Below are 144,179 nucleotides of genomic sequence, written 5' to 3'. Positions count from 1 at the left end.
AACCTGAAATATATCATATACTATATCTATATATTATATTATAAAACTAACACATGGCCATAAGGGTAATAGAGAATATTGTCAACCCAAGAGCTGGTGTATTACCTCAAGACGCAGTCGCGTAATTTTTTTTATTAAACCGAAAGCCCTACAAGCATTCAAGGAAATAAATAGAATACATATCAACATTTTTACAATTTAATTTTCCTCAAAACAATAAACTGAACAAAAACAGTTTGAGAATGATTTTATACATTTCTACATTGAGAAACAACATACATGTACATTTCTTTAAATATGCGACTAAAAATTGAAAAATTAGTCAAAGGGAATTAACTAGTATAATATTAAATACGGATATATGTAGGTGTTATCTCCCTTACACCCAAATGTTATGCAAGAGTTATGTGCCCAAGGATGATATAAGAAATACTCCCTGGGTGAATATTTCCTTGGAGGGTGATATTCAATCAGAACACATAATAGACCTATGGGAGTTTTACATTGAAGGACTGAGGTTTAATAAATTTAAATACTACCGGTACATTTAAATATCATATATTATATGCTATATTCAACAAATTTCTACCCCAAACTGCTTTGGAAACATTACAAACAAACATACAAGAAGTTTTAAATCTAAATCCCTATTCCAGCAACTGCTGATTATTAATCAAAACAAATCCAAAAATTATCAATTTATATTCTAAATTCAAATTATTAGATAAACTAATCTTGTCAGAGAAGAATTGGCATACCTGTTTCAGGATACATCCATGTCTGTAGAATTTCTGAGCTGTGGCAGATACATGTTGTATCTTAGCAGGAACAGCAAATCCAAGAGCAGACAACTGCCTTACTTCCCTCATCAGTGTCACCAATCTATCACCATAGTTCACTCGTAACTCTCCACTCTTAGTGTCCAACTCCATCAATCTACCATTAGTCTCTAAACTGTAGATAAAAAACAAAACAATCCATTTATATATATTTCTCCCCAACAGTTTGTATCACATAACACTATACAGTACATGTACATCAACCACTTGGTAATTTATGAGTATTTCATGCTTTAATTTGAAAAATACAATTTTTTTAAGGTCTAGTGTGAAGAAATAATATATCTTAGTTTCTACTCCATAAAATTAACATGATAAAAGCTAAACCATGTTTGTCTTAACTGTTTTTTTAACAATTATGTATATCCTATAATTCCTATCATATAGTTGATAGTTGTTATTGTTTATTTTAACTTTAGATTTATCTAACAAGTTCCTGAATGTCATGACAGTTTTATATACATTATACAATCTTATGTATGCTAGAAACAAATTTTGAATTTTGGCAGAAACTGCATTACTACTACAATATTGGAAGATTTCAGCATACCTTAGAGGTTTTTTGGTATCATCAATGAGAGCCTGAATGTCACGTGACCATTCATCAAATGCCTCCTGTCTCCAGTTGACCATCTCATCGAGGAACTCTGTTGCATCCTTCCTGAATCTCTGAAACCCACTCAGATCACTGAGTAAACTTTCCGCAGTCTTTATGTTCTCCTCAAGCTGAAAAGTAATGACAATAAAATTAAATTAACCGTCACACATTGCAATATAAATTTAGGGAGAAAATGCAGTAGCCCCCAAGTAAATTGTGTCTTGTTTAGTGATGAAATATCCATTAACAATGGGGCAATGTTTTCCTATTCTGTATTATAAATCTATATTATTTTTTTTTAGGTAGGGGGTATTGGATATTTTTTCACACTATGTCATTAATCATTACTGAATACTTACATTATATAGACAGGAATATAAGCCAATTGTCATACCCACTTTTTAAGCTTACTGTGGCTACAAAAACAGACTTATTTTGTAGTTAAAGAGAAAAAAGTACAATCCAAATTAAATGTAAAACATTTTACTATTCCAACACATAAAATACACAATCTGTTAACTTGTCTCTTAATTTTATCATTTTTACAGCACAAACAGCTTACCTTGGCTTCTATCTGTCTAACATAGACTATGGTGTTAACAAACTCTGGTAAGTTCTTTCCTTTGGGAGCCTTACCACCACTTGCATCAGTAAAGTTCTGTTGTAAAGACTTCTGATGAACAATTAACTGACCAAGCAATGACTCCCTGTATAAAAACACAACAGAACTATGTATATTACTTGAACAAATAATTCATTTTAAATGAAATTCAACCATATTTCAATACTTAGAGAAAAAGAACTAAGAATTTCCTGTTTATTGTTATTTATTTATGTACCCCAAAGAAGGCGGTATAACAAGGGGAATTATAGAATTTTCGGTTGACTACTTATTTTTTACTATTTATGTAAAAGAACTTCAAATTCATAACACCCTGGATAAATTCTTTCTGTCCAAGTGACAAGTTCTAATTTTTAATCTTTATTAAAATAATCCATCCTGTATACTTGTATTTCTAGATAATATATTTCTTACTTTTCAAATACAATAAAATGTTACACAGATGTTGAAAGTTCTTCAGATAGATGTTACAATGGACCTTTCTGGTTTTTCATAGCAGAACATTTAGTCACACCTTTTCCATTCATTGCTAGGTCAACTGCTCACAAACAGTATCACAAACAAAACCATGTGTTCTTTTGTGCAAACCAGGTCAACTAGTGACTATGTATTATCTCAGTGTAGCAATTGGATAACAAGTTAGCCAATTTACATAAATCGGTAAACACTGGAAAGGTCCATAAAGGTAGGGACAATCAAGCAAGATTGATACACATGTCTTCATAAAAGATTTGTTTCTCTCCAATTTTCTTTATACTATAATGCAACATGATGAAAACATTTACTATCATACATGTACCGTATATTGAAAAAACCTAGCCAAGATATGTCACAGTATAGATTTGCTTGTACAAATATATTCAAATGAAACTGTAAACAATAAATAACCTTTCAGCGACCATTTCTTTACTTATACCAGGCCTCTTGATGAGTGACTTGTATCTCTGAAATTCTCTCAACAACTGAAAGGGAGAAAATATTTTATATCCAATAACACTGAAATAATGTTATTAGCAACACTGACATTAAAATCTTATGCTTTATATAAGTCAGAAAAATGGCTAATAATTAAAGTTTCCAAATCTTCAAATATTCATAAATTAATTTGTACCTTAAAACCGGTTAACAATACAGTAAATATAACACCAAACATACTTGTTGGGAATTCCCCTCCATCTGCCTGAACTGACTCCTTAGTTTAGCAACAGTTTTCTGTTCAGCTGGAGCCATACTTCTCTCATACTGGCTCACAGCTGCGGCCCACAGCGGGGCAGTGTATGGGTTATACTGGAGTGGATTGAGGCCCATAAAGGGGGTAAATGCATCATCTACTCTTAGTTCTTTCTGCTCCTGAGACGTCATTAACCTTAATTGTTGGTCATGAACTGTACGTAGCTCAAGTATCTGTAAAAATTAATTAAATTCTGGCAATCTCACCTCCCAGTATCTATTTTCATAATTCTTAGTAATTAAAAGCTTTTATTTTCATTATTTGTAATTTTTTATAAATAAAGTAATATGAAAAGATTCCTTTATGACTTTTTTGGTCTTTGTCTAAATATCTATTTAAAAGAAACCTACATGTATCAATATGTCTTATAAAACAACATAAAAAAAGCAAATTTGTTAAAAATTTAGAATTTTTTAAGTAACAAATGGCCATAAATCAACTGATTATAGCACTTTGACTTTTGCCCTTACAATGCTAAATATCTTAAATGAACTTGTAAAGATTCCTGGACAAACCATTTATCATTTTCAGGGACATTTTTAATATAAGTTAAATAGTTGACAGATTATGATCTGACAGCATAGATGTGATCTTGGTCAGTACTGGTCACATAGGTACAATCTATTGCTACAAGCATAACATAACATGACTTGACTTGGCAAATTTTTAACCAGATGATTATATCTCTACCTCTTCTATTCTTGCACCAAGTTTTTTCAGTCCCTCTGGTGAACATTTCTCACCCTTCCATGGGTGTAAGTTATAACGTTTCCAGAACTGAGTAGTCAATGTCTCACAAGAAGCTATCCATCTCTCACAGATCAGTTGTCCTGAACGCAGGGCTTCCTTAATAGTGCCAAACTGTCCCGACCAGAGATTCTCCTCAGATAACTTTCTCTGTACATAACGACCAAGAGAACCACCTGTTCATGTAACACATATAACAGATGATTTATTTTACAAGCAGTGTCTAAAGAAATGTTGACACACACAACAATAACTAAATATAAACAAAAGGTGACATTGACACTTGTTGAAGATTATTCATGTGAAATATTCATGAGAATTATGAAATAAAATTTTTTAGCTGGTTAGTGACGTATATTTTCTTCTTGTTGACCTTTTATTGTTTGTTACGCCGGAGAATGCATAGCGTCACGGATTTACAGTAGTCGAGGATATATTATGTAAATCACCTTTATTGTTATATTAAGTCATTTGTAATGCAATATACTATATATGTAACTATCATTGTAAAATATCTACAAGTAACAGAAATCACTGACCAATACACTCCATTAAATGTCTCATTCTATTCTCTGGATAGGGATCAAACTCGGATTGTCTCCACACATCATCTAGTGTGTCCTGTGTAATGTCCACAATCTCCATGGCATCTTGTAAAGACATGGCATCCAGTCCTCCATAATCCTTCGATATAGGCTTGAACAATTCCACAAAATGTTCTGCCCTCTCTCTAGCGTCACCCTTGCCAACTCGTGCATTGTCAGCCCAGTATTCAAACTCATCAACAGGGGTTAATATACCTGCATGAATGGGATATAAATAAGATTAACTCCCAAAGTTTATGTATACATATTGTAATAATGTTACATTTAAAAACATGTATTGATCAATATACAAGAGCGATCAGTAATCACATGTGTCGCCTCATGATGGCCAATTTTCTGTTGGGACAAATTTTGTGACAGACGGACAGACAGACAGACAGTGCACAACTAGACTTGGTACTGATCATTCCTGTAAAGTTTGGATAAAATTGCACCAGTAGTTTATGAGGAGTAGTCTGGACAAGCTTTTGCGTATCTGGCAACACACAGAAAAAAAACACCTTTTTATCAAAGGGCCATAACTCGGCCAAAAATCATTCAACCAGAAAACCTGGCAATATGCGCAAGGACTTGAGCTACAGATCAATCCTGTAAAGTTTCATTGAAATTGCATAGGTGGTATAAGAGAAGTAGTTCCGACAAACTTTAAAAATAAAAATTATTAAAGGGCCATAACTCTTGACAAAAATCATTGAACCGGAAATGCTGACAATATGCACAACAAGACTTGGTACTGATCATTCCTGTAAAGTTTGGATGAAATTGCACCAGTAGTTTATGAGTATCTGGCAACACACAGAAAAAAAACACCTTTTTATCAAAGGGCCATAACTCGGCCAAATATCATTCAACCGTAAAACCCGCGCAATATGCGCAGGGACTTGAGCTACAGATCAATCCTGTAAAGTTTCATTGAAATTGCATTAGTGGTATAAGAGAAGTAGTCCGGACAAACTTTAAAATTAACAAGAGGGCCATGATGGCCCTGAGGTCGCTCACCTGTATATAGGCCCCCCCCAACCCCCCCCCCCCAACGTTGCAGAGCCAATTTAACGTAAGGGCTTTTATTTGCACAAACTTGGTAGACACCCATAAGAAGATGTTTCATGCTAAACATTTAAGCTCTAGTTCATTGGGCTTTTTAAAAGATTTTTTTTTAAGTTTTTACTATACACATATAGTTAAAAACAATGACACCCCTGGGGCCGGGCCAGTTTTGACGCCAGGGCTTTTATTTGAATAACCTTTGTAGACACTTACTAGAAGATGTTTCATGCTTAATATCTAAACTCTAGCTATTTGGGTTTTTTCAAAGAAGATTTAAAGCTTTAATGCTAAACACATATAAAGAAAATCAATGACCCCCGGGGCGGGGCCAATTTTGACCCCAGGGCTTGTATCTGAACAAACTTGGTAGACACCTATTAGAACATGTTTAATGCTCAATATCTTAGCCATAGCTCTTTGAGTTCTTTAAAAGAAGATTTTTTAAGTTTTTACTATATGCATATAGGGAAAATCAATGACCCCCCAGGGCGGGGCCAATTTTCACACCACGGCTTTTATTTGAACAAACTTGGTAGACACCCATTAGAACATGTTTCATGCTAAATATCTTAGCTCTAGCTCTTTGGGTTCTTTAAAAGAAGATTTTTTAAGTTTTTACTATATGCATATAGGAAAAATCAATGACCCCCCGGGGCGGGGCCAATTTTGACCCCAGGGCTTTTATTTGAACAAACTTGGTAGACACACACTAGAAGATGTTTCATGCCAAATATCTAAGCTCTAGCTCTATGAGTTCTTTAAAAGAAGATTTTTAAGTTTTTACTATATGCATATAGGGAAAATCAATGACCCCCGGGGCGGGGCCAATTTTCACCCCAGGGCTTTTATTTGAACAAACTTGGTAGACACCCATTAGAACATGTTTCATGCTAAATATCTTAGCTCTAGCTCTTTGTGTTCTTTAAAAGAAGATTTTTTAAGTTTTTACTATATGCATATAAGGAAAATCAATGACCCCCCGGGGCCGGGCCAATTTTGACCCCAGGGCTTTTATTTGAACAAACTTGGTAGACACTCATTAGAAGATGTTTCATGCCAAATATCTAAGCTCTAGCTCTTTGAGTTCTTTAAAAGAAGATTTTTTAAGTTTTTACTATATGCATAAAGGGAAAATCAATGACCCCCAGGGCGGGGCCAATTTTCACCCCAAGGCTTTTATTTGAACAAACTTGGTAGACACCCATTAGAACATGTTTCATGCTAAATATCTTAGCTCTAGCTCTTTGGGTTCTTTAAAAGAAGATTTTTTAAGTTTTTACTATATGCATATAGGGAAAATCAATGACCCCCCGGGGCGGGGCCAATTTTGACCCCACGGCTTTTATTTGAACAAACTTGGTAGACACCCATTAGAACATGTTTCATGCTAAATATCTTAGCTCTAGCTCTTATGGTTTTTTAAAAGAAGATATTTAAAGTTTTTTCTTTCGGTTGCCATGGCAACCAGAGTTTTGCATGGAATTAAATTCTTTGAACAATTTTTAAAGGTGACCACCAAAGGAACATTCCTGTGAAGTTTGGATGAAATTGGCTTAGTGGTTTATGAGGAGATGTCATTTAAAGTAAAAGTTTACGGACGGACGGACGGACGGACGACTTTGTGACAGGTGAGCTAAAAATTATTAAAGGGCCATAACTCTGACAAAAATCATTGAACCGGAAAATGCTGACAATATGCACAACTAGACTTGGTACTGATCATTCCTGTAAAGTTTGGATGAAATTGCACCAGTAGTTTATGAGGAGTAGTCTGGACAAGTTTTGTGACGGACGGACGGACAGACAGACGACGGAGAAGTGATCCCTATATGTCGCCACTACTCCGTAGAGGCGACACAATAATTGAAGCTAATACATGTATAATAGTTTATCAAATTACACATAATGGTTGTTTACAATATTATTTTAATAATATCCAAATTATTTATTAAAATTTAACTAAAGAACAGTGAAAAAAGAATCAATTAATATATAATGATGGTTAGCATTACAAACTGTGCTTGTACTTGTATTGTTCTATTAACATTAAATCAAAACTATCTGACAAGTTAAGAATACAAACACATAATCTTGTTGAAAATGAAACCAAGAAACATCAGCAACTTTACACCTGCAGTACCTAGCTTGACAGTTTACTTAACAACCCGAGCAGAACTAAAACCTGCAGCAATGAGGGGCAAATGGTATCAGCACATGAATGAGCAAAAGTCAGAACTGTGTACCATCTGACTAAGAAATTGACCATATTAAAGCTAAAGATAAATTGCAGAGATACTTTCTAACTGCAATTAAAAGATTTGATAAAATTTAAAATATTGCTCATACTTCCTAGGTTTTCCTCTCCTCCATCTTTTCCCCTGAATGTTGGATCCTGTTTCCTTAAAGCACTGCCAAGTCCAGCCTCAAGTTCTCCTAGAAGACTCTGTAACTTTGGATCTATATTCTTGCTCCATTTTCCATCCTCACACAGCAGTGGGGCATAAACCTGTATTGCATGTTGAAAAACATTTTTTAAAACACTTCTTTTTGAATTTTAAATGTGTAATTCCAAAGACATACATATAGTTTTTGCAATACATGTAAATTGTGTGTGAAATTAGATTGATATACATGTATGAACAACATTTTCAGTCTTATTTTATAATAAAATCCTGTATATTGTAATTCACGTTGTTACTAGTGTGTGTGTTTGGGTTTGTTTACCCTCACCACCGGAAAGAGACCATATGGGCGTGCAAGGTTGTTACCACACTTAAGTGAAATTTTATATATGTATATAATTAAATTTCTAAAACAATTTTCAAACATCGAAGAATATGTAAGATATGTACTGAAAATATTTGTTCACAGTATATGTAAATCATAACAAGAGCTGTCGGTAGGACTATTCTTAGTGCTTGACAGTAAAAAAGCCTTGATAATGTAAAAAATTTTAAGTTAACAAAAGGGCAATTTTTTTTTTAAAACCATGTTACAGTTATAGGCCTTGAAGAGAGTCCTATTATGCTCTCAAAGAAGAGTATAAAATTTCAACTTGTTTCAAAGCCATATGTCAATAGAATATGAAAATATCTGAGGTGGTATGCAAACTTAAATGTAAATTCTAAGTCATAAAAGGGGCATAATTCTATCAAAATGCTTGATACAGTTACCTCCTCCTGTCTACAGGTTGGGGTCATGATGGTGAACAAGTGTGCAAAGTTTCAAAGCCATATGTCAATGGACTTTGAAAATATTTGAGGTATTACAAAAACTTTAACGAAAATTCTAAGTCGAAAAAGGGGCATAATTCTGTCAAAATGCTTGATACAGTTACCTCCTCCTGTCTACAGGTTGGGGTCATGATGGTTAACAAGTGTGCAAAGTTTCAAAGCCATATGTCAATGGACTTTGAAAATATTTGAGGTATTACAAAAACTTTAACATAAGTGGTTACGCCGACGACGCTCGGGTGACTACAATAGCTCTACTTATTCTTATCGAATAGTCAAGCTAAAAATATATGCATTCATCATTTCTTACTGAAAAATTTGACTTAGACTTTACAGAAAATAAATTTCTAATTACCTCCCTATATAAAATGAAATGTCAATTCAGTAAAATCTTTACAAATAATGCATTTTGGAACTTACAATATTGATAAATCTTCATTTGACCATAAAATTTATGATATTAAACCATAAAAAAAATTATGTTACAGGATCTTTAAGACATTTAGAACTCCTTGTGATCAAGCTAACAAGACATTCCCATTTCATCAAGTTAACCTTAATTTCAATTATTTTGAAAAGTTCTATAAAACTTGTCTATAGAAATAAAGGTCAATGGACCACCATGTTTTAAGATATTTGGAGTCTACTGTAGGTCTTAGGTGCTCTCTATATTAAAATCTAATTGTTCAAACTTTTCAATACTTGGATTCTTTTTAAAGGACAGCCATCTTCAAGATAGAGCTTAACATCTGGTATTTTGAATAGAAACAGTGCTTAAATAACACAGAAAATCATATTTTAATTGATACAAATGTTACCAAATTACTGTAAAGGAATGGAAAATCTTAACTTGTTTGCGAGTTTTGTGGGAGTCCTTGGGTTGAAATCGTGATAAAAAATGGCCATCCAGGGAATAAAATTTGAATCAGGTATGCAGAAAACCTGCATCAGGGTATACAGTCAATACTAAGATGTTGATCTACCTATTTACTAGTGTGCTTTCTAAATGATAAATGACAAACCATTTTTATATCATTACTGAAATTATCAAAGGCCAAGCTACTGTTTGTCTTAACAATACATTTTCTTAAAAACTAAATAAGTGTAAGCAATAACCTTTTGCATAACATGATACAGGGTATTAAGTGGGGAATCCACCATAGTTGATACAACAATATTAGAAAGAACATTGTCTGGTGTGATCACATCTGGCCGTATTTTGAAAAACACAATCACTCTATCCTTACTGTCTCCTGGTTCAATCTTCAAAAGAAAAACATTGTGAAAAATTGGCTAAATCTATATAACGTTTATTAGTAAGATCTAATATATATATACCTGAATTACAAATGAAAATTGTAACTAAATCAACCATAACATAACATTAAAGGCAGGTTGGTTTGACAAGTATTTTGATTTATCAAAAACTGTAAAAAAAAAATTGATATATCAATGTATTAAACTTAGCATAATATTTCATGTATTAAGTAATAAAAAAAGGCTAGCAAGTGAAGGATATTGTAAAAAAAATAAAAAATAATATTCTGCCATTATTACATCTAACAAAAAAAAAACCAAAGCTCCAAAGTTCTGCCTAAAATGATCAAAAGACAAAATTATAATTATGCATCAGTGCATTTGATTATAATTATTCTGAAATCCTTCAGAGATCTGCCAAGAATTTGAAAGTACTGGGCCCTGGGCCCACTTGGTCTTAAAATGATGGGCCATTTTTACCAAAGTATGGGCCTTGGGAAAATAAGTAAACATTGACCAAAATAACTGTTAAAAAGTTTGTAGATAATTGAATTTCCCTGGTAATAAAACTTAAATCATATTTTATGACAAGTGGTTCACTTATAATTCAGTACTTAACCAATAATTAAAAATTATGCCTACATGGCAACTTTCTAACTAATATTAATTGCAGGCAAAATATTTTTTAAATGGCTGCTCAAAAATTTGATATGCAAATTTATTCACATAATTGCTGGTTCTTACTTGTAATGTCTTATATTGTGCATTATCCATTTAATTGTTCCTACTTTGCACCAAATGTCCCTTACCACTGTATATTGACGAATTTTATTGCCCCTTGTATGCCTCTGTGTAGACAGCATACATCAAAGACATTTGCCGACAGACCTTTTGATCATGAAAAAAATCATGCACAATGTTTCTCAATCTCTGATTGGTTAATCAACCTGTCAAATATTCTGATGACGAAATATACATCTTTTTTTACACTTCATCAGCCAAAACTTGCGTGAACTTGAGTGACCTTAGGGTTGATCAAGTTGAACACCTGTCAGATTATACTGTAACTTACAGCATTTCTTAAAATAGCAACACTTTTTTTTCAGTTACCGATAATCATTTTAAATATTAAGTAGTTGTATAATTTGTTTGTTTGTTTTATTGGATTAAATTTATGGTAGTAGAAATGAGTATCTGTGTGGGAAAGGGATTATGAGAAGAAATGCGGTAAGTAGATAACATGGACAAAAGCTATAGGGGAATGGATAAACTCAAGAATATGCGTAATTACAGGAGCATGGGTAACATGTTGCTGTTGGTACCAGTTTTGACTGGATGACTAAATAACCCAGCAGACAGTTTTGTTTTCTTATAAGTCTGGCACAGATTTTAGATGCGCCCATGGCCCTTTGCTGCCAATTTTCCTGCGCCATTCTCATTTTTTTAGCGCCAAGGCCCCAAAAAATAGTCCTCGGCAGATCTCTGAATCCTTATAGTGATAACACAGGGAGAATACTGTGTATACCCAACTACCTGGTCATTAAAATTCATCAATATAATATGGATAAAAATCTAGTGAAATACCTTATTAGAGAACATCAAGAGTTTAATTCTACTTTTTGGATCAAGTCTCCCAGAAAGAACACTAGCATTTCCATCATCAAGGAAGCTGTTGAGAGCTGGGGAGTCAGGTAGGTTCTTTAATGAGGCATCATTAACCTGCACACCAAAATGATTGGCTGTTGTTGCCAATACAAAATCTTTCCTTGAATCTCCTGACATCTTACAATTAGATTTTCATCTGAAATAAACAAAAACAAATTGTACATTATGACAAGAACAAAAGCTGTCAGTGGGACAGCACGCTTGACTATTCTTAGTGCTGGATAATGAGCCTTGATAATGTAAAAAATTTTAAGTTCACAAAAGGACCAAAATTTGTTTTCAAATCCATCTTACAGTTATATGCCTTGAATAGAGTCCGATTATGCTCTCAAGGAAGTGTATAAAATTTCCAATTGTTTCAAAGCCAGATGTCAATTATTCCGCCCGAATATGAAAATATTTGTGGTGGTACGCAAACTTTAACATAAATTCTAAGTAAAAAAGGGGCATAATTCTGTCAAGATACTTAACTGAGTAACCTCCTCCTGTCTATAGGTTGGGGGCATGATGGTGAACAAATGTGCAAAGTTTCAAAAACATATGTCAATGGACTTTGAAAATATTTGAATTGGTTTGCAAACTTTAACGTAAATTCTAAGTAAAACAAGAGGGCCATGATGGCCCTTGATCGCTCACCTGACGCATCGAACTCATTCGAAATATTACCTAGACAAGCATTTTGACCAAGTTTTATGACAGGTGAGTCAAAAATGTGACCACTAGAGTGTTAACAAATATTATCCATATTTGAACAGTGTGACCTCATTATTGACCACAAGTGGCACATATTCGAACTTGACCTTAAAATCATCAAAACAAACTTTCAGACCAATTTTCAGGATATTTGAAACAAAACAGTAGCCACTTAAGTGTTAACAATATTTTTCTATTTTTAGTTCTCGTGACCTAGTTTTCATCCAAGATTACCCATGTTCGAACTCATCTAAGCAATTACCTAGCCAAGCATCCTGGTCAAGTTTGATGATAATTGAGTCAAAAATGTGACGAATACAGTGTTAACAAGGTTTTTCCATATTTGGACAGTGAAACCTAGTTTTTCAATTGAGTCAAAAATTTGACCACTAGAGTGTTAACAAGATTTTTCTATTTTTAGCTCCTGTGACCAAGTTTTACATCCGAGATGACCCATGTTCAAACTCATCAGAGCTATCAAGCAGATAAGCATCCTGACCAAGTTTGATGACACTTGCGTCAATAATGTGACCGCTAGAGTGTTAACAAGATTTTTCTATTTTTAGCTCCTGTGAGCTAGTTTTTCATCCGAGATGACCCATGTTCAAACTCATTAGATCTATCACCTAGACAAGCATCCTGACCAATTTTGATGATGATTGAGGCAAAAATGTGACCGCTAAAGTGTTAACAAGGTTTTTCTATTTTTAGCTCTGGTGACCTAGTGTTACATCCGAGATGACCCATGTTCAAACTCATCCGAGCTTATGATCAAGCAGATAAGCATCCTGACTAAGTTTGATTATGATTGAGGCAAAAATGTGACCACTAGAGTGTTCACAAGGTTTTTCTATTTTAAGCTCCTGTGACCTAGTTTTACATCCAAGATGACCCATGTTCGAAACTTATCGAAGCTATCACCTAGACAAGCATCCTGACCAAGTTTGATGATGATTGAGGCAAAAATGTGACTGCTAGAGTGGTAACAAGGTTTTTCTATTTTTAGCTCCTGTGACCTAGTTTTTCATCCAAGATGACTTATGTTTGAACTCATCCGAGCTATCAACTAGATAAGCATCCTGACCAAGTTTGATGATGATTGAGGCAAAAATGTGACCGCTACAGTGTTAACAATCAAATGTGGATGGACGACAGATGACGGACATTCAACGATCCTAAAAGCTCACCCTGAGCTAAAAAGGGGCATTATGTAAAAATGCTTGATAGAGGTACCTCCTCCTGTCTACAAGGTGATTCGGTTAACAAGGTTACAAAGTTTCAAAGCCATATGTCAATGGACTTTGAAAATATTTGAGGTGGTAAACAAACTTCAACATAAGTGGTTATGCTGACACTCAGGTGACTTGGATAGCTCTACTTATTCTTATTGAATAGTTGAGCTAAAAAAAGTTTCATACATATGGGGATAGAAAGATGAAAAATCATAACTAACTATATAACAGTCATTTTAGAAAAACAGTAAAGCCGTCATTTTCTTGACAATATAACCTAGATGAATGACAAATATTGAGGATACATTGATATACCAGGCCAAAAATGAAGTTCTGTATGCCCATTTTTACAGGATTTCAGTATAATAAATTAAGTTGTTAGTGTGCATAAAATTATGATGTTTTTCAATAACATCAGTCTGCATATTTTGACTAACCAGCATTTGTCATTACTTCATGAAACAAGCACATTTTCAAGATATATTGTGTAATAATCAATGATTTTCTGAGGCCTCAAACAGTGAAAAATGCCCTATTTAGGCCCCAAACACTGTTTTTCCTTTGAGAAGTGTTGTTAAAAAAAGTGACCACTTTTTGGGCGAGTCCCCCCATCAAAATGATACATCAGGGGGTTGCCAGAAGGAGGATGTGTCCCCTTCTGTTTGGGGGGGTTGAAGGGGGGCAGTAAGTCCCCTCATTGCCAAGAAAATTTTGGACATGTGACAGGCTAAAAATGGCCTCAGGTCCATCTTAAGGTGAGGTGTTGCCAACGCTGAAAAGCCTTTTACTCTATCTCATTGCATTGAGAAGTTGCAGTAGGGGTGTCATCGATTCAATCGATATCGGTGTATCAACGATCTTTGTTATCCGATTCAATATCGATTCCATTTTTTAAATATCGGATATCAAATGCACATATATTTCTAGCTAAAGAGACTTCAGCGAACAGTTTTTATAGAACTGATAGACATGTTTACTGTTGCAAAACGTCAAAATAAAAGCGACATATAAAGTTATGGAAGCCAGAAACAATTTTTTTTTTAAATGAAAACGGAAATCAATGCCAAAGTTACCTCCCAGTGTCTCTAACAAATGCTGCCTAATTTCGTTGTAATCTCACACACTTGCTAAGTGAATGTGAAGACCCCTCAATTCAAATTTCAAAAGGGAAAATGCCAAGAAAAATTTGTCAGTGTTTCTTGGTAAAAATTATGACTACAAAATGTTCAACTTTAATAATTAATCAGGTTCTAAACACTATAATTTGCCAATTAAACCTGGCTTAATTGGAACGGCAAGGACGGGATTTAGCATTATCAGTAACTACGTAATAGCAACAACAACAACTAAAGTAAAATGGAAAAGGCTTTAAACTTTCTAGTTACTAATCATTAGTTTTTATTTATAGCTACAGTCGACATTGTATTAAGAGGCCACTCAAGGGACTGCCAAAAAGTGGTCTCTTAATAAAGTGGTCTCTCAATAGAATTCTGGAACATTCGAGACATTTTATTACAAGTCATAGATATAATAACATCTTTTTTAATAAAAACAAAAAATATACAATATTATGTATGTATTACAGTTTTATAAATTACATTTAATATGCCTTTTTTTAAAAAATAGTCATCAATATTGTTTGTTTTTGTTTTTTAGTAGAAATTTGTGTACAAATGTGATCTACGCTCATAATACTGTCAACAGGTCATTTTGACCATGAAACAAAGCATGTTGTCTTATATTTTTAATATGTTCATACACATCTCCTGCTGAACATACTTTACAATCATCAGCAAGAGCTCCAGATAATTTTTTTATGCAATGAGTTTTAAACTTCTTAATTTTTAATAAACTTCTTAATTTTTAATAATTAGTTTTCACACTACCCCGATTTCAAATTCAATAAGATTTTTAGAGATCTAGGATTTTTTGTCTTTTTTTGTCGAAGGGTCATATTTATTGGGATACTACATGTATTTTATAAGGCATCAGATGAGCACCTACACCATCAGCAATGAAAGGCTCGGTTCTGTAATGTTTAGTCCACTACGTTTCACGATTTTATTTCGACTACAATCGATGACATTTGCTATTTACTCAGACTCAATTTCATGCACGATTTCCTCATAAAATTTATCCGGTCTTATTAGTTGTCTGTCTTTTTTTCGCTCGATCCGACGTCATTTTCGATAAGGGAGGTCACTCTGAGCACATGACAAAACTATGCAAATGCGGTGTTGTGATACGTTATTGCTCTGACAAAATATGTCACAATAAATATTACGATCGGAAAATCGATTTTGAAACGATTGCAATTGTTATTCATTTCGTTTTTAAACGACAATTATTTGTGACCATTGACCATGAAAAATATTTGTTTGTTTGCTTGTACACATCTAACCTACTCGCTAATTACACAGGTGAGAATGCCCGCAGGGACGATTGTTTGTCACGGCCGTTTAATAGATACTTTAACACTTAATTTTGTACATTTGGGCCGACATTCAGTGGCCGCTGGCCGCGATATGAAATAGTCGTTTAATGGAATTAAATTAAATAGTAAAAATCATCGGGAGGGATTTTATGCGGCCGCTTAATAAAAAAGTCGCTTAATAAAGGTGGACGCAAGTACGATGCCGACTGTATATGATAAAAAAAAAACAAATTGTTCAGTTTTCATAGTTAATCATTTTTGCATTTGTCTAAATATAACTGCTTTGTCAGAGTCCTTAGGAAACATTTAAAAACACTTGAAAGCTAAAATTTAGCCTGGCAATCGATATATCGCTGTATCGCCGATAATTCATTACCGATTTATCGATACAAAAGTATTGAAGCATTTTTCATAGTTTCATAGCAGTTTGAACTTGTAACAGGAGGCTTTTCAATGAAAACAGCCATTTTTCACAATATGCTCATGGGGTAAAAGGTTAATACTGGTAGGTACTTTGCATTGTTTTTTTCAATCAAAACTGATTTCAAAGTGCTGCAACTTCTCAATGAATAGAGATAAGAGTAAAAGGCTTTTCAGTGTCAGTTCCTAGTTACCCTAAGGTTGACCTGAGGCTTTTTTAGCTTGTCTCATGACCAAACTTTTCTTGCCGATGAGGGGGACTACCGCCCGCTTCAAACCCCCCAAACAGAAGGGGGCACATCCCCCTTCTGGCATCCCCCCATGTACAATTTTGTTGGGGGGAGGTGCAAAAAAAGTGGTCACTTTCTTACATTTCTCAAACGAAAAACAGTGTTTCTAAATAGGACTTTTTTCACTTTTCGTGGACTCAAAAGCGGGGGGGGGGGGGGGGGGGGGGGGGGGGGGGGGGGGGCAAAAGCCGTCAAACACGTCTATATGAGGGAAAAGGTTAAGTAGCCCGGGGTTCTATGATATCACCATACTTAAAATAAATATCATACATGAATGAGATTTTTCTTCTGTCTAATAAGTGAACCATTTCCAGAACTATTTCCAATGTTGGCCATTTTGAGTAATTTCTGAGGAGGTTATTATGGTATCACGGCAGTCCCCAAAAATACAAGTATGGAAGGATAAATGGGTCAAAATCTTCAAGTTATGTTATGAAAAACTTCCGACAGTTAACTTGCTATAAAATTCAAACTATATGAGCAGATGATATGTCAGTATATGTGATTATAACATATTTTTATTGACTGTGTAAAAACATTTAAGGAAAAAAGTAGTAAAATATGAAGATTTTATCAAATATTTTTCTTGTCACAAATACATTCATTACTTACAAAATTGAATTTATTGGCAGATGAAAATGAATTGAGTGTGCCAGTTTTAAAAATATTAGCATCATTGTGTGTTGCTTTTACTAGCAGTCACAGAAAAAATAAATTTGTTTGTTTGTTTTGGGTTTTACGTCACATCGACACAATAAAGGTCATATCGCGACGTTCCAGCTTTGCTGGTGGAGGAAGGCCTCAGGTGCCCTTCCGTGCATTATTTCAGGCACGAACGGGCACCCGAGTAGAACCACCGACGTTCCGTAAGCTAGCTGGATAGCTTCCTCAAATGAAAGAATCCAAGACGATATAAGAACAAATGTCAATGGCATTTTCAATTAACTACTGTAAGTAATCTATAATTATACTTGATATAATTTTACTGCAACTATTTTAAAGTTACTTAAAGTTGATTTCTAACATTGTAATCGTTCAGCGGTTGCCAAATATAAACAAATATGGCTGATGTAAAATCTTACTACGATCTGAAAACGTCACCTAAATTTGGCGTTTCTGATTGTTTGCAGTAAATTTTTAATTTTGGCGGGATTATGACGTAGTATGTTGACCTAGATCGGCAGTAAAAATAGTAAGATAACAGACAGCGACTGTCAAATTACTTTAAGCAACAATATCAATCAAATAGAGTAAAGTATAAATAAACTTGAAATTGCATCAGGTAAAACACACAATTTTCTCCATGTCATATACAATTTTTCATGTTTACCAGCCGTATCTCAATCTTTAGCGCATAAAATCACTCGAGTAGTATAATTAGACCGTGGGACATAAACATGATTGACCTTCACCTCTGAAATCTCGCTTAAATGACGAAAAACAAAACATCACCGAATTTAGGAGAACGCCGAATTTGGGTCACGGTAGGATATACCTTGAGGATATTTAGTCAACTGCTTCATGAGGGTCCATCCCCTAGTTATGTTGAGCTGAAAGAAGGTTTCTGTACAGTGGGTCAATGAGCACTTAAACATACAGTAATCAGTGACAATAATGGAGGTTAACCCTGAAAAGTGCTGTTTGTCACAAATTGTGTCAGCAAAGGGCCACACTGTTCAAGCTGTCTCTATGTAAATGGGGATCACGCACACGAGTAACCTACCTACACAGAGAATAAGTCCTACCTGCAAGTTAATAAATACTGGAAAGAGGGCAATGGGTTTAACAATAAATCATTTATCAGTACCCCACCCACTTAGTATATATGATTTCAATATCTAACAAAAAAATCAAATTTGTTGGCGCAACAAACGATTGTCCCTGCAAAGTAAAAGGCTTATGAAAATATTGAACATTGAATTCATTCTAAAAGTATTTTAATTGTTTTCACACGTCTTACTACCTTGAAATAAAATAAAATGAAAACAATTTCTGTCTGCTTCTCCTGAAAGTTCAGGAATTCAACAAATCGTTTGTAAAATTGAATTTGATTGGTTGTTGCAGACGCTCTACGTATCATCCAACCAAAAATGGGCTATTAAAATTTACTCTTTGTATACTTAGCGACACAGCTGTCTGGGTACAGGCACAGGCACGATCGAGTATCGGACCTGGGACACATTGATAAAAAAACCCTCTGTGTTCATCTCAAATGTGTCAAAAAACAAAAAAGAAAGTGAAATATGAGCCCCCGCCTTAAAAATATACTATAAGTTAATATACTCTTAACTCAAAGTTGAACAGCCAATTTCAACCGAATGAATGAAAGTTATAGCTGGCTAAGTCATATTATTTGGTAAATATTAATTCATTTTCTCATTATAATCTATATTGTATACAAACCAAAATGAATATTGTTATATTTGAATATTTGGGTATTTTTGGGTATTTCGTGCATTTTTTCTTTGTGTCGCCCTTCTGTATTTTTTATAGATAAATTGTGTTAAGAACCTTGGATACTTACCAATTTTTATCCAAAACGTTATGCATATAACATTGACGCAATACATGTTAAGTTTATTTCAATGTCGACCGATCGGTATAATTGATTTTATTAAATATGACTCTTTATCACATACACGCGGTATTGCATGGACGTGCATATATTTTGATTTGACGTCATTTGCGTTATACAAACATAGTGTAAAGACCGCTTAATAATGCTAACGGTATAATATAGGTGCGTCAATAATTTCAATACTAAATTTATAAAATAATATAACGCCCGCCAGAGGCTCCACAATATAACTTTATTCAACTTACTCAATAAATTCAGTATTGAACTTACACTCATTCAATATGCTCTAGAACGTGTATCTCTTGAAGGAGGGGGAATGAAAGTGAATTCTGTCCGATTGAAATAAGTGCAAGAAATTTCGTGCGAATACAATTTGCCCACACCTTGCACTACCAACAGCTTATAGGGCATGTAAATATTTTCTTTATTTTTATATTTTCAACAAGATCTATACTGAGTATATTATTAAATGCGTCTATTATTTTACTGTTCTTTACGCTTAATCATCGTTTAAGTACTCGTATTTTCTTCAAAAGTGCCTTCTTACAGACGTGAAGAAGAAAGTTCGTTAGGACAAACAACAATTTATACTAAACATTTGTAAACGTGCGGTTTTTACTCTACTGATTTTAATACTGCATGGATTTCTTTTAAAAATGTTTTTACTAGTGTTTTAGACTCTGTGGTCCCAGTAAAGGAAGTAAGACTACGTAACCAGTCAGAGCCTTGGATTAACTCCGAAATACTAGATAGTATCAAACAAAGAGACTCGTATTTATATAGATACAAAAAGTATGGTGAAAGAGGGGATTATAAGATTTTTTGTAAGTTAAGGAATCAAATTCAAGAGATATAAAGACCGCTAAGTCAAATATTTTACTAACAAAATAGAGGAAAACAAATTAAATCCTAGCAAATTCTGGCAAAACTTAAAGACTTTGGATATAAAAATGACAAGAAGAAATCTTCAAATATTGTATTATCAATTAATGGGGAAAACTGCCATGACGCTGATACTGTTTCAAATTATTTTAACGATTTTTTTACAAGTGTTGCTTCTAAACTTGTTGAGAAAATTACCTTCAAGTAAAAAATTGTATGATTTAGGGTCTGAAAAGCTTTTTCAATTTTTATAGTAAACAGAAATCCTGATAGTAAATATTTTAAATCTACAACATGTAATCTGAAAATTTTGTTTTTAAGGAACTATGCAACTTAAATGTTAGTACAAGCACAGGATTAGATGGTATTCCTGCCCGATTTTTGAAGGATGGTTCTAGTGTTTTGAAAATACCAAATACTTACATTGTTAATCTATCTTTTTTCTGAAGGTAAAGTACCAGATGAAATGAAGTTGGCTAGAGTAAAACCACTTTACAAGAAGAAAGTGTTCTAGAAGTTGGTAATTATAGGCCTGTCAGTATTTTAAGTGTAGTTTCAAAAATTTTGGAGAAAGCTGCTTATGTTCAACTTGAAACATTTTTGGTTTCCAATAATTTACTGTATGAACACCAGTCTGGTTTTAGAAGGTGTTAATTCTACAGATAGCTGTCTTATTCACTTACATGATGTTATATAGAATTAATACTAGTAAAGGGCTATACACAGGGTATGGTGATGCTTGACTTCAAAAGGCGTTTGACACCGTAGACCATGATATTCTTAGTGGAAAGTTAGAATTAATGGGTGTTCAGTCTATTTCCTGGTTCAGATCATATCTTTCAGAACGTTCACAAATTGTTAATATAGGAAATACTTACTCTAAATCAAACAGTGTGACCTGTGGCGTCCCCCAAGGTAGTATTCTAGGGCCGTTGCTTTTTCTGTGCTACGTAAATGATATGATTTTAAGTATCGATAATGATTGCAAGTTTAATACTGTATGCAGATGACAGCACTATTTATTCTCACATAAAGACCCGAATTTCATCTCAGAAAAACTTGGGACACTCCTAGAAATCTGTTCAGAATGGCTCGGTAGACAATAAGCTGTCACTCCACCTTGGTAAGACAGAATGTATGCTGTTTGGCCCCAAAAGAAAATTACAAAAGCAAGAACAATTTACTGTTACATGTAATGGTCATAGCATAAAGGGTACTAATTTAGTCAAGTATCTTGGTCTATATATCAATAGTGATTTATCTGGGGAAACTATTGTTAATAACATTATTTCTAAAGTGAATGCCAAGCTCAAATTTTTATAAAGGCAGAGCAGACTTTTAGATACTAAAACAAAACAGCTTTTATGTTCAGCCCTGATTCAGTGTCATTTTGACTACTCTTGTTCTCTTGTATGAAGGTTTATCAAAACATTTGAAAAGAAAGTTACAAATTACTCAGAATAAGGTATTAAGATTTGTCCAAAAACTTAACGCCCAGAACTTCTGTAACAGTGTATGAGTTTGAAAAATTAAATTGGTTAAATGTAGAAAACAGAGTCAAACAGTTAAGACTCAATCATATGTATAATATTTTTTACAAAAAGAGTCCATCATACCTAGAGCCGACTTTAGATGTTGTGCTGATTCAAGATTTTACAATACTAGATCAAGCAATTTTTAATTTTATTGTCCCCAGTGAAATTCCTGTGATGAATCAGACCTTTTATTATAATGGAATGAAAGACTGCGAATGATCTGCCAGAATATATAAAATCCATTAATAATTTGTGCAATACAAAAAATCTGTTAAAAAGTACCCTACTAGAAAGTTATAAAAGTCTTTCAGAAGATATATATGTGTAAAACTAATGTGTTAGGCACTGTGATCAAATATTTCTGTGATAGTAATACTAGGCTTATTTTAAAAAGGGCATACTTTTATAAATATATTTCCTTTTTCAACCAAAATTTTGACCAAAGTTAGTTAGTTTAGTTTTTTATCTTGTTGTTGTTTTTTTTTTTTAGGGGGGAAAAGGGTTAAAATTATGTTGTATTTTTTTTATTTCCATGGACCCCATTGGAAATAATCATTTAGCTTAATGGGCTATCCATAGGTGCATATAGTATCTCTTAATTTTATTTTTTTGTGACAAAAGTGTGCTCTTTTATGCTGTTTTATGATCTCATTATATATATATGATTTATATATGTTATCTCTTAACTGTATGATTTTATATTTTGTATCAATGTGCTATGTTCCTAAAATGTATAAATAAAAATAAAATAAAATATTTATTGTAATATTCGCGGGTCTCTGCCGGTCAAAAGAGACCGGAAGAGGCCGGGAAAAACTGCTGAGAAGAGATCCCCAAGAACGCATGCGTAGTTACCGTTTCCGGGGAAAAGTTACTTACTGCGGAAAATTCAGCGCAGTAGGTATTTGTAACGGTTTTTGCAGATATATGGAGGGTAATCGGATGTTTTGTTATTAAAAAAATGACTTCTAACAGAATATCGCCTCTTTATGTTTCAGCTTTACATAATCCTGCAAGTTAAATCGACATCAGAACAAAGTTCGTACTCAAGAATTTACGACCACAGTCACAGAAAGACAAATAACAGACGCTTGCATTATTCGGATTATCCTTGTACACCTGAAAATTATAATTTAACAAGGTGGGGTCAAAAGAACAATTCATATATAATCGTTTGAAATAATCGTTCAATTTTCATTTTACATTTTCTGTTTTAAAACTGTCATTCGATTAAGCCTTATACACAGCTTCCGTTATTCTGGTTCCCTGTCCAATTATGGTTCCCATAGAAGTGCGCTGGTTACCACATCCGTTTTCAGTCAGAATTACTCAGTTTTTATCGTTATCTTTAAATTCGAAATGTTGCGATGTGTCATATCAGTACTTCGGACGAAAGTTTTCAAAACCATCACTTAGCAGGTACTCGCGTTACCGTAAAGCTCGCTTTAACATGTTAACAAATTTGTTAACAACTCTCCAGTCAGTGTTCTCGTTGACGCATCATCCAGAGTTCTGGTATGCATTAGTGCTATAAATATGACGTTGCTTTGAGATATGTTTGCTTCTGCCCCAGGGCAAAGCAACGTCATATCGAAATTGCTCAAAAACACATAGCGCATTCAACACAAAAATATCTGGCAAAACGAAAAAAAAATAGATACCTTTCAACATAATTAAACTGTCACATCCGAAAAATCTTGATTAAAGCATGTACGATATATATTTTTCCGTTCAAAGATTTGGAAACCATCTGTAAAGCGCTTTAGTTAACCAGTATGGCAAATTAACAAAAATAGATGCAGGCCTTGATGAATTTTTTAAGAACCACTCGTCCTAGTGACCCTCCAAATTTACTCGCCCTTCATAAAATGCAATAGCCGTGCATTTTGACAGACAAAATTTGTAAATTCAAACACAAAACTCAAATTTACTAATGACAGGTCTATATCGGTAGAATTGGCTTTGTTCAATTACATATTGTTCAATAATGTTAATAATACTTTTATTCTTTTATTATATAATCTTCAACATAGCTTGAATAAGTATTCCATTCAAATTTTAACACACTCAGCTAAAATATTGACCTCATGGCTAAGTATAAAACATTAACAAATGCGTTTCTATAAAACATTAATAATCCATTGCTGCTGTCGTTATGGAATCGTTTCCTCATACACATTCGGTAAAGTTTTATACTTAGTCATAAGGTCACTTTCCGGTTTTTGGTCGACAGTATTACAGTCTCACTCTGCTGTTTGACTTTTTGACAGAATAACTTCATTTATATTAAATATTTAGAAAAACATCATTTGGATCTGGAGAATCTTACTCTAACTAGAAGGTCAGTTATAGTCTGATTCAGAAAAAAAACTTCACAAAGCTGTCAACGGAGTATATTACGTAAATTCCATTTATAACATGTTCACAGACATCAATTTTAATGTGTAGCAATTAACTGTTTTTTAGTTATTACGCAAGAAGCTAAATCTTTTTGCAGATTGATGCACATACTTATTAAGTAGCGCATGTAGTATAACTTATTGTACTATGAGTCAAGTTATTGTGATATCTTTCTCATGGGCAATACTGAGTTTCTCCTACATTCTGACCCAGCAGAATCTTACTGAGTGCGTCAAAATATTTTGACAAGAAAGGAATGGTAGAGTTAATCAAGTATTTTTGTTGGCTTTATGTGTTGACCACATACAAAAAAGTTTGGGGGAAAGAAAGGAAATTTTTCTATTTTCAGGGCTAAACCCGGCAATTCCAACCTTTTTTGGAAAAAGCAAAAACCTTGTTTTGGAAAAAATTTTTAACTTTTTTATATAATTATAATAAAATTTAAAATTAAATTTTAATTTTTTCCAAAAATTAAATTTATAGAAAAGTATGGGGGGGGCAAAAAGTTTTCCCTTTTTTAAAAAAATTTTGCGAATTAAGGGCCCGTAAAAATACAATTTTTTTTTTTTCTTTTTTCAGTAAAAGGGTTGGGGAAGAATCTTTTAAACATCCGGGAGGAGAAAAAACCGGGCAACTGGCTACCTTTTTTAAAAATTTAAAATTCTTTAGTAAGTTTTTTATTAACTAAGTTTAAAAAAAATTTGTTTACTTTGCATTTTTTTTAATTTCTCCCTTTCAAGTCCCGGAAAAATTGTATCGAAGAAAAGCAGGACTATTCAGTATTCTAAATTATCAAGGTTTTTGGTTTAACAATTTGGTTTTAGTATTTACAAACTTGACAATAACCATCAATATCTCAATCAACAATCAATAATTTTGCTGACTTTCCACACTTGGTTTGAGAACACTTAGAAAGAAGGTACGTAAATCTAGCATGGATTTTGACAAGTAAAATGGCCCCTTTAAAGTGAACGAGAAAAGTGCTGCTTAAAATTTTTTACTTGACCCCATCAATCAAGTACTAAAGTACCAAAAACACTACAATGATTCAATTACTAAAGCAATGTCGAACAATGAACGACTGAAACTGACTGAAATTTTGTCCTTGTTTATCGTTGGGAAAAATTTCTAGAAAAAGTTTTTTGCAGTATGCAGTGCTTATAAAGGGCCCAAATTTGGGGCTTGATATTTTGGTCCCCTATCATCCCCTTTTCAAAAAGAATATTTCCCTATTTCTGAAAACCATGGCCATGATATTTCAACATAAGGCCAGCCTTAAAATTATCTTTGTTGCCCTCCAGCGACCCATGCCAGTTTGTGTATAGTAGGTAGGTCAATAAAATACTTTTTTATGCCCGTGAAGGGCGGCATATTAAAATCGTATTGTCCCTCTGTCTGTGTGTCCCCACTTCATGTGTGTCCAGACTGTAACTTTGTCATATATTGAGGGATTTTGAAATAGCACAAATGTCAACTTCATCAAGACGATGTGTAGTGTCCAAGAACCATTTCCCTGCCTCAAAGGTCAAGGTCACACTAACATTTTGAAGTTTCACATTATCACAATTACAGTTAATAGGTACACACAATCATGTCCAGGCTGTAACTTTGTCATGCATCGGAGGATTTTAGAATAACTTGGCATAAATGTCTACCACATCAAGATGGTGTGTTGTGTGTAAGACCCATGTTCCTACCTCCAACGTCAAGGTCACTCTAATAGTTTGAAGGTACTTATGCTCATGTTCCTACCTCCAAGGTCAAGGTCACTCTAAAAGTTTGAAGGTACTTATGCTCATAAGAAGTGTTTGAAGGTACACATTAGTTTCCAAACTGTAACATTGTTGTGCATTGAAGCCAAGGATTTTAAAATAACTTGGCCTAAATGTCTACCACATGAAGATGATGTGTCGCATTCAAGACCCTTGTCCCAAGGTGTTGAGTTTGCTATTTATAAATAGCATTTCATTTCACAAGAACAATATTAAGCAATTAGTTACTTTCATTCTCTTTTCTTTTCATAATACCTGCATGATTAAAAAAACGGGGGTATTCGTCACTTGTGTGATAGCTCTTGTTTGTTATCCAAAATGTACATCATATTTTTCTATCAAGATTTTATGGAGTTGTGAATGTTAAGGATCTGTTTAAAGATTAAAACTATATTTTCAGTTTAATTCAACTTGTATCCCAATTTGTATATTTACAATTAAAAAAACATGAGACAGATATGAAGATGTGACACTCTCAGCTTCTATGTTTAGTAAGAGTTTAAGAAAAATAAAAATTTTCTTTCTTTGGCAATAAAACTTTTTGGGTAGCTGTGATTTTTTGGGGTAGGTTTGGGAGGGGAAATAAACAATATTATATTTTAGGCCTAACAGTCGTGTTTCATTGCATAATAAACAGAAATAAGAACTTTGACTACACAAAATTTTAATTTATATTTTTTCTTCTCTTAATAAATTGAATTCCCCACTTGAAACCTCAGTTACTTTTTATGGTACATGTTGATGGCCAAATTTTTCTCATTGTAAACCCAACCAGAAATATGATGGTTTTTCCTAATTGGTTGGATGACCTCAAACACATAAAAACATTGCTGTAAATAATTACGATAAAAAATTGAATCAAAATTATTTTTTTTTTGACTAAACAATATTTTTCTTTTTAGACTCTACAAGACCATTCTGGTTTCCAGTGTAGTAGTAGCAGTGGTTCCCAGGAAGACAAAATGCCCATAAGACGGAAAAGATCCTCACCTACTATGGAGGAATCCAAGTCAAAGAGAGCAAAATATTCACAGTAAGATTTGATTTATTCTTATCATTACACTTGTGTGAATATGGTTACATGTAGATACAAATTGGATCTTTAAGTTTAATGTAAAATGATGAATAATCAAAATTTCAATTGGATCATGTTAGAGATAATTGAAATTCTATCAGTAATTTGAGTCATTGATGTCTGATACTATTGAAAATTACTCATTAGCATAATGTTTTATTGCTATTCAAAAAGAAATTTCACTTCCATAACTGAAACAAGAATATCCAGTAGTTGTTCTCACTTTATTTAGGAAATAGATATCAATTCTGAGTGCATTGTTGTAGAATAATGCACGGTTTGAGTTCAAATGTGTAGTAATATAATCACGAAGGCCGATAGGCCTGAGTGATTAATTACAAAGCATTTGAACGAAAAACGTGCATTATTATACAATAATGCACGAAGAATTAATATCTGTTTCCATTCTAACACGTCAAGAAAAAATATAATTATTATTTTAAAGTTGGACTTTATGTTTGGCGGTTAAATTTGTTTTCGCCTCAGAGTTGCCAATAGAAACGTTCTTTAAAGGCCGTTCCAGTGGGTTGAAAAAACTGTCGTTAAATCTACCGTGTGTAGAAACATTTTGAGAATAACGAATTTTGAAAACGTTGATAAAACTTTGTTTGGTTATTTTATTTCAGTCTATAATTTTCCAAGCGAAATACAAATTATCAAAAGTGAAATAAATGTAAAACTTAACTCGTCTGTGACGTTAAAATAGCGTACTTGATTTTGATTGTTTTGCACGTGCTGTTTGGCGCTACATTGTGACGTCACGTAAACAACACTTTAAACGTCTGTACAGCGTTAACGACTGAATTAAAGATATTGGTGTTCGGATTTATTTTCTTAGTTAGACCATTTTCTTTCATTCTAGATAGTTTTCACAACAAAATTCGACAAAAAATTGTTTTAATTTACCAGATTTTTCAAACAAAATGGCGCCCTTAATGTGAAAATACACAGGGAGATAATAAGAACGGCGAGTGCATTGTTGCAGAATAATGCGCACTTCGGGCCTTCTTTGTTTATATAGAAAAATTTCAGATAGTGTTAGAATGTGCACTTCCTCTACAGCAGTGTGAAGTTTCATTGAGATATCATTGATAGTTTAGAAGTTATACTCTGTACAATCTAATGACATTTTGATGACAATCATTTCGAATAAACAAACCTTGCATCAACAAATTGTTTAAACTTGACAGCATTCATAATGTAATGAATTGGTTAGGTTAACTATAAAGTTACGGTGAATTTTAGACAATGTCAATGATCTATCATGCACTTTGGTATATTATAAAAGTTGAAGTGTCAGTTTGTCTGTGCTGATGATGGTACTAGGCAACATTAAATATATCATATTTTATGCTTTATTAGATGAAACATTGACTTTTACACAGGTATAAATTAGTAAGGACAACATATAAATTGTCAGATTTATGAACAAATTGTGGGTAATTCACTTGTACAGCTGTTTTTCTTTCATATCAGATCAAGACGTGGACAGACAAGTTCTGCAGATACATTTAGTCACAAACAGTGTATATCATGGTTTCATGAATACACAGGTACAGTGTACATTTATTAACTCGTAAAAATAGCATTTAGATATAACTATCCGGGCATCCATGGCTTAGTGGTTAAGGTTGTGAGTGTTTATGGTCATTGACTTCTAACCACTTGCCCCTCACTGCTGTGGGTTTGAATCCCACAAGGGACTTGCGTTATGTGAGGAGGCTATCCAGCTTTTTACAGAGCATCTATTGTTCTACTCAGGTGCCCACTTAAGCCTGAAATAAAACATGAAGTGGCACCAGGGGTCTTCCTCCACCAGTAAAGCAGGAAAGTCTCCATATAGTCATTAAAGTGTTGGTGTGATTTAAAGTCCAATAAAAAAATCCTTATGTAATCATTCATTTGTGTATAATTTTAATGTTTGAATATAGAATCAAATGAAAATAGTTCATTTATGTTACAGAAAGTTCATGGTTATATAATATTTACAACTGCCTTGGCCAAGATTTTGATGTCACTATTAGGAACACTTCTGTTCCTCACTGTTGTAGGTTTGTGACTTGACATAGATTTTTAAATGAGAGGAATCTGTCAAGTTAGCTTACAGTGGATGATTAGTTCTACATACTCATGAAGTAATAGAATAGGTTTTATATCCTCCACCAGTAAGTAAAGTCAACAAATGACCCAGATAAATGTAAACTTAAATGATTTAAAGCTTTAGTAAAACAGAAAGTGATATATCAGATGTTTGTACAATACAGGTCCTGATGAAGATGTTTTGGGGCCAGAAGGTATGGAGAAGTTTTGTGAAGATATAGGAGTAGAACCAGAAAATGTAAGTTTTACAAATTTGTAGATTTGTTTGTTTTTTTCAGGTTTAAATACTGATTATAAGACATTTTTGGTCAAATTTGGCAGTCAGTTCATCTAACCAGCATTCAGTAAAATCTTCACAAGTGACCAACTACTAATCCCAGATAATTTCTGAATCATATGTGAAAGACAAATGACCATTAGTCTAATTGTCTAATTACTAATTGCATATTTGAGCTAAATGTTGTTACAGTGTAACTTCCGAATTCCGGAACTTCTGAAATCCGGAAACTTCTAAAAACCGAACAATTTTTTCGGTCCCGATTTTTCCCTTCTATTTTCTATTAATATAATACTTCTGAATTCCGGAACTTCTAAATTCTGAATTCCGGACGATATTTTCGAAAAATTAGAGTCAAATCAATGCAATTTTACCTCCAAAAACCGGAAATATCCAAAGGTGTGAAATACATTGTAAACCCTGCAGGAAGATATAATCTCCCTATCGATTGTTTACTAATTAGCGGTGATCGTGTAATTTGACACGCGTTAAAATCACAAACTGAAATGGTATGTTTGAAGTGATGCGGTTAGTCAAAGTAATTTACGGCGGTCAGTTAATTTGAAGTGTTTATTAGCGGATTAAATGACAATTAATGGAACAATGTATGCATCAAACGTCTTTAGGGATTTTATTGCATTTGATGTAATAATTAATTAACTAGCATCGGACGATATGTAAGTTTATGCAATTAACAACATTTTTACAAACTGATATGATATTACAGTAATGGCCACATCGTCCTTGACATTTAGTGATATTAAGTGGCTTAGTCTTGTCCACATTATCATAAACCTCTGAATTCCGGAAACCTCTGAAATCCGAACTTTTTGACAAGTCCCATGGGTGTTCGGTTTTCGGAAGTTACACTGTATTATTAAGCTAAGCATAGATCTGGGGTCTATGAGTATTAATTATGAACTTGTTTGTGGAGACTTACTTTGCCAAAAGTTTAAGATTTTCATATACATTATTGTCCATAGACATGTACTTCGTTCTTTAAAAAGCAAAAAGGAATGTCATATCTTCACCTCCAGATTTTGCTTTGTCTGACAATTTCAATTTTTTCCTGAAACACATTGCTCTCAAGTGTTAAGTAGCCTATCTATCTAGGGATTGTAAGAGAAAGACTTCAATTTATGAACTTATTTCTTGATATGAAACTGTTTCTATATACAGTAAAGGAAGTAGCTTAGAAAGATTTTTAAATGGTATCACAACTTATTTCACAATTTAGTTCAGAGGAATATTTTAATCTAAACTGGAATATTGTTTTTTCAGATTGTTATGTTGTCATTAGCCTACAAATTAGATGCTAAATCCATGGGCTTTTTTACATTAGCAGAATGGCTTAAAGGAATGTCAGAATTACAGTAAGTCATTTTATCACTGAATGCTTTTACAAATATTTGGTTTGTGTTTTCATTACACAAGGGTTTTTGGGTTGTTTGACTGTTCTTTATTTGTCACTAGTATGTCTGAAAGGATATATCAATTCTTTACCATTATTAACTTTAAGTAAGGTGTTCATCTTTCAGATTCCTTGAACAAATTTTAGTACCCTATGTTTACCATGTTATTAAAGGTAAGAATAGAATGAACTTTCTCTGTACTTGAAACAACAAATTCACTCAACCTCTCGCAATTTGATCAGATTGATCAAACTCGCCAAACAGGGCGAGCAAGATTCTCTCAATCCAAATGATATTTCTCTAAACATTTATAAATAAAGTTATTCGATAAAACAAACTGCAGAAGCCTTTTCATTTGTAATGTCTATCAAATAAAGTATGGAAATCGACCTCATGGCTAAGTATAAAACTTCACCGAATGGGTATGGTAAATAAAAAACACCTCTCCCTTAGGTAATGACAGCAGCATTCAACATACATAAGCATTCGGTAAAGTTTTATACTTACCAATAAAGTCGATTAGCAGAGTGTGTTAGAATTTGAATGAACTAAAGTATAGAGGCTTGTCAAAGATTATATATAAAAAGTATGAAAAGAAGAATTTATTATAACTGGTACCATTGGCCGAGTGGTTAAGGGGATCTCCTTCGCATCAGGAGGTCAAAGGTTCTAGCCCCACGGGGAGCATTAATTTAAGGATGAATGTTTCTCATGGGACTCCTTCCGAAATGGCCGCTTTGTGAGCTGCAAGGTAGTTAAAATGAATGGTTTCTAACCGCCTTTCACCTTGCATAGTGGTAGGAGTTGGGAGGTACATAGTATGCAAGCAAAAGGTGTCTCATAAGTCAGAAATGGCTGGCCCTTTCAGTAGGGGTGACACTGTAATAAACAAGATTTTTACCTTTTATAAACAATATGTAATTGAATTATACTGACATAAACCGGCAAATAGTAAATTTGGGTCATGTGTTAACTAATAAACGGGACAAATCCATTTCCCTTAATAAAACACATAATCGGTTTTTCAAAAATCTATTTACAGGGCAGATTGTACAAACAAAGTTCAACAGAAATTAGAATATTTAAGAAATTTGTTAGAAGATCCTGTACAGTTTAAAAATATCTACAGATATGCATTTGATTTTGCAAGGGTAAGTGCTGGTAGTTAGTCTCTTTGAAAAATAAGTACATTGCTAATATATATTGGCATTGGTTTTATATTAAATGTTTTATGTGCATGTAGAATGAAAGCTATTTATTACATGCTTTTCGGTGGTTTAAAGAAATATATCAGTGATATAAAACTGGTAATTTCACTGTTTGAAACAGTGAAATTACCACTTTGATAATTTCACTGTTTTGAATTTAAGCCCCTTACGTTGTTTCAGTGAAATACCAGCGTGCACAGAACTGGGTACCAACTTAATGACGTGACGTCGTAAATGACCTCACGTTGTATTATAATTTGGCGCGCTTTTCATTCAGTATTAGGTTAAATGTCTTTTTAAAACGCTTCTTTGCATATAATAAAAAGAAAATTTGTTTAGTTTAGTGTAAGATCGAAATATATTTCACCTTGTGAACACCAAAAGTTCATATTTTACTCGTGGCTGTGTCACTCGTGAAATATACCTTCTGGTGCTCACTCGGTGAAATATATTCCGATCTTACACTGAACTAAACAAATATCCTTGATGTCTTAATAATTAAGACGAGCATCTCGTAACTATTTACAATAATCAAACTTAGACAGACAGAATTAAATCTAATTAAATAATTCTGGTTGGTTGCATAAGTAGGTTACAGGGCCAAAGATGGGTTTTTAAAATGCAAATTTAAAAAATCTTTTTGCCTGGAAGTACAAGCCCAAAACTTTAAGATTAAGCATGCTGTTACAGAGGCTATGGTCCAGTCAACATTTGTGCCAAGTTTCATAAGTATTGAAGCATTTTTCATAGCAGTTTGGACTTGTAACAGGAGGCTTTTCTATGCAAAAACTGCCATATTCACAAAATGCTCATGAAGTAAAGGGTTAAAGATCATCTAATGGATCTCTACCAAGATTGTTTATATTATGGCTGGTGTGGTGGTCATTGTTTCTGCTTGTATGTGTAATTATAGATAAAACTGCTAAAGCTAGAAAAATCAAAATGTTAAAATTGGCCCATTGCAGGAGGTCATGGCTTTTTTCCCGTAATGGACATAGTAAACCTTCTCTTAAACATGATGAGTCCTAAGATTTGGTGTAAAGGTTAGTCATGACTAGCAGATTACCCCTATTGATTTTGAGGTCAGAGGTCAAGATCACTGTGGTCATTACTGTTAGAACCTTCTCCAACTTATGTTGTACTATTCTGTCCTCTGGTGGGTGCCTGGGGGATTTTCCGGATTATTGCACCCTTATTAGACATTGATGTCATATTATACATTGATGTCATATAACCATGATCCATATCTGTAGACAGTGTTACATGTAGTAAAAATTGATTTCTATTGAAAATGGACAATCAGAATGAGTGCATAAGAAAATCTACTTAATTAAGGATGTGAATATATGCATGTACTTGATGGTATCTTAACCCTTTAACTCGTATATACGCGAAACAACGCACTTTCGACCCCATCCCCAACCACCACCACCCCCCCCCCCCTCTTTTGGGCTTCAAATAGTGAAAAAATGTCCTATTTGGGCCCCAAACACATGTTTTCGTTTGAGAAATGTTGCTAAAAGAGTAAGCACTTTTTTGGGGTGGGGTTTGAAGGGGGGCAGTAGCCCCCCTCATCGCCAAGAAAATTTTGGACTTGTGAGAGGCTAAAAATAACCCCAGGTCGATCATAAGGTAACGTGTAACCAACGCTGAAAAGTCTTTGACTCTATCTCAATCCCTGAAGAAGTTGCAGCACTTTGAAATAAATTTTGATGGAAAAAATCAAGGCAAAATAGTGATTTTTGGAAATTTTGAGATGTCCCCTTGTTGCTATGGTAACAGGAAATTTAAGACTGAGCATGTCGTTACAAAGGCAGATTACAAATCGTTACAAATGGTCCAGTCAACATTTGTGCAAAGTTTGATTAGTATTGAAGCATTTTTCATAGTTTCATAGCAGTTTGAACTTGTAACAGGAGGCTTTTCAGTGAAAACGGCCAGTTTTCAAAATATGCTCATGAGGTGTTAACATGCTGTAAGATTTATTTAAGTTTTGTGTTATTTAAGACTCTTTTTGATAAACAAAGTTATTGGAGAGATTGGTATAAATTATTATTACATGCTTTTTAGACAGTTAAATAATTTCTGAATGAAGTTATAAAATATATAATTTTCACAGTAGCCTGACTATTTGAATGTGCATGTTAAGCAATTATCATTGTAAAAAATGGAAATATCATAGGGATACACTTATTTGTAAGTAAAATGTAATTGATAAGGAGAAGCACATAATTCTTTATAATTTTAAAAATTAAACAATTTTATTTCATGCTGTTCGGTGGTTTATAGAAATGTATCAGTGAAATAAAAATCTGATAATTAACAGTGAAATTATCAATTTGATAATTTCACTGTTTTGAATTTAAGCCTGTTACATTGAAATACCAGCGTGCACAGTATTGGAAACCAACTTAATGATGATTTACGACGTCACATTGTATTATAATTTGGCGCGCTTTTCGTTTAGTATTAAGACATTAAACGCTTTTTTGCATATAATAAAAAGAACATTTGTTTAGTTCAGCTTAAGATCGAAATATAATTCACCTTGTGAACACCATTTCCAAAAGTTCATATTTCACTCTTGGCTGCGCCACTTGTGAAATATACCTTTTGGTACTCACTCAGTGAAATATATTCCGATCTTACACTGAACTAAACAAATATCCCCTACTTTTTTAAAGTATGAGCATTGTATAGTCATGATTTGATGATGTCATGAAGGAGGGCACATGACGTTTACACAGAAAAAATTAGTCAAAATTTCTTAAAACCACTAAAACGCATGATATAAATAGAAGATTTGTTTCTTTTACATGTAAGATCAAATTATATTTCACTCGTGCACACCAGCTGTTATATTTTCACTTGTGGCTATGCCACTCATGAAAATATTGCATCCTGTGTTCTTTCTGGGAAATAAATTTTAATCTTACATGTGAAACAAACAGATATCCACTACCTCATAAAGTCAGTAGTTAAACAGATAGTATAAGATACATGTAAACACTGTATTTATGAAATAATATATCCCAAACAGTGATTTTATGGCTCAAAAACATCACTGTTTTGAGTTTGGGTGCGACAAATTATATCGCGTAGCGTAGTTAAACAGTTAGTATAAGATATATGTATACATTGTATTATAGGATAAAGACCAAAGAAGTATGGATATGGATACAGCAAAGGCCATGTTAACATTATTATTGGGTAAAAAATGGCCTCTCTTTCCAAACTTTCATCAATATTTAGACGTAAGTATGACACTAGTTTTGGAACAATGTTATATGAATGTACAGAACTTTGGGGCATTGCATCCAGCTGATTTTTAGGCAGTATAGAAATAGGTTTAGAGAAAGCTCAATATAAGATTGAAAATAAATAAACATTGAAACTTTTTGTTATGAAAGAAATGTAAACCTAACCTAAGAAGGAAAAATTAAGTACTGAAAGTAGGAATATATTTAATTGTACCTGATATTATTTTCAGCAATCAAAGTATAAAGTGATCAACAAAGACCAATGGTGTAATATACTGGAGTTTAGTAGAAGTATATTTCCTGATCTAACTAATTATGATGAAGATGGTGCTTGTAAGTAAATACAATAATAAAACTTTGTTCCTTGTACATGTATTTGTTAAAACATAATTTATTTTAGTTTGATTGTACTGGAAGCTATAAGTTTAAAAACACACTCTAGAATCCTTTCCATCAACAAAGCAGTACTAAAACAAGGACACTTTACTGACTTTTCAATCTATGTGGCTAGCATTCCTTACATTACAAGTCTGACATGTTTAACACTCGGCCGTACCACTACAAACTTTTCTAATGCTTTTGGAATTTGGATATAGGAGTTAAATAATTAATGCAACAAGATTACTAAAGGGTGATTATTACACTCGGGTGATGTTATAAAGTAATAATCATATACCATAGATATTATATAAGTACAGCAATAAAAAAAACATAATTGTTTCTAAAGAAAGAAATTAATGCAATCTAAACATACTATGATTTAACAAAGGTATTTTAAAAGTTATGATTAGGGCTAATGCCCATAATACTTTTATAATTTGTTACAAGATACTTGAAATATTTTAACGATCTAAAATGTTAAAAACCTGTGATAGATATTTTGATTTGGTTGTTTAGGGCCAGTGTTGCTAGATGAGTTTGTTGATTGGTTCAAAGATCAGAGACAGATGAATAGCTGATGGTTTAATATGGACCAAGAAATGAATGATTGAAACAACACACACATTTAACCACATATTGTGAACCTGAAAACTTGTCACACAGATGGAGACAGAAAAACAACAACAGCTATGAGATATAAAGCAAACACTTACATAGTGATATTACGTAGGCAATCTGCAACAAGAAATCCTCTGTAGATCAAAATATGTAGATAGATCTGGTTCTGTATTTATCAACCTTTGAGGTCATATTTGTATATATATATATATATGATAAAATTTGCTACATACATTGATTTCTTTCTCTCTAAATTAAATATGCTTATATTGTTATAAAACATTATTGAAATTTAAATGTAACTGCAGAACTTTAGAAAAATTGTCAAAATTGGCTTTCATTGAAACTAATAATGGTCAAATATGAATAATCTGGGATATGAATTCCTGCCTAACAGACTGGAGTCTCTATTATATTCACCCATGCTGGAAATTTAGTCTGGCATGGGGGTGTCACATTGTTCACTTCCTTTAAAATGACATCATTTTAGCACATTTTATGGGAGAGCTGCCTTTAAATCATGTAATTTCGGGACACTTTAGAATGAAACTGTGTGCCTGAGTTGATGTCATTTCCCAATTATGAATGAAGTTGTAAAATCATTTGCCAAGGAAAAGGACATTATTTTCCATGGAAAATTATTGTATTGATGTAAACTATTTAAAATATCATAGAATTATCACAATGGCAATGGATATTCCGATCCAAATTGCAACATAAGACAGATGTTATTGGTTTCATTTCCAAACATCAAATGTTGATAAATACAGAGGCAAATTTAATAGGTATCAAAGTAAATGTTTAGGTACATGTGATAAGTTGTCTTTCCATTTCTTTTATTCATGCCAGTAAAAAAGATTGTGTATTTTTTGACCACGGGTTTTATATGACATATGTCTTTCATAGATATATAGTTAAGATGTGCTTATTACTTACAGGTTCATGTGTTCATCTTTACTTCTGATCCTTGTGAAATATTCTGTGAAATATCATGTATTTGACTGAAAATCTATATATACATGTATGTATTACTAAACTTATTTTGACATGTTTCTTAATGGCAGATAGAGGGAATTACAAGCAGGTGTGAAAAAATTATCACATTTTTTACTGATCAATAGTTGTTAAAGTATTCAAATATTAATTACCTACTAGTAAAGCCATTCTTGTTGAAATAAATACAGACACCATATACAATGGCTTGGTAAATTTCCATGAATCTTATGTCTACTGATGTACTACACAGTGCTGTTTGAGGCACCCAATGGTTTGTCTAAATGATTATCATATATACATGGTTTATTTCTTCAATTTTACATCAAAAAGAGTCAGTGAAAAAAAATCAGTGTTATAAATTCATTGTGCAAGTTGGATAATAATGGAGAATATAATGCTCTTGAGATTTATGTAACAGTTTACTAGAGCTTTATTTCAAATAGTACCCATACAAAATTAAACGATAGTATAAGATCCATTAATGACCAACAGCAATGTGTATATTTAACATAAATATATGTAGAACAGTGATCATTTGGGTTCGAATATTTGTTGAGAATAGTACATAAGCTAGTGTGAGGGATGTAGAGAGATGTTACACGTTTAGAGACTTGTGAACAGATCCAGTAAAACCTATTAAGTCTGTGATTTTCAAAAAGATTTGCTTTTGTTTTCATCACTCTTGAGGGACCTCCTCTGTTAAGAAATTTTATTTGACAAAGCTTTTCATTATTTGTATACCTGTCTCAAGAATGCTGGCTTTTGATTGGTATATTTAATAAATGTGCTAGAAATCAACCAATCCAGAGCAATGTCAACTTGATTTGAGATAAGTCTCATATTGATGGGTTTCAAAAGAAGTTGACTTATGGCTAATGGACACACTGATTTTCAATGTAAATTTATCCTAGATAAATGTGCCATTTTACCTTGTGATAAAAGCATGTCTTGGTCAATATATTTAGTTTTATGTCGAGTTTTTATCATGTACAATATATCAAGCATTTTTTTGAAACAAAGATTAGGTTTTCAGGCATTTTCTTCTGATAGCATGAAAAAATATGACATACTTTTTTTTAGTCTGACTGAGCGCAAAATGCTCAAGGTGAACTATTGTAATCTGTTGTTCATGTTTTAAACCCATTTGCCTGTAGTGATGAAGTTATGCAGGAATGGTCCTCTAAAAATTGCGCAGATGGTTCTTGTCCTTCAACAAGATGGTCAATATCAGAGATAAATATAGCAAATCTTGCATCTATAGAATTGTTGGAGGTAAATTCTGATTTAATTCAATACAAATTATTTCTTAATTAATTCAATCATTGTAGTCCGCATAATAAGATGGCTGACTATATTCTAAATATAGAAATGACAACTTCTTAACCACTTGGCTGATTTTGATGAAACTTGATAAAAATGATGAATATGTTAAAAATTTGTCCATGTGAACCATATTTACAGGTGAACAATTAAGGCCCATCACGGTCCTCTTGTTTCAGTGTAAGGTTGATTTTTTGCTTATCATTAATTAATATTCATGTTAATTTTGAATTCTGATATTTCGTGCAAAGGAGATGAAACTCCAGGTTAGGGTTGGAAAGACTAACTTCACATTTTCGTCTGATATTTGAAGTTAATGTCTGAAAATTTGTTCTTTGTGTTGGACTTTGTTTATAGAATGTTACCTAATGTATTGATTTTTCTGAAGTGCTATTTTTAATTATTAAATTAAATTGTTCTATTATTAATACACTGTGGGTTTTACGTGATGTATATGCTGATTTTATTTGTTTGTTTGTGAAACTTGTATTGTGTTTGTCCAGTCCTAATTGACAAATTTGTTCAGTGTATTTCAGTGTATGTACATTAATATTAGATTTAAGTGTATTTTGAAATAAACCTGTTATAGGGGAAATATTTTGGATGTTTTGTAAGATTTGATGTTTTGGAAATATTATAGTGACCTTTATATTGCAATAGCTGAAATTTTTCTGCTAGTCATTTAGGTCACTTTGAATGCATTTAGTTTAGTATTTACATGTCGGCATTTATTGATACTCAAAACAAAAGTAAAATGCACTGGTCAAGAATATTAACATAATATGTTTTTATTAAGATTAAGATTTTGTGAAAACGAAACAACACTGTACAGAAACTTGTACTTGGCCATAATAGATTTGTCGGTGATTTTTTCACCTTATATAACAGAAGCCTATAAAAGGCCTCTTCCTAAGAGAAATTTTCTTTTAATTCAAGTTTTTTTCATCTTCCAAAATCTGAGCTTACACCAGCTTTTTTACTTTTTAGCCATATTTTTCCAGAATTAATTAACCTAGGAGAACCACTGTAAAGTCTGTTCTACTGGGATCTTGAAAAACATTGATGGAAGTTACACATGTTCAAAAGTCACTTGAATTAGGCTATGTTTTTTATGACTGAGTAAATGATATGTACGTTATTATTTAATAGAATTATATGTTAGAATATATTAAATTCTTTACTATTACACATATAAACATATATGAAAGAAATCTTCCATAATTATGATATAAATCTTGTAGTTATGCTGTTTTTAAGATACATTCAGTCACATCTGTATATAGATACATCATTAGTCATCTGTAACCATCTTGTTAATAATGGATAAAACACCAACAATATGTAATAAATGATATTACAAGAACTTCAAGCCTAGTTATGTATTTAAATCTCCCCTCAACACTGACAAATTGACTTGTGTTGTTTAGTTTCTTTAAGCAACAATTAAATGTATATGGGCCATGATTTATAATTTGGTCCATCAGCATAGCTATACCATAGAAAACATGTTAAGCTTTAGAAGGGTAAGTAGAAACATGTATAACTTGTTCCATCTTACTATACACCAAAACGCCTTCGGGATGTGTTGTTCTCTTCCCCCATGACATTTATTTCAGTACTATTTTGTCTGGATTTCAATGAAACTTGACCGGAACAAGTCAATAGCCGCAGGATATTTGCATCCATGTATCCTCGACGTGTTTCAACACAGTTATGACCCCTGAATACATTTAAAGTATACAACTCAAAATTTGCTGAGGATCACCTTTTTGACATATTTCAGTCCTATTATCATACTAAAATCATTTCCCTTTTTACAATGTGTCGGTAATCATCAGCACATTACAATGGGGTTTCCTATTGGTGAATAAATGTTTTACAACAAATAATTTTAAATGCGCCTGCTTGCAACCAAATAAATCGGAACAAAATATTTATTCTGTTATATAATTTATAATTATTTCCAATCCTGATTTTTATATCAATATTTGAAATGTTGATTTTGTTATTGTTTAGTTGGTTTAATATTGGCTAATCTTTCGCTATTGCTTCGGCCTCGGCTGCTGCAGCCTCAGCAGCACATTTCTCCCAGTTCTCCTTACATGTAACACATCCATCTAGAAGAGGCTTGGCGGCCGGGATTAGGGCAGTCAGGGTTGTGTACATAGGCTTGCAAATGAAGCCAATAAATCCAACCTGTATAATTCAATAAAACAAATCATAGATGATTAGTGTACTGATTTATAAGGTAAGAACATATAGATCTAGAAATTGAAGACACTCTTGCTTGGAAATTTAACAGGTGCACGAAATGAAAACTTATCAATCAATTAATGGCAGATATATTCAGCTTACAAAATGTTGGTAACAGTTTAATTGAAGTAATTGTTTGTGTATAGTTATGTGACAATGTATTATTCACGAGACATGCAAACTACCTGCATTTGTTATCATTTGTATCAACAGTTACATATCAAACATAATACAAGGTATTGCTGACCAAATAAAGTATGAATTGAAGGTCAACATAAAAAAGTTCCTCTCATTTTTATGATTGGAATTCTGTTAAAGCATAAGTATTACCTGCATTTTGGGAATATCTTTTTCATTTATTCTGTCCATCATTGGAATAGGTTGTATTCCTCGCTTTTTCTCCTCATCTCCCTGGGTAAACAAACAAAAACTCATGAAGCAGAATTTCATATACATGTAGAATTAACTTATAACAGGTGACTTCAAGTTGACTTAGTTTTAATGTGTACGATTTTGGTGGATCCGTCAAAAGCACTTATTTATACGTTAGATATTCATAAATAGTATTATTATATAATGAAATCTTGATGAAATGAAATGGGTATTTTAATTTCCCGATTTTTACCGTAAAATTAATTTTTCACTGCAGTGAAACATATTTTTCGTATTTTCACTGATATCTTGGCGGACTACTAAATTCAGCCATTACACATAATTAAAGTCTTTCGAATCGTAAGGTCAAAAGATAGAAAAAGAAAATAATAAACAGAAAATTCAAGTTTTTCCTATAGATACAGGCTTATTTTATCTTATGGTATCCAGTCTAGTTTGGGGGTACGTTATATTGAAACAAGAGCCGGTTTTGGACACAGAAAAGTATATCTTTTGTAGTTTCAGAGTTATGTCCCAGACAAAGTTCAAAGTGTGATAATTTCAAACTTAGGCAAGGCAGAGTCACTGTTATTTGCACTGCACCTCTACTCAATGAGATTTAACTACCGACTTGCGCGCGACACGTCGTCTCAATATGGTGATCATTTCTGTGAAATAGTTGTAAAATCCGACTTCAAATGAAGTTAGGGGCCGGATACGATTTTGCTACAAAGTCATGCTGAGACATTGACCTTCAAGGTAGCGACCCAAATGTTTTGCGCGACACGTCGTCTCAATATGGTGATCATTTCTATGAAATAGTTGTAAAATCCGACCTCAAATAATGAAGTTAATGGGCCGGACACGCTTTTACTGCAAGGTCATGCTGTGACATTGACCTTTAAGGTAGCGACCCAAATTTTGTGCGCGACACGTCGTCTCAATATGGTGATCATTTCTGTGAAAAAGTTGTAAAATTCGACTTCAAATTACGAAGTTCTGGACCGGACACGAATTCGTGACGGACGGACTGACGGACGGACAACCCGGCGACTATATCCTCCCCCAAATTTTTTCGGGGATCATAAAAGAACTTATTATAAACCTGCACGTAAAACTCCTCGTATATCAGCTTTGCAGTTTTCTTTTGAGTTTCCCACGGTTTGCAAATGGCACATAAATCACTACTGGTCATCATGAGAGAAAGAAGTCCATCACGGTGACTCATAACCTCGAAGTCAAATTCGTTCTTTTCTATCAAACCGGTCAAGAACTTCTGGTTTGGAAAATACAACGCCAAATCTGTTGCTATAATGAACTTCCTGTTAAAAATGATTTATTTAATATAGGAATACATATATTTAGTATTTCTTATCATCGGCCAAAGTAGATCTAGAAGCATTCGATGTCACACAATGTTTCTGAGATTTCATGCCTTCAAAGCAAATAGCCGGGTGTATTTGTGTCATTGAAATAACGGACAATAAATGTTATCACATCTTTTCGGTCTTTTCCAGCATAGTTCCCTAATTATCATGCTCGGAAAAATCCTAAATCTAAAACAACAACAACAACAACAACACAGCTACAACAATTTCTCTAAGAAGTCTATATCAAAAGAAAATAATGGATATACTCCTTGTTCGCCAGACCTTGCCCCTTATGACTTTTGCTCAAAAACACCTTGCTGAACGCGAAAAAATGTCGGTTCGGCTATTTTCCAGTGTCTTAACAGTATACCTTGAAAAGATTATGAAAAACGCATTAAGAAATTGGATTAAAAGTCTAAATTTGTATATCAGATGGTTAAGAGTATTATGAAGGATTGAGTACTGGTTACTAAGACTGGTTACTAAGCACTTTTGAAAATTGACCCAGTTGCATTCATATTTGAATAGTCATAGTCATATTTCATAGTCTTACCTTATCAAATCGAGAACATCTTTATGTTCACTTGATGATAGGTGCGCGAAGATATCCTGTCCCTCCGAATGTAGAATGGTAATAGTCTGTTTATAATGATGTTGTTCCATCACTGACGTCGTGTATAAATTGGCTAGAGGTAAATTCAACTTCTTAAAGAAATCATTGTTATATCCCCGGTGATCTACGTCATGACAAATACCGCCAACAATCAACGCCATTTTTTCCAGTCTCGTTAAATTCAAACCAGACGACTCTATGATTCTCCAAATACAATGTGCAACGTGGAAGCCATGCTGCCAGTTGTGATACAACACTGGCCTATAGTTTTTTCTTATCGTCAACACAAACCGGCATAGTTTTTGAACATCAAACGAATGTTCACCTGTACGCGAAAAAACAACATGAAAATATTAACGAGAATACGGAAATTTCAAGCACATTAATCGTACACATGCCTGATTTATCAATGCAAACATACTCCTGTCACGGGATGAAAACTTGTTGTTGTTTCTGGTAAAGCGTTTGTTTCCCTGTATATTGGCATATTCTTTTAATGTAATGTAAATATGAATAGACAAGCTTATTCTGGAGGAATTATTCATAATGTTTCTCTTTATCAACTGTCCATAACAGATAATGATATATAATTTATAAAGAAAACAAGTTTAGATAAACTGTTTGTATGGACTAATACGATGAACACCTGCACATATTACATACAAGTTTGATCTGGTATGACGTTGCTGACATTATGACCACGTTTCTAACGAACGAACATAAAAACTTAAAAAAAATATACATGTACATGTATAACATTGTGTCATTTCAAGAGAAGCTTTATCTAGACTTGCATTTAGGTCTCATGGATTACACTTGATCAGATCACACTCCGCTTTGCCCATGAACTAGCAAACTCCTCTATAATATAGTACTGGACCCTTGATGTAAAGATTCTCATAAAGTAGCCTATAGTAAATAAATTTCATAAGGGTTATAAGATAAGGGTTACCAAATGTAGTCTCCATCATTCTGATAAAAAGTTTGGGAAGAACTTCCTCATGTCCAAAGCAGGAGAATTTATATTTGTCGAAATTTGGGGGCACTTCATCCGGTTTGAGATATGGATTTACAATAAGTGAATGCGCTTCTTCTTCGCTGCACGAAAGGTGGAAATGTAGCACTTCCATTGCTACCTGTTTGGGGGAAAAGTCTTGTTTTTATTTTTTTTATTTTTTGGAATAGAGATAAATTTTGTCGTACATTCAAATTTAAACGTCCCAAGTGATGTAGTGCTGTGTTTGGCTATGGTGAGTTTGGTAGTAGTGAACGCCATTGTACAACAAAAATACTCGTATACAATCAATGTTTCTAAATGACGTCTCAAATTTAGACTTCTAAATAAATCATTAAATTCTAAACTAGATCAATACAACCAATGCTTCTTATTTTAAATAATGTATTAAATTCTAAACTAGATCTATACAATCAATGGTTCTAAATGACGCATTAAAGTCAGGACTAGACCTATTTTATTATACTTTGACCAATAATAATACAAATTAAAGTAAGATAACACACCTTGTATTTCATTTGTTGATGGGCAAGCATGTTATATAACCTAGAATAGTGTAATGCAAGGGCACAGTAGACAGCAAATAGTTTGAAAGCACTGACATCTTCGTTTGTGAAGTAATCGCCATTTTTCCTAAAAGTAAATAACTCATTCATTTAGAATCAAATCAAAATCCCTCGACTTGTTTATTGCATAATTAGTTAAAGTAGCGACTATAATTTAGTATTTAGTTATTTGACAGATTTCTAGAATTGTTTTGGCTATCAATAATAATGAAATCCCAAGACTTTTTGTCTGGAAAACAAAACATATGGCTACTATTTCTAAGAGGTATTATATAAATGATGATTTACCTATTTATCATCTGAACCACGCCGATCACTCCATTTTTGGCGTTGATTGGCATACAAAGTATGTTTCTTGTACGGTATCCGGTCTTTTTGTCTATCTCAGTATTAAATCTTTCATCTTGGTACGCGTCTTTTATATTTACTACCTACAAAACAATTTATGACAGCCTTAAACATAATTTAATAAATTATTTCAAACTGGCTACTTTACAAAAGTCATAGACATAAAAGCAATCATACAGTTACTTATACTTTTTCAGTAAACACTCGATCAGCGGTCAATAAAGTTAAAGACGTTTCCGAGATTAGTTCAGTTTTTTTTGTTTCAAATTTTTTATGGTTTTAAATCATAAATATGATGCTCAAATTAAGATTTATCAATATGTTAGGTTCCAAAAAGCATTTTTTATAAAGATATTACCGAATTTAACATTTCATGTAAATAAAGGGAAGTAATAACAAAATTATTTTCTATAGAGTTTAAGTCAAATTTTACACTAAGAAATGAATGCATATACTTAAATGATTACATACAAAAATATGCACAAATATTTGCAGTACATATTTTACATATTCTACGATGTTTGAAAATTGTTTTATTTGCATAATTATGTACACATATATATTTTCACTTAGTGTAGTTTACCACTTTGATCACAACTTACAGGATCTTTAAGAATAAAAAAATAAAAAGCTCTGAGAATTTTCTTAAACTTTACATAATTTTAACAAAGTGAAGAAAAAGAACTATTTTACTGATATTTTCACAAGATCATAAATACACCCGTTCCGCATACCCTTTACACCTATTATACATGTAAAATATTCCTGTTTTATATTAGTTTATGAACATTTTTGACAGGCTATATATGGCCCTATTTAACGTTTGTTTATATGACGGCGAGGGTTATATTGCATATAACCGTTTACATACGGACATATAACATGTCAAAAATCTTTATAGCGGATTTATAACACTATTAGAGAGAGAAAAATGAAATTAGCTCATAAATCAACTGCAGCGGTATAGATAGATAACATTAGCCAATGAAAAACGACGTTATACAGTATTATAAAATACACTTACCTCGCCTGTCTGAGCGACATACCCGGCTATTCCACGATTCTTTGGGAACCGGATTTGTGATTTTTTAGTAAACACGGAAAGTCCAGTCTCGCTCTTTTTGCCCTCGTCAAAGTAATCTGCAAACAGTTCCTGTCTTAACAAATAAAATTCATAACATAATGAGCCATGTGCATGTAGCTAATATAATTTGTATAGAAAGTTTGTTTTTATGGGGTGGTTGCCTTTAATCTTCTATTTTACACATGCTGAAAAATAAACGGCTACCAGTTTGTGTATTTAAACTTAAACTATGCTATCTTGTGCGAACCTAATCGTCTTGAAGCAATACTCTAAGAAAGGCAACAGGAGACGGGTTATCATAATTTATAGTTTTATGTCTGTATGTAAGTACAAATCAACTTAATACTAATTCAGATATAATATTACCTTTCTTCATCAACCAGGAACAAAGCACATCTGTCGGCAGTTACAAGGTCTTTGGTGAAGGTCATTATGTTAGTGACGAGTGTGTCTATATTTTCCATATCATCAAACATAACACGTGTCGTCTCTAACAGAAAGTTGTTTAATGCATCTTGTAGCTTGAGTAACTAAAATAATAAATAAATAAATTGTTGATGAAAAAATAACAAGATATTAGTAATGCATCTTCATATCGTCAACATGAAAGTGAGCAAAAACTGAATGATCACACATGGAAAGTAATGAAGAAGAACGGAATTACCCGAGTATGTTTCAGTTTTGACATGTTATACATGATTCAGAAGATTTGCAAAAGATTTGCACTTTTATAAATAGATGAGAAAAATCCACAGACTCTACAATACTGTTAAATATATAATATTTGGAGATAAATAAATAAATAAACAAACATATAAATTGATTAATTATTAATAAAACACTTTGACATTGAAAAATTTCTTTACAGATGCTTTATTCTTTTAGTGTGTTTTTTCTTTCTTATCTTTCATTGAGATTATTGAATGAATACCTTGTTTAATTTCATCTTTTGTAAGCAAGCCATCACCCATGTCATAATTGCATTGACGAGTTCAAAATGAAAAGTGCTGAACGGTGACGACCCTTGACTTCTGATGAATTCTACGACCACATAGGGAGTTCCACATTCAAGAAATAGCGGAATACTCATTATATGACATCTCTTGAAAATATCAACGCCAACACCATCTGGAAATCTGGGGTCATTACAAAGATCTTCTAAATTCAGCGGAACTTTTTCTGTGGCAACATACGATGCTACAATACGATTTTCGCCGATTTTTCCAAAACGTACACACCCCTTTTCCGGCTCAAACTTTGCTAGATTATTCTCAATATTTTCAACTGCAAGTAGATGAAAGTATTCCGCATCTATAGAAGTTTTAATCAGCATACACATTTCGTATATTCTTTCATATATCTCGTCATCTTTAATAGAACCAATTATTTTTCTGCTCATCGCCGTAATTCCGGTGTCTGTATAAACTGTTGTCTTCCGACGTTTGCTTTTACTCTCAAATTTTGCAGATGCTATGTAATTATCCCCTGCCTCCGCAAGCAATTTTTTCCGTAGGACATTTTCTATTAATGATTCTGAAGCGGAAGTCAAGAGATATTCCTCAACTACTCTTGGATGATTCTCAAGATATTCTTTGACTTCATTTTCTGTAATCTTCGCGCATATTTTACTCGAGCCAGGGCATGCCATTTTTTACCACAAAATCAATTCACAATTTTCTCCTTTTTTTTCGGTTACGTCTTTCCATTTTCAAAATAACGATGTTGACAGTCAGTTAATGACGTCACTTGCGGTCGGCGTTATCATTTCATTTGACGCCGTTTCTGAAACGTCAAATCCTGTTAGTCTATTATAATAATGATAAAAATGATAACATAACATAATATTTATTTAGCATTAAATGTTACAACATTCATAGCCATTTCAATCTATAATACAAAATAAGGGTATACATGGTTAACAGAGAATTCTACAAATGATTTATACAAATTAATCTTATTTCATTTAACAGAGTGAACAAAATTGATTTTTAAAGTCATTCCTTAACAATGTTTCTCATCATTATTATCATTTTTCTGTTGTGTTACTTCTAAAGTAAAACATATTACAAAGAATATTTTTCCTTTGTTACATATATGCAAGCAATTTTTGTGTTCATTGAATATATTTATGCAAAATAATTCAAATATGAGATCCACTTCATTGTGTTTACATTAACTTAAAATACTTACAAAAGATAAAAAAAGAAAACAAAACAGTGAAAACTTTATTTTGAGAAGGTGACATATTAAGAGTACATAATAAACATACAACTTATTTCCAATATGGCCTTTTATACATATATATATAAACAGAAAACAGAAACAACAATAAATAACAATATAATTACGACAAACACTGTTACAAAATATCAAGCATTTTCATGGAAATGAAATAATTTATAATAAAAATAAGTACGCAAATAAAATCATCCATCAATGTTAACAAACAAACAAACAAACAATAGATATATAAAACATCAGTTTAAAGTTTTAAGTGTTTCAGTTTATTCTGTAACATAATCCTTTAGTTTACGTTTAAATGTTGACAATTTATTCTGCAGTTTTATGTCAGCTGGAAATGTATTCCATAAATGTGTCACCTTGTATGTTTGTTTCATATAATTTGTCCGTGGCCTGAAGTAAGAAAGTATCATCTGTCAAAAAATATGAAATTCTTTTTAAAAGTGCAATTTTTGAATTGAGTTAGCTTTTAACATTATGAACTTGAGTATGCCCTGTTAAATTATTATCAACACATATCCTGAGATTTTTTTGACTTGATACGTTTTCTGTTATGGTGTCATTTATAGCCCGTTTAGTTTTGAATTTGGAACCTAATAGCATACACAGTTTTCCTTGGTGCTATTTATACACCATTTGTTGACCAAGTAAAGAGTTTTTTGGAGTTCTTTCTCAATGCCGAGAATATCTGTGTCGGATTTGTATAATGTGGAGTCATCGGCGTACATGTCGATGTTAATAAAATCTGAAATTAATGTCATATCATTTATAATATATATAAAAAAATAGCAAGGGCCCTAGTAGTGACCTTTGTGGAATTCCGGTTTTTTATAATCATTTTCTTTGAAAGCAAATTACTAGTTTTTACCAGTTGTGTTCTATTCGATAAATATAAAATATTTTGTGTTTGTTTAGTACTATTGTTGTTACTTCATATAAATAGATATCAATTGCTCGTATTTCTTAAAAATGCGATTTTTCTGTTATTTATTATGACCAAAATGGTTATTCATAGGAAATTTTATAGGCCTACAAATCATAAATTGTAGCAATTATTTCAATGAATTCATTGAGTAAGAATTTTAGACACATTGATCAGACGAACTATATATAGGGCTTTGCAGCACATTTAAAGACTAATGACGAAATTAATTAATGAAAAATCAACAATACACCACATATCCTGCTCACCAGTATTCTAGTTATTTTTACACTGAATTACAATATCTGCAAACATTGCGTTAACATGGAAGTGAACATAGCAGGATCATATTATAAGTAAACTGATGATACCTTACAATCACCAATTTTATAGTACCCAATGACAGGGCTGGTCAAAGAATTTGTCGCAAGTTTGGAGATATTCTGATATATTTGTTTCGAATATTATCCCTTCTCGCATCAAAATATAAACAGTGGAGATGTGTTAACATTGCCCACCACCTCCAATGACATATTGAAAATGAGAACTGTGATATGAGCGTGAAATCTGTTTGTGCGAACGTGTTGATGTTGTCACATAGTTTACGCATAGCGTCCCTAAATATTTAGGTTTTCCTGAGGCCATATTAATATCAAGAATTTTAATCATCTTTAAAAGAAATGTTGTTAATAGAAATATTCTTTGTTAATGAAAGTTTAGAGTAATAAAACGGACTGAATTCAGGTTCTAATATGCTTAAATATGTGATATATACCTTCACCTTTCTTCATCTCTCAAATATCTCTTGTTTCCATGTTCTATGCACGAAATATAACACCATCATGGTCGTGCATTTACATGTATATACCTCCTTTTTTGTTGTTGCTGGTGTTGTCTTTTAAAATCAGAATTTCAGGCATATCAGATTTACACATTTTCTTATCAACTTGATGTTCATGTTTGAACTTGTTTCTATCTGAGCAACTTATATCAGAAAATTAAGACAGTAAATGATTTATTTCATTACCTATTATTAAAAACTCCGAGAATAAAAAGTCAAACAATACCGGTACGGCATAAATTACTCAACAAAATTTATTATGATACATCCATTTCTTCCTAAAAAACATTCATTTTCATAACTTTAGTTTCTTTCCGAGCTTTCTTGTCTTTTTCTTGTCTCTCTTTAATAACTCTTTTCCAATTGTCCTCTGTTCGGTTGCAGCCCTTCAGTAATGGCTTGACCATAGGTAACAATTCGGACAATGTTGTATAACAAGGTTTACAAACGAAGTTGATAAAACCGATCTAAAATAACCAAAAAAAACAACATGAATATAGATAAAACTGAATTTAAAACACTTGTATAGACCATACTAAATGAGTGTATAAAGACATGCAACTTATCTAATTAAAAAGTGAAACGGTTGTCTATAAAGAAGTTAATTACTTGTTGATTTGGAATTTCAGATTTGTGTTGCCTGTCCATCATTGCAATTGGTTTCAACCCAAGCTTCTTCTCCTCGTCTCCCTAAAAGTCAGTAAATATTGTTTGTTATAGAGACAATAAATTAACAAAACTGAACTCTTGGAAATTATATGTAACAACAGTAAGAAGTGGCATGTAATTTTAGTTATTAATATTTGTTATTATATATTAGTTACATATTGCGATGAAATACATCAAATTATGTATAATCAGTTAAATTCTAAGGTATCTTCAATATGGATTGTAAGTTGTATAATTTGAGATAACTTTAGTATGGATTGTAAGTTGTATAATTTGAGATAACTTCAGTATGGATTGTAAATTGTATAAGTTTGAGATAAATTCAGTAGGATTGTAAGTTGTTATAATTTGAGATAACTTCAGTATGGGATTGTAAGATGTATAATTTGAGATAACTTCAGTATGGATTGTAAGTTGTACAGTTTGAGATAACTTTATTATGGATTTGTAAATTGTATAATTTGAGATAACTTCATTATGGATTGTAAGTTGTATAATTTGAGATAACTTTAGTATGGATTGTAAGATGTATAATTTGAGATAACTTCATTATGGATTGTAAGTTGTATAGTTTGAGATAACTTCAGTATGGATTGTAAGTTGTATAATTTGAGATAACTTCAGTATGGATTGTAAGTTGTATAGTTTGAGATAACTTCAGTATAGATTGTAAGTTGTATAATTTGAGATAACTTCAGTATGGATTGTAAGTTGTATAATTTGAGATAACTTCAGTATGGATTGTAAGTTGTATAGTTTGAGATAACTTCAGTATGGATTGTAAGTTGTATAGTTTGAGATAACCTCATTACTGGATTGTAAGTTGTATAATTTGAGATAAACTTCAGTATGGATTGTAAGTTGTATAGTTTGAGATAACTTCAGTATAGATTGTAAGTTGTATAATTTGAGATAACTTCAGTATGGATTGTAAGTTGTATAATTTGAGAGAACTTCAGTATGGATTGTAAGTTGTATAGTTTGAGATAACTTCAGTATGGATTTTAAGTTGTATAATTTGAGATAACTTTATTATGGATTGTAAGTTGTATAGTTTGAGATAACTTCAGTATGGATTTTAAGTTGTATAATTTGAGATAACCTCATTATGGATTGTAAGTTGTATAGTTTGAGATAACTTCAGTATGGATTTTAAGTTATATAATTTGAATAACCTCATTATGGATTGTAAGTTGCATAATTTGAGATAACTTCAGTATGGATTGTAAGTTGTATAATTTGAGATAACTTTATTATGGATTGTAAGTTGTATAATTTGAGATAACTTTATTATGGATTGTAAGTTGTATAGTTTGAGATAACTTCAGTATGGATTTTAAGTTGTATAATTTGAGATAACTTTATTATGGATTGTAAGTTGTATAGTTTGAGATAACTTCAGTATGGATTGTAAGTTGTATAGTTTGAGATAACCTCATTATGGATTGTAAGTTGCATAATTTGAGATAACTATAGTATGGATTGTAAGTTGTATAATTTGAGATAACTTTATTATGGATTGTAAATTGTATAGTTTGAGATAACTTCAGTATGGATTGTAAGTTGTATAATTTGAGATAACTTTATTATGGATTGTAAATTGTGTAGTTTGAGATAACTTCAGTATGGATTGTAAGTTGTGTAGTTTGAGATAACTTCAGTATGGATTGTAAGTTGTGTAATTTCAGATAGGTTCAGTATGAATTGTAAGTTGTATAAATCAGTTGATCCTGGTCTCAATTAATACCTTTGTGAGCTACAGATGAAAATTAATAGTTGTAATAATTTCTCTACATTTACAGATTTATATGACAGATAGTTTACCTGCATCCAGAATTCATCGTACAGGTAATCAATAGTTTTGTCCATTGTTCTCCACGGTTTTGGTACGGCACATAAATCAGCCCCTGTCATCATCATGGCGAAAAGCGCATCTCGATGCTCAGGATTGTCTATATTGAACTGATCTTTCTCGAGGAGACCGGAGACGAATTTCTGATTACCAAAATATAGCGCCAGGTCTGTAGCTAGGATGTTCTTCCTAAAAATAAAAGTTGCATTGTCGAGATCTACAGTATGTTTAACATAATATTATATGTTATTTTGGTTTTGGAGTGATATATGTGGATAAATTACCTGTTAAGATTTTATATCACCCGAGCCGTTAGGCGAGGGTGATATTTTATCTTGGTAGGTAATATATTCACTAGCTTAAGGTCTTCAGCGTACCCGTTTATATATATGACATGACATGCCGCATCTGATGAAAAACAAAAATGTTAAAAAGCGGCTTATAAAGTTTTGGAAGCCAGAACTATATATTCACATATATCACTCCAAAACCAAAATAATAATTTTATTACCCTTCCCCTGCCGAGTTTAGACGATTTTTCAAAAAATCATTGCTGTTTTAAATGAAACGTCGAAATAAGATTCCCTTTAGGGTACCTCTTCGTCACAACATGACGTCACATTAATACATGACATATTTTTCCCCAATCGCAACTACTCGGCCCTTTCCGTCAGTCTTCGGATAAGTCAATATTGTAGATAATGGCCGAGGCAGCTCCGAATGATTTTTCCCCAATGATTTTTCCCGTACCTAACGAATGTAAACAAGAGAAAAGGAGTAGTCTATTGAACGCACTTTTTTTGTAATTAATATCAAGCTTTCACAAGGTCATATTTGTTTTCAATACTGATGGTAATATGTATGATTCCTCTACTTTGGTAAATATTTATCATTTGACAGTTAAAATTTGCTTTATAATCGGAATTTACACCGCGTAAAATCGAACCGTACGCGCATGACCTTAGCGCATGTTGTTTACAACGTTGGGTACCCAACGGGGAAATTTAGTGTGTATATTACCCGTCTGGCTCGGTTATATCAATTTCTTTCAGATGATCAATATCCAATCAAAAAGGCGGAAAAAATCTGGAAGGGTAATAAAGCGTCATGTCTCTAGCCAGAATGTTCTTTCTTAAAATAAAATATTGAATAGTTTGTGTTTACTATCTATTGGTTACTTGTGTAGAAATTGATAATACAATGCTTTTTGCAATAACCATGGTAACCTGTATTTAGGCAACAAATAATCATTTACCAAACACACGGTGATGTCTCAACAAATTAATTGAAATTTTTCTATTGTGACGGCACTCTTTTTTAAATTCTCAGTACTTTTTACAAGAGATGCTAATATTAAATTAATTATCAATAAGTTCTTATTTAACTTCAGAAACAAGAACAAACATAACCTTTACTATCTGGTTTCTCATTAACATGGGAACATTTATGTTCTGGCATGTACTCACTTAATCTTATCAAACATGGCTTCTTGTTCCTCTTTTGTCAGGAAAGAAAATATTTCGTGTCCCTCCAAGGTAAGAATTTGTAACGTCTGGTGGTAATGGTGATATTCCATGCACGAGGACGAATATAAAGCAGCGATGGGGTGATCTTTTTTCTTGTAGAAGTCATTGTTAAAGCCGCGATGATCTAAATCATGACAAATCGCGCCAAAAATGAGCGCCATTTTCTCATGAAGTGTGAAGTTTATGTGATCACAAGTTTTTATCATCCGCCAGATGGCATGTGCAACATGGAAGCCATGTTCCCAATTATGATAGGTTACTGGACGATAGTTTTTACGAACTGCCAATGTAAATCTACACAGAGCTTCTAAATCAAACTGCCTGTCTCCAAACGTATCATGAACTATCCGGATGAACAACTTATGAAGAATTCGGACATGGTCGTAAGCACAGAAGTCGAACTTGTAGAAATCAACGGGGAGGGCAGTCTCTTCTATGTAATATTTTCCTGACAACGTTATAGCTTCGACTTCTTTTTCAGGTAAATGGAATTCCAAAACCTCTTGTGCAACCTATATAAATAATAAAAAGAGAAATATCGCTATAATAAGTAAAATCTATCTATTATTTCTATATACGTATTTGAATTGCAATTAAAATTTTAATAAATTTGTGAGAACAACTTTTTCTGCTACAACTGGCTTTATATACATGTATATGATAATTCCTCTATTATCACAGTTTACTTCGAAAGTGGAAAATGGGAAAAAGTTGTATTGATTTATTAAAAAGGATAAAAGACGGAGTATGCTTTTCGTATGTGATATAGGTGTTTTGCCTAATTATTATTTCACCTGTTAGCTCGGTAACCGAAAAAAAAAAAGATTCTAATAAATAGAATTGAGAACAGAAAAAGGTGTTTCATCAAAAGGGTAACGAACGCCTTAATTTATCAATGTCATAAAAGCTTATACAACCGTGTGCATGAGTTCCTCTTTAGTGAGGATATTGTACAGTTTGGAATAGTGTAAAGCAAGAGCACAGTAGACAGCAAACATTCCAAATGCCTCCTCGTCATCTCTCGTGAAACACTCGTCTCCTAACCTGGAATTCATAAATGTTAAACCTTTCATTCTCATGTGTGTCTGTCACTCGATCTACCTTAGCCATACGATTGTGCATGTTTTCAACGCTGTGTTGTGACATTGTGGAAATATGTGTAAGCTACTTATACCAAAACTAAAACATTTGATGGTTTTGTGTCATGTCCGTATAATAGTAATCAATTTGTTCTTTTAATAGTCTACTCAGTCCAGCCTGACTTGTTTCTCCAAAACCATAAAACAAAGACAATACTTTTAATCAATCATCCACCGGGATGTATAAGATAAAAAATAAATTCATGTATACTAGTATACACGGAATAATACTGAAAATCGTATTTTTGGCACGTCTTGTTTTTAAGTAATTTACAAAATAACTATTCAGAAAAAACAGAGAGAGCGAATTATATGAAATTTGCAACACAAGTTTTTGGTATGGACCAACACCAAACAAATAAAAACTCGAAAAGAAAATCCAGTCCCGTCATACTTAAAAATCAAATTGCAGTCCCTTTAAGCTTGCATCTTGTTATAATTTACATAAAGGTAATGTTTTTAATCAGCAGATTTTAGTAAATTACCGGTTTATCATTTGTACAACTCCGATTATTCCGTTCTTCCCAGAAATTGGCATACACAGAATATTTTTTGTATGATATCCGGTTTTCTTGTCTATCTCAGGATTGAAACGCTCGTCTTTGTAAGCGTCCTTGATATTCACGATCTGCAAATAATTAAAAATATATTTATTTCATCAGACATACATTACGAGTACTAGTTCTGCAGTTCATACTGCACGATTTATGATGAAAATATTAGCCCTGATTAAATCACTCTTAGTCCGTTTTCTGGACCAACATGGCTCCGTTTGTGTCGTGACCTTAGCTTTACTCGAACACATATGGTAGTAGGATTAACACTATATACTCCTTAACCGTCACGCCGTCATTTCCCTTACTTTGATAATATTTTTTATTGTCTAATTGTACATAAAAATGAAATGAGCATCATTATCATAAACCCATTATCGACTTTTCGCAACGAACTATTTGCCATTTACATTTTCCCAAAAAAGGGAGATAATACTAATTTTGACAAGCTACCAACCTTTCCTGTAAGAGCCACATGGCCAGCTATACCACGACCTTTTGGGAATCTGATCTCAGGTTTCTTGGTGAACACGGGAGTCCCGTCCTTTGATACTTCACCTTCATCAAATAGGTTTGCATACAGGTCTCCGCTAAAAATGTATTTAATATAATAGCCATAACATAAATTGTCCTTTTTTGGTACAAAAATATATATGATTCCATGACATAATGAGAAAATATTTTATATTTATCCTGTCACTTGTATCAATTTCGGCCCGATAACAAGGTGCCGTATATTTTTAGTGATCTACGGCACTTGATCACGTGGTATGCATGTTTGCCGGACTACTTTTCATGAAAAAATATAAAAACTGTCGTTAAATCTTCTGTGTGTAGAATAACGAATTTTGAAAACGTTGATAAAACTTTGTTTGTTTATTTTAATTCACTCTATAATTTTTTCTAGCGAAATAAAGAATATTAAAAGTGAAATAAATGTAAAACTTAACTCGTTCGCGACATTAAAATAGCGTACTTGATTTGATTGTTTTGCACGTGCTGTTTGGCGCTACATTGTGACGTCACGTAAACAATACTTTAAACGTCTGTACGGCGTTAACGACTGAATAAAAGATATTGGTGCTCGGATTCATTTTCTTAGTTAGACCATTTTCTTTCATTCTAGATAGTTTTGACAACAAAATTCGACAAAAAATTGTTTTTATTTATCAGATTTTTCAAACAAAATGGCGCCCTCAATGTGAAAATACACAGGGAGATAATCAAACTCCTCACAGTGATTACCTCCCTTGGCCGAAGAATTAAGGGGAGATCACTGTGTGGAGATTGGGAGATAATAAGAACGGCGAGTGCATTGTTGTAGAAAAATTAGGGCCTTCTTTGTTTATATAGAAACATTTCCGATAGTGTGATTACAGGTAGTTTGCCTAATAAAATTCTTTAAAAAAAACGGTGACAGGATAAATAGAATAACAGATTGGTGCCGTGGATGGAGAAAGTTTATCTGGCTCTGCTCTGGAATTTATTGGGTTCGCCTTCGGCTCACCCAATAAATTCCTCCGCCTCGCCAGATAAACTTTCTCCATCCACGGCACCAACCTATTATTCTCTATATTATCGTAACATTTGCATCTTTTACAATATACATTTACAAAAAGAAATAACACACAATATAAGTCACCTATAATGAGTAACATGTAGAAGGGAAAACAATAATAGAGAACACGAGATAATAGAAAACGTATTTTCATCGTGTGTTTACCATTATAAACTTTTTAAAGCATAACTTCATAACAAAAGTTAAATCATTTTAAGGTCCTAAAACACAATTCTAAATACTCAACGTGTATACTATCACATACAGAGGTAGGGTATAAAGTTAAATAACGTCAGAGTCAGCGATAAGATCAAATACATGGCAATTCGACAGCTTGGGGATTATAAAAACAGACTTTTCATGTCGGAAATAAAATGACAGATGATGTTAATAATATAATTTTTTACAAAATAAGCAAATAAATAAATTTATACTCCTGATTATCAACCAAAAAGACGGCACATCTATCGGCAGAGACCAGCTCCTTGGTAAAGATCATAATGTGGTCGACGAGGTGGTCAATATTATACACCTCATCAAATAATACCTTAGTCGCCCCCAATAAAAACTTGTTCAAAGATTTCTGTACACGTAATATCTGTAAATATTGTCAAAATGAGTGGATATAATTATGCTGCTAAAGATAAATAAACAAATAATTGGTCGTTAAATTCATATTATTATATGATCCCAGTTCGTTTAAGAATATTGAGTTGTGTATAAAATTGCCAACAGATTTGTTTAGAACTGGATAGATATTAACCTGGTGAATTTGCGAAGCTTGAAAATTTGGACATTCCATTCAAAGCCAAAGGGATTTCAATATAAAAGTAAAGAACATGTAGTTAAGTATACAGTCTGACAGACTACACGGACACGCCGGCTGGCCTGACTCTATTCATTGTGATATATGCTTATCACTTCCGGCGGGGTAATGGCGCTTTGAGCACCGGTGTTGCTTTGAAGTTTGTAACAACAGAGGCTAGCGAAAAATCATATTTCCTGCTCTGGCGCCATATGACCTATTTTGTGACGATGCGCCTTAATACCAAACAAACATCAATTGAAAATTAATCACGTCCGAAACGTGGACTTTTTGGACATGCAAAGCGTTCGATTTTTACATCTTAGCAAATAAAAAAATGTTACAGTTATATAATTATAATGTTTGCTTTAAAGTAGCACATATGAAAGATATAAAATATGCATTTTTCTATAACGACTTGATCTTACCCTGCTAATTTTCATCTTCTGAACACAAGCATTGACCCAACTAAACACCGCTACCGTAAATTCGAACTCCTCACTTGAGAATGGGTTACCACACCAACCACGAGTAAACTCCGACACCGCATAGCACCGCCCATCTTCATACAAAATTGGGATACTAATCACTTGATGGGTAGTGTCGTCTCCTAAACAGATTCCTGTGATATGACAAAATAAGCCTCGGTATATTATGTTCTTGTAACTATTTTTTCTCTTCTAATTAATTTAATTATCTCTATCACCTTCTTCAACTTATTTAGATCTTGCAACACTACATGTACTTGTATGTATTTCATTATCCTAATAACTTTTAACTTCTCATACGCTCATAATTATAAGCAGTTAAGCATTAAGATTGCGTTTATATAATTCCGTTTACCAGATCTTAAAATCAATTGCCTGAATGAGTTGAGGGCAATTGGTGTACATGTACTTACTTTTAAAGAATCGGACTCGAAATCATCGGAGATAGGTTCAAATCTCAACAACAAAATACACACCGGTTCGATTGTATAGCTTACGACAACCATGAATCATTCATAAGGCGTATTTTAAATTCTTAAAGGAGGCTGACATTAATGGAAAACTAAATAATAAACAAATGATTTATGCACATTAAACATTTGTCACTCATTTATATATTAGTGCTTAACTGTTTATAATTATGAGAGTATGGGAAGTTGAAAGTTATTAAACTAAACTCATTCAGGCAATTGATTTTAAGATCTTATAAACCAATCTTAATGTGTGTAGATACATCAAATAAAGTAATTACCTTTAGGAAATCTCGAATCCTGTTGCAGATCTGTAATATTTATCGCTTTCTTTTCGTAAGCAACATGTGCCGAGACTGTCATATTTTTGCCGACTGGACCTATGTTTCTAAATTCCTCTCCTGGCTTGTAAATCGATACTTTTATTCCGTCTCTTATAAAATACAAACTAAAACTGTCTGCTTTAATGTGGTACCCTATTATTTGACATATCTCATTGATAACCTCACATAGTTCATGATCCTTCGCGCTAGTCAGAATCTTTTCACAGAGGTTTCGAAAGTTCTTGTCAGATGAAGTGCTAGTTGCCTGAACGACCTCCTGTTGTGGATTTAATACCGGCTTCCTTAATTTCGGTTTATTCTTCACCTTCTCAAGAATGTCATTCAAAAACTCCATGCTGACATTTTCTAAAAGAAAGTATTCTAAGAGGTTAGGATACCTCGCCAAATATTCTTTGACCATATATTCTTGCATCTCTGTGTTTCCAACATTCTCTAGCCATCTATCCGATGCTCTAAATCGAGACACCGGTGTCTTTCGTTCCGAGGTCAGATTCCTCAATGGTGAACTCATTAAGTGGGTACTTTACTGACCCACATGTTTCATAAATTCATAAATTAATTTTCTTTTCTTGGAAAATGTAAACAAATTACGTTGTTAACGTCAAAGCGTTGCTATATAGTACGTCACTAACGTCAATGACGTCAACGACGTCATACATAAGAATAACAATGAGTGTCGCTCTTGGAAATTTGAAAATCTATTTCATATTTATAGAAGTCAAGTATCAGGTGAGTAATAATGGTTAATATACGTTGTGATCTTAACATTCCACCTGAATAGTAAATACGTATATATAGTTTTATCTTAACAAACCATTTCCTATGTGTTTAAATAAATAATACATTGTTCTGTAGTAAGCAAATAAAAAAGAAGACAAATGGAACGTTTACAGTTTTATAATGGATATATGATGTATAATTTTTTTATTATTTGTGTACTATTTGGAGCAAAATGACGATTATTTTTTTTATCATAACGCATATAAGACGCATTCGAAACTTTTCTTAGAATTCGAAGATTTATTATAATACAGTGTAGTTTTAGTGATTCGAAAGACTATCTTTAACACAGCAATGAAAGCACTGTAGGATTTGAGGTATCATTGGTCTCATGTGGGACAAATGCGACCGCATCGGTCTTAGTTAAGACAAGTGCTCCGAGACAATTGTGCTCTTCTACAAAGCACTAGATACGACAGGCGGAACTTATTCCTTAGGATAGCACATTATAACACCAATTTTACAGGTATGTTGATGTGGTTCACATCTTTTTAGTGTATTGTACATTTCTGTTTGTTTGTTGCTTTTTTTTCTTTTTTCTTTTTTTTTCTTTAAATTCCGGAAGAAAATGTCGATATTAATTTTAATGTTATAATGTTAGAACATACATCTGCTTTTTCAACCATAATTTTTGTTTTATGTGTATATGTAACACAAGTGTTCGACCTGCAAGTTTAGGAGAAAAAATCGGTAACGACAATTTGTCTATACTATATAAGAGATTCATAACTTTAGGTCATTTATACTTGCCATGTGAAAAAAAAACGTTATACCCATTATCAAGTGGTTTGACGGGAGATATAGCCGATACTAAATTTTGATCAGCTCATTCCATCATTAAACCAAGTTTGAGTTCCATCATCATACTATGTGTAACATGTGGGACTTACGATAACTTATTTTAAGTCCCATGGAATCATAAAGGTGTTTGGACTTACAGTAGGCCCATAGAGGCATATCGTGTAATTGTCGATATAAATAAGGTAATAAGTATAAAGATAAAAGTAACAAAGTTCATAATTTATTCACTGATTATTATGTTTTGGCGAACCAAAAGTACAAAATGTATAACTATCCGATATTTCGGATTTGGATAACAATTGTATGTCAGTCGATATTCTTTTTTAATTGACTATGATTATAATACATTTTTTTTATTAAAGTATTACCAAAATACACTCAATTTATATATCAATGTTAGATAGTCACTTTCGTTACTCATTTTAAAAGATAACAACAACCGTTATGCGTCGAAAGTCACTTGGCAGAACTACTTCCAATCCATAATACCTTTGATATGATTATCAACAATAGGTGAGGTGTTCCGGTTGTTAAAGCGTAGGTTACACGGAATTTAGCGTCTTTTCGGATGGTGTTATCATATTGTACAGTATCCCTGAAAACCCATTAGAAACTTACTTGTCTTTTAAGTTGATGCTTTCATGCAAAAAATACTCTAGTTGCGTAAAACAGATATAATATTAGCCCTAGGCTGTTTACAATATTACATAAAAGGAATAAAAAAGTCATTTTCCGGTTCGCAAATCTTTTTCTACTTTACATGAACATCGGGTTTAAACAACTAGACTGATTGCTGTTGCTACTTTTAGAGCTATCTGCAGCTGTCCCTAAGTGTAAGTATTTTCTAGAGGATATAATCGAAAAAGTAAGCAACAGATATCTTATAACATTTCGAATTATTATAAATTATCCCACTTTCATGCCTTATGCGAAGTTGTTTAAAATAAATCTTTCTGACATACGAGTACAGTTTGCTACGCCTTATTTAGTAAACAGTCTGTAGTTTTCTTCAATAAATGGACATAACTGGAAGAAAGCAACTATAGAACAAAATCTGTCATATAAAATTTAACAACTGATGTAAATCATTTCCTCTAAATTTTCAGGTCAAAAACGTATGCCTGTGCCTTGTGTTACATATGAACGCTATAGCATCTTCGTTGTGACATTTTATATATCATGATATTACTTTAGCGATGTTTAATACACCGACTATAAATGAAGGTTACAGGTTAAGCTGATCATGCCAGCCCGCATAGCTCAATCGGTTGGAGCGCGAGACATATAATATCGACATTGTGGGCTCAATTCCCGGGCTGGCCAACTAAAATTACTTATCAGTCTTTCGGATGAGACTTTAAATCTAGGTCCCGTGTATGAGTGCTTAAACATTTGGCACGTTAAAGTACCAGGGAAAGCTTCTGGAATTGGGGCATCTTTCTGTATCTGTATCTTGCACTATCCTCCAAAATATGAATTCTGGAGGACTCGTCCATATGGGAAATCGGTGGCGGGTATAAATAAACTCAAACACACACAAAAGCTGATAATTCCTGTGCGTGCTTTCAGCGCGTATAATGCTTCAAGTTAGATTACATACACACTGGCCTAAAATACTTGTTAATATGCTCTAGCTGTCTGATAATGAGATTTTTTGGTACATGTGTTGCGAGTCTTAAATCAAATTTCCGAAGCTAAAACTCGTTCTCAGGAAATATGTACAACAACATTTAAAAAGAGGATAACACCATCGGATATAGCTTAGAACTCCGCGTTACCCTGCGTTATACAGATAAGTTACCAGGCGATTCAATAAGCATATAAAATTCATACTTGGGAATCTTATTTATTAAGCTTGTAACAACCTAGCGCCTTCTTATGTATCTGAATTTTTGACTTATTCCAGCAATGAAATTAAAACTTTAATATCTGCTTCACATGATGGCTTATTTATACAAATTATGACATTAAGATTTTTACTACACTTCTACAAAGGTTCGGAATTCAATACCATATAATATCCGATCCATTAATTCACTGGCATCTTTAAAATATAAATACAGAAAGCATATATTGCAAATCAAATGATACTGTCTTTTGCATAAAACTCATCTTAATAAACTTTGTATTTATGATGATATAACATTTATATTCGTAATATATTCAGTTTTCAGTTATTGAAAATTATACAAATGATATATTTTTAAAAGAGTGTAAAATCAATCAAATCATGTTTGTTGTAATTCAAATTGACTCTATATATTAGTAGTTTTTTGTTTGTTTGTTTGTGTGTGTTTTGTTTTTCTTTTTTGAATAATAATGAATATTAAGATATGTTGTTTGTTGTGTTCATGTGACTTGACTTTTGACTTCTTGAAATAAAAATATTATTATAACATTTTCTATTTAAATCAAAATGGAAGCTATGCAACAAACAGACTTTTGAATTTTAAACATCTTATTTAAGCTAATTATCTCCTAAAATGCATTGTATTTCTGAAAGAACATTTTATCGGATGATCCTTATACAACATATACCACATTACAATTACATAGTTAGAACAAATAATTTGTAAAACAATAAAATAAGAAGGGGTTGAAAATTAACTTGCTTTTTCACACGTTTCTTTATATTTGCAATTAGAAACCAACCCATAAAACATTCTTTCAAGACTAGAAGATTGTTTTCGATAATAAAAATGAAAGTATTTATCTTCTTCTCGTATCATTCATTTCTATTTTTCTGCCATGAAAAAAAAAACGCATCTACACATTTCATTTGTTAATGTGGCATTGTTATAACTTGATAACGTGGTGACAAATTTTCTTCACTTTCTGTTTATTAACTGAATTGTAATGTAAAACATCTGATTCAACATGACATTTATTATAAACTTCATAGATAATATCACTTGGTCGTCAATATCTGTTGATACTGGTTACTATTTGTAATACAGCTAGAGGCCACACACCATATTGTCTGTGGTTCTGTGTCGGGATTAGACTGTTCTAGTGCTGAAATTACAAAAGTCATTGTGCTGATTATACTGATATACGTTATATGTCCTATAAAGCAAAAAAGTTAAGAACAAGTCAGTTGTTTGTCAAAAAGAAGTTTATACCAACAAAATGCTATCAATTATACAAGAAGTACCAATGCACCATAATCTCTGCTCTTTGGCGTCGTGATATGACGGTCTAAGTGCTGAAAATACATTGATCGATATAAAACGAGCGAGCAAGAATTTTCTTGTACGCTCTGATATAAAGAAAAGTCATCTCTTTCAAAGTAAAAGTTTATTGAAGATTTTGAAAACAAATCAATTATTCCTCAAAAGTTGTTGATACTGTTCCCTATCTGATGGACAATTAGATAACACACACCAAAAACTCAGTTCAGTACCAGTATTGGAAGAGTCGATGGCTGAAATTACAAAGACACTGTGCTGATGAGATATTATCCCAGCATTCGGGTTTATATTTACTTGGAAAAAACGTTGTCTTCCTTTTTTATTCCTCAAACATCTAGCTGGTTCTAATATTTAACCGCATTACATTTAATTTGAAAAATCATTATACCATGAGCATTGTTATTGCAAACAGAAATTCTTCGTCTGCAAAAACTTGTGAAAATTTTCCAATTCATATAAACGTACATGGTCCTTTTTTAACGCCAATATATATGAGAGCCGTAAAAGCGTATGCTAGTGTATCATATAGCGATATAGCAGTTGAAAGCTTCTTAACAGAATTTATTGAAAATTTCAATGATCTTAGAATATGATAACATAAGATCATGCACAATTTACATGAATACTATCATGCAGTTTTCATTCAGCTACATTACTTCATGGATCTCTTTAAAGAGATGTATACGTCTTTAAAGAATTTTCTTTCACTTTCACCAAAAATCTGTGAAATATATGATGTACATTGTTAAGAGCTGAATTTGATGTATAGTATCAGTCTGTTGTAATTATCAACTTTGACCATAGTCAATTTGTACGATAGTCATTGACTCGCTGCCATTCTCATTATGTCTGTATTGCCATTGCGCGTAAAAAATGTTCTTCAAAGAAGCAAAACAAACAAAATAATATTAAACTTAAATTTTACTGTTCAAATCACAATAATGATCCATCGTTGTCAATTATGGCATATATGTTATAAACTTCGCATAATTCGATAGACTACCTTATATAACTCTACAATTTCAATTTTTAGACCGGTTATGTTTTCTTTAAAAAAATGGAGTTTATAAACGTTTACTATAATCAGGGTCTTTCAAATAGATTTTCTATTTGAAAGACCCTGTTATAATACTGCACGTTTAAATTGTAACGTCGCTATTCATTGGATAACCGTGACGTTTATATCTAGAGGTTAATACTGTCTTGGTTGCTGCTCGCCATTATGCGATAATGGCCCGAAGATGTGAATAATGGTCTGAGGGCCGCAGGCCCGAAGGACATTATGAACTGGAGGGTCATTATCGCATAATGGCGAGCAGCAACCAAGTATTAACATCTAAATAATACCTATGTCCGAAATACGGCGTTTAGACATATCCGCTAATCTTGGTTGTCGCCCTTTCTAAGAAACGGACAGTTGTCAATGTAAACAAATATCTGTCATACCACAGGAGATTGACATGAAAGATATAAGCAAATAATTTTCGGCTCGACGTCGGCAAAATACCAGAGTATTCCCGACGGACACACCTTTACCCGCGGACACCTGGTCAGACCCCCTAACCATCCCACCATGTGCGGTTCTGCGTAATTGAGTCTGGTCCCCACAGGGGCCAGCCGATTTCGGACCCACAATGCACGACACATATATATTCTTCAATCTGCTGTCGGATTTTTTTTTCATCTTATGTAGCCTTGATTTCTGTTTTTCTTGCTAGCCGTAATAGCCGGAGATCGTTGTGATAAATAATTTGACAATTACATTATGGTATTAGCCAATGGAATTTTCACAGGTTTTACCCTATCATCTCTGGCCAGCCTGTATAGCCGGAAACGGATTCCGGACGAAAATGAGTTCTGGCTGTTCCGGCTGTCTGGCTAACTTCACGAACATGCAAATGTACCCCTCTGTGTTTATTTATAGTATAGAGGGGTACATTTGCCGTTATTTTTTTAATTATTTGCGTATATCTTTCAATTATTGATATCTAGCTAAGAATGTCAATCTCCTGTGGTCATACTCATGATACTGTACAATTTAACTCTCCAATTAACTTAGAAAACAAGACAACACAAAATAAATATAAGAAAATGTTGTTTTATTGTTGCTTTAATCGATTAATAGAGAATCCTACTCTACATTTTTGTGAGAATTACATTAAGTAACAAAATATAGGGTTCATAAAAAAGTAATATAGATATTGGCCCTGTTTTAAGGCAGGCCATCGTGTTATTGAACGTGGCAGGTACATTTTTTTACAGGACTGAATAACGTATAGTTATTTAATAAAGGGCCATATAACCTGTCAGCGATCTTTATTACTAATAATATATTCACCTCTTGCATTCCTGTGTAAAGGTGTCGCTGTCACGTAGTAAGTTGAATATGTCTTGCAGAAGGTGGCAATATTTGGTCCAGCAACAGTATTAATCTCGTCAAGTGTTAGTCGGGTAGAATTGATGTCCAGCAAATGGTCATAAACTTCGTGAGTTAATCCCTAAATAATGTAAATGTATGTCATAACTCATTACAGTAGCGCACGCATCATACCGACTGTATCATCGTCAGTCTAGTTATGTATATCGTTTGTGTTAAACATTTATATATATATAAAAAAGTGAATTTTAAAGCTGAAGAAAATTAAATTAATTTGACTTATTTCTTGACATTAAACAATGCAAGTGAAACTTAAGTTCCTACTGTACGTAGTATTAACACTCGTGCACAAATACAAAATTTTAATTGATTTCAAAGAAATTTTACTCTAACAGACAGAAAGTTGCTACAAAACGTGTTCCTTTTTGGAAATCTAATGTGGGTACTTTTTCAACAACTTACGACTCTGTATTTTTCAGGTGTTGCCTTTGGGAATGGTGCACGTCCTAGAAGACATATTCTGTCATTAATGTTCTTTAAAACTCCGTAACCCTGTAGATAAGTAAACAGTTAGTAATTGTAATATTTAGTAAACAAGCACATGAATTAAAGTGGTTGCACGTAATAGGTAGTAGTTTTATTCTTTGTTTAAAAATAACCTGACAAAGCTTTACATTATGTGAGCATAAAATATATGTAGTCATTTAGATAATTATTGTTCTTTATAATGCAAAAATGTAAGGTTCTATAGTAGTTCAATTTTTTTTTGAGATGGGTAAAGCTTTTGCGCATCTTCCTTACAGTATTATAATCGTGAAGATTCACAGTCTGGACACCCTGTTTGTACATGGACACATCCCCGATTACAACATGGACGGTGTTTTTGTCCGAGTCATATGTGACATCCATAGACACTTTACGGCCATCATTGTCAATTTGAATAAGGTGGTTAGTCTGAAATTATAAATTATCATAAATGTCCTGATCAAATTCAGGAACGTGATGATTTGATGGTATTCTTTTATTGTTTAAAGCTTATATATTTATATCTTCTTTTGGCATCGCGAAAAAGCAAATAGCAGAAAACACAAAAGCACAACAAAAGTTCTATGGGGATTGTATGACATATTTACGTGTCTTGTATTCGCTTTGTATGAAGCCCCATTCCATTACGACAAAACTTAATCATTCCAAAACTAAAGTTGTAATTTTTTCAAAAGGGAAATGTACAAATACACCTTTTTACTTTAACAATGCCATACTTGATATTGTGGAGGATTTTAGCTACTTAGGTGTTAGTTTAATTTTAATGGTAAGTTCAATAAAACTACTAAATACCTTTGTGACCAAGCTAGAAAAGCTGCGTTTGCTGTACTTAAAAATCAGTCTTGATACAGATAAACAATTACAACTTTTTGACTCTATGGTCACTCCTATTTTGTTACATAGTGTAGTAATGTGGGGTGTAGGTAACATTGATATTGTAAAACAGTTTCAGTTGATATATCTTAAACTCATAATGAAAGGGAAAAAGTCCACTCCTAGTGTTTGGGGAGCTTGGTACTTCTTCCAATTGATTGTGTCATGAAATGGAGAGTCCTAAATTTTGGTGCAAAACCATTAATTCAAAACCTGATAAAGTATATAATATTATGTACAAACTGTTGTTTGAATTGGACCGTCAAAAATGTACATCAATCCCCATGGATAGCTTATATTAAAAATCATTGCAAGAGCTTGGTTTTGCTGAATACTGGATAAACCAATCTGTGTTTTTTTAAAATATTGTCAAATGTAGCTTCAAATATGTTCAAATGGCATGAACAGGTGCTTAACTTTAGCAAATGTATCACTTACAGAATTTTTAAATCCTCATTTGAGTTAAAACCCTATTTCAAACTTTTACCAAGAAATCTAGCCTGTCGCTGTGTATGTTTAGATGTAGTATTGTCTGATTTTATTGGCCTGCCAATTATGAATACATTAGTACTCATTTAAATCTTCGACCCCACTTCGGTTTAGTCCGTGTAGTTTACGAGAATTAATATGGAGTATATTAGTCATATTTTGAAAGTCAGGCCAGCTTAATGTGAAGGTTTTCGTTAATTCACAATAGCGAATGCATGATAATTGAGAGGTTTGTGGTTCGATCCTTACTGATGACATTCTTTTAGGCTTTACTCTCTCTTTATTTTTGCAGTATATTTTAATGGAACCGATTTGTAGTATTGATTTTAATCCGTTTTAATTTTAAACATGAATTCTTAAAACATGTTATTTGAAAAGAGTATAGACTTTACAAAATTATGTAAAACATAATAAAACAAAACGAACAATAATCATATGTAGCTTTAATAATGAAAGTATTAATAAGGAAAAAACATGGACCAACGCGGTCTCGAACTTATAACATGTATGGCCCTTACATTATAAATTCGTGCGCTATAACGCTCAGTACACTTAGTTCATAGATACAAATTAAGTACAGCGAGCATTTTACGGAACTTTCCGAAAATCAACCGAAGTGTAATCAGTATGAATAAAACCAACTCCCTATTGAAAAGTTTGGATCAAAATCATCTCTGTCCAAATAATTCTTTTTTAGGTGATTAGTTCCATTATATTTTTCAGTGTCCTTATTATAAATTTAATGCCACATAGTTTTGATCTGTATCATATTGTTTCTAATATTTTAAAATCAACCTTCAAAACAGACGTATTAAATGAAATATTGTAAAATATAATCCTTTACCTCCAACACTGCGCTCGCCACCGGAACTAAAAGAAGTAAAACTGCTATATAAATCATCAACATGACTGGCACTTTACTGAAAAAATAGGTTTTTAGTTTTAGCGCAAATAAGTCTCAAAAATAATAAATATTTTTTCTGTTGATAGATAGATAATATATTTAATAACATATTTGTAAATAGAATAACAAATAAGTAAATTGTCAATTTGTATTTAATAGTAGGGACACGACAATTGATATTAAAATACAAATGTGAACCAAAATTGAAACCTTAAAGGTCGCCCAACACGACAAAAAAGGAAAATGTTGCAGCGTCGAATAAACTTGAAAGTGGCGATTAAACATCAAACTAAGGTCCTTATGTATAAAAAGCTAAATGGAACGATGAATATCTGATTTTGTTTTATGTTTGTTATTTGGTGTGGATGCAGAGTTACGAGATGTTGATACTATGAGTTTATTTCTAAGACTGTCTAACAATATGAAGTCAATTAGTCAGAACACTAAGTAGGCGGAGCCTAACAATCAAGTTTAAAGGTACTGCATGCAATATATATTTAATGTAGAATTAAATATGAAACAATATATTTAATGTAGAATTAAATATGAAACAGATTTAAAACCGAACATTAACACGTTTGTAGTAAAGAATATTTAAGATTTCAAAACAAGTAGTGGTAACTTACCTTGTTGATTCAATTTACGTTGGTGTTGTTTTAATCAATACAGGATGCCTTATATACTAGTAGTATCTGTTTTCATAATACTTTATGACAGATATCAGTCCTCCTGGGATCTTAACAAATGTTGTTTTTGTCATGATGTCAGGCTAAAAAGGTCTGCAAACCATTTACTGTTTTTGGACAAGGCCCAATGTTACATGATTTCGAAGATAAGCCACTTTGTTTTGAGTTTTAAGTCGTTATAATGGTCACGTAAGATTTTTTGATAATCATCTTTTAATGCCAGCAAAGGGCACATATAGTGTTATCACTGTCCGTCCGTTCCTGTGTGCGCTAGTGCGTCCGTGTGTTCAAAAACTTTGTCCGTTCCATATCTCTGTCATGAGTCAAGACATTTTGCAATAACCTGGCACACATTTAAGCACCATGATGAAACGATGTGCCATGCGTAAGTCCTAGATTCCTAGCTTCGAAGACTAAGAGATTAATACACGGCAGAGTAGGGCCGGAAGGTGATAATCGGCCCGCAAAATGAATAATGGCCCCGAGGGCTTTGAAGCCCGAGGGCATTATTATTCTTTTCAGGGCCGATTATCACCTTCTGGCACAACTAAGAAGTGTATTAATGTATTTAATACACTTAGTAGATCTAATACTATCATTTTTTTTTCTAAAAAAAATACTGTACTGTACTGGCATGCGAGCAGTTCCCGTACAAAAATCGTAGTTACTTAAACATTATTTTTTATTACGCTCACTCACCAAAATTTGAATGTTACACATCAATATTCGGCTCGTCACACAAATCATGGAAATTCCATCATGTTCTAAACATAGAATAACCCTTAGTAATGAGGCCTCATATGGGGTACAGAAATTATCCATTATTTTGTATGAAGAGAAGTAGTTCCCGTACATAAAATTTAACCCATTATAACTATACAATTTTATTATATCGGACATATTTTTCATTTATAATTGTTGAACAGACCATTTTCTAAGAGATAAATAGATGTAATTCAGGAAATAAAAAGTAGACTAAACGCGTGTATCTATTACCCGGTACCGTTACCCCCAACGCATTCACATGCGATGGCATGCTTGTATGCATGATATTTTACGCATCAAAGCCATAAAATTATTTTATATAGTAATATTGGTCAAAATTCTGATAATTAAACAAGTTTTCATCACATTGCCTTCTTATCTGTAAACAGGTGGTATTAGTGGAAAACCCTTTAACATGCCTCACGTGTAAGTATTTTTGCGCATGCGCGCAAGGACGGAATCCCCCAGATAAAACAAGGTCACGTTTTGACAACGCACAGGTGAAAGTGATTCAAAATGAGACTTTTTATACGTACTGCCGAACTGACACTTAGATTTTGTCTCGTTTATGTATCTGCTTGATTTAAAATGAATTTTTGAAGAATGCATGTAAAAATCAAGCGTTTAAATGAAAAATACGGGTACTGCTTCTGTACGGGAACTGCTCGCATGCCAGTACTGTACTGTACTGTACTGTACTGTACAGTACTTAGATCTACAGTAACTTCTACAGCGTTGTTTACTTTTTGTATGTTCAAACTGTAGAATCTAGAAGCAATTTTTTTTATTTTTTTTTTCGGAATGAATGTGTCGTATTATTTCTTTAAATTTCTATAGTAATAAAACTGTGTGTGTACGAAATACGATTCAGCTCTCATAATACAATCAAGCGATTCGTGCTTAAAACCTACTTTCACTTTAACAGTTAACTGTTTGATGACGTAAAATGTGACGTCATTGTTTCAGTTGTGCATGCACATGTTCAGCGAGCTGATAACTAGTTCTCGGCCCCGGGCCGCAAACTCATAATAGGGCACGTGACACTCATAATCAGTTGAACTCATAGGCGATTTTGTTACTATATATAGTAACAAGTGTATTTTAAGGTCAGCAATTAGAAAATCGCGTTTGGCCCAAAACTCTGCCAAGCTTCAAGGAATTTTGAAATACCTTGGCACAAATGTGAAACATGAAAAGATTTAGTCACCTAACTCAAAGGTCATGGTTGCACTTAGATGTCAAGGGTCAGAAGTTAGGCCTGTCATGCATCTAGGATTTTTAAAAACATTTTGGCACAAATCTGAGCATGATAAAACAGTGTGCCAGGCTCAAAATCTAGCCCCTCCCAAGGTGAAGGTCAGACTTACAGGGCAAAGGTCAGTTGTTGTATTTCCTCGTCCGGCCCATATACTCTGTCATTCATCAATAGATTTTGAAATAAATCAGCACATGAGACAGTTGAGTCTTGCACAAGACCCGTACCAATAGCTCCAAGGTCAATGTCAAACATAAAGGTCAAAGGTCAGACAATCTTGTTCGGCTCAAGGAATTTTAAAGTCACTTGGCAAAAGCAATTGTTATAATCAATAAAAGTAATTGTTAATATTTTATTTTTCCAGTTTTATATCAGGTATAGTACGGACTGTCACTCTAAAATTGAAGTTGATTAATATTTAAAAAAACTGTTTTATCAACAGCCATCTGTCTTCTTACTTTAAAAGGTATTTAATTTCAACTAGAACTGCCACTAACATAGCGTGAATACCCCCGCATACCACTTTGTAAGAATCAACAGTGGCCATTTAGAGCTCAAGGACAACCTCCCTGCCAAATCTGAGGTTACTAAGCCATTGCATTGCTAAGTTATGTATTCTACATTCTTCAAATGTGAATATGTCAAAATCAATACACTGCTGACAGGCATTCTTAAGCAATTGAGGGGGAAAAACTTTTTTTAAGTCAAGGTCCCTGTGAACTTGACCTTTGACACAGTGACCTCAAAACCAATAGGGGTCACCTTATGGTCATGATCAACCTCCATGCCAAATATGAAGACTGTGGGTCAAAGAAATCTTAAGTTATTGGGCGGACAAGCTTTTTATAGTCAAGGCCCCTGTGACCTTTGACTCAGTGACCTCAAAATCAATAGGGATCATCTACTTGTCATGACCAACCTCCATGCCAAATATGAAGAATGTGGGTCAAAGGAATCTTAAGTTATTGGGCGGACAAGCTTTTTATAGTCCAGGCCCCTGTGACCTTGACCTTTGACCCAGTGACCTCAAAATCAATAGGGGTCATCTACTTGTCATGACTAATCTCCATGCCATATATGAAGACTGTGGGTCAAAAGAATCTTAAGTTATTGAGCGGACAAGCTTTTTTATAGTCATGGCCCCTGTGACCTTGACCTTTGACCCAGTGACCTCAAAATCAATAGGGGTCATCTTATGGTCATGATCAACCTCCATGCCAAATATGAAGACTATGGGTCAAAGGAATCTTAAGTTATTGGGCGGACAAGCTTTTTATAGTCAAGACCCCTGTGACCTTGACCTTTGACCCAGTGACCTCAAAATCAATGGGGGTCACCTTATGGTCATGACTAACCTCCATGCCAAATATGAAGACTGTGTGTCAAAGGAAGTTATTGGGCGGACAAGCTTTTTATAGTCAAGGCCCCTGTGACCTTGACCTTTGACCCAGTGACCTCAAAATCAATAGGGGTCACCTTATGGTCATGATCAACCTCCTTGCCAAATATGAAGACTATGGGTCAAAGGAATCTTAAGTTATTGGGCGGACAAGCTTTTTATAGCCAAGGCCCCTGTGACCTTGACCTTTGACCCAGTGACCTCAAAATCAATAGGGGTCATCTACTTGTCAAGACTAACCTCCATGCCAAATATGAAGACTGTGGGTCAAAGGAATCTTAAGTTATTGGGCGGACAAGGAAAAACCGACGGACGGCCAGACGTCCGGACAGACGGACGTCCGGACGGACAAGCTGATTCCAGTATACCCCCCTTACAACTTCGTTGTGCGGGGGTATAAAAAGAAGTTAACGAAGTACAAACTATGCTGTCTTATCATAACATCTTTGTTCATACTATTCGTTGCCCTAACATGGTGGCATTCGTGTCTTTCAGATACACTTCTAGATGTTTTTTTCTCTCTTTTTTTACGTTTTTGGTTTTAAAACTTAATTAAGAAAATATTCTTTAAAATAAATACGCAATAAGGTACGCAATAAGCAGTTGTTACCCGTGAAGAAATACCAACAAGGAACTTGTTACAATACCTTGCGATGTGTGTGTGTGTGCGTGTGTGTGTGTTCGTGCGTGCGTGTAAGTGTTGCTGTGATTCACGATAGGCTACTTAATATTTTTACGCTTACACCGACAATTCTTATTTTACATTTAGTGAATTTTGCACCGTCCACACCGCTGACTTAATAAATTGCTTCTGGCATTAATAAGTTAAAATCCATTTCGTGTGGTAAGATTTGGAAAATGACTCTTATTTCACTTAAAACGGTCTTTATTTAGGGTATGTGATAAATAGAATATTAAATTCGTGTAAGTTCAATACTGTATTTATTGCACTCGTTGAATAAAATAATATTATGCTCGCCAGAGGCTCGCATAATATAATTTTATTCAACTCGTGCAATAAATTCAGTATTGAACTTACACTCATTCAATATCCTCTATTTACGTTGTTTCAGGTAATACCAGCGTGCACAGTAATAGGAACCAAGTTAATGACGTGACGTCGTAAATGACGTCACGTTGTATTATTAGTTGGCGCGCTTTTCATTCACTTTTAGGTTTAATGTCTTTTTAAAACGTTTCTTTGCATATAATAAAAAGAAAATTTGTTTAGTTTTGTGTAAGATCGAAATATATTTCACCTTGTGAACATTAAAAGTTCATATTTCAAAATATACCTTTTGGCGCTCACTCGGTGAATCTTACACTGACCTCTATATCTTTATCTTTAATGCTTTGTTGTGAACTTTATCGTAGCATCCAAAAACGGGAACTCTCTAATACATCTTGTTTTGTACAAAATATTACATAATTTTTGGCAGAAAAGAAGAACAATTTGATAACATAAAAAGAGCAAGCCTTTTGTTTATTAAATCATTTCTGTTCATCAAACCCTAGGTCACATAACATATTTTGCACAGGTAAGTCGATTTATGGAATTTTAAATAATTAAAGGCAGATTTTCATTTTCAACTTTTTACAAAAAAAGAAGAAAAAAAATGAAAAAATCCAACCCATTATTTGTTATTTTTTATCGGGTAGTAAAATAATTTGGGCTTTAACTTTTTTTTTTTTATGATAGTTTTTAGTATATGTCAACGTTTATGAAACTGATAGTAAAATTAGATGGAATACATGTATTAACAAAATAATAATTTTGTTTCTAAACAGAAATATGATGAGAAAGACGAGAGACTCTAGTGTAAGAACCGCTTATCATAATATGCCATAAAAGCAGTAGACTGCTTCAATAATGTCCGGAAACTTTTTTTATTTATGCCGTATTTTATAAGCGAGTGTTGTGCACAAAAACCTAAATGTGTTCTGTTTTTGCCTTACTGGGTATAAGTGTTTCTTGCAAGACGAGGCAAAAGATAAAAAAAATTGTCGGTTATCGTCTTTATTCTTTAGTCTTTTCACCCGGCAAACGACCTATAAGGCATGGCGCATAACATGATTAATACGTGGTCCATGCCTGTAAAAATACATGAAAATAGAAAATGACCAATTATTATACTATCAATATTTTGTTCAAATATTGATTATGTTACGAAATCAAATCGATTTTTTTTTTATTTCAGATTGACAAAATGGGAACACGTTTTATAACGGGGTTTAATAAGCAATACCCCAAGTCCATTTTTGAAAATAATTAAATTAATTTAGGGTTTTCAAATAAAAATTTACAACAAAAATTTGGGTTATATAGTTTTTTTAAATATATAACTCCCCATTTTCAAATATTTTATAAATTTAAAAGTTAAAATATTTTTTTATTAAAAATTTAATATATAATTTATATTAATTTCTATATATACATGTATTGATTTCTCGCTCTATGCCCTCATGAAACGTGTTGCTGTTGTTTAGGATGCTGTTAGCAACATTTGGACACAATTTGACAGAAGTGAACTTTGAGTTAAACAAAGAGTTTCACGACATTGATACAGACAAAAATAATTTTGTAAATCTTCAGGAGTTTGAAGCTAGAATAACCTCGTGGGATGCCAACAGTAATAAATTCATGCACTTTTTTAATCTTAATCATTTTCGTTACATTCTCTCAAAATAATTCATTTAACAGAGTTGTTACCACTAACCAATGGTGTAATGGAAACTATAAGCAAAATGTAAATATTTTGTTTAGAATATACTGTGATAGTAATAATTTCGAATAATTAACTTGAATTAACTTTACATATGTATTTTTATCTTTTCTTGAACAGTTAAACTGATATATCTTTTTCACATTTCTTATCATTTTCCTGATGGAAACAAAGGTGATTAATATTTGCCATTAGTATAGATCAATGTCACCATATCGTCAAGGCTCTATACTATTGGTAGCTTTATTTTAGATATTTAAATTCCGTATGTTTTATATTCAGAGCAGGCAAACCACTGTATAAATTCAGCAGATAGAAATTGTTAAACGGTTTAAGTTTCATGTTTCAGAGGATGGTTGCGTTACACAGGCCGAGTTTTTTTCATCGCATTCAAGTGATTCACTCAAATTCGAATGGGAATTATTTAACCACTTTGATCATAACAGTGATGGTTGTATCGAGGTGGAAGATGATATAGCTGAATTCCACGAGATTGACGTCAATCGTAAGTAAATAATGTTATTCAAAAGGTTAACATGAAATATGCTCTTTCTTATCAAATGTCACCGTCTTGCTTTTGTTGGGTACTTCCGGTTTATAAGTATTTCGGTTATATAGCAACGGACAGTTAAGGAGCGGTATTCATTAACAATGTATCTACAAATGCATGTCAACTACCTACATCGATCAAATGAAACAGTGGTGGAAGACAAACTGCATTACAGTATTGATATCGCAGAAAAAGAGCTGTTTCACTCAAGAATTCAATTTTGATACACAAAACAGTCTTTTAACTTTGCACGAAGTACTTTGTTAGGCAATAAATGTATTTTAGGAGTGTAGATGATTTACAATTTGTTCGCTTTGTATTTCAAACTGTCTGAAACTTCTTGGTCTAAATCACAACGGGTAATCAACCGCAATCTAACATGTTTTTATTCACATTACAGTGTTGTTTTAGGCGTCTTGAATTTAAATCCTTGTGAAAACTAAACACGTTCTGTGTCAGAAAACTTTAGTTTATCATTTTTCTATAATATTGTATTTGATGTCACTTAATAGCGCTGAAAGTTTCATTTGGTGTTAATTGAAAATCTCTTGCATTCGTGCTTTACAGCTAAAGACAACAAGATATCACTACAGGAATATGATGCGGAATACGACAAGGTCAGTCTTCTGGTGTCTTAGTATATTGTCCCGGCTTACTTTTATGACTAAATATTCTGACGATTTATTCTATGTACTGGGTTTACGCTGAAAATGTTGTTTATTGCGCAACATGGTAAACCGTGTATCATTTATTAAAACTTATTATAAACATCATAGGCGAATTAAAACATCAGATAACAAAGAACCAGTATAACACTTTTATTAACCTGTTATGACCATATAGATGACAATCTGCTGATATCTGTTATTATCTTTCTTTATTTTACAGGTGTTGGAGAGGATAGGATTTCTGAACATTAACCAACCTTGATTTACGGAAATGAATAAAATGGTTTCATCCTCATTAATTCAAATAAATATAAATCTGGTGTGTCAGTTTATCATTTTATTTAGGCATGCATATTTAAAATGTATTTGTTTAAATGGCTATTTACTTTTCTAAAATAAAGAAGTTAATGTTTTATTTTCAATGCCAAAGTCGGTAATGTCATTTTTTTTCCTCATTTTTTACCCAATGTACATAATTTTTGACTTATTTGTAGATGTCTGTTACAAATGCTTCATGGCAAATATTAAAGCTCTTGGCATTTTAACGTTCGTAAAGGACCACAAAATGATACTACATGCATAATACATAAGTTCCGAGCATTGTACTTTTCAGACATTTTATTCAGTACAAGTATATACATATAAACTAAGTGACACAAAAAAGTTTTCATTTTCGAACTCGGCACTTCTTATAAAACATTTGCAGAGGTCCACTAGGCAATGCCACGTGACAGACATCTTAGCTCTTGCATTGTAGTTTCACATGTAAATTCCTTTACAAGTCTATGTAAAGTATGTCACCTCAAGGGCGGGGCACATTTGGACCCATAGATGATTATAACTTCTGTAGAGGATCACAAGGTGATTCTACAAGTACCAGCTCTGAGCTTTGTACTTCCTCACAAAAAAAATTGTACACATTTTACTAAACAAGTCAACATAAACGAAGTGATTCTGAGGGCAAGATTTATGATCCCTGGGACATAATTTGTATAACTTTAATAGAAGAACACAAGATGATAATTCAAGCAAAATAAATTTTTGGCATGTTACTTTCAGAGAAAAATATTTCTATTAATAACACAGACAGTAAAACACATACTGTCCAAATGTGACTGCCCATATGAAGTGATGATGATATATTGTGTGATAATATGACCATACAAAAATCTTATTTGGTAGGCAGATTAAAACAACTCTTCATGAAGCACCACAAAAACTGCTGCTAATCTACATTAACTATAAGACTTAAGCACTTCAAACTTACGTTGTAAGCGCAAAGCGGAGTTATAACAGCACGATTTGACTACATTAAAGGAAGGGGAAGTACATGTGAAATACAATAATATAGAAGGTAGAATAATTAAGAAAGCTTCGCAAGCAGGACTTTTTATATTTGAGACACCAAAGTCTACCATTGAAAGAAATCGCAAATTACGTTATTAAGTTAATGGGACTCAATTGATGTGTTATGACATGAAGGAAATGAAAATATTTTTCAAGATTTTTGTATAACTAGATGTAGGTCTGGCCCAATAATGTGGTTTTAAAATTTCTGATCATTCGCTCATTCAATTTCCCGGAAATAATAAATTACATTGTGCAACTTGACACAAAAAAGCATTATCAGGTTTTTAACCCAATTGGCCACAATAGTTTAAAAACCAATTAACAATTAAATATGGAGTATATCAATACATACCCCACTTAAAGTAAACCTTTGAATCAATACCAAATATGAAGACAGTTGACCAAAGCATTTTTAAGCAATTGAGCGGACAAGCCTTTTGAACTAAAGGCCCCTATGACCTTGACCCAGTGACTTCAATAGGGGTCACCAAATGGACATGATCAACCTCCATGCCAAATATGAAGACTGGGTCAAAGGATTCTTGGGCGGACAAGTTTATAAAGTCAAGGTCCCTGTGACCTTGACCTTTGATCCAGTGACTGCAAAATCAATAGGGTTCATCTAATGGTCATGTCTAATCTCCATGCAAAATATAAAGACTGTGGGCCAAAGGATTCTTAAGTTACTGGACGGACAAGCATTTTTTAGTCAAGGCCTTTCTGACCCGACCTTTGACTTAGTGACCTCATAATCAATTGGGGTCATCTTCTAGTCATAACCAGTCTCAATACCAAAAAGGCACCTGTGACCTTGACCTCCGACTTAAAAAATCAATAGGGGTTGTCTACTAATGATGACCAATCTCAACACAAATATGAAGACTGTGCGCCAAAGGATTAATCATTATTAAGTCATTGGAAGACAAGGAAAATCTGATAGACAACCAGACGACAAGCTGACCCTTACAGCTTTGTTGCACAGTGGTATAACTATAGCTATAATGAGATGTGAATAACAGACTTTAAATGTTGCTGAAAATGGGATAATGTTTTGAGATACAATCACCCTGAGTTCCGGGGTTTTTCTCCCTTTATGAATGTTGTGTTTATCCACAATACCCTACCATTGTTGTTGTTACATATTTTTTATGTTTATGATTGAGATTATTATAATATGTACTATCAAAATATCTCAAAATAAAAGCAGTTTAATACAAATTTTATTTTTTCAAATTACAATTTCAAAATTGCACATTTCCCTTTCATTAAATATCTACAATCACATGACAATTATTGTAGATTAACTGTTATAATATTATATTCCACAATAAACTAAATATATGACATGAGAAATAAATGTAACAAATAAAGTATATTGAAAATAATACACTCATGCTTCCAAAGTATTGTTACTGATAAGTAATTTTATGTAAACATCTGGAATGTTGAATCTATGCAGAAGCTTTTTGCAAGAAAAAATAAGGTCCTCATTATTTTTCAGATCAGCAATACAGTAAAGGTGTGGATCCTTCATTTGTACAACACTCTTCTTAAAAATCCACCTTATTCCTTTCATTGTACATATTTTCTCCATAAAATAATTTCTGTTTCCAGTATTTTCAAATGCAAACTGTTTGTTTTTCTTCATAAAAAACATTCATTTTACATACAAGTTTCTGTCTTTATATCTATCAGCAAATTAAACATATTCACATGTAAGACAATATTACAGTGTAATTATCAAATATTTATCACAGATCTAGGTCTTAAACTTGATATTATATAATTCCTATTGGTTTCAGGATACATTAAAACTATCCAGTGAGGTATTTTTTACCATAAAGTTGAACTTTCTTCTCAAAAGCAGATGATGTAATAGGTTTATTGATCTCATAGAATGGATTCATGGCATGCTGAAAAAATAACAATTACTTCATTAAAACAAAACATTTATGACAAAGATTTTATTATCAACTCTGTAAATATTTTTTGTGATAATGATATGGTTATGCTAACAGTATAAAAACTTGAGGGCCATGATGGCCCTGAAATCGCTCACTTGTTTATAGGCCCCTGGGCCAAGGCCAAGGCCAATTTTAAACCAGGGGCTTTAATTTGAACCAACTTGGTAAACACCCATTAGAAGATGTTTCATGATAAATATCTAAGCTCTAGCTCTTTGGGGTTTTTATAAGAAGATTTTTTAAGATTTACTGTATACATATAGGGAAAAACAATGACCCCCCCTGGGAGGGGCCAATTTTGACCACATGGGTTTTATTTGAACAAACATGGTAGACACTCAATAAGATATGTCATGCTTAGTATCTAAACTCTAGCTCCTTGGGTTTTTTATAACAAGAGGGCCATGATGGCCCTAGATCGCTCACCTGACCCATAAAACTCATCTGAACAGTTACCTAGACAAGCATTCTGACCAAGTTTCATGACAGGTGAGTGAATAATGTGACCAAAAATGTGTTAACAAGGATTTTCCATATTCGAGCAGTGTGACCTAGTTTTTTTACCTAGGTGACCCATATTCGAACTTGACCTAGAAATCATCAAAACAAACTTTCAGACTAATTTCCAGGATACTTGGATCAAAACATTAGCCACTAGAGTTTTAACAAGATTTTTCTACTTTTAGCTCTGGTGACCTAGTTTTTCATGTGAGATGACCCATGTTCGGACTCATCCAAGCAATTACCTAGACAAGCATCCTGATCAAGTTTGATGATAATTGAGTCAAAAATGTGACTACTAGAGTGTTAACAAGGTTTTTCCATATTTTGGCAGTGTGACCTAGTTTTTCATCCGACATGACCCATGTTCGAACTAATCTGAGCAATTACCTAGACAAGCATGCTGACCATGTTTGATGACAATTGAGTCAAAAATGTGACTACCAGAGTGTTTACAAGATTTTTCTATTTTTAGCTCCGGTGACCTAGTTTTTGACCCATGTTCGAACTCATCCGAGCAATTACCTAGACAAGCATCCTGACTAAGTTTGATGACATTTCAGGTGAGCTAAAAAGATTTTTTAAGTTTTTACTTCACACATATACATGTAACGCAAATCATTGACCCCTGCGGCAGGGCCAATTTCGACCCAAGGGCCCTTATGGGTAGACACCCATTAGAAGATGTTTCATGCTAAATATCTTAGCTCTAGCTCTTTGGGGTTTTAAAAGAAGATTTTTTAAGTTTTTACTATATATACATAAAGGTGAAAACAATGACCCCCTGGGCGGGGCCAATTTACTAGATGATGACTCATGCAAAATATTAAAGCTCTAGCTCTTTCAGTTTTTTAACAGAAGTTTTTTCTTTCGGTTGTCATGGCAACCAGAGTTCTGCTTGGAATTAAATTCTTTGAACAATTATTTAAGTTGACTACCATAGGAACATTCCTGTGAAGCTTGGATAAAATTGGCTTAGCGGTTTATGAGGAGGAGATGTTGTTTAAAGTAAAAGTTTACTGATGGATGGACGGCGGACGAAAAGCGATCACAAAAGCTCGCAATGTCACTTTGTGACAGGTGACCTAACAATGCAAGCCTGCATGTCTGTACAGGCTGACCCAAATCTATACAAATGATTCCTTACTTAAGCATTTTGATACCAAAACTCTATAAAACATAAACTTTGAGAACATCCAAATTAAAACAGAAAAATCTTTTAAACATGTCAAGCATGTTAAAGATTAATATATACAAGATGCCCATGATGGCCCTGAGTCGCTCACCAGAAAAAAACTGCTTTTCAGTGTTGGAAATTATCCATTGTCAATATTTTCTAAAATCAAATTTGAGCATAGAATATGTTTAAAAAATAATTTGAAGAAATGCAATCACCTGGGACATTTAAGCTTTAGCGGCCCCTAAAATTGGCCAATCGAATTAATATGTGCAAACTTGATAAAAGACTACCTAAAAATGCTACAAAGTTTGGTGATCATCTATCAATTATTTTAGTAGGATATGATGTTCAAAGGTTTTTCTATTTTAAGCTTTAGTGGCCTCTAAAATGGGCCAATCAAATTAATATGAGCAAACTTGATAAAAGACTACCTAAGAATGCTACAGACAAAGTTTGGGGATCATCCATCAATTAGTTCTGTAGTAGAAGATGTTTAAAGGTTTTTCTATTTTTAGCTCTGTTGACCCCTAAAAGGGGCCAATTGAAATGACATAAGCAAATTCAAGTGTGACTGTCACAAGGATGCTACAGACCAAATTTGAAGTAAATCTGCCCAGCAGTTTTAGAGAAGAAGACAATTGTTGATGCATGACGACGGAGCATCCCCCTTTGATACTAATACCTCACCCTGAACCTTCAGTTCTGGTGAGCTAAAAACATGGAAAATGTTACAAGCAGCAAGCCTGTAGATTCATGCTTATTCTTGTGTAAACTAGACAATCTCTAAACTAAACAACTTTATGCAACATTAAAAACAAAGTTATCTTGTGTGACTTAAACTTTCATAACTAACATTAAATTAAACAAATCTAAAAGATAATTATCTCTTTAACAGATGTATATATGCTTACCTTGATATAAGTGTCATATACTTCAGTAAAGAAGTTTTTGATTCCATCTTCATTCTTAACTTCATGTAACATTATAAATCTCATACCTTTTTTAATCATTAAGGAGAATGAAATAAATAATCGTCTTATGGCTTAATCACTAATTTATATTAAAGTAATTGTGTCAATACTTTCATTAAAAGGTTTGATAAAGAACACTTAGTATTTCTGCATATAAGATAAAGTGTATTTCTTTGCATCGTTGCCAAAATATGCTGAAACGTTTTACAGTGATATGATATGACTATATACATGACATAACCTGTTTAATACGCAAGTATTTAAGGTGCCGGTCAATCCTGTAAAGTTCCATTTAAATTGCGTAAGTTGTATAACAAAGAAGTAGCATGGACAAAACTTTAAAACAAGAGGGCCATGATGGCCCTTATATTGCTCACCTGAATATTATTACTCTCAATGACATGAAACAAGTAATATTGTATTCTATAACAAATGCTGATATAAAATCTAAATCTTAATTAAACTGATATCTCATAGTTCTCTGTATCTGAAAAGGCGCATGTGTAAAACATTACTGGCTGCTATTGCTAAGAGAAAACAATAGTAACATAAGAAGTCACTGGTTGCTATACAAAATAAATGGTTTCCTTGGAAGTCAGTTCCTTACTATGGTTTACTTGTTGCTATGGACAGTTAATGTTTGCTATGGAAGTCAATGGTTGCTATGTAAAAGTCACTGTACTATGGAGACTAAGCTTTAGCTCTTGTAGATTTAGAGAAGAAACTTTTATTTCAAAGCTTTTCCTATATACATAAAACGAAAATCTATGTTCCCTTGGGTTGGGCCAATTTTGACCCAGAGGGCTATAATTTGAACAATTTTTGTAGTGGTCCACCAGACAATGTTTCATGCCACCTGTTTAAAGCCTTGATAGTATAATAGAAAAAGATTTTTTTTTTCTGTTTTTACTACATACATATAGTATATATAAAGATACTTATTGTATAAGAACAAGAGGGCCAAGATGGCCCTAGATCGCTCACCTGGCCCATCAAACTCATCCGAGCAATTACTAATTAGCAATTACCTAGTCAAGCATCCTGACCAAGTTTGATGATGATTGAGTCAAATATGTGACCACTAGAGTGTTAAGACCACAAGATTTTTCTTTTTTTAGCTCCTGTGACCTAGTTTTTCATCTGAAATGACCTATGTTTGAACTAATCCGAGCAATTACCTAGATAAGCAAATGATTGAGGCAAAAATGTGACCGTTAGAGTGTTAATGAACAAATATGGATCAACGACAGACGACGAACATTCAACAGTCTTAAAATCTCACCCTGAGCAAGGTCAGGTGAGTTAAAAATCTTATTAAATTTCTTGGTATGAATGCAAAACTTTACCTTACCTTATTAAAGGAAGGTTATTAAGCCAGAATTACTTGCTCAATAATGCATATACTGTATATATCTATAAAGTCTTTGTAAAATAAGTGACCCTAGAGCAGATTTAGACATTTACTTTTTATTTATATACATATTTTTTTGATAAATTAAGTCATCATAATTTCATAGATAATAATTAACCTTTTCCCTTATATAAGTGTGTTTCGACGGCTTTTTGCAACCCCCCCCCCCTTTTTTGAGGCCTCAAACAGTGAAAAAATGCCCTATTTAGACCCCAAACACTGTTTTCCGTTTGAGAAATGTTGTTAAAAAAAGTGACCACTTTTTCGGCGCCGTCCCCCATCTAAATGTAACATCAGGGGGTTGCCAGAAGGGGGATGTGCCCCCTTCTGTTTGGGGGTTTTTAAGGAGGGCGGAGTCCCCCTCATCGCCAAGAAAATTTTGGACATGTGACAGGCTAAAAATGGCCTCAGGTCGATCTTAGGGTAACTAGTAACCGACGCTGAAAAGCCTTTTACTCTATCTCAATTCATTGAGAAGTTGCAGCACTTTGAAATCAGTTTTGATGGAAAAAACAATGCAAAATAGTGATTTTTGGCAATTTTGAGATGTCCCCCCGTTGCCATGGTAACAGGAAATTTACCATTGAGCATGCTGTTACAAAGGCTATGGTGTATTCAACATTTGTGCCAAGTTTCATTAGTATTGAAGCATTTTTCATAGTTTCATAGCAGTTTGAACTTGTTACAGGAGGCTTTTCAATGAAAACGGCCATTTTAAGCATTATGCTCATGGGGTAAAAGGTTAAAAAATTACTTTCTTGGTATGAATGTAAAACTTTATCTTATTTATGGGAGATAATTAAGTTTGAATTAACTGCTCTGTAATACATACATGTATATAAGCCTTGAGTAAAATTAGTGACTCTAGGGCAGGGACATTTTTAATCCAAGGTTCATCAATTACATAACTTAAGAGGAGGATCCACTAGTCTATTCTACATGCCAAATATCATAACTGTGGACATTTTAGTTTTACAAAAGAAATGTTAAATGTATTTCTTATCTAAGTCTATGTAAACTAAATGACCCCTGGGGTGGAGCTAATTTTTAGCCAGAGGTTATAATTTGAACAAAATTGGTAGTCATAAGACAATGTATCTAAGCTAAAGTCTCTAAAGAATAATAGAAGATTTCTTTTTTTTTTACTAAATGCATTTAAGGAAAATCAATGATCCATGGGACACGGCCAATTTAGACCCTAAATGCTTTTATTTAAAAACATCTTGGTAGACACTCACTAGAAGATGTTTCATGCTAAATCTCTAAGCTCTAGCTCTTGGTTTTACAAGAAGTATTTTTTTTACTATATACATATAAGCACAAGGGCCATTAGTGATGACATGTGTCACCTCATGATAGACATAACTTGACAAACAAGAGGGCCATGATGGCCCTGAGGTTGCTCACCTATATATAGGCCTCCCCCATCCCCGGCAGGACCAATTTTAACCCAAGGGCTTTTAATTGAACAAACTTGGTAGACACCCATAAGAAGATGTTTCATGCTACATATCTAAGCTCTAGCTCATTGGGTTTTTTAAAAGAAGATTTTTAAAGTTTTTACTATACACATATAGTTAAAAACAATGACACCCCTGGGGCGGGGCCAGTTTTGACCCCAGGGCTTTTATTTGAACAACAGGGCCGGCAAAATCTCAGAAAATTGTACTTGTCCACGGACAAGTAACCTAAGAAATTTACTTGTCCGTACTCAATGTTCACTTGTCCGTATTTATATTTAATATTTACTGCAAATGTCAATAAAGAAGAGCAATATGATTATGAACTTTCTTTCAATTTTATTAAACATTCTATGCCATATGTTTAATAATATAATATATTATGATTATAATATAATATATTTAAAAAATGTTAACGGCAGTAGATTAAAGTAGAACGACAGTGATGGACAAATTGTGTATATTTTACTGGAAGGAGCATTGGTCTTTTGCCAGCACTTTTTCAGTTTTCCTTGCACCCAAATTGCTCTAAAATATTGTCTTCATTTTTTTGCACTCTGGTACCATTTCTTATTTATTCACTCCTTATTCTATTCATCTATATAATATTCATTTGAATCCTGTTAAAAAATCATATGTACTCTTGAGTTAGATTTGTCTAATTGATGACATCTGGCTTTTTTTAACGATATAATTATGATTGCCACAGAATGTAATATCATATACGTATTTACGCTTGGTTGCAGCAGATGAATTGTGAAAATTTTGACATTATTACCATCGGCGACGATGAAACTGACATGTATACATTAACACCAGTATTAGACATTCAAAAACAAAGGCATTTTCACAAGAAATCTTTACATAAAATAAATTATAAAATGACTTTGTCCACATAAATTCAAGCAGTCAAATTGTCGATATGAGCGTAAATATTCCCGAATGACCTGGAAAAGCTATACAATGTATTTAATTTTCATACAACACAGCGGTATTTCAAAGACAACTGTTGCAAGATTGATGCTGTGTCTGCTATCTAAACAATAAATGCGCTTGAAAAGACCACAGCTTCCAATTCAATTTTATGGCAGAACCCCGTTGCTACCGAAAATATTTTATTGCAGAGGCTAAGTCGGCAGTCATAAACCAAAACAAACATGTATACTCAATTGCCGCGCGCATGCAGTAACTGCATGACGTAAGGAAAACCTCAAGCCTGGTTGGTTGCTATTTATGTAAACACTTAAAATAGTAACACCCTAATATGCACGGAATGCCCTCATTAATGACACCACACTTCACACGCTAGTTTTCGTATTAAATGTGTGATTTTTCTTCTGATTTAGATCTATTAGAAAAGAACTAGATTTTTTTTCTTCAGAATTCCTCTTTTAACCACCGAAATTTACTTGTCCACGGACAAGTAAACTGCAAAATTTTACTTGCCAGGACCTACAATTTTACGACTCGGGCAACTCGGACAATTGATTTTGCCGGCCCTGAACAAACTTTGTAGACACTTACTAGAAGATGTTTCATGCCAAATATCTAAGCTCTAGCTCTTTGGGTTTTTTAAAAGAAGATATTTAAAGTTTTTTCTTCAACATGAAATTAAATTCTTTGAACAATTTTTAAAGTTGATCACCAAAGGAACATTCCTGTGAAGTTTGGATGAAATTGGCCTAGTGGTTTATGAGATGTCATTTAAAGTAAAAGTTTACAGACGCCGGATGGACGCCGGACGAAAAGCGATCACAAAAGCTCACCCTGTTACTTTGTTTCTGAGGAGTAGTCTGGACAAGTTTTGTGACAGACGGATACACAGAAGTGATCACTTAATGTCATTGCTACTCAGAAGCAGGTGACAAAAAAAGATCCCGTATATTATCCTGTATACATCATATTCATAATTTTATGTAACTGTCAAATCTTAAAAAGGATACGTCCTGCAGTAACGAAGGCAGACACAAACCACTCATTAAACTTGTCAACAATCTTGAGGTACATATTACTGGTGGACCACATCTGTTCATCTACCAGGTCAAGAGCCTCATGCGCCACAAACTGATTCAAGTGACGATGATCATCTTTCTACAATCAAGCAAAATTAAGTCTTTTCAATATTTGCATTTTTGAGGAACATAATAATGTAGTTATAACTTCTAAATTCAGCCAATACACAAAATTAAGGGGAAATCTTTCAAATTGTAATATCAAATAGAAAAATGTATATAATAAACAGAAAATTCAAGTTTTTTCTATAAATACAGGATTTATTCTCATCTTCTGTTATGAAAATTATCATGTTTTCTCTCATGGCTACCGCCAATCATGAAATATTAAATTTTATTTTCATACCACTCGATGAAAAAAAAATTCTGTATTTATAGAAAAAACTTGAATATCCTTTAAAAACTTCTACTACATTTTGACATTGATAATTTATTTACTTAATTTATTTAACAATGAGAGAAAATTTGCTTAGACATACAAATCAGAATTAAACTACAACAAACATGTATCCTAAATCAAATAAGGATGAAGTAGATACGATAGCATGTCATGTCAAACACTTGATTAAAGTGTGAAAAATAAAAAATGAGAAGTATATTGTGATGGGAAAAAAACAACAAAATACAGTTTATTAATAGCTGGTACAACATGAAATTACGCTTTTGTATCAACAAATTCAGTAATAGGTGATAAGTATATGTGTATGATATTCAACGTAGTTATAACTTTTTAAGTTCTATAGATTTTCCATTGTATGAATTTAAAAACATTCCTATATTTTTCATCATGTCTTAAACAATTGATGTTCGATATTAACTTAATGTTTCTACTTGTTCAAGTAATTCTGAACTTTTGAATTCCGGAAACTTCCAAAAACTTTTTGGCTAGTCCCACAGGTGTTGGGTTTTCAGAAGTTACACTGTACTTTTCCTTAGATTTACTTTTAGTAAGATCAGATCTATTTAATTGCTTTACAAATACCTTTGGATCATTTGTCCTGCTTGGTGGGAAAAATTCCATCTCAAATATAGGATTGTCATGATGACCAACCATCACAAAGTAATAGTTTCCAGCCATGTTGATTGCCAGACACCTGAATGAAATAAAATAGTTAAATAATTTATAAATTTTATATTTTGAGCTATATCTTCTTACTTATTTTTGAATATAAACTAGTATTGAAATCAGGAAAGTTTACATTTCAAATGTACATTTTGTAAAAGTATAAGAACCTATCACATACATTTACATGTATATAGGAAATTCACTTATAAAAATTTAAAACTGCCTCTAATACAATCACTCATGAAGTTGTGAGTTCAATCCTCTCATATCAAACAAGCTTGAAAAATAATCTAGTGTTTGTATTAGATGTAACCTAAAAGTGACACCATATACATTGTATAATTGTAAGTTAAAAATTGACCAGAGTGCTATTCATTAAAGTAATATTTTTGCCAAAATTTTAATTTCTTTCTACCAGTTCAAAAGATACAGAGCGTCATAAAATTTTGAAATTGATTCAAAATGACTTAGTATGACCTTGACCTGAGAAAGGTCAAACCTGCACTCTGCACATCATCTCATTATGGTTAACATTTCTGCCAAGTAGTTTCTACTGCCTTCCACCAGTTCAAAAGAAACAGACCGGACACAAAAACCTGCTGACAGACCGACAACCAGATGCAATATACTCTGAAATTCTTTTGGGCATATAGAAAACAACACAAGATTGCATTTGTGAAACAAGAGGGCCATGATGACCCTGAAATCACTCACCTGTATATAGGCCTCTGGGCCATGGCCAATTTTAAACCAGTGGCTTTAATTTGAACAAACTTGGTAGACACACATTAGAAGATGTTTCATGATAAATATTTAAGCTCTTACTCTTTGGGGTTTTTATAAGAATTTTTTTTTAAGTTCTTACTAAATACTTATAGGGAAAAACAACCCCTCCGTTGGAGAGACAATTTTGACTCCAGGGCTTTTATTTGAACAAATTTAGTAGATACTCACTAGAAGATATTTCATGCTTAGTATCTAATCTCTAGCTCTTTGAGTTTTTTTTATAAGATTTTTTAAGTTTTTACTATACACATATCAGGATAATCAAAGACCCCGGGGCAGGGCCAATTTTAACCAAAGGGCCCTGAACTTGAACAAACTTGGTAGACACCCATTAGAAGATGTTTCATGCTAAACAGTTAGCTCTAGCTCTTTGGGGTTTTTAAAAGAAGATTTTTTAAGTTTTTTCTATATACATAAAGGGAAAAACAATGCCCCCCTGAGACCAGGCCAATTTTTACCCAAGGGCATCTATTTTAACAAACTTGATAGACACCCACTAGAAGATTGTTTCATGCTTAATATCTAAGGGCTAACTATTTTGTTTTTTGTTTTTAAAAAAAAGAAGATTTTTTTTATGTTTTTAATATATACAAATAAGGAAAATCAATGAACCCCAACAAACTTTGTAAACACCCACTGAAGATGTTTCATGCTTAAAGGGACTCCACTGAGGTTTTTTGACTTTACGGGACTGGAAATAATTTTTGAGATTATTACTCCATTTGATGAAGATCTATACTAATAACATATGTGCAAAATTTCAATCATTAGATCCCTTCCGTTTTTCCAGAATAATTATTATAATAGTGAACAAGAGCCCGGTTTGAGCCGGGTGATGCTCCCCAAATAGATTTTGGACACAGGAAAGTACACCTATTGTAGTTTCAGAGTTATGTCCCTGGAAAAAGTTCAAAGTGCAATAATTCCAAAATTAGGCAAGGAAGAGTTACTGTTCTTTGCACTGCACTTTTAATCAATGTGATCTATCAACCTACAAAGTTTCTTGTTGATATCTCTTATGGTTTCCTAGTTATGTCCCTGACAACTTCAAAAAGTAAAAATAAACAAAGGGCAATAACTCCAGAATTAGGCAAGGCAGAGTTATGATTCTTGTGCACTGCACATCTACCCATTGAGATATATCTACCTACAAAGTTTCATGTTGATATCTCTTATAGTTTTACAGCTATGTCCTGGACAAGATTTTTCTAAAAGGGGAGATAATTAAAAAATGATTATGGTTCGTTTGCACTGCACTTCTACTCAATGAGATCTATCTACCTACAATGTTTCACCTTGATATCTCTTATAGTTTTAGAGTTATGTTCCGGACATAGTTCAAAGTGTTAAAATTAACAAAGGGCAATCACTCCAAAATTAGGACTAAAAGAGTTATTGTTCTTATGCACTGCACATCTTCCCATTGAGATCTATTCAGCTACAAAGTTTCATATTGATATCTCTTATAGTTTTAGAGTTATGTCCTGGACAAGATTTTTCTATAAGGGGAGATAATTCAAAAACCGCGCAAAATAGAGTTATGGTTCTTTGACACTGCACTCCCCCTCAATGCCCTCTACCACTGCATGAAGTTTAAACAAATTTTCTCCAAGGGTTTTCAAGTTATGCTCCGGACAAGACAACGGAAATTTCAGAAATTTTTCGGGGAGCATAAAAAATGACCCAAAATTGAAAAGCGTTTAAACGCTTTTCACTCAAATCAGACTGAGAATAGCACAAACATATGATTTTCAATGTATTTCTTGTATATTCCTTGGTTATATTTTATTTATATTTCTGTTTTAAGTGCTCATGTTTATTTATGTGAAAAATTAAAATTTTATGTTTTTAGGCTTATAAACCTCAGTGGAGTTCCTTTAATATCTAAGCTATAGCTATTTGGGTTTTTTAATAGAAGAATTTTTAAGTTTTTTTACTTTATACAAATAAGGAAAATCAATGACCCCCTGGGCGGGGCCAATTTTAATCCCAAGGCATTTATTTGAACAAACTTGGTAGACACTGACTAGATAATGTTTCATGCCAAATATTTAAGCTCTAGCTCTTTAGGTTTCCTAAAAGAAGCTATTCTAAGTTTTTTATTTTGGTTGCCATGGCAACCAGAGTTCTGCTTGGAATTAAATTCTTTGAACAATTTTTTATGTTGACTACCAAAGAAACATTCATGTGAAGTTTGGATGAAATTGGCTTAGAGGTTTATGAGAAGATGTCGTTTAAAGTAAAAGTTTATGGACGGACGACGAAAAGCGATCACAAAAGCTCACCATGTCATTTTGTGACAGATGTGCCAAAAATGCTATGCCACTACATTAATGCAACACTAAATACATATGGCAGGAATAGATCATTTTTTGTTTCTATACAATCCTGAATAGAACTTTGCCATAAAGCAGTAGTCTATTGAATTTGGGGGTCATTGTCATATTTTACCATGTCAAATGAAAGAATGTGCAGATGTGTCTAATGTTCATATACAAAGGCCATAGTATAATAAATGATTCAAAACAAAAGTACAGTTTTAAATCTTTTCAATATTTATAGAGATACAAAACTATAAACTCAAATTTACATGAACTTAGCTACTTTTTAGACGATAAATCTTTTATATCTTTTTAAATTTCATATTATTATTTATCAAAAAATAATTAAAATATAAAATATGTAAATTTTTTTCCAACGTATTTTAATCTAAACAACAAATTCATTGTGAGATATTAAGGTTATGGTGTGGTGATTGATTGATAGACATCTGTAATTATCAGAAGTTTAGTGATGTCTTAATCAACTCATGAAATAACTCATGGTTGTATATAATACTAATTGGTTTATACAGAATTTATTTTAGTTTGATTGTGTAGGAAGCTATAAGCTTATAGACACACTTTTGAATCTGTTCCTGGAACCAACTAGTACTGAGCTTCGAGTGTAAAGTTTCTTGCTCAAGGAAACATCGACTGGCCCCAACAGGGTTTGAACCCAAGTCTATGATTCCGGCCCAAAGTCAATCCGGCATCAAATAAGTCAAATGCTACAGATTTTTGCAACATGGAATAAAACTAGAAAATTGATGATGGGGGGGGGGGGGGAAGGAATTAGGCAAGGAAGAGTTACTGTTCTTTGCACTGCACTTCTAATCAATGTGATCTATCAACCTACAAAGTTTCTTGTTGATATCTCTTATGGTTTCTGAGTTATGTCCCGGACAACTTCAAAAAGTAAAAATAAACAAAGGGCAATAACTCCAGAATTAGGCAATGCAGAGTTATGATTCTTGTGCACGCACATCTACCCATTGAGATATATCTACCTACAAAGTTTCATGTTGATATCTCTTATAGTTTTACAGCTATGTCCTGGACAAGATTTTTCTAAAAGGGGAAATAATTCAAAAATGAGGCTTAACAGAGTTATGGTTCTTTTGCACTGCACTTCTACTCAATGAGATCTATCTACCTACAATGTTTCATTTTGATATCTCTTATAGTTTTAGAGTTATGTTCCGGACAAAGTTCAAAGTGTTAAAATTAACAAAGGGCAATAACTCCAAAATTAGGACAAAAAGAGTTATTGTTCTTATGCACTGCACATCTACCCATTGAGATCTATTCACCTACAAAGTTTCATGTTGATATCGCTTATAGTTTTAGAGTTATGTCCCAGACAAGATTTTTCAATAAGGGGATATAATTCAAAAATGAGGCTGAACAGAGTTATGGTTCTTTTGCACTGCATTTCTACTCAATGAGATCTATCTTCCTACAATGTTTCACCTTGATATCTCTTATAGTTTAGAGTTATGTTCCGGACAAAGTTCAAAGTGTTAAAATTAACAAAGGGTAATAACTCCAAAATTAGGATGAAAAGAGTTATTGTTCTTATGCACTGCACATCTACCCATTGAGATCTATTCACCTACAAAGTTTCATGTTGATATCTCTTATAGTTTTAGAGTTATGTCCTGGACAAGATTTTTCTATCAGGGGAGATAATTCAAAAACCGGGCAAAATAGAGTTATGGTTCTTTGACACTACACTCCCCCTCAATGCCCTCTACCACTGTATGAAGTTTAAACAAATTATCTCCAAGGGTTTTCAAGTTATGTTCCGGACAAGACAACGGACGGACGGACAGACGGACAAGGCGCCGACTATATGCTCCCCCGAAATTTTTCAAGGAGCATAAAAAGCTCTGCTAAAGAGACAAATTTTAGGATATCTATATCCTCGGGTGGCCATGATTCGTTACCCTAACCATTTTACAGCACTAGTTTGATAGTCATACACTATATTTCCTTATGATCGGAGCGTTCTATGATAAAGAAGTTTTGCAGATACATTAAGTTTACTTTGTTGTATAAAAATATACAACTGTTTTCTTTATTAACAGACATTTGTTGAGACTTTCTAACATACACAGTTAGGGTGTTGACTCTAGGACAGGGACGAATAAAGTTCACACGTCACTTATATATACCTGATAAAATTTTTTATTTCCTCATGACATAATCATTATTTTGAAAATCTAATTTGGGGCTGGATTTGATACATTTTTGTCCAACCGGAAATAATATGGTGACGAATTGACCAATTTTTGGGCCAGAGTTATCTGGCTTTATCTATGCCTAATTGATAATTTAACATTTTTTTAAAGAAATTTTCCCGTGTCAGTAGCCAGTGTAAGTCAATTCTAACTACCGTCTGGAAGTTAAGTAAAAAGAATGTTTTGTGGCCGTTTATGTAACAGAAAATTGTGGTCAACATAAACACACTAAAAAGTTTACCAAATCTAAAAATCTCATCACACTCTGCTTTCAAACAAACAAGAGGGCCATGATGGCCCTGAGGTCGCTCACCTGTATATAGCCCCCCCCCCCCCCCCCCCCCCCCATGGGCCAATTTTTACCCAAGGGCTTTTATTTGAACAGACTTGGTAGACACCCATAAGAAGATGTTTCATGCTAAACATCTAAGTTCTAGCTCATTGGGTTTTTTAAAAGAAGATTTTTTAAGTTTTTACTATACACATATAGTTAAAAACAATGACACCCCTGGGGCAGGGCCAGTTTTGACCCCCGGGCTTTTATTTGAACAAACTTTGTAGATATTTACTTAAAGATGTTTCATGCTTAATATCTAAACTCTAGCTATTTGGGTTTTTTCAAAGAAGATTTTTAAGTTTTTGCTATACACATATATGCCAAATATCTAAGCTCTAGCTCTTAGGGTTGTTTAAAAGAAGATATTTAAAGATTTTTCTTTCGGTTGCCATGGCAACCAGAGTTCTGCATGGAATTAAATTCTTTGAACAATTTTTAAAGGTGACCACCAAAGGAACATTCCTGTGAAGTTTGGATGAAATTGGCTCAGTGGTTTATGAGGAGATGTCATTTAAAGCAAAAGTTTACGGACGGACGCCGGACGAAAAGCGATCACAAAAGCTCACCCTGTCACTTTGTGACAGGTGAGCTAAAAATTAAACCAAGTGTCGAGGTTATCTATGTGTCAGAGTTATCTCTCTAACCAGTATTTATAAAAAGTGAACACACAAGGAAAAATGCGGGCACTTGGTTAAAATCCTCGTTTAAAGAAACAAAATAACATATGCATTTTCGACTTTCATATAATTTTGAAAAGTGCCGTACGGCTAGACAATACAGTGTGTCCTGGCAAGTCGTACGTGACTCACGTACGGCTAGAACTTTTGGCTAGTCGTACCTGGATTTTGAGTCATTTCGGCCCCAAATTACCCAAGACGTTTTGGCCCTTCACCAAATCAGCCCCATATTTAGTTAAGAATAAGTCTTACCTTAACTTGTTTTATACCAGAATTTAAATAGCATATAAATAAATGAAAAGATAAAAGGAATGAGAGAATTATTTGAATAATTAAATAATGATTTTTAATTGAATGAGGCTAAAATAGCAGCTAGTAATTAAACAAACAGAACATAAACTTTATTAAACAAAACATAGTACACGAACACTGAAACGTATTTTATCTGATCATAATGATTAATCAACAAGTTTTTTTTTCTTCAAATTTGAACGATTAAAAAGCAAGACACAGAACAATACAAACATTTATTATCAACAACTATTAAATTAATGGTAAGTGACAAGTTTTGGCAATACAATACAACACATAACAGTTAAAAAAAAAATTATTAGATAAAACAAACAATACTTTGTAAACAGACATTTTTACAATAAAAGTGATAGATTTTCAATCAGGGCATATATTATCAAGAAATTATATCAAATCATCAGTTAAAAAATCTTTGATATTACTAACGGCTGATTAGCAATACGCTTTAAATAATTAATTTGTTAAACCTTGAGAAAACATAAATCTAAAGTGTTAGCTAAATGATTAATAGAGATCAAAAGATAATGATTTTTAAAGTATATTTGTATTTAATTTTGTTTATCAAAAAGTTTTTGCATTTGTTAACTGTCTTAAAATTTAAAGATTAAGTGTCTTTTTTAGGTGTATTTATTGTTACACCTTGAAAAAACATTTATCTAAATAGCGATTGATAGATCTACAATGGATTATCAATTAAGGATTAAAATGTCATAATTGTTTGTGTGCCATCAATCAATCAATATACTACAATTTTAAGTATAAAAATACCTTTTATACTGTAATAAAACTGTAATAAAACAAGAGCGATCAGTGATCACATGCGTCGCCTCATGATGGCCAATTTCATGTTGGGACAAGTTTTGTGACAGACGGACGGACATTGCACAACTAGACTTGGTACTGATTATTCCTGTAAAGTTTGGATGAAATTGCACCAGTAGTTTATGAGGAGTAGTGGAGACAAGCTTTTGTGTATCTGGCAACACACAGAAAAAAACACCTTTTCATCAAAGGGCCATAACTCGGCCAAAAATCATTCAACCTGAAAACCTGTGCAATATGCGCAAGGACTTGAGCTACAGATCAATACTGTAAAGTTTCATTCAAATTGGATTAGTGGTATAAGAGAAGTAGTCCGGACAAACTTTAAAAATAAAAATTATTAATGGGCCATAACTCTGATAAAAATCATTGAACCGGAAAATTCTGACAATATGCATAACTAGACTTGGTACTGAACATTCCTGTAAAGTTTGGATGAAATTGAACCAGTAGTTTATGAGGAGTAGTCCGGACAAGCTTTTGTGTATCTGGCAACACACAGAAAAAAACACCTTTTTAATCAAAGGGCCATAACTCGGCCAAAAATCATTCAACCTGAAAACCTGTGCAATATGCGCAAGGACTTGAGCTGTACAGATCAATCCTGTAAAGTTTCATTGAAATTGCATTAGTGGTATAAGAGAAGTAGTCCGGACAAACTTTAAAAATAAAAATTATTAAAGGGCCATAACTCTGACAAAAATCATTGAACCGTAAAATGCTGACAATATGCACAACTAGACTTGGTACTGATCATTCCTGTAAAGTTTGGATGAAATTGCACCAGTAGATTATGAGGAGTAGTCTGGACAAGTTTTGTGACGGACAGACGGACGGACAGACAGACGACGCAGAAGTGATCACTATATGTCGCCATTACTCGTAGAGGCGACACAAAAAGGCCGAAACGTCTTGCGGAAAAGGGCCGAAACGTCTAGGGGCCAATTTTTGCACAGGGGCCGATTTTGTTTGGGGCCGAAACGTCCTGTTTGCCCCACAGACACTTGGAGTATGGACCCTGCCCTTCTCCGCCCCTCAATATAAAAATCTAAAAGTATTATCTATTACAAGAATTAGTTTTAAATTTTTGCTTATATTAGTATGAAACGGTTAAATGTCTAACACATGAACAAGTTTGAATAGAATTTCATCAAGTTTTAAAAAAGTCAATTTTCTACCAACGCTTCAATTTCCTGAAGATACCAAGCTTAGAAATGTAAATACAACTGACCCTTCATATATTTCAAGTATTTATGTTATTGCATGCCATTAATGTCTGGTGTAAATCAGTCGATGCATATATTCTTTTAATAAATAAATGCATGTTATTATCCGATCGTACCTTTCTTCCAAGCTTTGTACATTTAATTACATTTTCCTAACCGTGTCACATGCTTCTTTACGAATTCATGACAACTGGAATGTTTCCCGTAAATTACAGCGGAAAAAGAAATTCAATCGCAACTACTAGGCCCTTTCCGTCAGTCTTCTTGATTTGGTTTTTTACTGATTAGGGGAAGTTACCGCTGCGGGAATTTGGTTCTCGGCATAAATGAAAGCACAAATAAGTGCCGAAACTCATTCCAGTCGTCTGACATCAAATGAAAGCGTACGTTGTTATCTTTATGAAATAATGATATTTTAGGGACTTTTTTAAACGTTGTTAAAATAGCGGAAAACAAGTTTTATGTCCAGGTCGTAATAATATGCAAAAATACTTTGACGTACGGTTTGCACCATAAAAATAGATATATGGTGTATACAAGTGCGGATCAAGAAGGGGAGCCAAGCACACAACCCAATGTGTCTGTGGTTTTCCCATACGGCTAGCCACTTCCTTTTTTTTTTGATTGCGAAAACTAATGACAAAGTAGTTGTTACAATCAAATACATTTTCTTTATTCACCAGTAGACGTTTAAGTAAAAAAATGTTAAAATGATAGAAAAAAATCATTTGATAATTGATCAAGTTATCTATAAACTCTAAAATGTTTAAATTACCAAGTTAAGTTTAGACCGAGCAACGCATTTCACCGGAACTATAAAATTTTTCACAAAATAGTTCGTGCATAATTTTAACGAATGTCTGAATGAGAACCTGGTAAATGCTTATTTTAATAATGATACAATTACTTGTGCAAAATATAACATCAAAATTGAAATTATATTGCTTGACATGCATAGTTGTTGTTTTTTCTGTAATCACCACTATCAATATTCCTCCACAGCGTCAAAATGGCCGCCAGATTCCTGTTTGGATTTGTCAGCCAAACGACAGAATAAATCCGTGTTTTCATTTTGTTTGTAAGTTGTTCATTAATGTCAGTCAAAAATATAGGTGATATTTTAATTGTTTCATCTAATAGAACTATTTAAACTGAGAAAGCTGGTATGTTATTGTTATTTTGTTGATTTGAAATTAAGTTGAATTCTGTTAAACAGTGAAACAGTGCATTTGAGCATGACAAATACCATGTGCAGATCAGATAGCCATTAGATCTATTACTAATACTTTGTGTTTTTAACTGTCATTGCTATATTCTGGAATACACCCCGGGGTCTAGAACAGGACACTTCACCCCAGAAACTTCACCCCTCAAATTTAGAAAAACACAAAGTAAAAAAAAAATATCTTAAAGATAGATAAATAAGTCATGATTAAAGTGGTTCCATATAAAAATTAATTACATTTTAATTGCCATTTATATCGGAATTTTCCTGAAAATTTAGACTGGTATTTTCAGACTTCCTGAAATATGTCGGTGCGACAGACGTGTCCGATAAATTTTGATTATGTCCGCAGTTTTTTATTCCAGATCGGTCCCACTGCCCGGCTTTTATCCAAGTTGCATGTATTTAAATTGGCGTCGCTTAAGATGCCATATCTGGGAAAAAAACGAAAATCTACGTCAGACTAAGTAAGCTTTGCTTATAGGTAAAGGAAAACAGTTGAGCGTTGCCCAGCCCAAGAGTGGCTCCGTTGAAGTTGTTACATTTTGTCTGGGACATAACAGATATACCAGCAAGCAACTACTTTTCTTTGTTTAAAACACAGGAACTTGAAATTCTATCAATATTAATGATAATATCCAAAATATACCCCCTTATACAGTATAAATAAACACAAGGAATGAAACGCCTTTTCCCCACCCCAACATAACTTACGCCGAACAAATCAACAAAACAGCGGATCAAAATAATCTATCGGGCCATTTCGATAAACAATACATAAATGCATCAAATACCACCGGTAACTTTTTTTTAGTCGCGTAGCTTTGTAGGAATAATTCAACATTTTCTGATTATTTCCCACGATCCGAGTTTGTCGCCGACTCCATTTCGTGACGTCACTGGATGGTGATTCGAGGAGAATAATAGTTATTAAAATTATTTTTAACAAGTTCCCAAAAATAACACGTTTGCAAGTAAAATACTGTCAAACTAGAACAAATGACTAATTTCTTTCTTACGACATGGCTGAATTTATTTGCTGGGCCATATCAAATAGAGTACTCAAATATTTTTTTTAAAACGAAAGTACTAGATTCTATTTCCAAGATTTACCGTTCTTGTTTGGGGTTTCCCTTTCAAATTTATTTATAAAAGTAATTTGTTAAAAAGGTTTTAGATAAAGATGTTTAAATCTTTTACATAGAATAATTTTTATAATAGTTAAATACATACCTGTTACTTTTTGGAACTTATAAAAAATAATTTTAATAAATATTATTCTCCTCGAATCAAAATCCAGTGACGTCACGGAATGGAGTCGGCGACAAACTCAAATCGCGGGAAATAATCAGAAAATGTTGAATTATTCCTATACAGCTACGCGATTTTAAAAAGTTATCGGTGGTATTTGATGCATTTATGTATTGTTTATCGAAATGGCCCGATAGATTATTTTGATACGCTGTTTTGTTGATTTGTTCGGCGTAAATTATGTTGGGGTGGGGAAAAGGCGTTTCATTCCTTGTGTTTATTTATACTGTATAGGGGGTATATTTAAGATATTATCGTTAATATTGATAGAATTTCAAATTCCTGTGGTTTAAAACCTATTTGGAGAGAATCACCCGGTTCGACTGGCTCTTGTTTTTATTTCCATGTTACTAGAACGCTATGGGCTTTATCACAAAATGATACATTAGGTATCAGAAACATCTGTCAACATAGAGGTTGATCAAGTAGAAATGTGATGTTGAGAATGTGGAATTAGAAAAAAAGCATTGTAATGGAATATTGACTTTCTTTTAATCTTCCAGGTTCCTGTTATTGAAATATAGAAATGGCGTCTGGAGGTCAGAATCAAAGGAACCCGAAGTCATCGACTTCAGAACCTCGACAGAGAACAAGCTGGCAAAGAACTACTAGTATGTCTGATAAAGATGACAATGTTAGTCTCAACAGTTTTCCAAATGACTTGCGGCCAAATAATTGGGTAAGATAATGTTTTATAAGATTTAAACTTTCTATATTATCAGACAATGATTCTTGTTTTTGATACTTGTAAGCATTTTAAGAATATTATTAAAAGTGCTCCAAGTCATATGAAGGCTCTGATACTGATAGGACAATTTTGCTGATGTTTTTAACTTGTTTTGTGAAGGATGATTACTAGGTAACTTAAATTTACTTATATATGAAGCATAATTAACTAACATTAATTTGTAGCATTTTTTAAAACTTTGTTTGCAAGTTAAAGAAATGTAAACTTTGAAAGTTCTGAAACTACATGTATGTGTGCAGAGCAAGTTCAGGAAATGTATTTTTTTCAAATATAATTATTATCCTTAGTTTGCTGTGATTAACATTTTATTTATTCCCCTAATTTTTAACATTAATGTTATGGTAAACTCTCCTGTATTATGTCATAACGAAACTTGCTAGGTGTGTTTTGTTAATTTGCCAAACACTATATTACATTTTATTTCTTACATTTTATATTTTATACTGATTTACTTGGTGATCTATCTCTTTTCTTTAGTAAATAGCCAACAATTTGTTTCCTTAGAATAATTTATTTACTTAGATCTATGACAGGGATCAGATATTATATTTGATAAAATGTATTTTTTTATGCCCCCGGGCATATAGTAATTGAACCGTCCGTCCGAGCAAACATTTTGGGTTTAGGGGCTATGTAACAGTAAAGAGAACAAAAGAGAACAATAGGTTCATTCCGTGATCAAAGGGTTTATGGGCTAGTAGCCCTTAAGATAACAAAGAAAATAACAAAGAAAATAGCCCCTAAACTCAAAATGTTGGAACGACCGTCCGTCCGTCCGAACCTAGAACGGCAAGTTGGAATTTTCTTAAGTTCTACCTGTACCAATGGCTTCTAAGTTTACACACTTACTAATCAATACAAAGTACATGATCTTGGCAAGTTACATAACTCTGGCTTTCGTATTTACCAAGTTATTGCCCTTTTCAGCACTTAGAAAATGAATAATGGTTAACCTAAAACGGCAAGTTGGAAATATCTTAAGTTCTATTTATACTAATGGCTTTATAATTTCCACACTTACTTATCAGTACAAAGTACATGATATTGTTAAGTTATATAACTGTGTCATCCATATTTCCCAGTTATTTCCCTTTTTTCACTTTGAAAATAGGGCCTTGTCTGGTTAACCTATTTCAACAAGTTGGATTTATCTTAAATTTCTCCTAATTGCTTAATTAACCAGGTTTTCAATGAAAACCGGGTTATTGTAATGCCAAAGTTGGCGGGTGGGCAGGCGGGCTGGTGTCACTGTTACTAAAAATAGAAATTCAGTTTCCGCTCAATAACTTTAGTTTGCTTTGGCTTATTGACACCAAACTTGGTGTATGGATAGGTTATATCAAGAGACAGCTTGGGATTGCTACCCAGGTGTCTGTGATCAAGGTCAAGGTCACTGTTACTAAAAATAGAAATTCAGTTTCCGCTCCATAACTTGAGTTTGCTTTGGCCTATTCACACCAAACTTGGTGTATGGATAGGTTATATCAAGAGACAGCTTGGGATTGCTACCCAGGTGTCTGTGATCAAGGTCAAGGTCACTGTTACTAAAAATAGAAATTCAGTTTCCGCTCCATAACTTGAGTTTGCTTTGGCCTATTCACACCAAACTTGGTGTATGGATAGGTTATATCAAGAGACAGCTTGGGATTGCTACCCAGGTGTCTGTGATCAAGGTCAAGGTCACTGTTACTAAAAATAGAAATTCAGTTTCCGCTCAATAACTTGAGTTTGCTTTGGCTTATTGACAAAAAACTTGGTGTATGGATAGGTTATATCAAGAGGCAGCTTGGGATTGCTACCCAGGTGTCTGTGATCAAGGTCAAGGTCACTGTTACTAAAACTAGAAATTCAGTTTCTGCTGAATAACTTGAGTTTGCTTTGGCCTATTGACACCAAACTTGATGAATGGGTAGCTTATATCAAGAGACAGCTTGGGATTGCTACCCAGGTGTCTGTGATCAAGGTTAATGTATTTAGTTTTCATGTTATAACTTTAGTTTGCTTTGACCTTTTGACACCAAACTTGCTGAGTGGCAGCTTTGGATTGCCACTTAGATATCTGGGAGCAAGGTCTAGGTAATTTGCTTACAATAGAATTTTCAGCTTCTACTCAATAACTTTAGTGCACTTTGACCTATTGATTGCTGTCACATCAAAACTTGGTCGTTGAAAACCTGGTTTTCGTCGCATTGCGGCGCTTCTTGTTTCTTTAATGATATCTTTCATATTTAGTAGGTGGATACCTTTGATGTTCCTCTAATTTTTTGTGGAGTAAGCGGTCTCTAGGGTCAAGGTCAAGGTCACTGGTTTAAAAAATAAATATAAACATTTTTGCTCATACAGCCTTTATTTTTTAGTTGATGTCTTAGTTTAATACAAACATGCCAAGGGAGGTCCTCCTTCTTTGGGTGTAGTAAGGGGTCATTTGGGTCAAGGTCAATGTTACCAATGTAAAGGTCACCAATGTTAAAAATAGATTTTTACATTTTTACAGGTGTATTGACCTTATTTTATAGACAGAGGTTATTTATAATTGATAGAAACATAAACTTTGATGGAGTTAGTGGTCAGTTGGGTAGATTTTTACACATTTGGTCATACAGCCTTTATTAGGTGACAGATATATTTTATATTTGGTAGGAAGATAACTTGCATGGTATTCATCCTTTTGATTGGGGTAGGGATCAGTGGGTCAAGGTCACTTGTGCTAAAAATAGATTTTTACACTTTTGCCCATACAGCTTTTATTTATTGACAGATGTATTTCATATTTGGTAGGAAGATAACTTGCATGGTATTCTTCCTTTGGATGGAGTAAGGGGTCAGTTGGGTCAAGGTCACCAGTGCTAAAAATAGATTTTTACACTTTTGCCCATACAGCCTTTATTTATTGACAGATGTATTTCATATTTGGTAGGAAGATGACTTACATGGTATTCTTCTTTTGGATAGAGTTAGGGGTCAGTTTGGTCAAGGTCACCAGTGCTCAAAATAGATTTTTACACTTTTGCCCATACAGCCTTTTTTAATGACAGATGTATTTCATATTTGGTAGGAAGATAACTTGCATGAAGTTGAATATTTTTCAACTTCACAAGTCAGAGCAATGACTTGGCAACTTATATTTTTCACAATTACAAAATGCCATGACTTTGTCAAGCTATATAACTTGTGTTTACAATTTTTTGGCAATTTTTCTGTCCATAACTGAGTGAATGGGTAAACATTTTTTTGAAATATTGCTACTGACAAGAATAGGAGCCGGGGGCATTTGTGTTTAACAAACACGTTCTTGTTTTACTCTGTATTTGCTAATTTTCATTTTTTTGCTGTCTAGAAAACATTTAGAATTATTAATGAAAATAAATCTACATTTTTAGCTTGACTAGTCGAAGAATAAGTAAAGCTTTAGATCCTAGTATCCCGAGTGTCAGTGTAACCACTTATGTTAAAGTTTGCATACCACCTTAGATATTTTCTTATTCCATTGACATCTGGTTTGAAACAAGTTGAAACTTTATACATTTCTTTGAGAGTATAATAGGACTCTCTCCAAGGCCTGTAACTGTAACATGCAGTGTTCGAAATTAGCAGTAATCCGATAGCCCCTGACTACTAAATTTCTCCTTGGGCTACCAACTTTTTACAGTAACAAGCCCGACCAACTGTTTTGAACAAATGAATCGTGCTAGTGAAATGTCTTTTGGGCTAGTGAATATTCCAATCTGGTAGTCTGACCGGCCTAGTGGATTCAAATCCGAATTTCTTTCACTGAACATGGATTTAAAGAAAAATGTGTCCCTTTTGTTAGCTTAGAAAATTTTACATTATCAAGGCTCTTTTACTATCAAGCACTAAGAATAGTCGAGCGTGCTGTTGTACCGACAGCTCTTGTTCAACTTAGAATTTACGTTAAAGTTTTTGTAACACCTTAAATATTTACAAAGTTCATGGACATATGGTTTTGAAACTTTTCACACTTGTTCACCATCATGCCCCCAATTTGAAGACAAGAGGAGGTAACTCTGTCAAGCATTTTGACATTTCGACATAGAAATTTACGCATACCACCACAGATATCTTCATATCCCTATGACATCTGGCTTTGAAACAAGTTGAAATTTTATACACTTCTTTGAGAGCATAATAGGACTCTCTCCAAGGCCTATAAAAAATTTGGCCTTTTTGTTAACTTAGAAAATTTTACTATCAAGCACTTAGATTAGTATATTATTATAACAACACAAGTTATGTTCGATTTTCATTGCTATCAACTCATAATTGCAAGAGTAATGCCCCTTTTTAGCTCACCTGAGCTTGCTCAGGGTGAGCTTTTAGGATTGTTGAATGTCCGTCGTCCGGATGAGTTCGAACATGGGTCATCTCGGATGAAAAACTAGGTCACCGGAGCTAAAAATAGAAAAACCTTGTTAACACTCTAGCGGTCACATTTTTGCCTCAATCATCAACAAACTTGGTCAGGATGCTTATCTAGTTGATAGCTCTAATGAGTTCAAACATGGGTCATCTCGAATGAAAAACTAGGTCACCGGAGCTAAAAATAGAAAAACTTTGTTAACACTCTAGCAGTCACATTTTTGACTCAATTATCATGAAACTTGGTCAGGATGCTTGTCTAGGTGATAGCTCAAATGAGTACGAACATGGGTCATCTCGGATGCAAAACTAGGTCACAGGAGCTAAAAATAAAAAAACCTTGTTAACACTCTAGCGGTCACATTTTTGACTCAAGTGTCATCAAACTGGGTCAGGATGCTTGTCTTGGTAAATGCACGGATGAGTTTGAACATGGGTCATCTCGTATGAAATACTAGGTCACAGGAGGTTAAAAATAGAAAAATCTTGTTAACACTCTAGTGGTCACATTTTTGACTTAATTGTCATCAAACTTGGTCAGGATGCTTGTCTAGGTAATTGCTCGAATAAGTTGGAACATGGGTCATCTCGGATGAAAACTAGGTCACCAGAGCTAAAAATAGAAAAATCATGTTAACACTCTAGTGGCTACTGTTTTGATCCAAGTATCCTGGAAATTGGTATGAAAGTTTGTTTTGATGATTTCTAGGTCAAGTTTGAATATGGGTCACACTGCTCAAATATGGATAATCCTTGTTAACACTCTAGTGGTCAAATTTTTGACTTGCCTATCATGAAACTTGATCAGAATGTTTGTCTAGGTAATTGTTCGGATGAGTTTGATGGGTCAGGTGAGCGATCTAGGGCCATCATGGCCCTCTTGTTTAACAAATTTTCTTTGAATTATTTGTTTCCATAGAATAAAGATAAATTTCATCGAATGTGTTAATATTTGCCATGCAAGTCAAATTTATTTTTTTCGCTATTAGCTTATTGCAACAGTTTCTTTTAATCAAATTGAATGTTCAGTTATCTTGTATAACTGATATGTTAATAACTTGTTACTTAGTACATGTAAAAACTTAGACTGTATTTTTTTTTTTTTTACATTTGTTGGCATTGTCATAATTTGAGCCACTTAAAATAATAAATTTTCCATTTTTCTTGGTAAATCTTTGTCCATGATACTTTCTTGTAAATTAACTAAATTTGCCATCAGGTGTATATTGCCCAGCTTCAGTAGAGCTCTTGTTGAAATTTAAGCAATGTACACGTGTATGTTTTTCATCATTTTTTTTTAAACCATGTACAATGAAGGTTTGATGATAACTGCTTTAAAAAAAGAATAGATAAACAATAGCACTGAAAGTTTTTCTTGGTACATATACATGTATAACATATTGGCATGACAATCAAGGATGGCCCGAACTCTTCCTTTCATATCACTATTCATAACATTTAGAACACTACCAATTTCTTTAGGATTTTTCTGACTGGAGGCCTACTGGCAGTAAAGATCAGACAAAGAGACGTAAGAAAGGTAACCCAGAGTGGGAACGTGAACAGTCTCTTACACAGGACTCTCCACCTCCGTCAGAAAGACAACATGGCACCCCGCGCACCTTTCCTAGGACTAAATTAACCCCTAGCACTCCCACTTCTCAAAGAGTAGCTCTAGAAAATCTGCGACAAGCTATGACTTTTAGTGATCAAGAAGATGTAAGAAATATTTCTAACAATTAAAATCTGTTGTGCTTTAATTGAGACAAATTACAGTTTGCTGTTCTCTGGCAGCCAATTGGATACAAATTGCTGTAGAATTTTTTACAACCATGTTTGTAGTAGCTTTCTTATCTTAAGGAATTTCTAAGTAAAAACTGTCAATTAACAAACATGATTGCTTTTTATACACAATAAATGTATTGTCTCAATTAAGCTACATCCAAGTAATTAAGTTTTTCTTTTCTTTAACCAAATAATATTGTTCTCAAATAGGAAAGCTACATGTATGCTTTTTCCTATCATATAACTAATAATTTTGTACTGAACATAACTTGTTTGTTTTTAGCTCACCTGACCACGAAGTGGTCAAGGTGAGGTATAGTGATGGGACTATGTCCGGCGTCCGTAGTCGTGCGTAGTGCGTCGTTCCTCGTCAACAATTGGGTTGTTAACAGTCTAGCAGTCACAGTTTTGATTGGATCATTGTCAAACTTTGTCAGAATGTTTGTCTCAATGAAATACAGATCGAGTTCGAAGATGGGTTATCTTGAGTCAAAAACTAGGTCACAGGAGCTAAAAATAGAAAAAGCTTGTTAACACTCTAGTGGCTGCAGTTTTGATCCAAATATTCTTGAAATTTGTCAGGAAGGTTGTTTTGATGATTTCTAGGTCAAGTTCAAAGATGGAGCATCTCCGGTCAAAAACTAGGTCACAGGAGCTAAAAATAGAAAAAGCTTGTTAACACTATTGGCTGCAGTTTTGATCCAAATATTCTGGAAATTTGTCAGGAAGGTTGTTTTGATGATTTCTAGGTCAAGTTTGAAGATGGGTCATCTCCGGTTAAAAACTAGGTCACAGGAGCTAAAAATAGAAAAAGCTTGTTAACACTCTAGTGGCTGCAGTTTTGATACAAATATTCTGGAAATTTGTCAGGAAGGTTGTTTTGATGATTTCTAAGTCAAGTTTGAAGATGGAGCATCTCCGGTCAAAAACTAGGTCACAGGAGCTAAAAATAGAAAAAGCTTGTTAACACTCTATTGGCTGCAGTTTTGATTCAAATATTCTGGAAATTTGTCAGGAAGGTTGTTTTGATGATTTTTATGTCAAGATCAAAGATGGGTCATCTCCGGTCAAAAACTAGGTCACAGGAGCTAAAAATAGAAAAAGCTTGTTAACACTCTAGTGGCTGCAGTTTTGATCCAAATATTCTGGAAATTTGTCAGGAAGGTTGTTTTGATGATTTCTAGGTCAAGTTCGAAGATGGGTCATCTCCGGTCAAAAACTAGGTCACAGAAGCTAAAAATAGAAAAATCTTTTTAACACTCTAGTGGCTGCAGTTTTGATCCAAATATCCTGGAAATTTGTCAGGAAGGTTGTTTTGATGATTTCTAGGTCAAGTTTGAATATGGGTCGTCTCCAGTCAAAAATTAGGTCACATTGCCCAAATATGGAAAACCTTTTTAACACAATAGAGGTCACATTTTTGACTCAATTGTCATCAAACTTGGCCAGGATGCTTGTCTAAGACATTGCTTGGATGCGGTTGATGGGTCAGGGGAGCGATCCAGGGCCATCATGGCCCTCTTGTTTTGTATTGTTCCCAATTTTCCTTTTTCTAGAAGCAATATAAGTTTGTAGAAATTTTAACAGTGTTACTGGTCGGGGACCATCAACCGGACACTTTTTGAACATTTTTCCATACAGATTTCATAATTTCCAACTCAGAGACCTAAAAATTTGACACAGTACAGCTAGGTTCTTCTCCTAACTAACAAACTAGTTTGTTTATTTCTGATTGTATTGACACTTATTTCTGAGGCTCGTCAAGGAGGGTATCAAAATTACCTAAATTGTCTACACTACAGTACCATGTGTCCGGACAGATATGTATATGGCGTGATTAAATTCAGATAAAAGCTTGTGTGTTTCCATTTTTGAATTTTAACATGGTATACAATATTTCAGCAACAAATGCTGAAGTTTTGGATATTCTATTATTCACTCTGCAAATGATTAAAGCTGGTGTATGAGGTCAGACATGGCTTTCTTGACGCCCAAATTTCAACGTCAACATTCTTGAAATAGACATTAAAATATTATCATTTACGGAGGTTGAAATAAATTCATTTACTAAATATAGAATAAACATGCATTTATTGTTGATAAAAAAAGTGACTGACAACCACTAAACAAAGAAAATACTAAATTAAGCATTTTCAGGGCCGTCCGGGTTTGGTGGTTGTCTGGTTTTGGTGGTCCCATACCAGTACTGGTACTAATTTTTTGTCAGTTTTCTGTCTTCTTTTGTGGATATGCATAGAGATGATGTAACTCAATAGCAAGACATTTCGTTTATCTATATATTGCCATTTTATAGCCAATATACATGTAAGTGGTAGTCTCAACTGATTGAAAAATGGTCTTCATATAGTTTCTTCATAACACATGAAGTTACTTTATACATTAAGAAATATACATGTTAAACTTGTTCTTGGTCAGATACTTGGATAGTTACCAAAATGTAAGACAGGTAAGTCCAATAAGAAATTCAGCAGGTTAAGTGTTTAAAGATATGATTTATCTGAGCAGACAGATGTCTTTCAATTTTTATACTTTTACCATAAAAGACTTATAATTACCACACTGTACAGCTGAGGTCAAAACATGAGTGAATTTGTTCCACTTTCTGCTCACAATTAGTTAACATTGTGTCTGATGACTGACACAGGACAATCAGATTAGCTCGCTTTGAGAGTATTTCTAAAACATAACATACAAATAAATTATATTATATTATAGAATAATATTCCAGTTGATATTTGTTATTAACAAAAATTATGCCAATTTAGCTACAAATTTAATTGGTATAAAGTATATTTAGTTATTAAGTTATTTAATACTGCTATGTAACACATACAGGCCTTTGATTACTGATTCAGAGATTAGGGTTCATAACAGCTTGGACATGCTCTTGATACTAAGACAATTTCAGCTTTTCAGATCATTCTAGCATACTTGTAATAAGTGTCTTCTTTATGCCCCCGAAGGGAGGCATTATATAAACGCACCGTCTGTCCATCTGTCCCACTTCATTCGTGTCCAGACTGTAACTTTGTCATACATTTAGGGATTAAGACAATGTGTTGCGTCCAAGAACCACGTCCCTAATTCAAAGGTCAAGGTCACACTATCATTTTGAAGTTTCTCATTATGGCTATTAGAGTAAATAGGTACACACATTCGTGTCCGGACTGTAACTTTGTCATACATTTAGGGATTAAGACGATGTGTTGCGTCCAAAAACCACGTCCCTACATCAAAGGTCAAGGTCACACTATCATTTTGAAGTTTCTCATTATGGCTATTAGAGTAAATAGGTACACACATACTTGTCCGGACTGTAACTTTGTCATGCATCGAATGATTTTAAAATAAATTGGCACAAATGTCTACCACATCAAGACAATGTGTCGCGGCTAAGGGTCATGTCCATCTTTCCCCATTTACACAAAAATCATGTCCAGACTGTAACTTTGTCATGCATTTAGGGATTTTGAAATAATTTGGCATAAATGTCTATCTCATAACAACATTTTGTCGCGTCCAGGAACCAGGTCCCTTCTTCAAAGGTCAAGGTCACACTTATATTTTGAAGGTTCATGCTATCACAATTAGAGATTACAGGTACAATTATACAAAGAACAATATTCAGCAATTAGTTACTTTCATTCTCTATTTTTTTTCATAATACCTGCATGCTTAAGAAACCTTTTTCGGGGGCATTTGTCACTTGGGTGACAGCTCTTGTATGGGATTTATTTAATACAGTAAGAAATTTGTCCATTTAAACACTCAAAGCTTTGTGCAAAATTTCTAAAAAAAGGATAACAAACTGGCACCTTTAACCCATTACTTCATGAGCATTTTCTTCAAAGTTCTAATTGCTATAAAACTATAAAAACTGCTTCAATACTTATCAAACCTGGCACAAATATTGACTGGACCATTGCCTTTGTAACAACATGCTCAGGCTTAAATTTCTTGTTACATGGCAAAGAGGGGACATCTCAAAATTGCCAAAAAATCACTATTTTGCGTTGATCTTTTCCATCAAAATTGATTTCAAAGTCACAGCTACTTTTTTTATCAACCTTTCTCAAACGAAAACATGTGTTTGGGGCCCAAACAGTACTTTGTTCACTATTTGAGGCCTAAAGAGGGGGAAGGGGTTTCGAAAGTGTGTTGTTTTGCGTATATATGAGGTAAAGGGTTAATATTTTGAGAGAACAAATCTGGTTCCTGTTGGAACAAATCTGGTTCATATAACTACCTTTTGATAAACCATTAAGTTGTGCTGAATTCTTCACAAAAGATAGCTAACTGCTTTTTTAATGAGCAAATCAGTAATTGACATTGCATTTTTCTATCTTTTTTGGTAGATATGATTTATTTAACTCAAATTTAGTTACTTTATTCGACAATATGTATTGAATTGCTTTTAAATGACAAGTAAAAAAAATAAACACCAGCATAATTATTTAATATATTCACAGGATTTTTACTGGTTCAAATACAATTTGCTATTTGGGGAAAAAATAAAATATTGCTATTTTTCTCAGTAGACAAATATCACTACATAACCCAAACCAGTTCTGTATGTAAGTCATGGTGAAGTAAGAACAAATTGTGTGCAAAAATGAGAATGAATCAACTTACTGTGTGACCTCGTATGTACCATGTGTACCTTTATGGAAAAAGTCTTCTTTTTTCCAAATTTTTCAATACAACTTTTGTCAAACATTACTTTCTTGTTAATACATTTAGTGAGTACAGGTTTGTTACTTTACAGGGTGTAAGTAATGACGGGGAAAGGAACAATGAAAGAAATTTGTTAAGAAGGCGAGAAAATTTGCCGAGTTATGGCAGACAGGAAAGTGGTGGAAACATGGAAACACAGCTTTCCAGACCTGTCCCAAATCAACGAGAAGATAGAAATAATAGAAATAATAACAAACAGAATCACAATGAAGCTCGGGCTGCAGCTGGAGGAAAAGTAACTTTTCTTTTATATCCTTGAAGTTTCTATTGATTCTTGTCAGAGCTTAAAAATTTATCTTTTAATTCATCAACCAGGTTTAATTTTGAAAAAACTGGTTATAAGATTTGTGTAATGGGGTTTGTGGCAGGTGGGCGGGCTGGTGTTCAGAGGTCAAACAAGATGGTTTCTTGTCGATTAAACTGAAGTTCTGATTGACTTATCTTAATCAAGTTTGGTATATACAAAGCTTATGCAAAGGCCTTACTTGGGATTGCGATTCGACCCCATAGGGTCAAGGTCAATGTTACTAAAAATTAGAGCTGTCATAGTTATAGGCAATATTAATGTATCATTGATATTTTTCTCTCGATCAATAATCAATACACATTTGAAAAAATCGATAATTTTGATTGATTATTTTAAGGTAGTACACCCCTAATGCACTGTCTTCACTTAGAAGAGTATTCAAATAGGCTAAAATCACTGTAAAGTGTATTGAAACTGAGGGGGCGTTGGTTCAAACCCCAGAAGGGGCAATTTTTTTTCTTTCTTTTTTTTCTTTTTAACATTTTTTATTAATCTCTCAGACCCCCTATGGAAGAAAAAAGTGTTTATTTTAATTATATAATTATTGTAGGTATTTATTTACTAAATAATGCCAAATTTAATCACAGGGGGCCCACACAGTGTTTGGATGGTATATACTGCTTGATAATGACCTTAAAATGAGTTTTTAGTCATAACCTTATAATATGTCTATATTTATATACATATTATAAGGTTATGACTAAAAACTCATTTTAAGGTCATTATCAAGCAGTATATACCATCCAAACACTGTGTGGGCCCCCTGTGAATTTAATAGCAAATATGATACCAGATATTTTCAAAGTTTAATAAAATAAAAACTAAACGATAAAAGTATTTTATATTTTGCAAGACCAACCAATATACATTAAAGAAAATTTAGGCAAACTTTGAAAATAGCCCCTCATTTTGGAAAATTTTAGGGATATTTTAAATAAGGCTTTTTACATAGGGAAATGGTCAAATTAGTGTTAAAAGTGGGTGGGGTAGGGTTACATTTTTATACATATTAAAAACATTTCGTTTAAAAACAATCATTTTGCTTGTTTAATTTGTTGTCTAAATGTCATTATTTATTTCTTAACAATGAGCAAAAGGAAAACATTTTTCATAATGATGATATTATAGATTATTTAGAGTTTCCTCATTTCTGAAAAAATCTCTTATAATGGCAAAGTTATAGTTCATAAAAATGTCCATAACTCATAAACCACACGGTAAATTTTGTTTAAATTTTGCATACAGGTGACATTTAAGGCATATAACTGTCCTATGTTGTCAAATTTACAATTCCTTATAGTGCCCATTAGGGGTGTACTACCTTAATGTCTATGACCCAAAATGTATACAAAAGCAGGTGCCCAATTCTAACACTATGCTGTTGTTACCTAATGGACACATTTCATAGCAGTGATGACAAAAAATAGTTGCAAAGGACTTTTATAAACAGGACAAAACATATTTGTATGAACAGAACATATTTTTATTATGCCCCCGCCATATAATTGGGCATATAGTGTTACCCTGTTCCGTCATTCCTTCCGTCCGTTCCCTTTTTATGTCGCACGTAGCTCAAAAAGTAATTGACCTAGAGTCATGAAACCTTACTAGAATGTTAATCAGCATGTGAAGTTGTGCACCTGGGTATTTTCGTGTGGATATATTTAGTATTTTTAGAGTTATTGCCCTTGACTTAGTAAAAATTTGCAATTTTCAACTTGTGTCGCACGTAACTCAAAAGATATTTGACCTTGAGTCATGAAACCTAACTAGAATGTTAATCAGCATGTGTAGTTGTGCACCTAGGTATTTTCGTGTGGATATTTTTAGAGTTATTGCCCTTGACTTAGTAAAAATTTCCAATTTTCAACTTGTGTCGCACGTAACTAAAAAATTATTTGACCTAGAGTCAAGAAAACTTACGAGAATTCTGCTCAGCATGTGTAGTTGTGCACCTGGATATTTTCATGTGGATATTTTTAGGGCAATATTTTAGTATTTTTAGAGTTATTGCCCTTGACTTAGTAAAAATTTCCAATTTTCAACTTGTGTTACACGTAACTCAAAAAATATTTGACTTAAAGTCATGAAACCTTACAGGAATGTTGCTCAGCATGTGTAGTTGTGCACCTAGGTATTTTCGTGTGGATATTTTTAGAGTTATTGCCCTTGACTTAGTAAAAATTTGCAATTTTCAACTTGTGTCGCACGTAACTCAAAAAGTATTTGACCCAGAGTCATGAAACCTTACAAGAATGTTGCTTAGCATGTGTAGTTGTGCACCTGGGTATTTTCGTGTGGATATTTTTAGTATTTTTAGAGTTATTGCCCTTGACTTAGTAAAAATTTGCAATTTTCAACTTGTGTCACATGTAACTCAAAAAATATTTGACCTAGAGTCATGAAACTTTACAGGAATGTTGCTCAGCATGTGTTGTTGTGCACCTGGGTATTTTAGTGTGGATATTTTTAGAATTTTTAGAGTTATTGCCCTTGACTTAGTAAAAATTTACAATATTAAACTTGTGTTGCACGTAACTCAAAAAGTGTATGACCTGTAGGCCTGAAAGTTTCCAAGAATGTTGCTCAGCATGTGTACTTATGCACCTTGGGGTTCTCTTGTGGATTTATTCAATATTTGTAGTATTTGACCGGTACTTAATACAAGATTTTTAGTTTTCAACTTGGGCAGATGTAGCCAAAAAAAAAATTTGACCTAGAGACATAAGATTGACAAATCACTGGAGTGTGGGGGCACCCATGTCCTATGGACACATTTCTAGTTTTTTTCAAAGTGGGCCGAGTTGACCTGTGCAGAGTTGACCCGTGCCGAGTTGGTATAGGGCCAAGTTGACTCTTTACCGATATATTCAAACCGAAATTTGAACTTCTAAAAAAATCTCAATTTGATTTGCCAATTTTTTAAGTGCAGTTTAATCGGGTAAATGCTCTTGATGTCCCCAAAACCAGGGACTCACTGAGTTTCAAACTCTGAAATGGCTGAGCTATTATCATAAAGTTACTATTGATAGTTTTAAAGTAAATTTACAAGAAAATCTCCGAACAAGAAAGTATTTAAATGTTATTAAATGATATTGGAAAATTGTCATCAAGCTGGTCAAATTACTAGAATATATTCTGTTTAAGTTGACATTCCAAACAAGCGCTACACAAATAAAATGTTTACATGTATACTGTAAGCTTTTAACGGTAAAAACAATGCAAAATATGAACAAAAAACATTAACTGTCATAAGATTGACATAACTTTTACACAATTTGGTATTTACATACCAAATTCCTACCAGACAGGACTTCCTACTCAGAAAATGCATGCGTCCAAAAGATGCACATTATTTGAAACTTTGCGTCCGCAGCAAATTCATTGCGTTCTGGACGCAGAGGTAAAAAAATCACTGGGTCAAGGTCTCTGTTACTGAAAATAGAAAAATGGATTCCAGACAATAACTAGAGTTACAAATGAGATTATATGTGATCAAACTTGATATATAGCAAGCTTATATGAAGACCCAGGTTGGTATTGCATTTGGACACCCTGGGGTCAAGTTCAAGGTTATTGTTACTACAAATTGAGAAATTGTTTCCTGACAATAACTAGATTTAGGAATGAGATATTGTACCGGTAATCATATTTGGTATTTAGCAAGCTTATATGAAGACCAGAGTGGCTTGGTATTGCATTCGGACCTGTCAACCCCTGAGGTCAAGGTCAAGGTCACTGTCATTAAAAATAGAAAAATGGTTTTCAGACAATAACTAGAGTTAAGAATGAGATATTGTAATCAAACTCTGTATATAGTAAGATTATATGAAGACCCATGTTTTTTTTGCTTTTGGACCCCCTTGGGTGTAGGTTACTTAGAATAAAAAAAATAGCTTTCTGGACTATACAGTTAGGCATAAAATATTGCAATCAAAAGCTTATATGAAGACCCCTGATTCGGTTTGTTTCTGTAGCCCCTGGGATGAAGGGCCACTGTTACTAAAAATAAAAATATTTGTGCAAAAAAGAAAACATTTAATCTGCTATGGATTACTCAGGTGACCTTTCAGGCCCATGGGCCTCTTGTTTTTTTCCAGCCTGACAGTAGTCAGATTGTTGGGCGACTGATGCAGATACGTGACTACATCAAACAAGCAAGCTCCATGATGGATTCGCTTAGAAAATCTGGTGATCCGGTATGTCTTTAAACATCTTTATGTAAAGCTTTGGAGTTTGACTGTCTATAGTGAGAGCAATTTGTTTTCAAGTCAGCATATCACACCTTGGTTCAGGTTATAACCCCCACTTTTTCATTGATCCCTTTCAGGCATTAATTTGAATTCTTTATTATGGTCTTCACATCAAATTTTCTGTCAACTTTGCTGTGGAATTTCATACATGTACCACTTTATTTTTTCTCTGAACATCTTGGGATATTGTTTTTGAAGACAATTCTGGGAGTGCTGCAATTTTTACTTAAGCAGAGAATGAACATCAAAACTTATGCAGAGACAACCTAACATTTTCATGTTTAAAGTAAATCTTAATTAAAACAAAGTATTAGAGGTGTCATCGATAAGGATTTTTGTATCAATATATCGGTAATGAATTATCGGCAATACAGGGATATAACAATTGCAAGGCTAAATTTTAGCTTTCAAGTCTGTTAAAATGTTTCCTAAGGACACTGACAAAGCAGTTACTAGTATATTTAGACAAATGCAAAAAAGATAAACTATGAAAACTGAACAATTTGTTTCTTTTTTTATCATATAGCTATAAATGAAAACTAATGACTAATTATAGTGAACTATAAAGTTTAAAGCCTTTTCCATTTTACTTTAGTTGTTGTTGTTGCTATTACGTAGTTACTGATCATGCTAAATCCCGTCCTTGCCGTTCCAATTAAGCTGGGTTTAATTGGCAAATTATAGTGTATAGAACCTGAATAATTATTAAAGTTTAACATTTTGTAATCATAATTTTTAGCTCACCTGTCACAAAGTGACAGGGTGAGCTTTTGTGATCGCTTTTCGTCCGGCGTCCGTCCATCCGGCGTCCGTCCGTCCTTCGTCCGTAAACTTTTACTTTAAATGACGTCTCCTCATAATCCACTAAGCCAATTTCATCCAAACTTCACAGGAATGTTCCTTTGGTGGTCACCTTTAAAAATTGTTCAAAGAATTTAATTCCATGCAGAACTCTGGTTGCCATGGCAACCGAAAGAAAAAACTTTAAATATCTTCTTTTAAAAAACCCTAAGAGCTAGAGCTTAGATATTTGGCATGAAACATCTTCTATTGAGTGTCTACCAAGTTTGTTCAAATAAAAGTGATAGTGCAATAGTGATTTTTAGGCAATTTTGAGACGTCCCCCCGTTGCCATGGTAACAGGAAATTTACCATTGAGCATGCTGTTACAGAGGCTATGGTGTAGTCAACATTTGTGCCAAGTTTCATTAGTATTGAAGCATTTTTCATAGTTTCATAGCAGTTTGAACTTGTTACAGGAGGCTTTTCAATGAAAACGGCCATTTTTCGCAATATGCTCATGGGGTAAAAGGTTAAAGTGGGGTTATACATGCCAAAACAATCATAAAGACTAAAGTACATCATAACTTTGCTATCATGCCTTTTCATTGGTTTTATCTTCCATTATTGACACTGATTGACAGGTATATTGTAAAAGTATGTTACATGCTTGGATAGATATAAATGGTAAGGCTTATATTGTGTGTTTGTTTGATAATCAACGGAAGATGAAATTATACCTCAATAACTGACAGTATGTCACACACAGCATGCAATAATAGGCTAGCTAGAACCCTGTTAGTACTTGTACAGAATATTCATATTGTTACTGTACTTGTACAGAATATTCATATTGTTACTGTACTTGTACAGAATATTCATACTGTTACTGTACTTGTACAGAATATTCATATTGTTACTGTACTTGTACAGAATATTCATACTGTTACTGTACTTGTACAGAATATTCATACTGTTACTGTCCCAGCCATATATGACTGAAATTTTAAACTAAAATAAAACAAGAAAAAGTTGTAAACAATTACAACTGAGAAAATAATAATCATTTCATTGCTTTTTGTTTAAAGTCTGACCAGCAAAGATGCTTTCAATTAAGTAAATTACTGTATAACATGAGAGATAGAGAAGCGGAGGTATTACAGAATCTTACCAAATTATGGGTAATCACAACAGTTCATTGTTATATAACAGTGAAATCTCAGATATACATATGTTTCTATCAAAGAAGTATATGGTTCATGGAAAATTCTGAGGATTGTGAAGGGAAATGATTGGAGAACAGGTTATTCAGAATAATGTTGAAGTAGTGTATATATATGTATATATAATGATTCACATAATGATTATAAAAAGTAAGGTAGGATGGTAAACATATATTGTCTGAGGTTTGATTGGTTTGTTGAGCACTATGTTACTCTTGTTATGTTCAATGTTTGGTGTTTTATTTGTTAAGCCTGGATACAGAGATGAGATGGATCGTTTACAAAAACTGATGGACCATTTAAAAGAACAAGAAAGAGGTTATACTGGCCTTTTACAAACATTGCTTGTAAGTTTTTATATATTTCTGTGTCAGTTCTATGTTATATGTGTCTGATATTTATTTAAGCAGCACTTTTTTAATTGAAGTATATTTATGACCTCCTTCAAAGATAGACATATTTTTTTGCAGCATGTCCGTTGGTTTGTCCATCCTACATTGTTTCTGCCCAAACCTTGAGAACGAATGAACCCATTACCCTGAAACTTCAAAGCTGCATTGGTCTTGGCCTTTAGATGACCCTATAGATTTTGGGATCAGAGCCACATTGACGTTATATGTCAAATAGTTTCTTACCAATAACTTTACAACCTATTGGTCCTTGACGTTCAAACCATATAGGTGCATTGGTCTTGGCCAGTTTATTGCTTTTGGGATCAAGGGGTCAGATGTCAATGTTATGATTAACTTAAAACAGTTTCCGACCATTTACTTGTCAACCCATGGACCCTTGGCTGTCAAACTTCATAGGTGCAAAGGTCTTGCCCAATGAATGACCCTTATTAATTTTGGGGTCAAGGGTTCAAAGATCAAGGTCTTATTTACCTTGTATGTCGAAACAGTGTTCGACCAATAACTAGACAACCCTCGACCCTCAAACTTCTCAGGTGCATTGGTCTCTGAAAGTAGATGACTCCTCTTGAATTTTGGGTTAAGGGCTCAAATGTCAAATGGTCGCATTGACCTTGCATGCCAAATTGGTTTCCAAGCAATATTGCATGCAACTTCCAACAAGCTAACAAGGGGACAAGCTTGTTTTACACTCTTGTAAAAACAAAAATAAACAGAAACTTAATACTTTATGTAACATTAGTTTGGCTCTTTGAAATCAGTAGAATTTTAGCTTGTATTGTGATAAAAGATGAATATAGAGTGATACAAAATATAAAGTTGAATTAAAGCAAAAACTGAAAGGCCAATGGCAATTGCTTATACATAAAGGATATTTGTTTTGTGAATTTGATGAATATCACACTGAGAAATGAGAGTAAATGTGATTATTTTAAGACTGAATTAATACAAAACAATTAAAACAAAAAACCTTAACTTTTGATGCATTTTATTCATCCATTATATCTTGTACTCTATAATCCATATCAAGTCAAAATTAACATTTTAGGAATGGATTATTTTGACCGCACTGATAAACCAAATATTAATTCCACTGGTAATCAACAAGTGCATATGGAATTTGATACCCTACGCTGACAATCGAATGGTGCACCTTTAAAAAATTTTAAAATATGGTATTTATTATGACTTTCAGTTTCAGTCCAAAATATTCCAGTAATAGATAATAAAAATTCCATTTCCATGATATCCAAAAATCCATTTCCATGATATCCAAAATCCATTTTCCATAATATCAGATATTTTCCATTCCATGATATTCCATTTCCATAATATCAAAAATTAAAAATATGCTACTTAAATTGATAAATACTAAAGAAACTATTATATATCTCCGCAATAAGCCCACCTGTTCCGAGCAGACTTAAAGCATGCTAATTAAAAATAAAAGAAATTATAGGATATTGTCCTCCAAAATTGGTTTTCTGAACAATAATGTCAGCCATATTCTGAAGAGAGTAAATCCATACTTAGTTTTAATATTTAAAACATATTAATTCTTTAAATTATTTCTAAAAATAGAGTTGCACCATTCGATTGTCAGCGGCCTACAAATTTTCGGACAAATTCAGTGCAGCACCTAAATGCAGATTTTTTTTTTTTTTTTTTTTTTTTTTTTTTTTTTTTTTTTTTATTTTAAATGTCACATGCTCTCTAAAATTGTCCTGAGCTAGTTTACATATACAAATGTCAGCACAAATATCATTTCAACATTTTGCTCAATCCACAAAGTTCATATTGTCACACTTTTGTAGTTTACTGTAAACATAGAATGATGACTGGATTTAGGAATTTCTTGCACCAAGATACCATTGACTTTTTGTGTTGTCTTCTGTATGATAGTAAACAGTTACATGGCTTCATCAATCTATTCTGAAAATATACAACTCGAAGAGCAGAAAACAAGCCTGGTTCAAATTCTATCAATGTTTATTGTACATTCATGCCTTAATTTTGGGTGAGGTGGGTGGGTGAATTTGAAAATTTTCTCTAGGTCTTTCCAGTGTGGAAGCTGAGGTTAAAAGGAAGAGTATTTGAACCTAAACAGGAGTGACCTTTAGCATTCCATCTATTTTCAGAAAAATTATCAAGGGAAATTACTCAAAATTAAAAGTATGAAAACATCCTGTAGCAGTTACATCCCTTATATAGTTATATCCAGTATTTGCTAAAATAATAAAGGCCTTATTGACTTAAACAATAAGACACATTATTTTAAGACTGAATTAATACAAAACAATTAAAACAAAAAACCTTAACTTTTGATGCATTTTATTCATCCATTATATCTTGTACTCTATAATCCATATCAAGTCAAAATTAAACATTTTAGGAATGGCATTATTTTGACCGCACTGATAAACCAAATATTAATTCCACTGGTAATTAACAAGTGCCATATGGAATTTGATACCCTACGCTGACAATCGAATGGTGCCACCTTTAAAAATTTAAAGATATGGTATTTATTATGACTTTTAGTTTCAGTTCAAATATTCCAGTAATAGATAATAAAAATTCCATTTCCATGATATCCAAAAATCCATTTTCATGATATTCAAAATTCATTTTCCTAATATTAGATATTTTCCATTCCATGATATTCCATTTCCATAATATCAAAAATTAAAATAATGCTACTTAAATTGATAAATACTAAAGAAACATATTATATATCTCCGCAATAAGCCCACCTGTTCGAGCAGACTTAAAGCATGCTAATTAAAAATAAAAGAAATTATAGGATATTGTCCCTCCAAAATTGGTTTTCTGAACAATAATGTCAGCCATATTCTGAAGAGAGTAAATCCATACCTTAGTTTAATATTTAAAACATATTAATTCTTTAAATTATTTCTAAAAAATAGAGTTGCACCATTCGATTGTCAGCGGCCTACAAATTTTCCGCCACAACAAATATCTGGGCGGTCCAAAGCTGATTTTAGGTTTTTTGCATTAGTCGCTATACGAGGGCCTTCATATTGCAAAGCAAACCCGTACCGAAAACCATTAAATAAAAAATTTGACTCTTCATGATCATAGTTTGATTTTAAGAGTTCATGCTTTAACTTAATAATATTCACAGGTGAAGGAGCAAGATCAAGTTGAACAAGACACAAAGAAGAATTTTTAATGACGACCCCTGGTTTGCCCTCTGGTATAATTTCCCCTGGTGGGTGGGGCTGCTCTGTATGAGCCGCGAAAGGGAAAATTAGATCTGCCCACTTGAAATTGGTCAGCATGTCCAGGTTGACTACGACATGCCACCTTCCCATGGTTTGCTTTAAAACAAATTGAACAGATATGAGGATATCTGCAGTTGGGATACCTGCAATACCCATTATTAAAATCTAGGCATGGCGGGGCTTGATTATTCTGTTGCTTAAAACTTGGATGTAAAGTGCCAGAAAAACAACGCAACCAAAGATCAGAGTTGATACTTGACCAAGACATAAATTGATCAGCCTGACGTAAACGAAATTGTTCGTCATAATTACGCCACATAAGGCCACCATGCTTGGCAGCAGCCTCCCTAATAACAAACATATATTGAATCAAGTCTTGAGCTTGTTCTGGGAAGGCTTGGAGATAAACACTGGAAAATATCAGAAAAGAATCTGTCCATTTATCAATGGAATAAATTTTTTCCATGGAGGTTCGTGGCTTGGCTACTATCTGGCCATTTTCATCAACACCAAGAAGAGCTCCCTGTGGGGTTTCTTTCAAATCTGTTGCAGTTCCCTTCAACAAAATAGCCAGATTTATGTATTCGTTTTGCTGAATTTTTAACTTTATTTGATTGGGCACATGTAGTCCCAAGTTTTCCCCACCACACCTCATTAATTTTGGTTGCTCAGAAATTTCAAGCATGGAACTATTAGAAATTGGTTGAGTCACACCAGAAGATTTATTTGGTAAGTTTAAAGACTCAGAAATAATTGTTTCAAAATCTATTATTTTCTTACTATTTGATGCAGAGTTGCTGTCTTCCAGCAAAGTTAATCTTTCTGGTTCCTCCTCCCTTGTAGCCTTCCTCTTTGTCCCTCTACCTCTTCCAGGCATTGTTGTTTTTAATTAAACTTATTTAAAATAAACCAAAATATTTAGATTGCTTAGATTTTTTAAAGATTGGAATTTGAAAATTTTCTCTAGTCTTTCCAGTGTGGAAGCTGAGGTTAAAAGGAAGAGTATTTGAACCTAAACAGGAAGTGACCTTTAGCATTCCATCTATTTTCAGAAAATTATCAAAGGGAAATTACTCAAAATTAAAGTATGAAAACATCCTGTAGCAGTTACATCCCTTATATAGTTATATCCAGTATTCTGCTAAAATAATAAGGCCTTATTGACTTAAACAATAAGACACAATATTTTTCACCATGATGTGAGATATATACAGCATATTCACTCAAAACAAACAATTTTTCTGTTTAGCTCCACTTTTGGAAGAAAAAAAAAGGTGGAGGTATTGTCATAACCCACTTGAAAATATTTTTCATTATAGTCAGTGAGAGAGGAACCAGATGTAAATGATGCTAGTCGTGAAATGACACCAAACACTGAACCACTTGATGATACAAGATCTGTTGATCTTGATATACAGTCAGAAGTTTCAGACAGGGAGGTAAATTGTGTTTACCTGCTACTATCTTCTTTATTTCTTTGCACATATTTTATGGCTATATTTGTAGTGATTCTTTAAACAGCATTTGCTTTCGACAATATGAGTAAATACATGGGGAAAAAACTTTGATATTTTCATTTTTTATTTTTTCATTAAAAATCTAGGACTGTTTTATTTAAGCAAGTCAGTCAGAAATGTAGAAGTGTTATACATGTCAGTTCATTGCAATAAAGTTTTGATTGAATGATTATTGTTTAATCTCTGATAATAAAATGTCTGCCGAAAAATGAAAGATTGTTAAACTTTAGAAAACACATGCTGTTTGTCTGTTATCAGTGTGCTGGAATATATATATAGAGCACTGTTTCTCCTTGCATGTAATCACATCCATACAAGATTTCCAACAGTGGTAACTTGTCAAGAAACATTTGACTTATATTTTCAAGAATTATGTTTTTGTAAAATAATGAAATTATGGGTGCATCACAGTAACCACAATTTACCATGTTATACTTTTATCCTTGTATAAACAGAGCACAGTTTGTTGATTTGAACACATTTTCATACTTTTGTGGCAAGCATTTTGTAAAATGTTATTGTCAGTTCATCCAGCTAAACAAATATAGAAAGAAGGAGAATTATACCTTATATTATAATCAACATTGTATAGGTTTGGATATTTCTTTCTCTTTATAGATAAGAATAACAAGCTTGTACCATAAGCCAAATGAGTTGAAAACTTACATAAAATGATATTATTACATAATAGTTCTCAGCTTACTGGAACAGTGTACATAGTGTTTTGAATACAAGGACAACATTACTACTACCTGTAAATGGTAAATTTAATTACATGAGAATAAATGTATTTGTAATTTAGAGGAAATGAAAGCAATGTTTAAAAAAAATATAACCATTTTAAAGGAGAGGTCAGTGAGTGCATCATCTAGGCCAAGAATTGAAGATAATCTTGGCTTGACTTCTGATAATGATGATGAAGTAGAAGAAGAAGGTGTCCCCTCAGAAACATCTGATAATTCTAGCACTATGGATGATACTGTGATATCTGCTAGGAAAAAAGAGCTGGATTTTGAATTGGGAGAATCTGAGGTTTGTTGTATCTCTTTTCATATTGAAGTTAAAGGGCCTGCCAAGTAATATAAGCAAGTTAAATTGAATCAAAGGAATAAGTCAGCAAAATTCCTTGTAAAATGCTGAAGGAAAAATTTAATCAATTGATTGATTTAAAAATATAATTGTACCAGCTATAAGTTTATTGCCAAAACATATTTGTCTTTTTGCTTTTGTGCCAATTGTGTTTTTTTGAGGTCGAATTCTGTTTTTTTAGAAAGGGTTTTGTCGAGCCTGCATGCAGAGAGCTTGACAAAGTTGTCAAAATGGCGCTTCGGTGTATGTCATTGTGCGTAAGTGTGTCCGGATTATGCTTGTTCAGGGCATAATTTCAAATAACAAAACACAAATATTACACCATAATGAGATGGTGTGTCATGCGCAAGAACTGTGTGGCTAGGTCAAAGATCAAGGTCATACTGTAAAGTCAAATTTTGAAGATTTGTTCAATGATTTTGGCAGAGTTATGCCCCTTTCACTTTGAAAAAAAAAGAAGAAATTTTCAATTTCCATTCATAATCTCCCCAACAGTTGACATATTCAACTCAAATATATCGATATGTCATAAGAATACACTGGTCAATTTCGAATTTGGTGATGGTTTGATAATTACTGACAGAGTTATCCCTCTTGAACTTTGTAAAAAAGTAAGAAATTTTTAGTTTCCGTTTAGTATTTCCCCAATGGTTGTACACATTCAACTCAAATTTGACATATACTACATGTTTGGAATAAGCAGGTCAAGTTTGAATTTAGTTGTGGTTCAATGATTTTGGACAAAGTTATCTTTCTTGGATGTTGGAATTTTTTTTGAAATTTTCAATTTCAGCACTCATACTTTTGTGGAAATGTATGTAGGCATTATCTAGGCTACAAATATACAATATGCAATTTACAAAAGATTAACACAGAATAGTTTCAGTGCCTTTAACTTTGTATAAAAATAGTTTGTGTTAACATTGAATAGTTTTAAGGGCTTTGAACTTACAATGAAAAAAATAGTTTGTGCAAACAAATCATTATTATAACATTTGAAATTTTGGCTGCATGCGGGGGCATCCATGGCGTGGCAACACATTTCTAGTTACTTGTATACATTAATAACAATATCAAAATAGCAGTAGGACTTACACATGTCAACTTTAGGTCATTTTTAGCTCACCAGAACCAAAGTCTTTTATCAAGTTTGCTCATATTTTGATTGGCCCTTGCTAAAGTTTAAAATAGTTAAACCTTTGAAAATTATCTCCTATTGAAATAATTGATGGATAATCACCAAACTTTGTCTGTAGCATTCTCAGGTAGTCTTATCAAGTTGGCACTTATTAATTTGATTGGCCCCTTTAAGGGGCCTCTAAAGCTAAAAATAGAAAATTCTTTAAAAGGATTTCCTACCATAATAATTGATGGATGATCACCAAACTTTGTCTGTAGCATTCTTAGATAGTCTTTTTATCAAGTTTGCTCATATTAATTTGATTGGCCCCTTGTAGGGGGCGCTAAAGCTAAAAATAGATAAACCTTTGAATATCATCTCCTACTGATAATTGATGGATGATCACCAAACTTTGTCTGTAGCATTCTCAGGTAGTCTTTTATCAAGTTTGCACTTGATTGGCCTCGTTAAAGCCTAAATGCCCCAGGTCATGGCAGATATTTTTAACAAAGCCTTTCCAATATGTTAGGGCAAAATATTTCAATTTATGTAGTGAATAATGAAATGATGGGTTAGATAAGTGATCTAGGGCCATCTTAGTGGCCCAATTGTTTATGATGAAGAAAAAAAATGAGGCCATCCTAAATAATATATATTTTGCTATTGCCGACAGTGGGTCGGTAGGTAGACTTTTTTTTTTTGATATATGATTTTTACGGAACGTAAGTTAATACGCTTAGTACGTTGTAGCAGATTGTGGAAAGTTGGACTACACTATTATCATCGGCGATGACAAAACTGACATGTAAAAGACAGTCAAAAACAATCAAAAACATGTTCACTAGTAATCATAACATGAAATAAAGTGTGACTATGTGGACATAAATTCAAGCATGGTCAAATTACCGATGTGATAAACTAACCCTGCGTAAATATTCCCGTACGACCTGGAAAAATTATAGTGGATCACCGGGACATTTCGTTCTCTCGGGTGATCATCACTCAATTTATTACACGTCTGTAAAAGATAACATAAGCAATATTTGTCTCCTATAATTTCTGAATGGCGGATATTTGCACCCCTGTTTTAAAAATGTTAAGATATTAAATTGTTAGTTACCGAAAATTATCGCAGATTGTTGAAATTCCATAGCGCTAAAAGACACAAAAACACTCTCGCATCCATAAATAAAAGGAATATAATGTTTCCATTGTTAAATAATAAATACAAAATTTACACACAAAATGACCTCTTACAACTGACTGGTCGGCTCTTCTGAAGAATCTGTGAATCTTTGATGTTTACACACCTGTAGTTGTTGCCGAATCATCAAAGAAGTGCCGACACTCAATTGACTTCCACCTCTTTTTTATATATCAGAAAAAAACTGTCATTTCTTTTTGTCAAGGAATGATAACACATTATTGCTCAAGTAAAAAAAAAATGTTTGATATTTATTGTGTCGATTATTGACATATTATTAATCGTAAGTGCATTTTGACATGGAGTTTAATTAGACATATGTAAATCTGTAATTTTGATTGTGATATTTTATTTACATTTTTATGTTCTTGAAGATATTGTGCAATACTTGTGTCTGCTATCAAAACAATCATGCATATAAAAAGACCACTGAGCTTCCAAAAATTTATTTTTTCGGTCAATTTTATGACAGAATCCCGCTGCTACCAGAAATGTTTTATTGCATGGGCTAAGTATTTATTCTGTGTTGGCAGTCATAAACAAACGAACATGTACCCCAAAGCACAAAAATTACCATATGAATGCTTTACAAATATTCTTTAATTGAACAAAAAATATTTTTAATACCGTTTCCACACCTTAATTTGATACGTTCTATTATTAGTTAATTCAACTTAATTGCTGCACGCATGCACTGCGTGACGTAAGGAAAATATCCTTACCTGGTTGGTCGCTATTTATGTAAATACTTTAAATAGTCACAGAATGCCCTCATGAATGATCACTCGTTACTTTACATATTAAATGTGTGATTTTTCCTCCGATTTTTTCGAGGAATTTTTTTTGGTCGAATGCCCTGGCTGATTTGGCGGAAATAAAAAAAATCTAATTTTTTTTTAAGCTGATAAAAACTTTTGAGTCGGGGCATTTTCGCCGGGTCGGCCGGCAAAGCAAAAGACAGATAATTTTTTAAGAGTGCCTGGTGTTTGTAAAGTATATTACTAGAGGGGCAATTAAAGTTGAGTTGAACTTTCCAAAGGAATGGATTGCCTTTAGCAGGAAATTAATTTTCCAACACTGAAAAGCTTTGTTTATGGTGAGTGACTTAGGGCAATGATGGCCCTATTGGGTCTTGATGTGTCGTAGTAGAAAAAGAAGTCCCAATTTCCGCTTACTTCATAACGCCTTTATTGGTTCAAACTTTTTTATGTGTTGAAGTTTTGGACATAGTCGTATAAAGTACATTTTATTAATTAAGGAACCCTTTTGTTTATTTTGACACCTGTTTTCGAGCATATTTTCACATTTTCTGTAGAGTGTGTTGATTGATATTGTTGGGAAATAGATCCTTTGTTGAAAATTTTTATGACTGATTTCATCACTGACAAGAAATACCCGTGTTTGATAGTAACAAGATAAATGTGTTGTAATTGGTTATGTTCTTTGTCATGGTTTATTGCACCCACGGCATTTGTGGGTGCGGGGATATACCGATTCACCTCTCTGTGTGTGTGTTTGTCAGTTATATGGATTAAATCACATACATCCTTTATAATACTACGGACACCCTGCTGTCACAATCTTTATTTCTCTTCTGAAGAGAACTTGAATATTACTCTCTGTTTACAATAACTGATTTTACACTTGGCATCACATAGTCACTTATGTGTGCGACCAGAACTAATAACAGATAAACAACATAATAATTTGACAATTATACTTTTAATTAAGGTACTTCATAACCGTTGTGGCGGAAATTTTGGCTGCAGACGGGCAAAACCCATAAATTTTATCCAGTCCCGGGGGAGACTACTAACTGCCTTGTTACACTGGCAAGTCAGTGACCCAGGTTTACAACCTGGTGTCAGTCCAAAAGTTGAACACGCTTAAGTGGACAGGTTGTTAGCGGGCTGCCAAGATTACATCTGACTCCTGAGCAACGAGGGTCCCGGACGTAGCCCTGCCCTGGGCCTCCCTCCATACGTAGAGGTGGAGGGGGGTGCCAACGTAACCCTGGAGTGCACCCCACCATAATACATAAAACTAATACATACAATGAACCTGCATGCTTTCAAGCAAGTCAGGCCAGGAGAAAGAGCCAGACAGTACCCGTAACCCCTTTTTTCGTCTCCCGGGCCGCTCCCCCAGATCGAAAAATTGTACCCTTCTCTGCGCCTGTGATTTAACTGCAAAAAAACTGCAAAGAAATTTATTTATAGTAGTCCTAATAAATTTCCTATACTGTTAATAACTTTGACATATATCGCTGTCTGTTTTTTTTTTTTTTTTTTTTTTTTTTTTAAAGGCAACATTAATGAAACACGTAGATGTAGAGCGTTAATGTAACCACTGTAAAGATGAAGTTCAATTCCTGAGTTCCAAGGGAGTAATTTGACTTTTACTCTGAAACTTGAATGTTAACTCCAGCCTTATTTAAAAACTGGAATTGTATGACAAAATTTGAGTTTGAAAAAACCCCTTCCATATTTTTTTAAAAAAATTACATATTTTTAAATTTAAATTTTGGGGTTTTATTGTTCCCCAAAAGTCTTTTTATTGAGCACACGGGTTTATTTTAACAAGACCCTTTTTTGTAAAAAACGGGTTTCATTGCACAAAAAAAATCCTGTTTGGCAAAAACTCCAAAAAACCGGGGTTTTCAAAACCCAATTTTCCAAAAATGAGGGTTTGGAGGTTTTTCGGGAAAGTGGCTCCCCTGTAAAAATTTTAAAGGGAAAAAGATCCCTGAAAGAAAAGAAAAGGCGGCAAAAAATTGTTTTTCAAAAAAGGGGGAGGGCGGGCTGGTGCTTTTTTGAAGGACCTCTTTTTCCCCGGAAAATTTTCCCGGATAATGTTTTCCCCTCCTTTAAAAGGGTTTTCTTAGTATTTTCTAAATTCCGTACTTTACTTTAACCGGATTAAAACTGCACCTACCCACCCGCTAGATGATGTGTTTAAGAAGGATTATCGAATAACGAGATTTTCTGGATAATCCCTATTAAAATCACATTACATCCTTTATAATACTACGGACACCCCTGCCGTCACAATCTTTATTTCTCTTCTGAAGAGAACTTGAATATTACTCTCTGTTTACAATAACTGATTTTACACTTGGCATCACATAGTCACTTATGTGTGCGACCAGAACTAATAAAAGATAAACAACATAATAATTTTGACAATTATACTTTTATATAAGGTACTTCATAACCTTGTGGCGGAAAATTTTGGCTGCAGACGGGCAAAACCCATAAATTTTATCCAGTCCCGGGGGAGACTACTTAACTGCCTTGTTAAGCACTGGCAAGTCAGTGACCCAGGTTTACAAACCTGGTGTTGTCAGTCCCAAAAGTTGAACACGCTTAAGTGGACAGGGTTTTAGCGGGCTGCCAAGATTACATCTGACTCCTGAGCAACGAGGGTCCCGGACGTAGGGCCCTGCCCTGGGCCTTCCCCTCCATACGTAGAGGTGGAGGGGGGTGCCAACGTAAACCCCCTTGGAGTGCACCCCACCATAATACATTTAAAAACTAATACATACAATGAACCTGCATGCTTTCAAGCAAGTCAGGCCAGGAGAAAGAGCCAGGCAACCCCAGTACCCGTTAACCCCCTTTTTTCGTCTTCCCCGGGCCGCCACAGAAAATAAACTTTTTTTCTTCCCTTTTATAAAATTTATACATAAACAATATTGTAAACATTGTTTATGGAATATGGCGATTACTTTATATACATTTAAAAGATAATATGAACAGTATACATTTTTAAGGATAAATGAAATTGCTAACAGTTTTTGATATTCATTTCAGTTCATAAAATTAATGACAATTTCCACAGCTTTATTTGATGTCCTATAGGGTGGCCCTGTTGGTAATGTTAGTAAAGAATTGGTTTGGTGTATGTTAATCAAGAGACTTGGCAAAGCTTCTGTCCAGTTGTTGATTAAGGAATGGAATTACCCAAGCTTTGACAAGTGTGTTTCCACAAGTATGGCCGAATAAGTTTACCTTTTCCTTAGCAGAAATATTGTTTATTGGTCCCAATTTGTATTGACCTCCATTTTTTAAAAATTAAAGGTTTTGGGATTGCAATATTTCCTCTTTTTTCTTTTTTTTTCTATTTTCTTTCCAGCACCAAGAGGTGCATTTTTTCCCCAGTACCCCCTTTTAAAGGGAAATTTGATGAACCATATTATTGTATTTTTACAAAAAAATGTTTGATACCCGGGAAATTGAACACTAAATCTTTTCTAAAAAACTTTCCCCCTTGGGGAACCCCCTTAAATGTCAGATCATTGGAGCCGAAATAAATTTCAAAAATAAATTTGGTTTTTGGAAATTTTCCATTAACATCAAAGTCCTTGAGTTTATCAAAACCCTCAAAAACCCCAAACCTCTGCATCCCTTCCACTTTTAAATTTACATGTTTGCTTTGTAAAACCAAGTTGTGGGGTCATCCAGCCTTGCAAATTTTTTCAGCCCATTTAAACCAATGGGGACCCCATAATTCCCGAGACCCTTTATGACCTGAAATTTAAATTGGGGACAGTTTGTTTTTGGTTTATTGTTGTAAAGATGGAAAAAAAAGGAAATTAAATTTTGGGGTTTAAAACCGATATAACGAAAGGAAAAAACCCCAGCCCTTTCCCGCGTCCCATGAAACCCTTTAAATTTTTTGTCGTCGGGGGACCCCAATCTTTTGGAGGTAAAGTTTTCTCACCAAAGCGGGAAACTATTTGATTTGACATTGGGTCGGGAGCATCTATTAAAATTGGGAAAGCCCTTTTTGTAAAAGGGAACAAAATTGAACTTTTTCAGGGGGTTGGTATTGAAGTGGAAAAAACAGATTTTTCCCCGTCGGGGCATGGGGGCGGTTCTTAAAAGGGACTTTTTTTTTGGGTTTTAACGGAAAATGGAAAAACCCCCCATTGCTTTAATTTGTAAAGTGACCGATAGAAACCCAGCTTTAAACAGTTTTGGGCCATCTAATTTTTTTAAAAAAGGGCGGGTTTTTTAGATAGATGAACATCCCCTAACTAACAAAGTTTTTTGGTTAACGATTTTAAGGTGCTGGGGGACTGGGGAAACCCCACTTTTACTCTTAGGGAAACCAAAAAATCCCCAAAGGGGGGAAAGCTGCAGTGAACTTTACTTGGGTTTATATTTGTTGCTCCCTATATATTTTTGACTGTAAATCATTTTTAAACAAGTAAGGGGGAATTTTTAATAGGGGCCCCTTTAAATTTATTTAAAATGCCTTTCCCCCTTTGGCGGCGTAGGCCCTCCCAAAAATTTTTAATCATAAGAAAAAATTTTTTTGGGGTCTGGTTAGACTACCCCCCTTTTTTGGGCATAAAACCAAAATTTCCCCCAAAATATAAGTAGAAAAAATTTAAGAAAGGGGGGACAGACCCCTTTCTGGGGGTAAAAAACAATTTAAAAAAAAAGTAAAAACTTTAATTTGGGAAAATGGGCCCAAATTCTGGTAATTATTTGTTATTTTTTAAAGTTGGATAACTTTTTAAAGCTTGTTTATAGGTTTTAAAGGGGAAAATTGCGCCCCTGAATTAGAAAAATTTAAAAGCTTGCAATTATCTAGAAAGTTCCACAGGGGGGATGGAATTGTTTTGGGGTTTCCAGTCTGCCTCGGCGCTCCGTCTGAAAAAAATTTTCCCCCTGTGAAAAAAAAGTTTCACTGCTAAAGAGTTTTCTAGGGAAGGGGAAAAAAGTTTGGGTTTTAAAAGGGGATATTGTGAGTTAGCATTTAAACCCAAAATAGATGGGCTAACTAATTCTAATTTTTCTCAGATTTTTCATGGGTTTTAGATGGGAAAATGTATTTATCACAGCTTGATTATTCCCATTTTGGGAAAAATTTTTTTTTCTTATTACGAAAAAAAATTTGACCCCAATAAAAAAATGGGTGCCAAACTGGGAAAAAATCTAACAGAGTATGTCTTTTAGGGGAAAATCCTTTCCCATAACCAATGTGAAGGCCATGAGCCCTGTGACCAATGGGCCTGCAAAAATAAGATTTTCCATACCCTCCTGTTTTAACACCACCTGAACTTCGGTTAGTATATTTCAAGGGTGTTGTCTGAAAGCCCCAAATTTGCTGGTCAGATATCAAGGTTATTCCATTGTATGACTGGAGGAAATGTAACCAAAGACCTAGGTTCTTTACCATATTGCAGAAACCCTTATCTTATGATTGAGGTTTTAGTACCCCCTATGGTTGCATCAATTAGCCTTCTGCAGAATGTCGGGCCCTGGGGCAATAAAATCTTGCCCAAGCAAAAAAATTCCAAAGATCCTCCAGTAGGGACTGCATGTCTTGAGCTGGAAATTTTTTTAGCATTTATTGCTAGATAATTTTTTGTCTAAGGATCTACGAGCTTATCATTAGCGTACCACCCGCATTACATCGTACAGTACTTCAAAAATTCAACCCCCGGTAAACCAAAACATGTAGATGGAGCACGATGTTTGTCAAGCGCAATTGGGGTATACCAAATTTTTTTACAAGTCATTTTCAAAAGATTGCAATGTAATGTCCAGGTTGAATATGATTAGATGACTCACCAAATAAGGAAGTCATCTTAGATAATGCAAGATGTTTGAGTTTATGACCTATTGGCAACTACCACCAATGTAAAAAGGAAGCAAAATTTTTCCCCGAGGGCACAGCTAATTGAAGACCCAAAAGGGAAGCATTTTTGTCATAAAAATAGTAAGTAACTTGGTTTTACCTTTTTTCTCCGACCATTACTTTAAAACCAAGCAGATTCAAAGTCTGCCTGGGGAAATGGGGAAGAAGGCGAAATGCTGACTTTTAACATTCAGATTTGCTAAAATAGGGGGACCCCGCCTTAATCTGGCAACCATTAAACTGCCCCTTTTATCAATTGCTTGAGTAAAAGGGCACAAAAAGGGAATGATCTTCATCAATATAAGGTTTATTAATAGAAAACTATTTCTGGGGGTAAGGGGAAAATGGTGAAAAATTTAAAGGATCAAACCCCCTTTTTTTTTGGGGAAATAAAAAACCCAATTGGGGGAAATTTGTTTAAAGTTTTGGAAAAAGGGATTCTTGAGAAATTTGGGGGGGCTACCCTTTCCGACCTTTTTTTTCTTTAATTTTTTTTTGTTTTGCAGGACCCCTGGGGTTTTCCCCGGCCAAAAACGTAAATTTGGAGAGTCTCGTGTACCCGGGGGCCCTCATTGTAAGGGAAAACCTTTTGATATGCCTGTGCATAAGGTCTTTTTGCTGCACTAAATGGGTTAAAGTTTTCAAAGCTTTAGTAATTCAGTGATATTTAATGGTGTATTGCCGATCCGATAAAGAGGTGAGGTTACTATTGGACCAGTGTGGCATAACTGTTTGTGCATGTTTTTTCCTCCGCAAGCCTGCCAGACATGACTGTACCTGACAAGGAGTTAAAAGGACAATGACTACCCAGAATGAAGTAAAATTACATGAAAATGACATTAGGACTGGAGGTACGTTGTTTATTAAACTTAACTGCAGGGCGTGCCCGTAATTTGAGATGTTGTTTTACCTATTATAAGCAGTACTCCTGGTTTGGACCTGCCAAAATCAGGTTACTCTAGGTGATTTGGACCATTTACATAGAAGCAACCAAAGTTCTAAATCAATGGTTGCCCCAAGACCAGGATGGGTTTTTGATTGATTTGGGCCTTTGGGGGAATTGTTCATCATATTTCCACCAGGAGTTTGATCTTTTTGCTTTTCTTTAAACGTACATCCCGGGGGTATTTTTTAAAAGCTTCCCGGAATTGTTGGGAAAAACCCTTTCCCCGGTTTTTAAAACTAATAAAAAATTGGGAAACCCATGTCCATTTTTTAATAACTTTTTAAATTTGCCCCCCTTTGGCCCTTTTTTGACGCATTTAACCCCCCGTTTTTTAAACTGCAATTCCCCAATTTGGGCCCTTCAAAAAATACTTTTTGGGAAAACTGGCGGGGATGACTTTTTGAAAAAGTTGCCAGGTCGGGTAAAATTTTCCCCCGCCCCAAAAATTTTTTTTTTTAATTTTTTTGGAAAAAGTACTTCCCCAAAAAATATTTTAAAAATTTTATCCCAAAGTTTTCAGGGTTTGAAAAGTTGAGTTGGCGGTTTATGAACCCTTTTCTGAATCAAAAGGTTATAAATCTAATGAGGGTGGCGATGGGAAATGAAAAACATACGGCCCGGGTTTTCCTTTTAATGGTGATTTCCCGCCGCTTCTACATCGCCGCCTCCTGACTGGCACTGTTTAACCGGTGTTTCCACCAAACCGCCTTGGGATTGTCTGCTGCGTTTAGGCCTATTCTCATTCGCATCTGTCCCCTCCTTTTCTTGTTTTACTTTTTGGCATTATATTTTATTCTTTTTATTTTAACTTTTTCGGTGCCGTTTTTGAAGGACCACTCTGTTTCGCGAAAGTTCCCGGATAATGATTCGCCTCCTTTGAAGAGTATCTTTAGTATGTCTAAATTCCGTACTTTACTTTACCGGATTAAACTGCACCTACCCACCCGCTAGATGATGTGTTTAAGAAGGATTATCGAATACGAGATTCTGGATAATCCCTATTATATACTATGAAATCATTATTATGCCCCATTTTGAAAAAAAGGGGGTATATTGCTTTGCACTTTCGGTCCGTCGTCGGTCCGTAGACCAAATGGTTTCCGAGTGATAACTAAAGAACCCTTAGGCCTAGGAACTTCAAACTTGGTATGGTGATTGGTCATGACCAGTAGATGACCCCTATTGATTTTGGGGTCAAGGGTCAAAGGTCAAGGTCACATTGACCTTGAAAGCAAAAACGGTTTCCGATCAATAACTAAAGAACCTTAAGGCCTAGGAACTTCAAACTTGGTATAGTGATTTGTCATGACCAGTAGATGACCCCTATTGATTTTGGGGTCAAGGGGTCAAAGGTCAAGGTCACATTGACCTTGAAAGCAAAAAAACGGTTTCCGATCAATAACTAAAGAACCTTAAGGCCTAGGAACTTCAAACTTGGTATGGTGATTGGTCATGACCAGTAGATGACCCCTATTGATTTTGGGTCAAGGGGTCAAAGGTCAAGGTCACATTGACCTTGAAAGCAAAAACGGTTTCCGATCAATAACTAAAGAACCTTAAGGCCTAGGAACTTCAAACTTGTATGGTGATTGGTCATGACCAGTAGATGACCCCTATTGATTTTGGGGTCAAGGGGTCAAAGGTCAAGGTCACATTGACCTTGAAAGCAAAAACGGTTTCCGATCAATAACTAAAGAACCTTAAGGCCTAGGAACTTCAAACTTGGTATGGTGATTGGTCATGACCAGTAGATGACCCCTATTGATTTTGGAGTCAAGGGGTCAAAGGTCAAGGTCACATTGACCTTGAAAAGCAAAAACAGTTTCTGATCAATAACTAAAAGAACCTTAAGGCCTAGGAAACTTCAAACTTGTATGGTGATTAGTCATGACCAGCTGATGACCCCTATTGATTTTGGGGTCAAGGGGTCAAAGGTCAAGGTCACATTGACCTTGTAAGCAAAAACAGTTTCCGATCAATAACTAAAGAACCTTAAGGCCTAGGAACTTCAAACTAGGTATGGTGATTGGTCATGATCAGTAGATGACCCCTATTGATTTTGGGGTCAAGGGGTCAAAGGTCAAGGTCACATTGACCTTGTAAGCAAAAACGGTTTCTGATCAATAACTAAAGAACCTTAAGGCCTAGGAACTTCAAACTTGGTATGGTGATTGGTCATGATCAGTAGATGACCCCTATTGATTTTGGGGTCAAGGGGTCAAAGGTCAAGGTCACATTGACCTTGTAGGTTAAAACGGTTTCCGATCAATACCTAAAGAACCTTAAGGCTTAGGAACATCAAACTTGGTATGGTGATTGGTCATGATCAGTAGATGACCCCTATTGATTTTGGGGTCAAGGGGTCAAAGGTCAAGGTCACATTGACCTTGTAGGTAAAAACGGTTTCCGATCAATAACTAAAGAACCTTAAGGCCTAGGAACTTCAAACTTGGTATGGTGATTGGTCATGATCAGTAGATGACCCGTTTAGATTTTGGGGTCAAGGGGTCAAAGGTCAAGGTCATATTGACCTTTTAATTAAAAACGGTTTCTGATCAATAACAAAAGAACCCTTAGGCCTAGGAACTTCAAACTTGGTATGGTGATTTGTCATGACCAGCAGATTACTCCTATTGATTTTGGGATCAAGGGGTCAAAGGTCAAGGTCACAATGACCTTGTAAGTAAAAACGGTTTCTGATCAATAACTAAAGAACGCTTCGGCCTAGAAACTTCAAACTTGGCATGGTGATTGGTCATGACCAGCAGATGACCCCTATTGATTTTGGAGTCAAAGGTCAAGGTCACATTGACCTTGTATGTTAAAACGGTTTCCGATCAATAATAAGAGAACCCTTAGGCCTAAGAACTTCAAACTTGGCATGGTGATTGGTCATGACCAGCAGATGACCCTATTGATTTTGGGGTCAAGGGGTCAAAGGTCAAGGTCACATTGACCTTGTAGGTAAAAACGGTTTCTGATCAATTTACTAAAAACGCCTAGGCCTAGGAACTTCAAACTTTGTTTGATGATTGGTCGTGACCAGCAGATGACCCCTATTGAGTTTTGGGTCAAGGGGTCAAAGGTCAAGGTCATGACCAGTAGATACTTTATAACCCTTATTAATTGTTTGATCACTGGGTCAGAAGTCATGCATAATAACCTTATCACATGACTAATTGGCTGCTGATAGGGGGCATACATGTTTTACAAACATATCTTGTTATTCTGGGGACACAAATTTTCGTGGACAAGTCAATACACGAATTTAAGACCAGACGAAATTTTATCCCAACAAATACTACTTACCATGTACCATTCTATATATTACAACATGCGTCGGCGCAATTTTTGTGGTTTGAATTAAACAAATAATCAGGTTTGTGACAGATTAAATCCATGAATAGTTTAGTAATACCGTAATTAAAGTATACAAAACAATAGAAAAAAAAACAATCGCTATAAAAGATGAATTGTAAATTCTTTTGTCAAATTTTAACAAGACTAGTGTTTATATGATCCATTTAAATGAATTTCAATATGTATTTGTGCTACTGCTATTCCGAAAATGTCAAAGAAGCTGCCGTCTTTTTACTAGATGCACACATAATTTTATTGAGCCACTTACTTGTATTAATTTGTATGCATATAAATTTACATGGTCGATGGGACATAGCATGTAGTTTTTGTCAAAAATGGTAAGACTCATTCAGAGTGTAAACCTTTTTACGATGTTTACATTGGCGAATTATAGGGGCAGTGTGATCAATGTAGCTGCATACCACCCCAGTTACACAGAGCCATCGGTGATTGATCAGCAGTTTTTTTAGCCAAATTATGAAGTGAACCGATGACAATATATTTAACACCGATATCACCTATTGGTCAGCTGTTTTCCACCTATCAACTGCTATTGGGGAAAGATAAGTTTTATCGGTGAAAAATTACCGATTGGGATTTTTAAACATGTTTAAAATTCTCGATCGTTGAAAATATTTTACAAATAACCGACAGCAACCTATATCACGAAATATGCAAGCTCTTAATCACCGATCGGACAAAGATAACCAAATATGAATCACAGGCCATATCTGATGGAAAGAGTTTAACCACTGATGACTAGCTATCAAACACCGATTAATCAGCATTACGCCTGATTTAGCTCCGATTTACAAACGATAAAAACAGATAGTATTTCAGCGTTTTATTCACCGATCCAACCTGGTTTGAGTTTGCTTTGTCACCGATGGCCGTTTACACAGAAAACCAGAAATAAAATCACGCATGACAACCGATCATAAAAGCGAGTAAATTTAAAATTAGATGACCGATTGGGGACAGACCGTCTGTGTAACTGGCCCCTACCATGTCACTCAAATGTGTTAATTGCAGTCAATTATCGGCAGTAAGTGTGTTACACCCAAAGGCAAGGATAAACTTTTATAAAAAAAACCACTGGTCCAATTCCAACCAAACCTGGCAGGAATGTTTCTTTGGTGAAGGGCTTCCAAAGTTGCTCAAAGAACTTGATTCCATGCAGGAATCAGGTTGCCATGGCAACCAAAAGAAATAATAAGAACAAATTAACAAGATCCTCTACTAAAGACCCACAGGGCTGCATATGGCATTGTCTATTGGACCTCTACCAAGATTGTTTAAATTATAGCGCTGGGGTCAAAATTGGCAAAAAGATAAAAAAGTCTTCTTGTGCTTAGATATTTGGTATATAAAATCATCTATAGGTCTTCTACCAAAGTAGTTCAAATTTTACCCCTAGTGTCAAAATTGTCCCCACTACATTTTCCTTATATGCATGTATAGTAAAACTTCAAAAATCTTTGAATTGACAAAGGCTAGAGGTAAGATATTTGGCATGAAACATTGTGTTATGGACTTCTACCAGGATGATTCTAATTAAAGCCCTGGGGTCTTTTTATGTCTTTTGTAAAGTATTGTTTATGTCAAAGGCTTATAAGTTTTAAGTAATTTGAGTCTGTTACAGGAGTTGTAGTCCTGATGTCTTGAAGTGTTAACTCCAGTCCCTTTAACCTCGACTTTAAATAAAGTTCTATGTATTTTATTTTACTCCCAAGACCGTCAGGATGTATAATGGTATGGCATTGTCCCACCATCCATCTACTGGAAATAGATAAGGGGGACATCTATAAAACATCTTTAAACAAAACAAAAGAGAACAATAGAGTTCATTCTGTAATAATGGCCCTCTATTAACAAAAGAAAAGATTAAAAGAAATGGCCCCTTACCTTAGTTTGGAGCATGTCTGTTCCTCGTTCCCGTAGACAATTGGTTTCTGCAGCATAACTTAAATTTCTGTGACAGTTTATATTTTGCATATAAGTATGTTACATCCAAACTCGGGTCAGTTAAGATTTTGGTTGCAAGAGGTATTGTTACAGTTTCGTTGCCATCAGCAAACTTTAACCTTGATCATAAATTTTTAAGTTTTATTGGCCACAACAACCATTAGGGTAGACCAGACTAACCTTAATTCATAAATAACCTTGACCTCCATGGTTAAATGTCTAAATTTTGCTATTTTTCTGGGTTTTTTTGCTATTAGTGGTTATAACTTTGTTATTTTGAGCTCATCTGTCACAAAGTAACAATAGAATAAGGGGCCATGGCCCTCTATTAAACGAAAGAAAATAACAATAGAAATGGCCCTTTTATCCCTATTCTTTCGCCCGTCCGTCGTATGTCCGTAAACTTTTACTTTAAACAACATCTCATAAACCGCTAATTTTGTACAAATTGCGCAGGAATGTTACTTTGGTGGTCACCTTTAAAGATTGTTAAAAGAATTTAATTCCGTGTAGAACTCTGGTTTTCATGGCAACTGAAAGAAAAAAACTTGAAATATCTTCTTTAAAAAAAACATAGAGCTAGAGCTTAAATTATTTGGCATGATACATCTTCTAGTGAGTGTCTACCAAGTTAATATTCAAACAAAAGCCCTGGGTTCAAAATTGGTCCTGCCCTGGGGGGGTCATTTATTTTCATTATAAGTCTAGAGAAAAACTTAAAAAAATGTCTTGTTTGTATGTGTGTATGTTTGTGTGTTATATAGATTATATAGTGAACTTAAAAAATCTTCTTGTGGAAAACCACTAGTTCAATTCCAACCAAACTTGGCAGGATTGATCCTTGGGTGAAGGGCTTCCAAAGTTGTTCAAAAAATTTCATTCCATGCAGAAATCTGGTTGCCATTGCAACCAAAAGGAATTATAAGAATAAATTTAAAAATCTTCTTGTAAAGACCCACAAGGCCTAGAGTATAGATATTTTGCATAAGGCATTGTCTGGTAGACTACTACCAAGATTGTACAAGTTATAGCCCTGGAGTCAAAATTGGCCCTGCCCTTGGGGTCATTGATTTTCAGTCACTATGTACATATAGTAAAAAATTTAAAAAAACTTCTTGTGTGAAGGTACAAGGCTTAGAGCCTAGATATTTGGTATGTGATATCATCTATAGGTACTCTACCAAAGTTGTTCAAATTTTGCCTCTAGCTTAAAATTTAGCCCCGCCCCGGGTGGTCATAGGTTTTCCTTTTATGTATATAGTAAAAACTTAAAAAATCATCTTCTCGAAATTGACAAAGGCTAGAGGTTAGATATTTTGCATGAAACATTGTGTAGTGAACATCTACCAAGATAGATCAAATTATAGCCCTGGGGTCAAAATTGGCCCCGCCCCGAGGGTCATTGATTTTCAATATGTACATATAGTAAAAAATTAAAAAATCTTATTGTCTGAAGATATAAGGCTAAGAGCTTTGATATTTGGTATATGATATCATCTATAGGTACTCTACCAAAGTTGTTCAAATTTTGCCTCTAGTGTCAAAATAGCCCCTCCCCGTGGGTCATAGGTTTTCCTTATACATGTATGTATATAGTAAAAACTTTAAAAAATCATCTTCTCTAAATTGACAAAAGCTAGAGGTTAGATATTTTGCATGAAACATTGTGTAGTAAACATCTAGCAGGAGTGTTCAAATTATAGCTTTGGGGTCAAAATTGGCCCCGCCCCGGGGGTCATTGATTTTCAGTCACTATTAACATATAGTAAAAAATTAAAAATCTTCTTGTCTGAAGGTACAAGGTTTAGAGCTTTGACATTTTGTATATACGGTAATATCATCTATGGGTCCTCTACCAAAGTTGTTTAAATTATGCCCCTAGTGTTAAAATTGCCTTGCCCCAGGGGCGATAGTTTTCCTTATATGTATATATTAAAAACTTGAAAAATCTTCTTTGAATTGACAAAGGCTAGAGGTTAGATATTTGGCATGAGACTTTGTGTAGTGAACTTCTACAAAGATTGTTCAAATTATAGCCCTGGTGTCAAAATTTGCCCCTCCCCTGGGTCATTGATTTTCACTTTGTACATATAGTAAAAAATTAAAAAATCTTCTTGTCTGAAGGTACAAGGCTTAGAGCTTTGATGTTTATATAGGTCCTCTATCAAAGTTGTTCAAATTTTGCCCCTGGTGTCAAAATTGGCCCTGCCCGGGGGCATTGATTTTCATTATGTTAACATAGTAAAGATACAAACTAAAACAAATGTTTTCTGATTGGAGAAAACTACAGCTTAGATATTTGACATGAACGTTGTTTGGTGGACCTGTATCAAGATTGTTTTTATTAAACCCATTGCGTAAAAATTTTGCCCAAGGTGACAGTGACCTACTTTCTTGTCCTTTGATGTACAGCCATGAAATTTAGACTATATGCACAGTTTTAGTTGTAAAATTGAACTTTGATATCAGGTGACATAGATTTTGATTATGTGACCTACTTTCTTGTCCTTTGATGTGCAGCTTATTGAAATTTGAACCATGTGTACAGATTAAGATGTAAAGTGAACTTTGATATCAGCTGGCCAAGATTTTGGCAAAGTGTCTTGCTCTGTTTGTCCTTTGATGTACAGTCATGGAATTTTGGCCATGTGAAATATGACCTTAACCACCAAATTCACTAGACTCAACTGTATTGATAGATTCCTACTCTGATCTTTTATTTGAATAATAAAAGATTTAACCACTTATTTGATAATAAGAATTAGATAGGTCAGTGATCTATGCATTATGGCAATCTTCAATTGTATAGAAACAAAAAAATTCTGTTCCTACATTACTATTTATATTTGTATTCATTCGGTGGCATAGCATTTTTCACAAATGCAATCTTGTTTTCATTGCAATCAACTCATTATTGGAAGAGTTATGCTCCGTTTACAGGAAATTTTTCATGAAATTATTGGTATATATTTATTAAGCCTGCAGGTTTTATATCAAAATACAGGTCAAGTTTTTTTCCCCTGCAATTAGCTTATTGCAACCTTGATTTAATAGATTCCATTGATCAAAAATCATAATGTTCAATTATAATCTATTACACTTGAACTTACATGTTAATTTGTTACCCAGAAAAAAATTAAGATTGTTTATTTTTCTTTTACATTTGATGGAAAAGTCAGTATCTGAGCCAACAACAGCAATAAATTTGCTGTCTTTCTTTAAGGCATATTTTTAATGCTCCCCAAAGGGTGAGCATATATAGTTGCCTCTTTGTCCGTCCATCCGTCCATCTGTCTGTCCGAATAGGGATAGGGGACCATCTAACTGTAAACAGAACAAAAGAGAACAATAGAGTTCAGTCCGTAACAATAAAGTAAGTGGCAAGACAGTGGCCCTCTATTAAACAAAAGAAAATAACAAAAGAAACAGCCCCTTATTCCATTCAGCTGGATGTCCATCCGCTATTTTTGTCCGGGACGTAACTTTGAAAAAACAACAACGGTTACAA

General features: G+C 33.7%; 8 protein-coding genes across 12 annotated transcripts in view; 3 read left to right on the top strand and 5 right to left on the bottom strand.

Moving 5' to 3' along the window:
- Positions 1-19,002, bottom strand: part of LOC132744321 (cytoplasmic dynein 2 heavy chain 1-like) — a 78,991-nt gene extending 59,989 nt beyond the window's left edge. Inside the window, exons 1-12 of the mRNA XM_060732997.1 lie at positions 18,877-19,002; positions 11,764-11,980; positions 10,039-10,185; positions 8,036-8,195; positions 4,577-4,837; positions 3,981-4,213; positions 3,215-3,463; positions 2,948-3,021; positions 2,000-2,144; positions 1,390-1,565; positions 759-954; positions 1-3 (exon numbers count right to left, since the gene is read on the bottom strand). The exon at positions 1-3 is cut by the window's left edge and continues 106 nt beyond it. Coding sequence (XP_060588980.1) covers positions 1-3; positions 759-954; positions 1,390-1,565; positions 2,000-2,144; positions 2,948-3,021; positions 3,215-3,463; positions 3,981-4,213; positions 4,577-4,837; positions 8,036-8,195; positions 10,039-10,185; positions 11,764-11,961 — 1,842 coding nt within the window. The 5' untranslated portion in view covers positions 11,962-11,980; positions 18,877-19,002. The remainder of the gene's footprint in view (positions 4-758; positions 955-1,389; positions 1,566-1,999; positions 2,145-2,947; positions 3,022-3,214; positions 3,464-3,980; positions 4,214-4,576; positions 4,838-8,035; positions 8,196-10,038; positions 10,186-11,763; positions 11,981-18,876) is intronic.
- Positions 19,003-26,975: 7,973 nt separating this feature from the next.
- LOC132744331 (DCN1-like protein 5) lies at positions 26,976-40,090 on the top strand. The gene is made up of 8 exons (XM_060733012.1): positions 26,976-27,113; positions 28,632-28,708; positions 29,420-29,493; positions 30,814-30,905; positions 31,987-32,095; positions 35,302-35,406; positions 35,643-35,745; positions 36,310-40,090. The coding sequence occupies exons 1-8, from the start codon at positions 27,043-27,045 to the stop codon at positions 36,369-36,371; spliced, it is 693 nt and encodes a 230-aa protein (XP_060588995.1). The 5' UTR covers positions 26,976-27,042; the 3' UTR covers positions 36,372-40,090.
- Positions 40,091-40,647: 557 nt separating this feature from the next.
- On the bottom strand, positions 40,648-48,086 carry LOC132744330 (cAMP and cAMP-inhibited cGMP 3',5'-cyclic phosphodiesterase 10A-like). The gene is made up of 10 exons (XM_060733011.1): positions 47,280-48,086; positions 46,715-46,878; positions 46,289-46,421; positions 45,205-45,347; positions 44,857-44,983; positions 44,288-44,471; positions 43,276-43,660; positions 42,458-42,674; positions 41,311-41,391; positions 40,648-40,923 (listed from the first exon to the last, which is right to left on the bottom strand). Exons 1-10 carry the CDS (start codon positions 47,994-47,996, stop codon positions 40,759-40,761), a joined length of 2,316 nt encoding a protein of 771 aa, XP_060588994.1. The 5' UTR covers positions 47,997-48,086; the 3' UTR covers positions 40,648-40,758.
- Positions 48,087-50,579: 2,493 nt separating this feature from the next.
- Positions 50,580-60,381, bottom strand: LOC132744329 (cAMP and cAMP-inhibited cGMP 3',5'-cyclic phosphodiesterase 10A-like). Its single transcript, XM_060733010.1, has 10 exons — positions 59,695-60,381; positions 58,884-59,077; positions 58,085-58,248; positions 56,550-56,682; positions 56,024-56,166; positions 55,317-55,443; positions 54,340-54,911; positions 52,846-53,062; positions 50,962-51,042; positions 50,580-50,819 (listed from the first exon to the last, which is right to left on the bottom strand). The coding sequence occupies exons 1-10, from the start codon at positions 60,266-60,268 to the stop codon at positions 50,631-50,633; spliced, it is 2,394 nt and encodes a 797-aa protein (XP_060588993.1). The 5' UTR covers positions 60,269-60,381; the 3' UTR covers positions 50,580-50,630.
- A 3,828-nt stretch (positions 60,382-64,209) lies between these two features.
- LOC132744322 (uncharacterized) lies at positions 64,210-70,415 on the bottom strand. 2 transcript variants are annotated; one of them, XM_060732999.1, is made up of 6 exons: positions 70,345-70,414; positions 69,659-69,734; positions 67,708-67,860; positions 67,369-67,458; positions 66,868-67,027; positions 64,210-64,353 (listed from the first exon to the last, which is right to left on the bottom strand). In XM_060732999.1, the coding sequence occupies exons 2-6, from the start codon at positions 69,719-69,721 to the stop codon at positions 64,247-64,249; spliced, it is 573 nt and encodes a 190-aa protein (XP_060588982.1). In that variant the 5' UTR covers positions 69,722-69,734; positions 70,345-70,414; the 3' UTR covers positions 64,210-64,246. The 2 variants fall into 2 exon arrangements, with proteins under 2 accessions (XP_060588982.1, XP_060588983.1); XM_060733000.1 differs by lacking the exon at positions 64,210-64,353 and adding an exon at positions 64,621-64,762 and having other exon boundaries at positions 70,345-70,415.
- Positions 70,416-76,276: 5,861 nt separating this feature from the next.
- LOC132744328 (uncharacterized) lies at positions 76,277-78,084 on the top strand. The gene is made up of 4 exons (XM_060733009.1): positions 76,277-76,453; positions 76,896-77,051; positions 77,664-77,713; positions 77,985-78,084. Exons 1-4 carry the CDS (start codon positions 76,312-76,314, stop codon positions 78,024-78,026), a joined length of 390 nt encoding a protein of 129 aa, XP_060588992.1. The 5' UTR covers positions 76,277-76,311; the 3' UTR covers positions 78,027-78,084.
- A 2,233-nt stretch (positions 78,085-80,317) lies between these two features.
- Positions 80,318-99,281, bottom strand: LOC132744327 (trafficking protein particle complex subunit 2-like). Its single transcript, XM_060733008.1, has 5 exons — positions 99,176-99,281; positions 89,596-89,707; positions 88,545-88,692; positions 83,671-83,756; positions 80,318-81,027 (listed from the first exon to the last, which is right to left on the bottom strand). The coding sequence occupies exons 2-5, from the start codon at positions 89,689-89,691 to the stop codon at positions 80,929-80,931; spliced, it is 429 nt and encodes a 142-aa protein (XP_060588991.1). The 5' UTR covers positions 89,692-89,707; positions 99,176-99,281; the 3' UTR covers positions 80,318-80,928.
- Positions 99,282-99,361: 80 nt separating this feature from the next.
- On the top strand, positions 99,362-125,431 carry LOC132744326 (pericentriolar material 1 protein-like). 4 transcript variants are annotated; one of them, XM_060733005.1, is made up of 8 exons: positions 99,362-99,478; positions 101,440-101,615; positions 107,544-107,780; positions 112,633-112,836; positions 117,009-117,107; positions 119,030-119,122; positions 124,139-124,258; positions 125,183-125,431. In XM_060733005.1, exons 2-8 carry the CDS (start codon positions 101,463-101,465, stop codon positions 125,414-125,416), a joined length of 1,140 nt encoding a protein of 379 aa, XP_060588988.1. In that variant the 5' UTR covers positions 99,362-99,478; positions 101,440-101,462; the 3' UTR covers positions 125,417-125,431. The 4 variants fall into 4 exon arrangements, with proteins under 4 accessions (XP_060588988.1, XP_060588990.1, XP_060588986.1 ...); XM_060733003.1 differs by lacking the exon at positions 119,030-119,122 and adding an exon at positions 119,416-119,511 and having other exon boundaries at positions 99,363-99,478; XM_060733004.1 differs by lacking the exon at positions 119,030-119,122 and adding an exon at positions 119,416-119,511 and having other exon boundaries at positions 99,446-99,563.
- Positions 125,432-144,179: the final 18,748 nt, after the last annotated feature.

Source organism: Ruditapes philippinarum, unplaced genomic scaffold (assembly GCF_026571515.1).
Source record: "Ruditapes philippinarum isolate M1 unplaced genomic scaffold, ASM2657151v2 ctg403_1_1_1_1, whole genome shotgun sequence".
Taxonomy (NCBI): Eukaryota; Metazoa; Mollusca; class Bivalvia; order Venerida; family Veneridae; genus Ruditapes; species Ruditapes philippinarum.
This window is presented reverse-complemented; position numbering and strand designations above follow the sequence as displayed.

What these genes read in the sequence shown, in the direction of transcription:
- LOC132744331 (XM_060733012.1), top strand. Translation starts at nt 27,043, where the DNA reads ATGCCCATAAGACGGAAAAGATCCTCACCTACTATGGAGGAATCCAAG. An exon ending in TAGGAGTAGAACCAGAAAAT is followed by an intron (nt 29,494 to 30,813) that starts GTAAGTTTTACA and finishes TTGTTTTTTCAG; the next exon opens with ATTGTTATGTTGTCATTAGC. An exon ending in TTATGATGAAGATGGTGCTT is followed by an intron (nt 35,746 to 36,309) that starts GTAAGTAAATAC and finishes TTGGTTGTTTAG; the next exon opens with GGCCAGTGTTGCTAGATGAG.
- LOC132744330 (XM_060733011.1), bottom strand. Translation starts at nt 47,996, where the DNA reads ATGGCATGCCCTGGCTCGAGTAAAATATGCGCGAAGATTACAGAAAAT. An exon ending in GTGGTTCAGATGATAAATAG is followed by an intron (nt 44,984 to 45,204) that starts GTAAATCATCAT and finishes ATTTACTTTTAG; the next exon opens with GAAAAATGGCGATTACTTCA. An exon ending in GATGTTCTCGATTTGATAAG is followed by an intron (nt 42,675 to 43,275) that starts GTAAGACTATGA and finishes CATTTTTAACAG; the next exon opens with GAAGTTCATTATAGCAACAG.
- LOC132744329 (XM_060733010.1), bottom strand. Translation starts at nt 60,268, where the DNA reads ATGAGTTCACCATTGAGGAATCTGACCTCGGAACGAAAGACACCGGTG. An exon ending in AGAAGATGAAAATTAGCAGG is followed by an intron (nt 58,249 to 58,883) that starts GTAAGATCAAGT and finishes CAATATTTACAG; the next exon opens with ATATTACGTGTACAGAAATC. An exon ending in GCCATGTTTGATAAGATTAA is followed by an intron (nt 53,063 to 54,339) that starts GTGAGTACATGC and finishes TTTTATTTTTAG; the next exon opens with GAAGAACATCCTAGCTACAG.
- LOC132744322 (XM_060732999.1), bottom strand. Translation starts at nt 69,721, where the DNA reads ATGTTGATGATTTATATAGCAGTTTTACTTCTTTTAGTTCCGGTGGCG. An exon ending in TGGCGAGCGCAGTGTTGGAG is followed by an intron (nt 67,861 to 69,658) that starts GTAAAGGATTAT and finishes TTATAATTTCAG; the next exon opens with ACTAACCACCTTATTCAAAT. An exon ending in TTTACACAGGAATGCAAGAG is followed by an intron (nt 64,354 to 66,867) that starts GTGAATATATTA and finishes TTGTAATTTCAG; the next exon opens with CACTAGAACAGTCTAATCCC.
- LOC132744328 (XM_060733009.1), top strand. Translation starts at nt 76,312, where the DNA reads ATGCTGTTAGCAACATTTGGACACAATTTGACAGAAGTGAACTTTGAG. An exon ending in AACCTCGTGGGATGCCAACA is followed by an intron (nt 76,454 to 76,895) that starts GTAATAAATTCA and finishes TTCATGTTTCAG; the next exon opens with AGGATGGTTGCGTTACACAG. An exon ending in CCACGAGATTGACGTCAATC is followed by an intron (nt 77,052 to 77,663) that starts GTAAGTAAATAA and finishes CGTGCTTTACAG; the next exon opens with CTAAAGACAACAAGATATCA.
- LOC132744327 (XM_060733008.1), bottom strand. Translation starts at nt 89,691, where the DNA reads ATGGCTGGAAACTATTACTTTGTGATGGTTGGTCATCATGACAATCCT. An exon ending in GCAGGACAAATGATCCAAAG is followed by an intron (nt 88,693 to 89,595) that starts GTATTTGTAAAG and finishes GCTTGATTGTAG; the next exon opens with AAAGATGATCATCGTCACTT. An exon ending in TATATGACACTTATATCAAG is followed by an intron (nt 81,028 to 83,670) that starts GTAAGCATATAT and finishes TTATTTTTTCAG; the next exon opens with CATGCCATGAATCCATTCTA.
- LOC132744326 (XM_060733003.1), top strand. Translation starts at nt 101,463, where the DNA reads ATGGCGTCTGGAGGTCAGAATCAAAGGAACCCGAAGTCATCGACTTCA. An exon ending in TTAGAAAATCTGGTGATCCG is followed by an intron (nt 117,108 to 119,415) that starts GTATGTCTTTAA and finishes TTATTTGTTAAG; the next exon opens with CCTGGATACAGAGATGAGAT. An exon ending in GCCTTTTACAAACATTGCTT is followed by an intron (nt 119,512 to 124,138) that starts GTAAGTTTTTAT and finishes TTTTCATTATAG; the next exon opens with TCAGTGAGAGAGGAACCAGA.